We start from the raw sequence: 144,179 nt of genomic DNA, 5'->3' as shown, positions 1-144,179 counted from the left end.
GCCCTGCCATCGACGCCCAGGCAGCACAGTATCCACGGCAGGTGAACCTCAGTGAACAGTGCTCACAAGCTCTTGTAATGTGCCTGCAACTTTTCTCTAAGTTTAAACTTGTTTCAAAAAGTTAAAACAAGTTAAAAACCTTAATTATTTCTCTTTTTAGTTCCAAGGTGTTATAAATTGGAGACTCAACTAATGCAGTTTGAAAATGACAGAAGAAAAGCAGAGAATTCGTGAATTCATTAACAAAAACTTTAACAACTACAAAAGAGGAACAACACTTTAAACAATTGGTGGTATAATTTTGAAATTAATACTATCGGTTGTCTATTACTGAAATTGTTCACTAATTTAGGTGTATATCCAGACCCCTTAAGTTAGTGAAGAGGAGTGAAAATAATGATAATAACCAGGCTCTGGGCAGCAACGGGAGTAACATTCAGTGAGCTAGGATGAGAAGGATGTCTCCCGGGATTTTCAAACCTCTTTTCCAACGTACAGCTTATATTTAGGAAATCGCACCACACTATAACTTGCTACAGTGTCATTAATGAGATCTGTGCACGTTTTCGACAAAATTAATTTTAACATTCAGTCTACACATTCTGAAAATGGTTCTCTGGAACTATCGTCAGATGGGATCGCTGTCTCCACACATGACAATGAGACAAGCTAACTGCAAATCTTGAGACTGTAGAAAAAGAAAAAAGTATATAGATAAACTGTTACAACTAAATAAACTTTTCCAACATTATTTCAAAATATCAAAAATATCCCAAATCATAGTGCAAAAATTTATTTGATTGTTTACTTTGTTGTTGTTGCTGTTAATCCTACCCAAAGATATTTTTTCCATTGATTTTAAAGAGATTGGGAGAGGGAGAGAGAAACACGATGTGGGAGAGGCACATCAATTGGTCGCTTCCCACACTCGCCCATGGGGGCTGGGGATGGAACCTGCTACCCAGGTACATGCCCTTGACCAGGAATCAAGCCCGAAACCCTTGGGTGAGAGGGCCAATGCTCTAACCACTGTGCTCCCCAGCCAGAGCTGATTAATTTCTTTAACAGACTCTCAAAGTAACTATGAATCAAAAATGAATACTCTTATTTAATGTGCACTACTAACTGCTTGGGATTGAAAGTTGTTGCCATGTTCTTACTAGTAATATCAATTCTTCTAGCTTAGTTGCATACATTTTTCAGTTAGTCATCCTATCAGCACATTTAAGTGGATACTCTCCTCAGATTTATAAACAATAATATTTACATATTAAGTAAAATACAAGTGTCTTGATTGCAAGTGTTTTTATATCGTGAATAAGATACAGAATTAATGGCAGACAATTGCATTGAACATTAATAAAATCTGAATAAAGATCAGCTACAAAATGAATATTTTATATTTCACTGAAATGTTATATGTAGTTTTTTCCCATGTGTGATTATATATCCATCTTTGGCATAAAACAGGTTCTATTTGTTCTAAATTTTAACAATGTTGATAGTATGATAGGTTATTTAGCTATCATTTATCTATATCTATTTATCTATCTTCTACTTCAAAACTCAAGTTACAAAATTGTCCATTATTTCTCCTTTTGTTTATACTTGAAAACTGCAGTGAGGATAAGTTATCAAAGGAAATGTCCCATAACAAATCATGGTGGTTGTTTTAAATCTGCTTTATAAACAACATTTGCATCCTTCATAGAATAACATTTTATTGCTTTCTAAGTAAAGGTATCAAATAGCCCTTAAAGTATATTTTTTTCTAAAATATTCTGTATATTCTGGCTTATATTAGGAAAAAAGAAGAAAATAAATCAGTCAACAAATATAATATACTAAGACTCTCAAGCAACATGAAAAGGGTAAAAATGATTATCAATTTTAGTAAAAAATTATATTACATGTCAATCTCTCTCTTAATATGTTTTCATCTTCATGATTCAGCACTGTGTATTCACCGAGCTATCATTGCACATACCAAGTAATAAACTGAGGTGGAAAATTGACAATCATCATGCTAATCAGATCACTTAGACCGGAGCCCCTGATATCCCCTCCTTCATCTGAAATAGTATCTGAGTTATGCAGCTGGTTGTCAGCATCAGCCAGGCGCCGAGGGAGCCCTGATCTGACAGCCCAGCCCGCCTCCCCGTAACGGGGACACACTTTCAGTCCCGGGAACACCCTGCTCCGGCCCGCCCGGTGTTGGACGTGGAACCCGGTCAGGGTGTACTCGAGCGCTGCAAAGGTAAACTCAGTGTTTTTGTCTCGAGCGACGGGTAGTGCCTAACACCAGCCATCTCCTTTCTGTGACCTGCCACCCAGCCCGTCAAATGGCTCAGGCACAGTCTCAGTGCGACGCGCTGTTCCCTTCACGGAGAAACGCCTTAAATCACGGAGCTTCTAATACCCTCTGATGAGGTGCATAAAACTGTTCCCACGTCATATTATCTTTCTCTTATTTATCTTACATAGCAGGTTTCTCTTAGGCTCATTTTAATTGTCAAACGCTTTTCACAGTTTTCTTTTCCTTGATTATTAGAGACCCATTATATTATCTTACAGATGGCGCCAAATTATCAAAGGACCTTATTTATTACTGAACCTGAATTATTCGGTTGGTCTGTTGAGTTTTGGTACTCAGGCCTAAGAGATATGCAAACGACAAGGACAGCAACAGCACTTTGGTTTCTGATTAATTCAAACTCCTGAGACAACTCTGCGAACATAAATGTAGAAGCCTCGCACCGGGAGTAACGATCTCTCCTCGGCTCCCTGCGGTAGTGAGGGCGGCCGTCCCAAAGGTACCTGCTGCACACATACCCCGCTTCTTCAGGAGCTTCGCAGGCAGGGGTGTCCTCTCTCTGCCACTTACCGCTTTACTTCGTCTTTTTAGACGGTCCATCGGGGGGTGAGACCTGATTATTAATGTGATGGGCCTCATGTGATGAAATAAGGGAGAGACACCTTTTAGCTTCTGCTCTACTCACTGTGCAGAGACATGGAAAGGAGCCCGTTACCTCCATGCGATGGAACGAAGCGCAGCTGAACATCTAGAATTAAGCTGCTGAGTGAAGGGGATGAAGAGATCCAGTGCGAGTCACAGCTCCCTGACACCTCCACGGGGAGGCCGATGCGCAGCTGATACCTGCCGTCACCAAACTTCCTCGTGCTTACAGAACTTGTTAAAAAAAGTAAAATATTTTTTTGGCACCCTTACCCAGAGACTTGAATTCTGTGGGCGTGGGACTCACCCATGCCTGCTTTCCTCTACCCCAGGCATGGGGTTTATGCTTTCCAGCCTCTTCAAGTCATGCGCCGCCAGGGCGTTTCCAGTCAGCCGGCTGCGGCAACTGGCACACCTGGGCTGCAGCCCTGAACGGAACGGCCCCGTCCCCTCCTCACAGTAAAGCGGGCCGCAGTCTCCCCTCCGAGGATGACCACCTGACGCACGTAAGATGAATAAAATAATCATCTTTTTGGCAAGCCACTCTGATTCGGGCGTTGTGTGTTACTACAGCGTAACTTTGAAGGCTCAAATAGGGTTGGACCAAAAGTCAGCATTTTAAAGTCTCCTCAGTCAGACATTATGCGAGTGGTCCACGGGTCACATTTTAAAAAATATCACTGATTGACACCACCTCTTTGCTACTTTTAAATTTTATCCACTGTGACACATGATCGCAGTAGGGATTTGATAGCTTGAGATTTGATAGCCGCTGCTCCGTGAAAGCATTAAAGAAATCTCACTTCAAATATCAGGTCTGATCCCTTTATACATTTAAATCAAAAGAGTTCAAAATGTTCAGTTTTGTTTTAATTTTTCACATTAATACAATGGTCCCTTAACTTTTGTAAGACCTTATTTTATTATTATAAAGATTATTATTTATTTTTTAAAAGATTTTTACACTTAATTTTTAGAGAGAGAAGGAGAAGGAGGGAGAGGGAGAGGGAGAGGGAGGAACATCGATGAGAGAAGCAGGACCAGCTGCCCGCTGTGTGCCCCCGCCAGGGACTGAGCCTGAAACCGGGTGTGTGCCCTGCCTGGGAATCAAACCTGCACCTTTTGGTGCCCAGGATGACACCCAACCAGCTAAGCCGCACGGGCCAGGCATAAAGACTATTTTTTAGAGCTGATTTAGGTTTACAACATCGGGAGGGAGGGAGAGATATCGCATATACCACCTGCTCCCACACATACGGAGCCTCCCCCATCATAATCACTCACCAGGATGGCAGAGGTTTTGCCAAGGGTGAGCCGGCACTGGCACAACTTAATCAGCCAAAGTCCTTAGTTTACATCAGGGCTCACTCTTGGTTTTATACATCCTATGGGTTTGGGAAAATATATGAGGACATACATGTATCCATCATGACAATATCAAAGAATGTTTCACTGCCTTGAAAACTCTGTGTCCTGCCTACTTTTCTCTCCCTTCTATGCCACCCCGGTAACAATGGTCACTCTTCTGTTTCCAGAGTTTTGCCGTTTTCAGCTGTCATAGATGGAATCATCGCACGTAGCTGTTCCGGATTCCCTTCTTTCATTTAGTCATGTCCATTAAAGGCTCTTCTCTGTCTTTCCATGGTTTGATAGTTCATTACAATTTTTTCAGGGCTGACTGAAATTCTTTCCTCTTGGTGCCCCACAATTTATTTACCCATTCACCCAGAAAAGAAGCTCGTCGTTGCTTCAACATTTTGGCGATGATGAACGGAGCTGCTATAAACATTCAGGTAGCGGTTTTGTGTGGACGTAACTTTTCGCTCTTTTGGGTAAGTGCCAAGGAGTGTGATTGCTGGATCATGTAAGAGGATATGTAGTTTGTAAGAAACTGCCAAACTATGGCTTAAATATTTGCATTTCCACCAGCAATGGGTAAGAGTTTTTGCTGCTCTGCATCCGGCTGGAGCTCCAGATTTGTGTCATTCTAGCAGGTGGGGAGTGGTAGCTCCTTGTTGTTTCAGTTTACCATTCCCTGAGAACATATGACCTGGAGAATTGTTTTCATATACTTATTTGTTTTCTTTGGTATGATATCTCTTAAGGTCTTTGGCCCATTTTTTAATTGGGCTGCTTGTTTTCTTATTGTTGGTTTTTAAGAGTTGTTGGTATATTTTGCATAATAGTCCTTTATCAGTTGTCTTCTACAAATATTTTCTCCTAATCTGCGGCTTGTCTTTTCATTATTGCCTTTTTGCAGAACAGAAGTTTTGAATTTTAATGAAGCCCAGCTTATCAGTTATTTCTTTCATGGGTTCTGTTTTTGATGTTGTGCCTAAAAAGGCACCACAGGTCTCTTGCCTTTTCAATGTTCCTGTCCGTACGAGTAGAACAAAAGTTAAAATATATTCCTTTCCTAGTCATTAATGCAGACACTGACTTTCCATTCAGCCACCGTTCAACATGCCTTTTAAAGCGCTGTGGGATAAGCCAAGTGCCATCTACGTGGAAAGAACAGGGAACAGAGATATTTACATGTCAAAGGTTTGCTTGCTTTAGGCTTCAGATTCAGAGATGAATTAAAGCCCTTTCTCGAATTAAAGCCTTTACTGTTAAGCCATCATGGTCTAGGACAATGAGATACTTTTGTACTTTATTTGATAGACGGAACCAAAGATTTAGTACATGGCCTAAAACAAAGTATCTCTTCAATTTTTAGTGATTCTTATTTTTTTTCATTGAATGGCAAGCCAGTGGCCTGTAGGAAAAAAAAAATCTAATTCCCTGAGAGTCATCTGTATTTCTAGTAGCAAATTTGCACTTCTACACTTGGGGAAAAATTAAGATACATTTGTTATTGTTACTCTGGGCAAAAAAAAATAACACTTTTTAAGGGCCTTTAAGAAAAGTCACAAAGGTAGTTTGGAATTAAATAAGTGTCTTTATTAATCTGTAGGGTTTTAAAAACCCTAATAAGCCAGATATGATTGCTCTTTGAACACATATATGTAAAGAAAATGCCACGTTATAGCATTTTCAGCCTCAAATCATTTGCTCTTTAACTCCTAATAAAAGTTCATCAGGAAAAAAAAAGTTACATTAAAGGCAGAAATAAAATTTAAAAAAAGTTCACCAGGAAGAAAGGGCACCTTTGGTTAATTAACAGTTTGTCTATTTTGCCATCTGGGTCTCTTAGTTTCTGTCTTTTGAGCACATAAAATCACTGTGAAACCTTATTTCTGAATCATATTTTTAGTAATAATTGAATAGGACTTCATACTCCTTTATAGCACATAGCTATCACTTTAATAAGTAATCAGTACATGCAATTTCTCAGTTTCTTTTTCTGTACCTCACCACCACGAAGATAAAATAGCCCTGTGAGCTGCTTTTCTGCTCTCCCAGAGTAACTGACCACGTCAGTAACCACCACGGGAGCAGCTGGGAGCTGACCCCACCCGGCACTTATCTCAGGGATCTACCAAATGCGGCATTCAATGCCCCAAGGAAGATCCAATTTCATAACACAAAAACAAAAGCTTATTTTGCACTAAAAATTCTGTAGGGTGGTTAGGAGATCCTTTCATTCATTCAGCAAATAATTTGCTGAATCTCCTTCAAGTACTAGGGATGTAAAATAGGCTCTATTTTCTCATGGAGAAGATAGACTTTTTTTTTTGGAGGAAACACAATAACTAACTAACTAAATAAATAAATATTACATTGTAAAGAGTGATGATAGCTGTGAAAAATTAAAGCAAAGCGAGAGAAATCACAAAGGGTGGTGACATTTGACGCAGGGCCCCGAGGAAGCGGCCTTGCTGTTGGAGCAGAGCTGAAGGCCGGGTGCGGGGTGTGGGTGCTGCAGTGGGCCCGCCCGAGCTGTGTAGAATGTCTGCGGAGCTGCGGGGCTACGGCGAGGCTAGAGCAGCAGGAGCTGTTAGGCAGGCCCGGAAGGAAATGCCATCTGAAAGGCGTTCAGGAGAACTGTCCTGCGTTACTTCTTAGGGCCTAGTGAGTACGCTGAATTGTATTCAGTGTAAGAGGGGCAGCCATTCAAAGTTTTAGTTCGAGGACACAAAATAAAACAAAAATAAAATCCCCTGTACATAGCCCCGATCTTTTCATGAGATTATTATTATTTTTCATTCTTGCGCTGTATTTCTTTTCTGGGTCTTATTCCATAAAGGCTCTACAAATCCCCTCAAATGTCCAGGAAATACCACACTCTTTTTAGCTCATATTTCCTGCCAGAACCGTGGCCATAAAAACTACTTTGTTCTTCAATACTCACTTTTAGATGTTTCTCTAAACATACTCCCTCCTTCCAAGCTTTCATAACACCATTTACTTCTCGAAACAAAACTGCAAAATAAAACAAATAAATCCATTGAAATAGGTGTTTTTCTAGGGGGGGTTATTTTGTGGTTCAGAGTATACGGTTCTTTCTGTACCCTTACCCTCCTCCTTGCTCATTTTCTTAGGAAACTTCTCTTAACTTTCTGGGAGTTGGGTTGTTTCCATTGCTTTTCAGAGAGAGTGGGAGGGAGAGAGAGGGAGAGAAACATCGATGTGAGAGAGACACATCGATTGGTTGCCTCCCGCACGAGCCCCGATCAGGCCTGGGGATCAAGCCTGCAACCCAGGTACGTGCCCTTGGCTGGAATCGAACCCAGGACCCTTCAGTCCGAGGGCCGACCCTCTAACCACTGAGCCAAACCGGTTTGGGCATGTTTTTATTCTTAGCCATGAATAACTAGAAAAGTAAATGGAGTGAAATAATTACAGAACTGCTAGCAGTTCTTTGCTCAACACTTTAGTTTTGTGACTCATAAAAATATTAAATGGTTAAAGTTTTAATTAAGCTTTATTGATTCCATTGATCTTAATCTACTCCAGGCAGAACTGCCCCGTGACTGCATTCCAGCACTTCCAGGCCTTCTTTCCCAGGACCAAATTACACAGTGGAAGTAGACAGATACATATTTCTGTTTATCTTCTAAAATATCCTCACCTGTCAAAATATTTGTTCAATAATAAAATGCTAGAATAACATTCTCTGAGGTTGTGAGAGACCGGGTTTCATGAATATACAGGAGCTGGCGTGTTTACCTCACCTGGGAAAGAAGCAACAGAAGCGCTTTGTGTCAATCAATGTGAAAATGTAATTTAATCCGATGAGACAAAAATCAATTTCCCTTCCTCAAAGTTTCAAACTAGTTAAATATCACCTGTTCTGCTTAATTAGTTTTTGAAATTTGTACAAACTCACCTTTAAACTTCATAACAATACAGTTTTTGTTTGAACTTCGGATTTCTTTTCTCTAGCCTAATTGCGTTCTGTTTTAGCTGGCTGGGGAGAGGAAGGAGCAGCTTTTTCTTCAGAGAAACCATGTTGTTTTAACAACGGTGTGTAGTATTTTCAGGCTCCACTGATTAAAACAGCCTCTGCTGCCTGCCTGTACTCAGGAAATGAAGCCTTGTCTGCAAACCACAGATTTACCACAAACCCACCATGGATTTTGAAAAAGGTATATTTGAAAGTTATATTTTGTTGGTGATGTTTATATAATCAGAAAGGACATATTTGGGTAATTTAAGAATTCAAAACCTGATTTGAAATGGCCTGACCAAACAGCATATATGCAATGAATTAGTTAAGAGTTTAGAAAGGAGACAGGTTGAATGGGCATATCCAAAAGTGCAGAAAAATCACATGGCTTGGTATTTCTAAGGCAAAATCAACTCAAGTTTAGGAAGAATGAATACTAAGGCTCGTGGTTATTTTTATAGTTAGTTTCCATATCTCAGGAGAGAAGTACAGCTGTGGATATGGGGAGGGACAATTCAGGCTTTCCTTCGAGGAAGAAAGTGCTGGCCGCCTGCTGGCAGCTTCGGCCCTTAGAACTTTCAGGATGTTCTCACCTGCAGAGAGCACGCTTGCTCAAGGTCAGGCCCTTTCTGGGTAAGGGAAGTGGGAGAACACAGGGGGGCGGGGCGGGTATAGGGGCTTCATCATTCCTGTCCAACATAGCACAGCTTAGATGAGCACTGATGCCCATTTTACAGAAAATAAAAACAAAAACACAAACATATTTGTTAAGAAAACAAGCTTTTGCGTTAGTCTGATTTTGTTCAAGAAAAAGCTTGGCCTCCTGATCATAATGGGTCCTTGAGCAATTTATGTCTCAGTTTCCAGCTCCACAAAATGGGGTTAAGAAGAAACTAAAAATGTCAATATTTTGTGGAGATAATTAAATTGAATAGTGTATACAGTTTTTATATATTTGACTCATGGTAAACCCTCAATACATATTAGTTATCTTTTTCATAAAAAAGGAGAGAGAGTGAAATATAAGCCTCATTAATTTTATTCCTGCATGCTTTAAAAATGTGAAGTTTAGCCCAGCCAGCGTGGCTCAGCAGTTGAGCATTGACTTGAGAGCCAGGAGATCGCAGTTTGGTTCCAGGTCAGGGCACATGCCAGGGTTGCGGGTTTGATCCCCAGTGAAGGGCGGGCAGGAGGCAGCTGATCAATGACTCTCTCATCTTTGATGCTTCTATCTCTCTCTCCCTCTTCCTTCCTCTCTCTGAAATCAATAAAGATATGTTTTTGTTTTTGTTTTTTTTAAAGTGAGGTTTATGACATAAAAACCATGTCTATCCATTATTGGTAATAATATTAGCCCTGTTCTAAAAAAGAAAAAAGAAAAGAACACTGATAAGTCTTCCAACAGAAGTTGAATTATGAATAAGGGCATATTTTTTTTTTTTAGGACAAAAAATATGTGTGCTGGGGAGGGAAATTGATCCTATTCTACACTTTGATTTAAGTCCCTCTTTGTTACTGCTGTCCCTTCTAAATTACCATCAAAGCGACTGAATCAAACTTAGGGAGATACATCTGTAGATGCAATGGAAACCAGCAGGGGTGCTCTGCCAGCCATTCCCCATTTGCCCCATGCACCCATTTTCTGACACTTTGCTTTGCACTGCACCTGAGAGGCTCCATCACAAGGATTTGCCAACAGCTGGCTTCCTGGCAGTTCAGGCAGTGAGGAGTACCTGTAGACTACTGGAGGCACAGAGAGAGATGTCTTTAAATGTTTATTTACTTTTACGTTTTTTGGCTCCCTTCCTGTTCCGTCCAGCCTCTCAGCAATAGCTGTGTCGCTCCTAGACTGCAGGCCTGCCTCCGAGGTGCAGATCCCAGGGCTCTCAGGGAGCCGGTTCTTCCCTGGGTCAGTTCAGCCGGAAGGTCCGGTTTTCCGCTCTTGCTAATTACTGATTGCCTCACATTCCCTTGCTCACGTCCTCAAGCCTGCCTTTGCCTGTGAACGCAGTACCTCTATTAGAGTTCATTCGTCTGAATCACCTAGGGTAAATTCTGGCTTCTGCTGGGCAACAAACCAATAGCATACCATCTTCTGTGTATGTATGTATATATATGTACATATGTACATATGTGTATATATATACACATATATATACACACACATATATATGAATATTTATTGACTTTTTAGGGCTGTACTATAAGTACTTCATGTATGGTAATTAGACTAATATTAATTTTTTCTTCCATTCTTTGAACCTATAATGACACTTCTACATAACATTCAGTAAATAACTGTATATTATCAGATATACTTTCTCTTATTACATTTTTGTGTAATATCTTTATATTTAGGGATAATACAGGGGTGGGCAAAAGTAGGTTAAATTACTAGCCATCATTACCTAAAAGATAAATCATAAGTAAGGATGCAAAATAATAATAATAATAAGGAGAAAACAACTAATACAAATAAATAATGCAGTAATTCATAAATAAATGATAGTACAAGAACAAACTCTGTTTTGTGTACTCACAACTGTCAACCTGCTCTTGCCCACCCTGCATTACGATCCGTATTACGGACATTTAGGTCTCTATTACAGGTCTGTGGTCTTTGGTTCTCTCAAACTGATGCTCAGCTCTAAGAGTAATATTTTAGGCTTCACTTAGGCTAAAAAACTTTATACAGCAACAAATATATTTCTAAAACTAATAATCAAATATGCTACAAACAAAAAATAAATATAACAGACGTTATACCTATTTTCCTTGCGTTCTTGAGTGACAGTAGTTTTAATTTCCTGGGTATGAGCAGAGTTGACAAGTTATTATAATCCAGGTTTATTTTAAAGAAGGCCACTCTGCTGTGCCTGTGCAAATCTGCACAAGCTGGAAGACTGGCTCTCTGAACTTGCACAGCTGCAATAGAGTGATTGACTATCTATTCATCATTCTCTTGGCAAACTTATAATGTTATTATTTAGAAAAGATTAAAGAGAAAAATCATTATAGTGACTCATGTTGGAAAAACAGACACTAGATATTAAAAACAATAGAAGGTTATTTCCAGTTGAAGCCTCCTTCAATGAACACAGTCCAGCTTAGCTATATTCTGTGCCCTGTTGTCCCTGTTATTTCACGCTCTTTAATATTATCTTCTCTAAATGACAGTCTGAACCCCTTTTGGATTAGAACAGTTCCTAGCACATTGAATTAACTATATCAACAGTAATTATTATATCATTATCATCATCATTGCTATTTATTATTGTTCAGCTTGACCAGTACCTCTTTGATCTGGTATTTTAAATTTGGGCTCGTTGTCATTTTAGAGAACACATATTTCAATAACAAAATAATATGTCAAAAATTCATAATACTTTAAAAACAGTGCCAAATTGTTCTTGTAAATAATCAATATTCATATAAGTAATCAATTATATTTTAGTTGCATATCTATGAGAGATATGTACACATACACTTAGAATATATAACATTAAGTAAATTTCATTGAAGTATGTAAGTAATTTTATTGAAATATGAATCAATTAGGAAAATCTGATACTTCATCTGATCAATACAGAACTATGTATTTCATGTTGTATAAACTTCTGCCCCGTGGAACAATTAACGGAATTATGGCATTTATAATATTGTTGATCCCTTACTAATTTTCCTTCAAATAATAAAAATACATTTTAAAAAATCTTTATTATCTTAAAAATACTTTCTGGGTAATGTACCTGTATAATTTTTAAATTTGTATGAAAAACCTCATGGGAATCTCTGTATGTGATTATAATTATTTATAAGAGATTTCCTGGCTCTCCTGTTTCATGAGGATTAGAGACGACAGTTTGAGTTTGTCTCTACTTGAGGTCAGCAGAGGATATCTTTCCCCTGGTGGATCCAGAGATCAGAGCAGTGAGCTGAGGTTGAGTGCTGACAGAAAATGTTGGGATGCCAGAGGCCAGAAGAGAGGTGAAAGGCAAAAATAGAAACAAATGAGGCCAGCACTCATCCAGCCAGAAGCCCAGTTACTTTCTCAGATCATATGAGACCCTCTTTGGGGATTCCCAGTTATATAATGAATCAGAATCAGACTGAGAAGCCTCAAGAGAAATTGTGTAGGCTGTGGTGGCTTTGTAATATGTCAGTTTGGCTGTGAGAGTCTGCATTCCCCAGATTTCCTCTCTCTGAATAGTTCAGGTTTAGATGGGCCACAGAACAGGCTCCTGCGTGAGATCTGGAGGGCCGAGGTTCAGCAACAGCCACGGTGCAGTTCGCACACACTGCCGCTCACCTGCCAGCTCGTCAGACAGTTCTCGGTGGAGGGCAGCCGTGGGGCTCAGGTGTCATTTGATCTCTACCTGATCCACACAATGACTAGAACTTTGAATAGTTTAAATATCCATATGTTCAACTAGTATCATTCTGACCTGGTTGCCCAAAACATAAGGTCACAATATAGGTTTTGATTTTTTTAATATAAACTCAAAATTTGTCTCCAAGTTTAGAGAGTTTATGAACATCGGCCTTGATGGAACTTCTTAAATGGTGTAGAGACACAAGAAATAAGCTCCTATTTCAACTTTCTCTGATGTGCATCAAATATTTTACATCAAGTAAGTACTCAGATAATAATAGATGTTCCCTTCAAGAAACAGAAACACACTTCTGACTTTTAAACTGAGAAACCTATGGCATTTACTTCATCATCTGAAAATGAAAATTGCTACAAAATATGCGTCAAGTGTTTCTATTTTGATAAAAATGATAAGTGATAATCTATGGCATATATGACTCAGAGAATTATGAATTTAAGAAGTAGCACAATTTTAGAATTTATTTTACAGATCATTTAAGATAGGCATAATAAAGGTTCTGCTACATTATGCTTAACTTCTCATAGTCTTTTTTACCTAAACTTGTTCTTTGTACCAGAAAGGAGACATTTTTCTTCACATTTTTCTCCCTCAAATCAGTGAAAACCATGATTCCCTTTCTTCTGATTACCTTAACACCGTATAAGTCGTCTTTATCTAGGAAACATTCCTGAAGTTCTATTTGATGACAATTACAGAGTTAAAAAAAGATAGTCTTTACCCACAACATAAAATAGCTACAAGAAAATGTGTTACTGCCAATACAGTAACCCTCCAAATACAGAGACCCTCCAAATACATTTCTTATTGGAAATAAAACAGAAAATTATTAACACTAATAAAATAGAAAATTTGAAGTTTAAAATTCAGGGACTCAGATCCAAGATGATGGGGGACTGAGTGGAAGCTACACTGACACTGTCCTGGGACTAATCTGAGTTTACAACTAAAACATAAAAAAATCATCTTGAAAACCATCCTGAAAAACAACTGAAGACAAGCTGGAGAGCACCCTCATAACCAAAGAGGAAAAGTGGATCCCGCACAGAGACTGGTAGGAAGTGCGGACCGAGAGGGCTGGCTGGGCCCCCACAGGCAGCAGCTGAAGGTCCCAAGGGAGATCTCAGCTGTGCAGGTTCCCACTGAGGGCTCTGGGGCCTAAACCCCAGGCTGAGATCCCCAGCCCAGAGCACCAGAATCGAGAAAGGTGCCCACATAACATCTGGCTGTGAAAAGCAGCCGGGTTTCCGTCTGCCAGGGAGAGATGCTGGAAATGCAGGCACCCTCTTAAAGTGCCAATGCACAAAGTTTCCTGTGCAGCCACTCACCTTGGGCTCCGGTGGAGGGGGAGTGGAATGGACTGGAGCTGTGTGGGGAAGAGTCTGGGGAGAGTCATTCCCCCAGATTGTGGGGGACATCTTTCTTGGGAGGCAAACTTTCAGCTTTTGCCTGAGGGGGGGAAGCAATTGCCCCACCCTGCTGGAAAGCCTCTCGCCCTGCCCAGAGGAGTTTCTACAGCCTGAGGCTTGTTAAGAGACAGATAACAACCAGCTCCCCCACCCTGTGGAGCTTCTACAGCCTGAGGCGCATTAAGAGAATCAGATTAACTAGTCTGCAGACTGAGGCAGACCTCAAGGTGCTGTGAGATTTTGCCTGATCTGTTTTGGGACCTGGGCCTTAGAAAAGCAGACTTTGGTGTGCATCTTGGTCCTGTCCAAATGCATCCAGCCCCAGCAGTGGAGACCTCAAGCCTGGGGTTGTTGATAGCCCCAAACAGGGTACTCAGGGCCAGTCACAAACTGCATATGACATTGGCCTGACCAGAGACCCTCCAAAAAGACAGAGAATCCTAGAAGATCTACCTAACATTTAGCCAAAATGGGAAGGCCAAAAAGCAAGCCCCAAATGAAAGAACAAGAGAAGTCTCCAGAAAAAGAGCCAAATGAAACAGAGATAAGCGATCTCTCAGATATAGAGTTCAGAATACTGATTGTAAGGATGCTCAACAACATGAAAAAAGATTTGGAAACTATGAAAAATGACCAGTCAGAAATGAAGAATGACATAGCTGTAATAAAGAAAACATTAGAAGGAATAAACAGCAGATTAGAAGAAGCTGAGGATCGGATCAGTGAATTAGAAGACAGGTAGAAAAAAATCAGTCAGAGACCCCAAAACAAAAAACAATTAGAAAACAGGAGGACAATCCAAGGGAGCTGTGGGACAGCATGAAATGTAATAATATTCATATTATAGGAGTGCCAGAGGAGGTCGAAAGTAAGCAGGGGTTAGAGAACCTGTTTGATGAAATAATGGCAGAAAACTTCCCTAACCTGGTCAAGGAAAAAGCCACACAGGTTCTGGAGGCACAGAGAGTCCCAAGCAAGAAGAATCCAAAGAGGCCCACACCCAGACACATCATAATGAAAGTGTCAAAAATCCAAGACAAAGAGAGAATCTTAAAGAAAGCTAGAGAAAAGCAACCTGTTACCTACAAAGGAGCTCCCATAAAGCTGTCATCTGACTTCTCATCAGAAACTCTACAGGCCAGAAGGGAATGGCATGGAGTATTCGAGGTAATGCAAAAGAAGGATCTGAAACCAAGACTACTCTATCCAGCAAGATTATCAATCAAGCTGGATGGTGAAATAAGGAGCTTCTGAGACAAAAAGGTTATAAGACTTTATCACTACAAAATCAGCATTACAGGAAATGTTAAAGGGACTACTATAATTAGAAGTAGAAATAAAGAGAATGAGAAACAGCTATAAAGAAAATGTCAGTAGGTAAGTATCTTTCAATAATAACCTTAAATGTAAATGGATTAACTGCCCCAATAGAAAGATACAGGGTGGCTGAATGGATAAGAAAACATGACCCTACTATATGCTGTCTACAAGAGACCCATCTCAGAACAAAAGACTCATACAGGATGAGAGTGAAGGGATAAAAAACATTTTTTCATGCAAAAGGAAATGAAAAAAAAAGCTGGGGTAGCAATATTCATATCAGACAAAATAAACTTGAAAATGAAGACCATAACAAGAGACAAGAAAGGTCATTACATAATACTAAAGGGATCAATCCAGCAAGAGGATATAACCTTGATAAACATATATGCACCCAATATAGAAGCACCTAAATTTATAAAAAACTTCTAGAAGACTAAGGGAGAGATCGACAGCAATGCAGTCATACTTGGGACTTTAACACCCCATTGACATCACTGGATAGGTCTTCCAGATAGAAAATTAACAAGGAAACAGTGACCCAAAATGACACACTAGATCAGATGGATTTAATCGACATTACAGAACATTCTACCCCAAAGCTGCAGAATATATATTCTCAAGTGCACACAGGACATTCTCAAAGATAGACCACATGTTAGGACACAAAACAAGTCTCTATAAGTTTAAGAAGATAGAAATCATATCAAGCATCTTCTTGGATTACAATGGCATGAAACTAGAAATCAACTACAATAAAAACACTAAAAGACATTTAAACACATGGAGGCTAAAAACATGTTTTTAAACAATGAATGGATTACCAAAGAGATTAAGAAATAAATAAAAAAACTTCCTGGAAACAAATGAAAATGAACACACAACTCCAAATCTATGGGACACAATGAAAGCAGTCCTGAGAGTGAAGTTCATAGCACTATAAGCCTACCTCAAAAAACAAACAAAAAAAAAACACCTTCTAATAGACTCTTTAACCCTACAACTTAAAAACTTAGAAAGGGAACAACAAGAAAAGCCCAGAGTAAGTAGGAGGAAAGAAATAATAAAGATTAGAACATAGAGACTAAAAAAAATGATACAAAAGATTAATGAAACCAAGAGCTAGTTCTTTGAAAAGATAAACAAGATTGATGAACCTTTAGCCAGACTCATCAAGAAACAAAGAGAGAGGACTCAAATAAACAAAATCAGAAACGAAAGAGGTTAAATAACAACTCAACCAACAGAAATACAAAGGATTGTAAGAAAATACTATGAACAACTATATGCCACCGCGCTGGACAACCTGGATGCAATGGCTGAATTCCTAGAAAAATACAACCTTTCAAAACTCAGTCAGGAAGAGTCAGAAAGTCTAAATAGGCCGGTAACTGCTGATGAAGTTGAAGCAGTAATCAAAGGGCTCACAGCACACAAAAGCCCTGGCCCAGATGGCTTCACAGGGGAGTTTTACCAAACATTCAAAGAAGAATTAACACCTATTCTCCTCAAACTATTTCAAAAAATCCAAGAGGAAGGAACACTTCTAAACTCTTTTTATGAGGCCAGCATTAGCCTAATTCCAAAACCAGATAAAGATATTACAAAGAAAGAGAATTACAGGCCAATATCCCTGATGAACATAGATGCTAAAATCCTCAACAAAATATTAGCAAATCGTATGCAGCAATATATTAAAAAGATCATACACCATGACCAAGTGGGATTTATTCCAGGGATAAAGGCTGGTACAATATTCACAAATCAATAAATGTGATACATCACATAAACAAACTGAAAGATAAAAATCACATGATCATATCAACAGATGCAGAAAAAGCATTCAATAAAATCCAACACCCATTTTTGATAAAAATTCTGACCAAAGTGGGAATAGAAGGATCATACCTCAACATAATAAAGGCCATATATGACAAACCTATAGCCAACATCATACTTAATGGGCAAAAACTGAAACCGTTTCCCCTAAGAACAAGAACAAGAAAAGGGTGTCTACTTTCCCCACTATTATTCAGCATAGTACTGGAAGTTCTAGCCCCAGGGACTAGAAAAGACGAAAACATAAAAGGCATCCAAGTCAGAAAGGAGGGAACAAAACTGTCATTATTTGCAGATGACATGATATTGTACATAGAGAATCCAAAAGACTCTACCAAAACACTACTAGATTTAATAAATGAATTCAGCAAGGTAACAGGATACAAAATTAACACACAGAAATCGATGGCATTTTTATACACCAATAATGAACTCTCAGAAAGAGAAACTAAAAAAACAATCCAATTTACCATTGCAACTAAAAAAATAAGATACCTAGGAATAAACCTAACCAAAGATATAAAAGACCTTTACACAGAAAACTACAGGACACTGAAAAAAGAAATAGAGGAAGACATAAACAAATGGAAAAATATACCTTGTTCATGAATTGGAAGAATTAACATTATTAAAATGTCCATATTACCCAAAGCAATCTATAAAGTTGATGCAATCCCTATTAAAATACCAACAGCATATTTCACAGATCTAGAACAAACACTTCAAAAACTTATATGGAAACAAAAAAGCACCCAAATAGCCCCTGCAATCTTGAGAAAGAAGAACAAAGTTGGAGGGATCACAATACCAGATCTCAAAATATACTACAAAGCCACTGTAACCGAAACAGCCTGGTACTAGCACAAGAACAGACATATCAATCAATGGAACAGAACAGAGAACACTGAAATTGACCCATGCCTTTATGGTCAATTAATATTTGTTAAAGGAGGCAAGAACATACAATGGAGTAAAAACAGTCTTTTCAGCCCGGCAGGGGATGGCTCAGTGGTTGAGCATCGACCTAGGATCCAGGAGATCAGGGTTCGATTCCCAGTCAGGGCACATGCCCAGGTTGCGGTCTCAATCCCCAATGACTCTCTCATCATTGATGTTTCTGTCTGTCTGTCTCTCTCTCCTTTCCTCTCTCTGAAATCAATAAAGATATATTTTTTAAAAACCAAAAAACAGTCTTTTCAATAAATGGTGTTGGAAAAATTGGACAGGTACATGCAAAAAAATGAAACTGGACCACCAACTTACACCATACACAAAAGTAAATTCAAAATGGATAAAAGACTTAAATATAAGGCATGAAACCATAAAAATCCTAGAGGAAAACATAGGCAGTAAAGTCTCAGACATTTCTCATAACAATATGTTTGCTGATTCATCTCCTAAAGCAAGAGAAACTAAGGAGAAAATAAACAGAAGGGACTGCATCAAAATAAAGAGCTTCTGCACAGCAAAGGAAACCATCAACAAAACGAAAAGGGAGCCCACTGTATGGGAGAACATATTTGCTAACCACATATCTGATGAAGGGTTAATATCCAAAATATATAAGGAACTCATACAACTTAACAAAAGGAAGGCAAACAATCCAATTAAAAAATGGACAATGGACCTAAATAGACACTTCTTCAAAGAGGACATACAGATGGCCAAGAGACATATGAGAAAATGCTCAATGTCGCTAATCATCAGAGAGATGCAAATTAAAACCACAGTGAGGTGTCACTTCACAGAATGTTTACCATCAACAAACCAAGGAACTTCAAGTGCTGGTGAGGGTGTGGAGAAAAGGGCACCCTGGTACACTGCTGGTGGGAATGCAGACTGGGGCAGCCACTATGGAAAGCAGTATGGAGTTTCCTCAAAAGATTAAAAATTAACCTGCCATTTGACCCAGTGATCCCACTTCTAGGAATATATCCTAAGGAACCCTAAACACAAAGAACTTATGCACCCCTATGTTCATAGCAGCGCAATTCACAATAGCTAAGATTTGGAAACAGCTCAAGTGCCCATAAGTAGATGAGTGGATAAAAAAGCTATAGCACATTTACACCATGGAATACTATGTGGCTGTGAAGAAGAAGGGCCTTTAGGCCTTTGGCACAGCATGGAGAGTCCTGGAGAGTATTATGCTAAGTGAAATGAGCCAGTCAGAGAAGGACAAGTACCACATGATCTCACTTTTATGTGGAATATAATAAAATAAACTGATGAACAAAGTGGATCCAGAGACATAGAAGCTTGGAACAAACTGAGGGATCTCAGAGGGAAGGTGGGGAGGGGGGTGTGGGTGGGGAGAGATTAATCAGGGAACTTGTATGTTTATGGGCATGGCTCATGGACACGGACATTGGTGTGGGGAGGGCCTGGGGGTGGGATGGATGTGGAGTGGAGGGGATCAGTGAGGTTTAAAAAGGGACATCTGTAATGGTCTCAACAATAAAGATAAAGAAACATTAAAAAAATAATAATAATAATAATAAAATAAATAAAATAAAATAAAATAAAATAAAAATTTCAAAATATATGAAGAACTCATAAAACTCAACACCAGGAAGACAAACAGTCCAATTAAAAAATAGGCAAAGGACCTGAATAGACACTTCTCCAAAGGGGACATACAGATGGCTAAGAGACATGTGAAAAGAAAAAAAAAATAAAAATAAATAAATAAATAAAATTCAGGGACTCAGAAGAATTTGACACTTGAACTTTCAACTAGAATAAAAAAATAAGTGATTCTAGTTCATGAAACTCGTTTCTGTAACTATTTTGTTCTCTTGGTAGGTTGTGACAGTGGTAATGGCTGAGAGAAGCGACACTGTTGTGCCTTAATTCAATATTTGTATTAGAATCATGGACCAGCTGCCCTGGCCTGGTGACTCGGTTGATTGGAACATCATTCCTTGCACCAAAAGGTTGTGGGTTCGACTCCTGGTCAGGGCACATGCCTAGGTTGCCGTTCGATCCCCAGTCAGGAAGCATATGAGAGGCAACTGATGGATGTTTCTCTTGTACACCACCACCTCTCTCTCTCTCCTCTCTCTTTAAAAATCAATAAAAACATATACTCAGGTGAGGGTAGAAAATCATGGAGTAGCTATGTAATTGTACTATAAGATCAAAAGAATTGGGACTAAGTTCAATAATATCAGCGTAAATACATCACCTATTTCTCAAATGTCTATCTTTGGTATGGGCCAACCTCCCTTCTTTTGGTGTGGTCAGCTTCTAACCTTACCCATTTACCTCCCTCAGACAAACTTTTATAATTCATCCCTTATCAAAAAACATAAAGAAATATTCTAATCCTAGTGACTTTCATTCATTTATTATTTCAACTCTTATTTTCTTTGCTAGGAGTGAATACACAGAGTCAAGCTTTTTGTGATAAACAAATTGAAGTTCTCGAAAACACATTATTAACCACGTTTTTGTTAACAAACCCTTGTTCTTAGATAATTGTCTGTGAGTAAAAGACTTCTCATCTTGTGAAAGGATTCTCAGACACTCAGGGTGTCAGAGTCTCTGAAATCCTGTCACAGAGGAACTTAAGTGCAAAGCCACCACTGCCTACTGGAATTTGGTGGAAAGAATATGCATATGAGTAGTAGTTTAAAAAAAATAAATTAAAGAGATAAAACACAAGGATGTGACTTTTGCAAAGGGTGTAATTTTATGTAACGTATAAACTTAAAATGCTTTTTAAAATGCACTACACAATGAGAAGAGCCCACTCAATGTTCCATTTCATAGAGAGGCAACCTATCTTAAATAACTTGTTCACTTTAGTTTGAAAATTTGGTCAATTTTTACTGCCTAACAATGATAAGAAGTTCTAACACAATACTAATGCTTACTCTAGTAACATTTTTTTTATATATTATTCTTTCATCACTAGGTGACAACTTTGTCATGGCAGGGCAACTCAGAATGTTGTTTCCTGGAACTTAGAACAAACTGTCCCATGAGTGCTTAACCATATTTATTATTTTCTTAACTTTGTTGTGTTCTATACTCTAACTCATTTCTATTCCACTTTATGTCTGGTGAGTGACAAAATTGCTCTGAGAAAATGTATATAATCTTAAGAATTATTAAAACACTTAATCAAATATTATTGAATAAAAAGGCAAATGTTAACAATATTTAATGTGACTGAATAATTTCAGCATATTTGTTTTAGTCTGTACATGTAACAGCCAGCTACATTTCCATATAGATATAGAGTTGCTTCAGTGAATTATAAAGATCACCTCTTTAGTCCCTGTATGCTGTTTAAGATTAATTATATTAAATACATCGACAACAAAAATCTTATCCAGAGATGCATCTGAAACCATGTCTGCATTTACTGCAGTGCAATATATATATATATATATATATATATATATATATATTAGGATTTTATATTTCATCCTAAATGAAGTCTTTGAGAACAGAGATATGAACCTCCAGGTAATCCCTATTTTTGTCTTAAGAGACAGGATGTAATTGCCTTTCATGTTTCCCTTCTATCACCTCTTATTTTAGCATTTAATCCTTCACTCATTAAAGTAACTGCTTGAAGATGGCATTTATTATTGGAACGTTACAGACATGCTAAGTGGAGTGTGACAAATGAATTCTATAATTTGAAACCCTACTAGCTCTCAGGTAGTGAGCAATGCCTCTTGCCAGTTTTACTGACTATTAAAGAGACATTTTATAGCACATGCTGCTGCAGATATGCTGTTTCCAAGCTAAAGCTTGATGTGTTAAAGTCACATTGGGCCTGTCATTCTAGAGCCAAGTCTTAAATAGATGAATAAAATAAAAGTTTTTGTTTCCATGGAAGGAACACATTTCCCATTGTTAAATTATATGCATCAATAACAAATTTGGGTGTTGTAGAGATGCCAATCTTGTTATGTGTTTGTTTGTTTTTTTAATTTGGAGAACATAAACATAAATGTGTTCACATTAATTTTTATAACTTGGTAAGCTTTTATTTTTATTTATTCTGTAAGCAATAATGTACTCTCTCTCCAAGTTTGCTGATGAATTTCTCTTTAGAGCAATTCCTGTATTGCAATATAGTTATTTGCATAGAGTTATGTGGAGCCTCATAGCAAATCTGCATGAATTTGGTAACTTGAGGTTATGAGCTAGATTACACAAAGGGCTTGGAGTTGGGAATTTAGAAGACTTTGTTATTTACTAATTTTGTGTTAATCCCTCTCAAAGTCTCAAGTTCTCACAAGTAAGTTGTATGGTTGGGTGAAGGTTGTATTAGATAAAATATTCCATATATTTTCAATGATGGCTGATGTACAATAGGCCTTTAATAAATACAAATCTCTCTCTACAAGTACCTATGTATCCAGAGCTCCTAACCATGCTTGTAAATGTGCTACCAAAGAAATAAGTACCTGTTTTAATTCAAATCCCTTCCTCTTAGAATCTTTCCAAGAGATTGCTCACAACATTTTTAAATTGTAAGAGGGCTGCTTTAAATGCAATAAGCTCTAAAATCATTTTTAAAGGATCACCAGTAAATGTTTTATTCTTTTCCAGAAGATGACACTAGCATTAGTGCAGAATTTAATTATGTGTCTCCTCCCTCAAAATTCCAAAGACAAACTATCTGGTTTTCTCTTTTTCAATTAAAGTATGAGACTTATTAGGAAGTTATCATCTTTTTATTGCAATTAAGGTGAATTGCAGCTCTAAGCACATGACTGTTTTTGAGGCATAAATAGCTAATATTTTAAAAATCATATTTGTTTTTTATGGTGAAAACTGTACTCACTATAATAATGTCAAGATGAATGTGTATTTATGTAGTTATAGTTAAAATGACAATAAGCCAACAGCAATAATGCACATTAATTTTATACAGTTTTCCCATAATGATTTATTGGTAAAAGTCATTGCATTAGAGACTCTTGCCATATTGAACACAGACCAGGTTTACTGGCTGTAATTTTAAATATTTTTTCCCTCTTCCCCCATCACATTTATTCATTGAACAAGATTCCTTTCCTGATTCTGTATGTAAATTCATAGTCTTGTGAAATTTCTGACTACTGTAAAGTTAAAAAAGGACTACTGCTAATTCACATCATCAGTATAGTATGAATTCAGATATCCTGCCTTGTTAAATAACAATGCTTAAATCTTCATGTGCCAGTAAATTTTTCACCTTCCTGGAGAGAGGATTTAAAGTGGGCAAATGCAGAGCTTCCTGACGCAAGCAGGTGGCTGGGCTATCTAGAGTTCTGCTCACTTTCCCCTGGCCTTATCTCAGAGGTGACACAGAGACACCATGGAAAAAGTCAGGGACAAAGAGTTTGGAAACTGCTAGTATGGAGGAAGGTCTAACGGAAAATATTAATATAAAAGTGCAGATTAACTCATGGTGTACCTACTTCAGGTGTGATGAACTACAGGATGAAAAATGTTTGTTACTGCAGCTAATCGTGGAAAAGAAAGTGGGAAGAAATATTTAGTAAAGTAGCTTTTACTCTAGCATCTTACACTGTCCCCTGAAATTCTGGATGAAGCCCTCTTTGGTATACTTTTTAAATGATTCATCTTCTCTGAAAACTTTGATGGTATGTTTCTTGCGTATCTATTTCTTATGCCAGCTAAAATTTATTTCATGACCATTGATTTTATTTTATTTTACTGTCCATTGCCTATTTTTATTCTAATAGTGCCCACTTATAATCCTTGTATCATTATATATATATATATATATATATATATATATATATATATGAATATCTAGTAGGATAAACCTGCTTTAATTGCTATTCTATATAAAAATGTACTATATTTTATCATTTTATTTTTTGTTAATTATCAACCGAAGATATTTTTCCCATTGATTTTCAGAGAGAGTGGAAGGGAGAGGGGGAGAGAGAGAGAGAGAGAGAGAGACATTGATGTGAGAGAGACACATTTTTTGGTTGCTTTCCACATGAGCCCCGAAGCAGGCTGGGGGTTGAATCTGCAACCAGGTCTATGCCCCTGACTGGCAGTGAAACCCAAGATCTTTTGGTTTACAGGCTAATGCTCTAACCACTGAGTAAAAGTGGCCAGGGGACTCCTTTTATTTTTATTACAAGATTTTTACTCTCAAAAGCATTTGTCTAATAAAAAAAGCCTGGAGTTTTAATTGGTTTTACATCTCAACAAATGGATTCATATATATATATATATATATAATGTAAAAGCAGCTGATCTAATTACAGTGATGTCACTCCTAGAAAAATGTGCATTTCATTTATCGTATTAAACTGATTCTAAGGCACTTCTGTGAAGAACATTTTGGTATAAGGATGCATTTAAAATTGATGGTGCCATGGTTTCATTGGGTTTTGAGACCCATAACAGTAGTTTCTAGAATAATGAATGGTACAAAAGCATATCAGGAAAAATGAAATGAGAAATTTTTTTCTCTTAACTTTCAGAATGCTTTACAATTTTGTCCCTATCTTCTACATATGGTGTATTTTTCCCTTATATGTTTATAATACACAAATCATATAAATATTATATCTTTATAATTACAAACAGAACCTGAAAATGCCTGTTTGTGTGTGTGCATGTGTGTGTCTGCACCAGTGAACCCTGCACACTGCATGTGTCCACCAGTGGGTCCTCTTTAGTTGTTTTGAATTCTTCTAACAATATAAATTAGACAGTTTAAAGTGCTTTATATTTATTTTCTAACTTTATTTCAAAAAGACACAGTCCTTTCCACTCTTCCTGTGATTTTTCATCAGAGTGTTTTACAATACCTGTTGATTGTTTCCTCTGCAGAAGTTTCAGAGGAGAAAGGAGCAGATACACGGGTTTAGATCGTCACCTTGCCCGGAGTGTTCAACAAGAGAAAGCAAAGAAACATCACCGTTTTTCCCTTTCTTTCCAGCTTACAGTGAAGGGTTGTCGCTGTCGCTCTGCAGTTGACTGAAATGCATCCAGTGTCTGATGAGAAGGCCTCGTCTTCAGAGCCTCGAGGCCGGGGTGGGACTGACGCGCTGCTGCTCTGCGATGGTGTCAGGCGCCTCCTTCGGCAGCACCTGCTCACCTAAGGGCCTGGCCAGGTCTGTTTCGAGCGCGGTGGCGACTGTCTGTTACTGACTTGTCCCCGAGGGCCAGCTTCTTCACAGGGCTGTCACACAGAGGTTAGTGCAAGAATGTGCTCACTCCTCTCCCTTAGGTCAGGAGGCAATGGAAAGGAAAAGCGCCAGAGCCCCATCAAGATCGTGTGAAGTAGGGCTCTTGAATCAGTTCCCACGTGTGTTCTTATAAATTCGACGGCAGTATAATAAAACATAAATAATGAACAATTATGTGACAGTTAAGAGAAAGGTATGTTTCTTTTCAGATGGCAAGTTACTCATTTGGAATGGATTTTCACATGACTTGTGGAGATGCTGTTATCGGTGATGTTAGCGCTGATGCGGGTGGTGTTGGTCCACCCTTTATTAATCACAGATTCAAAAGGTCATGTCAAAATTACTTCAAAATACAGTATTTCTAAATAATATAAAAGAGAAAAAATTAACTAAACTGAAAACTCTAACAGGTCCCACAGGGACTAGCTAGGAACTCCGGCTGCTGATTTACTCTAAAATAAATAAACTGTATTTTATAGAATATTAGTGTGATAGAAAACAGAGAAATTCCACTTGGTTCGATCATTCCAAGCTCCTTAAACATTTCTAATCAGGCAAGGAGTGTGTTGGGATCTTGTCTTTGTGGTTTTGTTGGGTGAATTTTGATTTTCACGTGCATTGGCCTCTGGATAGCAGACTTGGTATCCAGTGGCCTGAAGTGACCATAGGGCTGTTACAGGCCTGAAGTCTGCTGCTTTGGTCCTAATCCATACTGTCAAAAATCTGTGGATAGCAACATTAAAACCACCAGATCAGTGGAATAGAATTTAGGAAGCGTTTACTGTGCATATAAGAACAGTGTTTGAACTAGGAGTTCTCAAGCCAACCACGGAATGAGACACAGATAAATTGTTATAGAACAATTTATATAGTGAAAATAGAGGCTGTTTAATATTTACAGGGATGGGTTACAGCATTAGAGTTTTCCTAGGGATAAGGGATTGTGTAAAAGTGGTTACCTCATGTCAATTTGGAGAAACAGTTTAAGTTGTGTTTATAATTTTCCGAGCATTTATAAAGATAAGCTAAGTTTCACTTATGTTTATGAAATAAGCTAGATTTATTTTGCTTACGTGGCTGAAATGGTTTGTCTGCTGGGGGAGTTTTCAAGTCTCCATGTGCTATTCAGTTTTAACAAGACACTGATGCTTGCCTCACTTCTCTGATTTTCGTTTTCTTTGATAATAGAGCCTTGTCCTGAATCCAAGGTTCTTTATTAGGAGCTGGAGGCCGGCTCGGCTCACGCTGTCTTTCCCCCATGCCCCGTGGTTCCAAACTACGTTCATTTTAGGCTGGAGCTTCATCTGTTATTCTTTGGATCACCATGATTAATTTTACTGCCACCCATCTTACTTCCAGTTTTGCCTGCCCTCCACAATGCCTGTTATTCTCCACCTTATAAATCAAGCACACACAAAACTCAATCAAAGATGCAAAAATCAAAAAGTAACAAAACAGAATTAAGATTTTTACAGCTTAAAGGCCAACTCAAGAGTTGGTTTGATTCCTAAAACCTCAATTCTTTCTATTTCTGAATTTTTCTTCTCGTTTGCTTGTCTGAATGAGAAGTCCCAGGATGCTTCTTAGTCAAGCAGTGGTTAGACCTCTTACTTGTTATATTTACATTAGAGAATATTAATTCCAGAGCACCTTTTTACAGCCTTAATATTCCCTCAGAGACTGACCAATAAGCGATGCAAAGTTTTTTCTCATTTTTTCAAAAATATTTTTACATAGCCCATCAGGAATACACTTCTTATGGGAAATCTGCTGCGTATATCAACTTCAGCATGTTATATGACTTTTTTTTAAACAAATAATAGAAATAGTTTGTGGATAAAATCTACTTTCCCACATTAGAAATGTATCCCATATATATTTAATTGAGTCTCACAACTATTAATAGAAAAAAATAGTACATATAAGATGTAATAATTTTGGAATTTTACTTTACATTACTAAATGAGAAAAAAGTCTTTGAGCTTTCACCTATTCACTTATGTGTGCTTTTGAAGTACATTTATTTAGGGCCTATTATTTTGTACTATGGATCAAGAGTAAAAGAAACCCATAGCCCCAGTGTTCCTTTTTTTAAAAATATATCTTTATTGATTTCAGAAAAAGGAAGAGAGGGAGAGAGAGAGAGAGAGAGAAACATCATTGATGAGAGAGTCACTGGGGATGGAGCCCGCAACCCGAGGCATGTGTCCTGACCAGGAATTGAACCTTGATCTCCTGGATCCTAGGTCGATGCTCAGCCCTGAGCCACGCCGGCCTGGCCAGTGTTCCATTTTTTAATCTAGAGCTCTGACCACAGAACATCTGCTACTGTGTGTGTAGCCTTGATTGGTTATGATCCTTTGGCCAAAGGTTCTCTTATGATTAATTTTGGTTACAAATAAATGTTCATCCTTTGGCACCTACAGTCTTATAATTATGGCCCAAAGTTGTTTACAATTTCTAAAGATATTTACAATTTCTATGCATACTACCTAATTATCATGAAACCTAGAAAATATTAAAAATAGAAACATCTGTCTAATTCATTCTCACAAGCACCATTACTATCAGTTTATGATTTTGTCTGTTGAGCATGTTTAATTAATAAAAATATTTTTTATAAATACTTTTTTCCTACTAATAATTTAAAAGAAGGAGAAAAAATAAAGTTTCCATTTAAAGATTCACCTTAATTTAACAGATGATTTTAAACTGTGTCTAGAATCCTGATAATTATAATGTGGAATATGCAGTCATGAGCCACATAATGATATTTAGGTCAATGGCTGACTATATACAACGGCAGTCCCATAAGATTAAAATGAAGCTGAAAAACTGTCTCCTAGTGACATTGTAGCCATTGTAAGGTAGTGGAACCCATTACTCACCTGTTTGTAGTGATGCTGATGTAAACAAACCTACTGTGTTGCCAGTTGTATAAAAATATTATATACCATATTTTTATTGTACCTTTTCTATGTCTAGATATGTTTGGATACACAGATACCTACCATTGTATTACAGTTGTCTACAGTATTCAGTAGAGCACATTCTGTCCAGGTTTGTAGCCTGGGAGCACTAGGCTGTGCCATAGAGCCCAGGCGTGTAGTTGGCTATACTTCCTACGTTTGTGTAAGTGCACTCACACGTGCAACATCACATATCATTGCGTTTCTCAGAACATATCTCAGTCTTTGAGTGATGTATGACTCTGTGTGTACACACGCCTGCACACACACACACACACATGTATAAATGGAAAAAGCTTATTAGATATGACTAGGTAGTAACTAATTAGTTTTCTATGGAGACTTCTCAACAAATGTTTTTATAAAGTATTCTTTTTAAATGAAATTAGCAAATAGTTATGGTAATATTTTAACAGCAATTTTCTAACAATACCTTATAAATAAAGATTTCATGAAAATATCTTAGATCAAAATGCTACATATTAGTATCTTAAATGAAAAATAGCAGTCAGAATATTTCTGTATTAAAACATTTCAAAATAAATATAACAATCCAATTCTATTGATCTGCTCTTAGATCTTTGTATTAAAATGGGGGAACAGCCCTGGCCAGTTTGGCTCAGTATTTGGAGCGTCAGCCCAAGGACTGCAGGGTCCCGGGTTCAATTCCAGCCAAGGGCAGGATCCCTGGCCCTGGTTAGCGTGTGTGAGGGAGGCAGCCAGTCCTTGTCTCTTTCCCTCTCCCTTCCACTCTCTGAAAAATCAATGGAAAAAATATCCTTGGGTGAGGATTAAAAAATAAAAATAAAATAAAATGGGGAAATATATAACCTCACCTCTATTTTCTATAAGTTGTAAAACTTACAACGTTTCTCGTGCACACTAGAAACACAGTAAATCCCTCTCTCCTGTTATAAAATCTGCTTTGCTATGCTAGGGAAGCTACTCTCATTTGCATGTTAATTGAAAAGAAAATAGTGGGAAAATGTTAGTAAGATGACAAACAAGAAGCCCACTTATCCCACCTGAACTTAGTGTCATTTGTTCATTCCTGTTAGATAGGGAAATGACAAGACCATCCAATTAATTACTCACATAGATTGCATTTTTGCAGCTATCTGCTGGGGAAAAATTATTAATCAATGAAGATGAAATGAATCATAAGCTCCCCTGCCCACTACACACAATTTTAAGTTTTGTCTGATATGGGCTGGGGTATTTATATAGATTGAAGATGCAGAAGCTCATTTATTTAGCCTGATTTCGTTCATTAAATTGTTTTCATCCATCTCTGTTGGTATGAAATCAACCTACTCTGAATGAAATCTTGTTCGGTTTTTAAGCAGCAGGCTTATTATCCCTAAAGCATGGCTAGAATGCTGAAAAGCAATATGTTTATGTCTATAAATCCCTTGTTTTTAGTATAATTGAGAAAATACAACTTATAAAGTAGAGAGAACAGTATTACTTCATATATTTAATCATATTGAAAAATTCTGGAGAGAAAATAATAGTAATATTTCCTATCTAATAATCTTGTGTGTTTGTGGGTGAAGTAGTTTAGCTAGCTGTTGACTAAAGAATACTACCTATTAATGTCTTTGGTGGGAGAATATATTTGTAAGGACATACTTATTTCAAGTTGATAGCCTTCTAAACTCCTGCATATTCTTTGTCTTTATTTTGAGATGGACTGACAAATGTTTGAATGAGATAGACATTAAATCTGTAGAGTGTCCTGTGCCTGATTATAACAATAATTTCAATATCAAATCAAAGTAATTAAGTGACATATGTATGACTCATTCCAAGTTCATTACAGAAATAATTGTGATTTAGAAAGTGGACAAATAAGAAAATACTAGATCATTTCATTATATTAAAGGTAATATTATTAAGCAAACTGTATAAAAAAACCAAAGTGTGAGGACAATGGATAATATTAGTGGTCATGAGATAAAGCTTAAATAGTAATATCAGATTTCTATCTCTGGAATTTCAAAAAATGTATTAACATTGAGTAAGCCTATAGATAGATTTTTTATCAAGCCAGTTAGAAACATTCCCACAACTTAGGCCTCCGAAAAGAGGTTGGAAAGTTAACAGTAAGAAAAAACATGGGAAGTCAGTTGTTAATCATTCTTATGTCCTGAAAAAATTGTTCTTATTGTGCCAGATCTTGAAGGCAAAGTCTCAACTCTTCTTATACTATCAATGCCTAAAGACAGTCTCAGAAATGTGTCACCTCTCATGTCCTCCACTCTTTTACCTCCATTGTGCATCCACAAAAATCTCAATGGATTTCCTTAATACAACCCCCAGCTGCTTTAGGTCCACCAGCTCCCTCTGCTACTTCCATGCTACCCTTAGGCTTAAAATAATTTTTCTCCTGGCCCAGTGCTGGTAAGCCTGAAAGGCTAAGCTCTGTCTTCATAAATGCATAGTAAAATCTTGCTTTATCCTTGGAGACTTAGCTAGAAATACCACATGTTTCAAATTGCACAGCTTTTCTAAAAGCTTTCAAATTGCACAGGGTTTTTGGCCCCTGGAGCAGTAAAAAAGTAACTATTTCTAATATCACAACAGAACTCATCTCTCCATCCATCCATCCATCCATCCATCCATCCATCCATCCATCCATCCCTCTATCCATTACTTTAACAAAGTCTGTTGAACATCTACTGTGTGTTAGGTGATGTTCCTGTCCAGGGGCTACATCGTTACACAAATAGATAAAGTTCTTGCCATCATGGGTCTCACATTCAGGAGGAGTAAATGATAGCAAACAAATCATATGAGAAGGGCAGTTATGTGATTCCTGGTAACTTGGATAGGGATTCGTGGGTGAAGATGATTTGTCAGAGTCTCTATGACAAAGTCCCATTGGAGCAGACGAACAGAAAGCAGTGTGGGAATGAGCATGTGTAGCAGCACAGGGTGGGTTTCCGAGAGAGGAAAGGGCCAGTGCAGAGGGCTTGAAATAGGAACCTGCTCCATGTCATCTCTGCCCACGAAGGAGACTAATATCACTGGAAGCAAATAAGCAATGGGACAAAAGGTTAAAAATGAAGCCACAGAGCTGCATAGGTGATGGGAGGGTCTCGTGTAGCTTTGTAGGTCACTGTAAAGACTTTGACTTACAATGTAAGTAGGTGGGAAGCCATTGCAATGCTCTGTGAAAATTCTTAATACGACTTCCCTTTGCTTTAAAGATCTCTGACTGATATGTGGAGACTGCATGTTGGAAGCAGGGGGAACAGTTAAGAGAATATTGAAATAACCCAGGAGACAGATAACCTTAGATTGTACCAGGCTGGAGGGAGAGAATAGATTGTGTGCGTGTTTATAAATTTTTGAAGAAAATATTTATTGGATAGTAAGATGATTTGCAAATGGGGTAAAAGAGAAAGTAGTCAAAGATAGCTCCAGTTTGTGTGAGTGTAGTTGTGTGTTTATATGTGTATGAATGTGTGTGCCACAGTAACTGGTTAATGCAGTTTCCATCAGCTGATGTGGCCGACAGAGAGAGAATAGTTTTACAGAAAGGATATCTTCTTTGGGGGATTTATTAAGCTTGCTGTAGCTTCTAAATGGAGGTGTCATGTTTGCAGATTGACACGTTCACCTGAGTTTGAAGGGGAGATTCTAGGTTGAAGGCCCAAAGTGTGAAATCCTCAGTGGGCTAATGGTATTTTCAGCTATGAGACTCAGTAAATTCTGTGTTGAGTGGAAATAAAACAAGAGAATGGCCTCCTCTTTCACTCTAGGCGTCTCTAACATGTAGAGACCTGTATCTGAGAAGTTGGGTAAGAACCTACTGAAGAGACTGAGTAAAAGTGCCTCATGAGATAGGAAGAGAGCCGAAGGAGACTGATGTTTCAGGAATGACATGGAAGTTTTTCAAGGAGAGAGTGATGGATGCTGTCAAATGCTTCTGACACTTCTTGGAAGATGAGTGCTAAAGGTTTGCATTGGATTTGGTGACATATAGGGGCCACTTGTGACCACGACAAGAAGTTTTCTTTGGACTAGTAGACATGAAAGTCTGACTAGAAAGACAGAGAGATTGAGAGAGAGAGACAGGAGAGAAAGATTCCTCTTCCCTCTGTTATCATTCTTAATGTTGTGTTATTTTAAGGTTTGACTGAAGCAAAATCATCCTTCCCCTGACTGACTTTGCACATACTGCTACTTTTCCTAATTTAATTGATAGAATTTAAGATCAATCTCAAGACTTTTCTTTTTACCTGTGTACAGTAAAATTCTCCAATCACTTCACTTTTAGTTCAAAATAAATTAATTTTAGTCATTAAATCAGCTACCCATATGGCCATGATACCCATAAATGCCATTCTAGATGTTTTTATGCAGGTATTTTTTAGATAAGATTAACACTTAAATCCACACACTTTGAGTAAAGCAGATTACCTTTGATTATGTGGGTGGCTCTCCTTCAATCACTTGAAGCATTTAACACAAAAATGGCAGTTCTCTGGAGAAGAGACGTCACCTCTTGCAGGGGTCTCCAGCCTTCTGGCCTAGCCTGAAGATTTTGGACTTGCCAGTCTCCACAATTACATGAGACAATTTCTAAAAATCTCTCTCGATAAAGAGATAAGTAGATAGATAGATACATGAGAGATACAAAGATATACAGATATATGCACACATGTACACATACACATCCTATGCTCTGTTTCTCTGAAGAAACCTGACTCATATATAATAAGCAAATTCTGAATTCCATTTCTTTTTTTAATATGTTTTTATTGATTTCAGAGAGAGGAAGGGAGAGGGAGAGAGAGATAGAAGCAGCAATGATGAGAGAGTCATTGATTGACTGCCTCCTGCACGCCCCCCACTGGGGATCGAGCCCGAAACCTGGGCATCGAACCCTGACCTCCTGGTTCATAGGTCGATGCTCAACCACTGAGCCTCGCTGGCTGGGCTCAATTCCATTTCAAAAGAAGTTTGTATTTTCTTTCTTCCCTTACCTGCTCCATTCTGGGCACCTGAAACGGGTGTCATTCGTTTTCTTTCTAATTTTCCCTGCTCTTATGCTTCTTTTCCTTACAAGTCCTCCAACTTGTCAAACATGGCTAGTGATGCCGTCAGTGTTGGAGCAGTGGCCTGGCCAGGTCCTAGTTGACTAGCTGTGTCATGATCTGTCCCTGATGTTCTCTAAGTTTGCCTGGTAAGCAGACTCTATCTCTTGTGGAAAGTTTTGTGAACTTTCAGACACTGTCTTCCATTGAGGATCCCTCACCTGTATTTCACTGAAGGGAAGTTAATTTTTACCCGATGGCTACTTAAAATTCCTCCCCATCTCTTCTGATAAGCCTTCTCAAGGCAATCAAGAGAGATTTAAAAATAGCTGCCCTCCAGCCCTCCCACCCTGTTTTTTGGTGTGTGTTTTTTTCCCCTCCAGAGATACAGCTTAGGCATTCTTTGTCCCAACAAACTCGAGGAGCTGTCATCATGAATGTACCTTTTATGAAACTCTTAAAGTCCTCGTGATGGCTCCTGGTTCAGTTAGCAGACTGCGGCAGACAAATAGCAAGTTCTGTTTGGTCTTTTCATAAAGCCCCTTTGACTCGACTTGATGTGAGATTAAAAATAAGTATCTCCCTTTTCCCACTGTGAGAGAAGAGAATATATCACAGGATGTGATATTTACCAAAGAAATTCTAACATACAATTTAGTAAGATTTTAATTCCGATCATTTTATATCCATAATATGAATGAGTCACATGTTACAAAATATACTTGTTATGTCAAAGTGAAGCAACATGTTTCTTCTGCATACCTCAGAATTATACATTCTAATTCTAATGCTACAGTATGTAATTTTAAATATAAATATTTACCTGACTTTTCTATTCCAATAAAAATACCTATTGTGGGATATTGTTATTCTTTTTTGGTGTGTATGTGTGTGTTCATTTCCAGTTTTAAATTTGGTCATTTCTGGTATAACATTATTCCCCATTACTATAGGGTTTAATTATGTAATTCCATCAACCATTTGGAACAAAAGTACATAAATACAAAAATAAGTAAATAATACCATTAACTGTAAGAGCGTGTTTGAGCATGAAAAAAGTACATAAATACATAATGAGAATAAACTTACCCAATTTAGCATTTGTGTAAGGATCCTCGCAATTTATGTTGATGACCTGAAATACGAATGAACTCAAATGAGTGACTTTATGGACACTCAGAATGGAAATGGGACTTGGGTGTGAGGGAGCTTACATAAAGAATTAAGTTTTAGACATTAATAAGAAATGCAAAATGAATTTCTGTTGGAAGCTAAAATATGCATTTCTCTTTTTGAGTGTTAGAATACATTTTTCCTTTTTAAGAAGTTTTCATAAAGTTTTTTGAAAGACTTTGTAAGAGGCTATTTTTGGTACCTGCATTTACTTAAACATATTATCTGTATTTCTGTGCTAAGATTATGATGGAAAAAATCTCAACTGGAAAAAAATCACTAATATATGAATAATGAACATGATCAATTTTTTTAAAGATGCAATGAGTTCTTCTCACAGGCTGTGTTTTTCTGAGAATGTAGCCAAGTGGCTTATCTTCTAAATTTACCCAGAAGATAACCTATTTGTAAAGAAATAGAAGGGCAGGAAGTCAAACGTTTATTAGTAAAATTATACAAGCTTATATAAAAACATATACAAAATTTATGTATTGATTTATTTTGCTTAAATTTAAAGCAAAATGTGTTTTGGTGTTTATGTTACCATTGTTACTGATAAGAAAAAACTGAAAGTCTATTTTGATTTTTTTCAAAGGGATTTCTCTCTCCCTCTCCCGTCTTTTTTCTTTCAGGGTGCCCTAAAGACCCTCTCTTTATCTTTGGTTCCAAAGTTTCACTAAGATATACCTGGCTGTGGATTTTTTATTTATTTATCATTCTTGGGAGTCTCTTGGTTAACAGACTGTGGGACTTGGAGGCATTTAGAGCAGAAATAAATGAAAAAGAAACTAGAAAGACAATAGAAAAGCTCAACAAAACTAAGATTTTAGCTGGGCTGAGCAAAAAAGAAAAGACTCAATTAAAATACAAATGAAAGAGGAGACATTACAACTGATACAGAAATATAAGGGATCATAAGAGACTATATGGACACTAACAAATTGGATGACCTAAAAAAATAATTAAATTCCTAGATACATGCAAACTACCAAGACTGAAACACAAAGAAATAGAAAATGTGAACAGACCAATAATGAATAGACAGATTGAAGCAGTGCTAAAAAATCTCCCAACAAAGAAAAGTTCAGGACCAGGTAGCTTCACTGGTGAATTCTACCAAACTTATAGAAAATGAATTAATGCCAATACTTCTCAATCTCTTCAAAAAGATTGACAAGGAAAAAACATTTCCAAACTCATTTTACAAGGCCAGCATTACCTTGCTACCAAAGCCACATAAGGAAGGACACTACAAGAAAACTATAGGCCAATATTCCTGATAATATAGATGCAAAATCTTCAGGCTGACCCAAGATTCTGGTGCCTCGTGATTTTTCAAATCCCTGTCTTTGCTCTTTGTGGGCCCCCAGAAGAGCAGGGTGTGCCAAAGGCAGGGGAAATCCCAGCACAGGAAGGCTCCCAGAGGGCTGATTGCCTGCCCTGTCAGCTCCCACACAGGCTAATTGGAAACCTGATTGTAAGGCAGCAGCCCGGAAAGTCAGGACATTAGATATGCAGTCTAGCTTCTCTCAGGGAGGAGCCAGGAGCTGGGTGTTTTTGCCTACTAGGTCTGTGCTAAACCTGGAGGATTAGCCACTGGGAGTGCTTATGTATCCATATAAAACTGCCTCTTTGTTCTTTGTGTCCTGGGGGACTCAAAGCTACAGAGATGTTAGCTCCCAGAGCTAGTCAGTCTGTTGGGTCACAGCCTTATAAATTGGGGCTCTGTCTGTGTGGACTTTCTGCTATCAGGAAGAAGCTAAAGACTGTTTTATTACCGGGGAGCACTTAGAGCCAAAGGCAGGGGAGGTGTCCACAGCCTTTCAGGCTCCTGAAGGATTTCAATCAGCTCCCAGCTGCAGACTTGTTAGAAGCAAAGGGAAGGCCACGTTGTAAGCATGGTCATCTGGGGAGCTTCACCAGACAGCTGCATTTTCACCCTGCCCAGGGAACCACCTGCTCATTCCCTGCAGGTCACTGGGGGAAGGGAGATGGACTTATGCACAGTGAGTCAGGGTGAGGTAGGGAAGGTGCTTGGCTCTGATTCTAACCTGGGGAAAAGATAACTGGCTAGAGGGGTGGAGCCACTGCAAGCAGTGAAATCCTGAATGATTCATTGGTTAAACTCCTAGTTATAATCCCAAGAAAAAGAGTTCTCTCTCTCTCATTCCTCTTGCTTGCTCCTGTTTCCTTACACTCGCTTGCTCCACACCCACACCAGCCCACCATGAGGTCCTAGAAGCCGCATGGCCCACGGTCATGAAGACCTTGCACACGATGGACTGCAGCTGGGAACACAAGCTAAGCTAGCCAGGGGGTGTACTGGAGTGGATCTGAATCCAGAGCAAAGACTCGGGACAGTGGCTTTGATCACAGCTCTGCTAAAGACATAATGGAGCTTTTTCCATGGTGAGATGGGACCTTGGAGGGGAACCCCCTTATTGTTACCTCATCAATAAAGGTCTCCATAGTACCTCATCCTTCCATGGGGGTCTCAAGAAATTCTTGTTCCCTTGTCACCCCAAGAAGCCCACTTCCACCAGTGACAGGTGAGGCACAGAGGTCACCCCACCAATAACAAGGTGATTTGGGAGCCAGTCATAAAACTTGAGGTGCTAAAGTTGCAGTCCAACCATTTTCTTCTCAGGGAGAATCTGGAAGTTGGGGGTTCCCTCTGATTGTGAGGCTCTTCGTGGGGGTTGGGGGCATTATAGTACCAGCTTGTCTCAGCTTTTCTTACCTTTCTCAATGTGGGTATTTTCTTAGTCTCTCAATGTGTAGAAATCACCCAACTAGTTTTGGATTTTTCTCAGAGGGAATCAATTCATGTGTGAATGTTTATTTTCTGTGTCTGTGAGAGAAAGGACAATTAGGAGCCTCTTATTTTGCTTTCTTGCTGAGATAACTCTTACCATTTCTTTTTAAAAATGACTTATGTCCAAGTCAGCAAATTAAGAAAGAAAAAAAAAAGGAAAGCAATGTAAGAACTCAAACTATTGTTTGAAGAAATTCAGAGAAAAAATATGAATTATACAAAAATTATTAAAATTAATAAAATGTGATTTTAATTACAAAGTTTACAAAATTTTCCAAGAAAATTAGTAGTATATAATTCAAAAATTAATATAAGAGAAAGGAGCCAAACATATACAGGGTACACCTGCAGAACAACCAAGGGGGAGGATGTGTCCTGGTTTATATTATAACTACTTATATGGCTATGATAATAAAAATACCGTTGTAATGATGCAAGAATGGGCAATTCTCCAGGTCACAGAATCAGGTCACCATTTATTTATATGGAAACCTCATATACACAAAGCTGGTATTACAGTGCAATAGTGTAGTATTAAATAAATAGTGTTGGGTCCATTTGCCACGCATGTAAAAAAATATTTTCATTATAACATAAAAATATCAATATCTAATGATTGTGAAGATATATCTGGAAGGCAAAATTTAAAAACCTTAGAAGAAAAGCTTTATTAATTCAGCAAATGGAAAGATTTATTAGAGATCCCAAAATAATTAGGCAAAGGAAAAAAACACACACAGATAGATTAGTCTAAAATTAAGAATTTGTGTCTAATAAACACACTATTAAGAGCAAGATGTGACAAGTCAAGACTAATGAAAGTATTAACAATACACATAATCAACAAAGGCTTTAAATACAGAAACTATAAAGAGCCTCTACAAATTATTTGAAGGAGCATTCGAATCAATAGAAAATATAAACAAGGATCTTGAGCTTGTTTTAACAAAACACATCAAAATTTTAAGAAACTATGCTCAATCCCATAAACTGTCTTGGAAACAAAAATTCAGATCACAGTAAAGGTTATTTTACATACACTGTGTTGAAAAACATAAAGCGTATGATAATATTAGGCGCAGAAAAGACTATGCAGCAACGGCAATTTTTGACACCCCTGCTGAATGTTTACATTTATGCAACAACTTTGCAAAACAATTTTCACTTTTTAAAATTGATCATTACAATTTATGACACAGTCATTGTACTTCTGGGTGTTCAACATAGGGAAATACTTTCACATGCGTACCAAGACTCATGTGCATGCATTTTTATTACAGAATTGTTTGTAAAAGAAAAAAAAAAAGGAAACAAAAAACAAACTTTGACAAACATAAAGTAAAAATATTGTGTCATACTTAAATAAATTTTACTATATACAAAAATGAAATGACACAATCTGACAATGCCAGGTCTAATACTTGGTGATCATTTTCTTCTATTGGACTCTAACTCTCAAAATGGAATGTTGAGGACATTCAAATCACAGAAGAGTGAGTACTGTTCATACAAATATCAAAAAGTGGCCCCCAGATTCCACACAGATGTTGATTAGGGATAAATAATAAAAAGGTAAGGAAAGAGTAACTGAAGGAGAGAGCAAGAAGCTTTCACAGAGTAGCACAGAGAGAGCCTGCAAAGTGCAGGGTGGAGCAACAGCAGGTTTGCAGTTGTTAGTACTTGGGACGGTTTATCCTTGACTTATTATTATTTAATTTTATACAGTTTTCTATCCAAACAACTGTAAATCTACTTTTCCCCAACACTGTATTTTTTAAAATGTTATGCCATCATACTTGAGTTTTTGTTTTATTAATACACATTAATTTTCAAAGCTGTGTTTTACATAGTATTTTGTATTTAGAATATATTCCAGGAATAATTGAAAGCCACATGTGCAATCACACATATATATGTGTGTGTGCATATATATGTACATATATATATGCCCTATTATATCTACAATATACCTGTATAAACATGCACCAACACAAAGATTAGAGACTTTTAGGATTAAGTCCTTAACATGCACCTTCCATCATATAGGGAAATCTTCATTTCGCTTATAAACATTTTTCACTTCTCTGTTTACCTTCTACTGAACAAAGTTTTGGGTTGAAATGCTTTTTATCAGGCAGTCATTAAATTTTTTCTCAGAAAACTTTGTGTCAGGCCCAGGTGTGCCCTCTCTATACGTTTGTCAAATTGCAGTGTCTAATTCTATTTAATAAACATAAAGCCAATTACACACGGTTGCTTTGAGGAGCAATAAACATGACTGTTTGTTCTGGAGGTGTAGGAAATGGCATTTCAGCAAGCGTGGAGATTTTATTTGCTCTCTGTTTGCCCACGCTGGGACACCTCAGCAACAGGCACTACTCAGCGACCTATATGCTTTTCTGAAGGACGTTTTGAAATTGTATTCGCATAATCTGAAGCAAGAACATAGCAATTCTCCTTTCTTCTATATAAAAGCAGGCATTATCTCACAGCATATGACTTAGTCATTTGCTAAACTAACGATGACACATCAAAATAAAGCAATGTGCTGGGAGCATTTCCACACAATGGGGTTTTCAAAGCGCAACATGAGCTGCCATAGACAGTTTAAGATTCTGATTAAGATAGTGCCCGAGAACTTGTTAAAAATGTCAGTTTATCTGTTTCATGTTGGCAGGGGATCTTCAATCAAAATATGTAGTTACAAAGTATAAAATAGAAAAATAATGTATTTCAGTTTTAAAAATATATAATCAATGAAATAGCATGTAGAATCAAGTATGATGATTGAACAATATATTTTAAATGAGCTTAGTTTTTTCTTAATTAAATTAGAACCAGAAGAGTAAGATCCTATGACTTTGACAAGTCTCTGTTGAAATCTCTTCAGACAGAGAATTTATGAATTTATGAAAAACAATATAAATGGCTATTTACTGTTTTAATAATCTAAAGAGTATATCTTTTTAAAAAAAGTAGCCAGACTTTATAAAGTTGAAATGAAAAGTAGTGTAGAATAAAATGATGATTTTGAACAGCATATGTGTATAATAAATATGTGGTTTTACTGATATAGATCTTTAACACTTTAAGATAATACCATTATCTACCATAAAACCAGTAGAGATTAGCTCATAAGGGAAAGGAATTTTAAAGAGAAAACTCTGAATCTCAGTCTCCTGAAGCAGCCATTGCTACTAGTTTTCACACTAAATACATTGTCACTGAAAAATGCAAGCAATCTCAGTTTAGTGCTGAGGGAATAGTTTCATATCTCCATGTGCTACTTATTGTGTCAGGTAGTATATTTATTTTCCATTCTATATGGATTCTAACTTTTCATGTCAATATTTTATTCAATATTCTTTATCAGAGTAACTGCATTAGTAGATCATTTAGTTTTGCCAATCCAATAAGCACCAATGTTGAAAATATAAAACACTGAAGAATGACCGAGGCTGATGTATATGACAGCAAAATTAATGTTTAGAAATTTGGTAAAGTAATTGTTACATAATTATGGTGTGGATTAGGGGGAAAAGAGGGGCTGAGAGATGGTGCATTGACTAAAATATGCATGACATAATTTGAAACACTATTTCGTAATCATTAAAAACTTGTTTTATGAATTGTCACATACAATCTTTTTTTTTTAATTTTTTTTTTACTTTTTAAATTTATCTTTATTGTTGAGAGTATTACAGGTATACCATTTCCCCCCGCAACTGACCCCTCCACTTTGCTCCCACACCCTCCCCAGGCCTTCACCCTGTTATTGACTGTGTCCATGGGTTATGCATATGTGCATATAACTTCTTTGGTTAATCTCTTCCCACCCTCCACCCGCCTTCCCTCTTCCCTCTGAAATATGATCGTCTGTTGCATGTGTCAATGTCTCTGGATCTATTTAGTTCATCAGAGTCTTTTGTTCACTAGCTTCTTGTTAAAGAAGACCCTTCAACATTTCCTGTAGTGCTGGTCTGGTGGTGATGAACTCCTTTAGCTTTTCCTTGTCTGAGAGGCTCTTTATCTGACCTTCAGTTCTAAATGATAGCTTTGCTGGGTAGAGCAATCTTGGTTGTAGTTCCATGTTTTTCATCACTTTGAATACTTCTTGCCACTCCCTTCTGGCCTGCAAGGTTTCTGTTGAGAAATCAGCTGACAGTCCTATGGGTGCTCCCTTGTAGGTAACTAATTGCTTTTCTTTTGCTGCTTTTAAGATTCTCTCTTTGTCTTTAACCTTTGGCATTTTAATTATGCTGTGTCTTGCTGTGGGCCTCTTTGGGTTTCTCTTCTTTGGGACCCTCTGTGATTCCTGGACTTGAAAGTCTATTTCTTTCCCCAGGTAGGGGAAGTTTTCTGTAATTATTTTTTCAAATAGGTTTTCAATTCCTTGGTCTCTTTCTGCCTCTTCTGGCACCCCAATAATACAAATGTTGGGCCCCTTGAAGTTGTCCCAGAGGCTCCTTATACTATTTTCATATTTCTGGATTCTTTTTTCTTTTTGCTCTTCTGGTTGGGTGTTTTTTGTTTCCTCATGTTCCAAATTGCTGATTTGATTCTCAGTGTCCTCTGCTCTACTGTTGATTCCGTGTAAATTATTCTTTATTTCAGTTCCTGTAGCCTTCATTTCAAATTGGTACTTTATTACGTTATCGATTATTTCCCTAACCATCTGCTTAAACATCCTTATAAACAAAATTCTGAACTCTCTATCTGTTAGCTTGCTTGGATCTATTTCATTTAGTTCCTCTTCTAGAGATTTCTTCTGTTCTTTCCTTTGTGACATGTTTCTTTGCCTCCACATTTTGGCTGCTTCCAGGTGTCTGTTTCTATGTATTAGGTAGAGTTGCTGTGTCTCCTGGAATTGGTAGAGTGGCTTTGTGTAGTAGGTGTCCTGTAGGGCCCAGTGGCTCAGCCTCCCCAGTCCCCTGAGCTGGGCCTTCTAGGTGCTCCCCTGTGTGGGCTGTGTGCACTGTCCTGTTGTAGTTGAGCCTTGGTTGCTGTTGGCGTCACTGGGAGGAACTGACCCCCAGTCCAATCAGCTGTGAGGACCAGCTGCAACTACAGCCAGAGAGCCGCTGTGCTGGAGACACCCCTATGGAGCAGGATTTACTTCAGTGGGGCTTTGGTGTTCACCAAGTGCGCCCCTTGAGTGTGTCACTCGTGGATGTGGTAGGGTTGTAATCCAGCGTGGTGGAGTCTGACCACCAAGTGCACTGTCTCTGGGGCCTCCTGGGAGGTGCAGAGTCAGCCTGTGCCAGTGCCTTGCCCAGGGCCCCCCAGCATGAGCTACACAGCAAACCGTAGTTGGCTGCTCCTTGTGCTGGGCTTGGAGGTGCCCAGGAGAGGCCAAGCTATGAGCCAGTGCAGCTGCCGCTAGTGCCAGGCCTGGGGCCGCTTATCAAGCCGCGTGGGGCCCACTGCTGCTTGTTTGAGAGATTTTAGGAAAGTCCTAAGCATGGGGCTCGAGAGGCCACTTGCATGAAAAGCCCCTGGAAATGGCCTGGATGAGCTGCAGGTGGGGAGGGGCGGGGCCTGCGGGAATCACGGGGCGGGGCCAAAGGTGGGAGACAGGTGCTGGCGACTCAAACATGGCGCCTGCTGCCGGCTCTGTGCAGGGAGGACTTGCCAAGGAGCCATGGCCTCTGCCAGCCCTTCTGCCTGGGAGGAAGCTGCCCCTCCGCCTCTTGCCCGGATCTCAGGCAGGTTAGTTCCCCCCTGAGTGTCCCGGGTCCTTTCAGGCTGCTGCCCGGCGCTGGGCTCAGAGGGAGCGTCCGAGTGAGTCCGTGCCGGGCCCTTTAGAGGAGCTGCTGGGGCTCCCGCGGCCTCTGCGACCCTCAGGGACAGTCCCCGCTGGTTTCACAGCCCAAAAGTGTGGGGACGTCTCCTCCCGGCCCTGGAGCCCTGGGCTGGGGGCCTGCTGTGGGGCTGGGACCCCTCCCTCCGGGAAATCTCCGCATCCGAGATTCCCTCCGGGTTTAACCCGCGGCACCGGGTGTGGGCCGGCGGCTGCGTCTCTGCGATCCAGCCCGGATCCGCCTGTGTCTCCGCCCCTCCTCCCGGTCTCGGTGCTTCCTCAGCTCCCTGGTTGTGGGGCTTCTGTGCAGCCGGATCTCAGGAGGCTCTGAGTGACGGTGGTTCTGTATTTAGTTGTCATTGTGATGTGGTTGCGGGAGGCGGCGGGTGCAGTTGCTACCTACGCCGCCAGCTTGTTTTCCCTCTACAATCATTTTTTAACAATGATTAGCCAGTCAGTATTTGTCCCAGTTTTTAAAACCAGGGTGGCCTGTAGCCTTGTTTTTCTCACTGATTGTTTCAAATGGTGATCTGTGCCCAGAAGAAATGAAGGACAGGCACTCAGACCTGTGACCAATGCAGCGGTTAGGCAGTGTCTTCTCTGAAATAGCCATGTTTGAGCAGAATCCTGAAGAAGAGTTTTAAGTAGCCTTGCAGTTTCCTGAGAACTGTACTCCAAGAAGAGTGAAGACAGTTACAAATCCGAGGGGGAGGCGCACTTGGGGTTTTCTAGAGCCGGGCAGGCCAGAGCGGTGGGGTGAACCGGGCCCAGGGAACGGGGAGGACAGGGGCCAGGGCTCCCAGTGAGGAGGGTGCCCTTTGCATGTTTACTGCACTGGGAGACGGCTAGGGCATTGGCTTACGCAGGGCTTGGCTTTAGAGAATCGAGATGAGAACAGGGGGTAGTGGTCTGGAGACTACTGTCACATCCAAAATGAGAAATGGTGATGTTTCTGTGAAGGCTGTGAAAGTGCTGAGCCTTCAGATATTTTCAAATTCTAACACCAACAGCACTTGCATATAGACTGGCAGTAGGGTGCGGGAAAGGAGAGAGATAAGGTTGATTTATGAGTTTGGGCCAGAAAAAATGAGAATAATTGTCATTTACTTAAATGTAAATATATAGGGAGAACATTTATTGGAGAAAATCAAGCTTAAAAAAGTTGCTTGTTTGGGAGTTGTAGTTGACATGTCTCCTACATTAAGTGACCTGAGCAAGGTCGAAGAAAGAGAAGGAGGGGAGATGGGATCCTGGAGGCTGACGGACAAGTAGGTTGAAGACCGTAGACTGGCTCCAAAACTCAAGACTGATACGTGGAGATCTGATTGGCAAAAACCAGATATTGATGGTGATCCTGTTAAAAACGACTGCACATGAGCAAGAGACATGTTAAAATGATGCCAAAAGGGAGTAAGTGTAAAGGAAACGGGAAAGAGATCCCAGACAAAATTTGCAGGAGTTTCTGTATAAAAAGAACATAAAACTAAAGAGTAGCTAGCTGAAAAAAGATATGGGGTAAAGATGTTTTTAATGTAAGTGGTGTTATTATACCCATAAGTTGATATTAATGATTGAGTACAAAATTATATTATAATACAGTAAAGAAGGGGTTAATTGCCAGAGTAATGTTTTCAGCCAGGAAAGGGGAAGTGGGATTCAGGGCACGACTGGAGGGTTTGGCCTACTTGGAAGAATGGTCAGTCTTACAATATAAGTGCAAAGACGTAGGAATATATAGGCACAAAGATGGTTTATAGAAAGATATGGAACTTTCCTTACCTCTGCTTATACTTTCTTATTGATATGTGGAGAGAGCAGTGGGGTACAAGTGTTGGAAGAACAACCAATGAGAAAGTCTCAGACATTGAGATATGTTCAGGGAAATACAGATGTGCAGGAAGTCAAGTATCGTGGGAAAGGATTTGCCCTTTCCAGGCAAACGAATTTCCTTCCCATACATATTGGAGAGAAGAGAGTTTATTTTATATCACCTGACAACTTTCTGTTAAAAATTTTTATTAAGAAATCATTTTTCTATTTATATTTTGATATATGTCAATATTTATAACACACACACAAATACATTTTTCTTTTTTATTAGCATTTATCTTTCAAAAGTTTTAATTTAATTTTCAGTGAATTGATTTGGTTTAAGTGCTTTTAAGCACTTAAAAGGTATAATGATCAGATTTAATAACAAAAACATTAATAAACAATACTTACTTGGTGTATAAACTCAAATAAAGTTAAATAATATTAATAGAAACATAAATGTTTGTAGAAATATACAATCAAGAGTTAAATAATGAGCACAGTAATATTCATCACTTAGAAGATGACCTATGTAATAGAACTGAATTTTAGGGTGATTATAAAATCACCCTGCAGATTTATGAAATAACTATAAAATTAAGAGAAAATAATAATTTTTATTGCATTTTTTTCATAGTCCCTGATATGAGGTAGTTGGTACAATGTGAATTTCATAGTAATTTTTATGGTAATGCTAATTTATTTAATTAATTGAGTGCCCTTTATGGGTAGACTAGGCTAAAAGATAAACGATGCAGCGTCGTAACAGTGAAACTCTTTGCTTGAAAGATTAGCTAGGAAGAGAAGCTTCTAAAATATTTATCAGGAGGCTAAAAGTTGGAAGATGTTATGGATTTCTGGACAAAAACTTTAGATTCCTACTATTTTTTGCATCTCTCATTGCAGATAAGGAATACCTTTTAAAGGTTTTCATCCTTAACTTATCCTTAATCTCTTTTGAGTGTTACATATTAGGGTCCCTTCATTTATTAAAAACACAAAAAAAAACCCACTTATTTTTAAATAGTTATAAACTTAAAATGAGTAACAAAAGTAATACAAAGAACATTTTTAACCCCAATTTACCATTTTTTAAATTAAATTAATATATCCTATTTTTCTGAGTATTTCAGTTAATTCCAGAGACTGTGGTCTTTTCTCCCGAAATAATTCATTTATTTCCTAAGGGTAGTCTGTTACATAGTTATGCTAAAATTATCCAATTTAGCCCATTACATATTTATAAAACTGTTATTTAATATACAGCTCATCGTTTCTCCAATTGTCTCAAATTCATCCTTTATAACATTACACACATTTCTACCCGATCCTTCGTTCAATCAAGAATTAAATATTATCGTTCACGTTTCTTTAGTTTCCCTTCCTCCGAAACATTTAGCTACTCAGTCCTTTACAGTGTAACTTAGTCCAGATAGATACCTCACCTACTTGTACTTGATATTTCCTGACGATTAGAGTGAACGCTTCGTTTCGGAGGTGGTTTTACAGAATGAGCCTGCCCTCCCCGCTTCACTGCATCAGGAGGCGGGCGATGCCAGTTTGCCATATTTTTCTCGGTGTTGTCCTAGATCACTGATACTGATGGCTCCCAGGGTTCATCGGTGGAATAGCATCCTGTTTCTCTCTGTGCTTAGTGATTATTTTATGGGCGGACACTGGAAACTGTGCAAGTACCGTTTTGATGTGCATTGAAGATTGTTGCCTAAAAAACTTTTGATGTGATGGCAGCGAAATGGTGTCTGTGACTGTGTCATTCCTTCTTAGCTGGTATTCTGCTGCAAAAACACTGCACTATTTATGTGACTGCAAAGGCAGATAAGAGAGTAGGTTCAAAAAGTACGACTTCCTGCTAAGTGACGCATCTTAGGTCATCTTCAGCCGTCCCTCCTGCCAGCAGACAGACAGGAAATTAGTACGACCCCTCGTGACTGGACATTTCTTTTCTAATATAATGAAAGTATTCTGGTCCCACACACATTTCAGCCCAAGATTGGTGCTCGCTGTACTTATTAACATAAGGCTACACTTTATCCATCCTTTTGATGCTGCTTGAAGCATAATTATTATATTACCACTTATCCATTAAACTTAATTGAGTGCCTGGCAGCCTGGATCCCCAGTGGGGCCTGCGGGAGGCAGCCGGTCACTGACTCTCGTCATCGATGTTTCTCTCTCTCTCCCTCTCCCTTCCTCTCTCTGAAATCAATAAAGACATATTTTAAAAAAAGAAAACTTAGACTAGTTTGTGACCAATTGTGCAACTTATTGACTGTATCATTTTGATCAAGTTTCTTAAGCTCTGTTTCTACACATAACATAACATAACATAACATAACATAACATAACATAACATAACATAACATAACATCATAACATAACATAACAACATAACATAAACCACCTTCTGCAGTTGCTCTGTGTATGAGCACTAGTACTTGACTAGAAAATAATATGCCTCAGATGAGAACTGGCTATTATTCTGTGACTACCAAGTACTTTAGTTTAAACATAGCTGTAATTTTTTTTCCTAGGTAGATTAAGCTATGCAAATTGTGGTAGAAATGTATCAAAATGAAAACAACATGACAATCCCAGAGAATTATAAAAAGAGATGCTATTTCAAATACTGAAATAGTCCATCCCTCTGCCTCCAGGTGAAAATATACCTTAAATATCTCAGGTCATATTATTTCTTTAAAATGTTCATTAAAAATCTGAATAAAAATAATATTACTGAATTTCAAATTATTGTTTCAGTTATACCTCTCTGATGTATTTTAAGTTTTCTTGACAACCTATAAAATCAAAGAAATTAGCTGACCTCAATCCCCAAGCCCCTCCCCACCCACCATAAAAACAAAACAAAAAAACTACATATAATAAAAGGTAAAGCTGTTACTCATCAAATTGAACCTTAACTTTTTGTTTGACCATGATGCCCCTACAACTTACCAAAGTACAGAGAAAACTGCATAGAAACTGTTTAATTTAGTTTCTAAATAAATAGGTCCCGCATATTGGAATTTTTTTTTCAAGTTCTTCTTTCAACCTTTATAAAGGCGCTCTACAGTCCACACTATTCAAGGCAGGAAATCCCTGAAAGGAGGAGAAATCGGCATGGCCTCAGCTCCCAAAATAAAGGGCAGTATGTGCCAGCACTCATCAGAGAACGCAGTAATCACAAAGCAGACCCTGGCGAGGGGCAGGCCTGGGTGATCTGGAAACTCTCCAGGGACGATTTAGAGAACACGAGGGAGGCAGACAACTGCCCTAATAAAAGCACAGCGCGGAGCTAAGGAGTATGAAGCGGCAGAGCTGAGTTAAAGGCTGAGATTGAATGGTGTCCTTTCTAAATTTATTATGGTAATATTTAAAAATTTGATTAGATTGATTGGGGTGACATTGGTTAATAAAATTATATAGGTTTCAAGTGTACAATTCTTTAATATATCATCTGTATATTACATTGTGTGCTCACCACCCAATGGTCAGTGGCGAGTTTGTAATTTGTCTACATGGTTCAAAAGAAAACATTTTAGTAAATATTCAAATCAAAATGAAATATAAAAGACAATTAACATAAACATAAATACACGGTCTGCTTAAAACTGAATATGAAGTAAGTTCTGTAATTTTTTAATTTTTTCTCTTCCATGGATATTTTAATTTTATAAGAAACTTGAACCTTATACACATATAAGATGAGACTAAGTTTTCCCCAATTTTCTAAAGAAAGATTAAATCTCAACCCAGTTTTGAGCTCGTCAGGAAACCTTATTTTCACCGCAGTCTTGGTGAGGTACAGACTTCCACCTCAGTCTGATTTTCCAATTAATAATGTCATAGGATTCACAGTACGTTTTTACATCCATTACTTTACCTGTACAATAACCTTCTGGGGAAGGACTATAATGCAAGTTTCATTCCTACTTCCTTTTTTATTATGCTTGATTTTAAACAGGAAAGAAACTTTTAAGTATGACTTGGAAGTCATAGATACAAGGGTCACTAGATCATGTTGAGAATGTGCTCATTTTATGAACGATAGAGCTAGGATTCAGAGAGGCTCTCAGTTTACGGGGTATCACACAGCACGCTTGGGCAGAGTTAGAACAAGAACCTGCATCTGAGACTTTAACTCCAGAGCTCTTTCCCCTACATTTCAACTGTACTGTCTTTTTAAACAGAGCAGCTACCATTTATCTATAATGTGATTTATTCATCATTATTTCTTATTCATGATTGTTTTAGATCAACTATCGTAATCTATTTCCCAAAAATGTAAAACTGAAACTTTGTCATGGTAAGAAATCTGTTTTTCACTTCCATCTCTTTCTTTCTATTACAAGTGGTTTATTTTATGTAACCAAAATAATGTGTCAATTATTATGTATAATTTTTCAATTATTATGTATTAGTTTAAATGTCAGCATCAGTGATTTTAACCACTTTGTAGTTGCAGGGCTTTCAAAAGCTTGTGTAACAGATCAGGATATAAAATATTCTTTGGGGAAAGCTCATATTCTCTGGAGACTCAGAAAATAATTTATTTTTGTATTGCTAAGGTCCTTTTTATCCACTTTAAGCCTGCTGTTTCAGGGCCCATTTCATAGTTCACTGGTATCACTAAAATTGGGAACATGAAAGAAAAAAATAGACAATATAAACTTTATAGGGCTTAGAAGAGTATGTAATATACTTGCAAATATTTGGGGGACGCAATGGAACTAAGTTAGGACCATGTCTGCCTGTCAGTGTGGTTATTATGTAAATTTCACTTTTCTGTGAACTAGTATAACCATTTGGGTTTAGAAAGGTGGAAAACAGGTATAATCTGAATGCTTGAGTAAGGTGATTGGGTGAAGAAAAGCATAGACTTAATTTTGGGAGGCAGAAATCTGATTTGGAGGCCAACATTTAGAAAGTACATTGTATGCATGTATTGAATGCCCTCTACTTTTAAGAAACCTATCTATTAACTTTGTATGTGTTCTATTAGATTTCATAAGTCTTGTGAAATTCATAATGTGATCAAAATGACAGATAATGGAAAGCTAGAGACCACATATCTGTTCAGTTAAAATAAAGAACTTCTTAAACCTTGTTTCCACTAAACAATGCTATTTCCTAGACATATATTATTTCTTATATATTTGCCTAGGTCCAAACATAGTGCATCTTGATATATATTTTTATATTTTGCTCACACTTTAACTTCCTAAACTCCTATTCTTTGTACCTAATATATAAGATTTTTTTCATGAGCATGGAGAGAAAAAAATCTAGGGCAATTGGTTTGTCTTTGGCTTCCTAATTTGTTTTCTTTTTCACCCCAAGTTTGGTGTCTTCCAGGATTTACTTTGGTGACATATAGCATAGATTAAAAGCATAGTTTTTATTATGAGGTCCTTCTTACTATCAAGGATGTTCTTAAACCTCAGTGATCACCTTCCTATGAAATCATTGATTAATACTTTAGCTTAACAAAATCCATTCAAGTGATGATTTATTCATTCAATAAACAATATTGTGTACTATAGCTAGGAATTATACAATATTATGTACTCTATTCCAGGACTTATAGCATTCATTGAAGGCAGAGGGATGGGCAAAATTATATACACCCTCTGCCTCACGAACCTTATGGTTTGGTAAGTGACAGAGTTATTGGTTAAATGTCACAAACATGTATGGATAATTAGAATCCCCATTACTCAACTAGACTATTAATAAAAAAATGTAAGTATAGTGAATTAAACTATGCTCTAGAGGAAAAACCAAGAAGCATTTATTCAGTGATGGGCCATATGGCCTTTACTTTGTTCACTTTTGCCAGTGATTCAGAGCAAAGGTGTATCAATTCTGGAAATTCCCAATACTATAACCATATGAGAATAACCACTGTTAACATGCAGCTATTCAAATTTGAGAGGCTATAATTTAAAAAATTCATAATGCAATTTTGGAAACATATGGGGTATCTAAAATAAAACAGAACTAAGAAGCAGAAGACCCAGAATATTAAAGAAGAACAAAGTTGGGTGACTGACATTAACCCACATCAAGACTCCTTATAAAGGTACATACAGTAATAAAGGCAATATGGTATTGGCAAAACAATAGACATATAAGTGGAACAAAACAGGGAGTCCTGAAATAGACTCACACAAATATAGTCGACCCATAATGGGCAGTTCAATGGAGAATAGATACTCTTTTCAACAAATGGTACTGGAACAACCAGACATCACATTCAAAAAGAAAATTAATCTATACACAAATATTACGTATTTCACATAAATTAACTCAAAATAGATCAGAGTCCAAAATGTAAAATCACACAGTTTCTAGAAGATAACATAAAAGCATGTTTAGGTGATCTTGGGTTTGACAATGACTTTTTAGATACTACACCAAAAGCACGATTCATGAATGAAGTAAAGTGATGTTAGAATTTGTTAAAATTAAAAACTTTTGCTCTGCAAAAGGTATTCTTAAATAATAATAAGACAAGTTACAAATGGAAGAAAGTATTTGGAAAACATATATATGATAAAGAACTTATATACAAAATATACAAAAACTTTTAAAACTCATACCCTGGCTGGTGTGACTCAGTTGATTGAGGGCTCAATACCACATCTGGGCACGTGCCGGAGGCAACTGATCTATGTTTCTCTCTCACATAATGTTTCTTTCTCTCTCTTTCCTCCTTTCTCTCTCTCTCTCTCTCTCTCTCTCCTTTCCTCGCTCTAAAATCAGGGGGGCCCGGCCGGACGTGGCTTAGCGGTTGAGCGTCGACCTAGGATCCAGGCGATCGGGGTTCGATTCCTGGTCAGGGCACCTGCCCAGGTTGCGGGCTTGATCCCCAGTGGGGGGCGTGTAGGAGGCAGTTGGTCAATGACTCTCTCATCACTGATGTTTCTATCTCTCTCTCCCTCTCCTTTCCTCTCTCTGAAATCAATAAAGATATATTTTTAAATCAGGAGGAAAAAGACTTTAAAAACTCAACAGTAAGGGAAAAATAAATTATAAAATGGACAAAAGATCTGAACAGATACCTCATCAAAAAGATATACAGATGGCAAATAAACATAAGAAAAGCTGCTAAAAAATATGCCCCCCCATCATTTATTATTAAAGAACTGCATATTTTTTAAAAAATTGAGATATCATATCAAAACTATCACAATGGTGCAAATCCGGAACCCTGGTGAGGATGTGGAGCAGTAGAGCTCTCTCCTTCATTGCTGATGGGAATGCCAAATGGTACAGCCACTTAGGAAGGCAGTCTGACAGCTTCTTACAAGGCTAAACGTAGGTCTACCTTTCAATCCAGCAATCACACTCCTATTTACCCAAATAAATTGAAATATATAACCACACAAAAACCTGAATAGGAATGTTTATAACAGTAACCAAAGTGCCCTTCAATAGATGAATGAATAAATAAACTGTGGAACATCCATGCAATGGGTATTTAGCAATAAAAACATAATTAAAGAAAAGAGCTCTCAGGTTATGAAAAAGCATAGCGGAACCTTAAATGCACATGGCTAAGTGAAAGCAGCCAGTATAAAAACACAACATACTGTATGATTCCAGCTAGTGAGATTCTGAAAAAGGCAAAACTATGGAAACAGTAAAAAGATCAGTGACTGTCAGGGGTTCAGGAGGAAGGGGTGAGGAAGGGTGGAAAAGTGAATCAGAGTGCCTTTTCAGGTGAAACTATTCTGGGTGGTACATCATGGTGGATACATGTCTTTATGCATTTGACAAAACCATAAAACTGTAAGACACAAAATCTAAACTCTAAAATACAGACTTTAGTTAATAAAATAAATATCTATCAGTATTGGTTCATGGGTTGTAACAAATCTCCCACACCAAGGCAAGCTGTTAATAGTAATAGGAGAATTTGTGTGTTGGGGGGGATGGGGAAAGGGGTTCTATGGGCACTTCTGTACTCTCAGTTACTCAATTTTTCTGTAAATTTTTCTAAACTAAAATTGTTCTACAATTGAATCTATTAGGTATTATTTTTAATTTATCTTTATTATTGGAAGTATCTCAGATGTCTCCTTTTTTCCTCCCATTGATCTCCTTGGCCTTGTATCTGCCCCACCCCAGGCCTTCCCCATACTATTGGCTGTGTCCATGGTTATGCATTTATACATATATTTCTTTGATTAACCTCTTCCCACCCACTCCCCCACCCCCGCTTTCCTCTGAGATCCCTCAGTCTGTTCCATGCTTCTATGTCTCTGGATAGATTTTGTTCATCAGTTTATTATGTTCTTTAGATTCCATATAAGTGAGACCATGTGATGTTTGTCTTTCTCTGCCTGGCTTATTTCACTTAGCATAATGTTCTCCAAGTCCACCTGCCGGAGGCCGTTCCATCCTTGCTGCTTGACACGGTCCTTCCAGGAAGAGACATCTGCACAGCCAGTGCTCCATGGGACTTGGCGTGTGGCATGTCCCTCTTCCCGTGCTTGTTCCCCTTTCTAACGCTCTGTGTCCTTCCCCGAGACACTGCACCAGAAAAGGGCATTGCCCTAGCTGGAAACTTTTCCCTAGCAGGGGAGTCAGATAGAACTGGAAAAGACAATGATTCAGTAAAAGCCCCAAGGAGTATGGGAAAACCATGTGCGGCTGATGAGGAACTCAGGCTGTCAGCAGAAAGTGTAGGACTCGGTAGGCCCGTTACCGCAGGGAGTTCCCCACTGGGGGAGGGGCCTAGGGCCGGGCCCCTGCTGACTCGGGGCACAGGACCATCCACAGGGAGCCACCAGGGAGTTCCCAGTGAGGAATGTATTGCTGGGGGATGTTTATATTCATGGAAAACTCTGGGAATCCCCACAAGGAAAGAGCAGTCTAGGAAAGAGATTATTTTAATCTACACCTAGACCCTTATCATACACAGAATAATCATACACAGAATAATCACACACAGAATAATCATACACAGAATAATCACACACAGAATAATAATACACAGAATAATCATACACAGAACAATCATAAACAGAATAATCACACAGAATAATCACACACAGAATAATCATACACAGAATAATCATACACAGGATATCACACTGCGGGGTGCTGAGGGGAGTGCCAACAGAGAGACTGAGGCAGGTGCCAGACAGGCGGTCAGTCACCACAGCTACAGACCCTTAGGACTTGCAAAACCTTTGCATAAGAAAAGCTGGTTTAGTTATTCTCCTTTTAGCTGTGTGGTGGTAGAGCAATAAAATAGCAACTTCAGAATATAAATAACAAACTAGAGATTGACATGTAGAATAGCCTATAGAAATATAAACAATAGGTAAGACTAAAATTAACATACCTAAACAGGTGTAAATTCTTTAGCAAAGGTCAGATAAGAAGGTATATTCATTAACTGTGAAAGGCCAAAGCAGAAACTGGAACAAAGCATGATGTCATGTTGTTTAACCAGCAATAAAATCAAATAGTATAAATACAGTTGTAACAGGCAAGAAAGATGAAGCTGATTCTCATGGTGCTCTGAACGCTGTCTCCGTGTCCTTCATTCTTCGCTGACATCCACACCTTTGGGGACCCCTGGACCGCTGGGGTTGGACCCCAGCATCCACCCATACTGTCCCAAAGGGTACACGATCCTTTTTCTTCTTTACAGCTGTGTAGTATTCCATGATGTGAATGTGCCACAGCTTTTTCATCCACTCATCTACTGATGGGCACTTGGGCTGTTTCCAGATCTTGGCTATTATAAACTGTGCTGCTGTGAGCATCAGGGTGCATAGATTCTTTCTGATGAATGTTTCAGGATTCTTAGGCTATGTTCCCAGAAGTGGGGTCACTGGGTCAAAAGGCAGCTCCATTTTTAATTTTTTGAGGAACCTCCATACTGTTTTCCACAGTGGCTGCCCCAGTCTGCACTCCCACCAGCAGTGCACTAGGCTCCCCTTTCTCCACATGCTCTCCAGCGCTTGTCGATTGTTGATTTGATGGAGCCATTCTCACAGGGGTTTTGAAGGTAGCTGTGGGGATGGTGAGAAGATTGTGCTCTACATTTATGATAAATTTGATCTTAGGTATGGAAAAGGGAAACCATAAGGATGATACAAGTTTGGTGCCCTGAACAATTGGGGGAATAAAATTACATAATGTGTGTGTGTATAAATACATGCACATACACATATCCTCATTTTTTAAAATGTTAAATATTGAGTGTAATGTTGACCTGGAGTATGAAAAGGACAACGGAGCAATGTGCAAGTGACTCTCCAGTGCATAATGGGCAGTAAAATCTAAAATAAATAATACGGTATTTTCTTTAATTATAAAAGTAAAGATTAGGCACATCTAAATATATAGACTTCACCCCCTATAATTTTAGCCATTTTCCTTTTAATGTTTTCATTAAAAATACCATCTCGAAATACTTTTCTGTAATATCCCTTTCAATTGCTCTCTACATATCCCAATCTTATAGACATCTTGCCATCTTTCTGATCCCTGTAGGAAACAAATAATTTATCCATTTTCTGTCAGATAAATATATATTAAAAACATTCCACCAGTCTTTATCTTAGGCAGGGTCTATAAAAAGTTTATGTAATAATGTACTAGGTGTTTATAAATTTAACTATGATATAGCACTAAGCTAATTTTAAAGTTTTGTATATGAATATGTGCATAATAATATATGTGTTTGAAGATGAGTGCATCCAGAATTCAGAGATAATAAAACCATCTATTCCTTTCTGGCTTTGGAATTTCAGATACCAGTGGGCATATTAAGAAGCAGAGATAAAAGGAGGACGGAAGAAATAATTCGAATGCTGGTAAAGTAATCCTCTGCACTGCAGCAGTTCACCATGCTGTGTTATATATAGAAATAAAATCAGTCATTGTTTCTAATCCTGCTAAATAAAACTGAACTTTTGGAATGGCATGCCACTTGACCTTTCTGGTTTCAGGAGCAGTATTTAACTGGTGTGAAGGAAAAACACTTGCAAAGTGTCTCCTGTTGAGATGACAGATTCTCCTGCTAGTTCACACAATGTTCCAAAGGCAAAAGTCCCTTGCTTCAGAAGGCAAGAGAGAATTATTTTCCCAAGGAGCTGCGTGGTCCACACCGAAGAATGACATGAGAAATTTTCACCCTTTTTCGAAACTCGTACTTTCAGCAGGCCCCCTAAAATCAACTCCAGCAGTTAAACACTCAAAAACAGCTCACTTTGAGATCGAAATACTTGATGCTCAAACAAGAAAGCAGATATGTATTGTGGATAAGGTGAGTTTATTTATTTAAATTTCTCTTCTCTGCCACAAAGATTATGAATCTCTTGATTAAATGCTGACAAGACTGTAGTAAAATGCATTCCTAGCTTTTAGTGTCAATTTTTTTATGAGCTGGATAGATCCTTTCTTTATACCTTGTTTCAGCAGAAGAGATTCACTGCGTCTCTCACAGGCCATTTAAATGGTAGCTAATTATTAGGCTCTGGTTTTCCTACTAACATTGACCACTGTCAGAGGCAAAATTCCCATTCTTCACCGTCTCATTGAACCTGAAAGGGTGCCTCTACATTTTCTCCTCATGCAGTTTGTTGTATATTCATATTATCATAGAGTTCTAATAGTATTTGTAGAAAATAGCAAGCAAAAGCCACTGATGTTTCTAAAAATTATATTTTGCATATATGATGAAATCTCATCATTAAAAAACATTTAGAATTGATTTAATTATTTGTCTTGAGAAACAAACATCTCACATTTTATGAAAAGTTTGTTTATTTCAAACCCCCAGTGTTTAAGAAAATTTCTTTTGCTTTATGTTACCCACTTATATTCATATCATAGATGTTTTAATAAGCAAAGATAAAAATATATACTTTCTAGCTCACATAACCATGTATACATTGTAGGTACACATATGTATGTACAATATTTCAAGCATTTTTAGTCCTTCAAAAGTTTGAAAAGACACTAGTTTTCAATAGTTTAATGTATTAGGAGAAAGATTGATGTTTTAAATAAAATATACCTTCATTTATTTTTCTTTGCTGACATGTTAAGTTTTTGCTGTTGTTCTAAAAATAAAATTGAACCACTGATTCCGTTTAACTAAGCTCTAGCCATGTTTCTAGATAAGAAGGAAAGAGAAGGACTTGTTTACTGTTTTAATTGCCAAGGTAATAATTATGTTCTTATTTAGTAATTATAACAGATGGAAATGAAAAATAAAGCACTTTTATAAGTTCATATAGGACATAAGTGGGACATAGATTTGAAACCATTTTATGCAACTCAAAATCATATTTCATTTTTATATGGTACCATAGGAGCCATATAAAAGTGATGTATAAAGAATTTTAACTTATGAATTTCATACATGGTATAATCTATTCTACCACCTCGGTAAAGATTTTATATTCTTTGTATCATACAAAAATAAGACAAAAAATAAAACTATCATCTAGAAGTTGCTGATGCTTATAATATCTCACCATTAAAAATTCAAAAAAAATTTTAATGATACATTTAAATTAATGAAATAAGGCAATCAATAGAATTGATGTTGAATTGATTAAGGATTTAGAAAGATCAAGATCCTAAAATGAGACTAGTTATTGTCTGATAAATATCTAAACCTTGACAAAAAATTCTACCTTAAAATAATGAAAAACAGGTGGGCTCCTAATTATTTTCTTCATACATTTATATCTCATGTTATTGAGATTTTATTTGAAGCTAAGGCATGGCATTTTACTTTCTAGTAATAATTAAATTGCAAAAAACATTAAGCATGTAGAAATCCAGCATTTTTTAGAGATATGGATTTGGCTCAGGAAATCTCATACTTGAATTGTAAGATTCCTGGTATTTGCATTTCCAGGAACAAACTTTTAGGGAAACTCAGTAGGCTAGATAGGGGATTAATTCTGAATTCCTCACCAACCTTTATTGGACAATCAACACCATATGATGTGCAACTTATTACATCCAAAACTTTTACATTTCAGTAGAACTGGATTTTGTTTCATCTTGTTTTAGTTTTGTGATATGGTAAATTGTCTCATAGTGATGACATGACATTAAAAAGAAAAAAACTGAATTAATTTACTGTTTTCTTTTTTGCTTCATGATTTCTAACAGTTCAAATTTGTAACCATAAGAAAGACTGATTTTGTTTGCTGTTCAAGATATTGTTTTTCTTAGACAAATTAATAGCTATATTAACAGTAAGGTCACGGTAAGTGCCTTTCATTGCATTTGGCTCTATCCAGCATACAAAAGAAGTGGTGCCTATGACGGAGTCCCTATCTTTCAGTAAGCACTGTCTAACACAGTTGTAAAAGTTAAAGGTCATGTACTTTGGAAGAAAGCATATCTAGACTGAACCCCTGCAACATCAATCATATTTATCAAGGCTCAGGAAAGGCATTGAATTGCTGATCCCAGGATCATTATTTAGAATATAGGTTAATAAAATAAATCTATTTTGTAAGTGTATAGTAAAGAGGAGGAAAATGGTATGTAACAGGCTTAGCATAGTGCCTTGAAAATAATAGGAAAATATTTTTGTAGTTTTATAATAATCATTTGGAGAGATAAATTTAATGTGTATAAAAATCTAAGAAAAAATAAGTGATGAATCTTGTGATACTGGCACAGAATTTCAATTGACTTTTTAATAATTATTCATTCATATAATTTGTTATAGTGCTTAGTTTAGATATAAATGTTTAGGTATCTTGAATGGGATGTATGTATCTTAGTAATATATGCTGCGCTCTCGTAGAAATTGTGTTTGCATCTAAATATTATAACATTAATGAACAAAGTATGGACTAAGGATATTCATGAGACAAAACCATTGAGAGAATTCCTGTGATTAAAGAAACTATGTTGAGTCATGTTCTACTTACACACACACACACACACACACACACACACACACCCCCCAAACAAAACACTTTCCATTGCCTTAAATACCTTCTCCAGCTTGTGTCCTATTTCTCTTATTAACGTCACCGTGTTCATTTCATCTGACCACCATTTCCTCTTCTCATTTCATCCTGAACGCACTCCATTCAATCTGCCTCCATTACTTTCCAGAATATGAACTAGCCGAGGTCACTGGGGGCAGCGGTAAGTACCTTGCTAAATGCAAAAGTCACTTCTCACACTTACCCTACCCAGTGTATCAGGAACATTTGCCACTGTTAAGCACATCTTCCCTAAAACAATTTTACTATCTGGGACTCCACACATTTTTTTACTCCTGCTTTATTGGCTTCTCCCTTTGTTCTCGCTGCGTTTCTCTATCTGCCTTACTAGGTGTGGACTGTCACCCACTCAGTCATCAGCACTTCTCCCCCTACTGGGTTATTTAACTTATTGAGTCCCATAGTTTTAAATATCATCTGCCTACTGATGACTCAAAAACATGCGATTGCAATTTGTACTCTCTCTTAAATTGTAAATCCATGTATGTATGTATATATGTATGTATGCATCTATCATCTATCTACCATCACCTATCATCTAATCTATCTAAATGTTTACTTGGAATCTCAAATTTAGTAAAACTGAAGGCTTCCTCCCCTAAAATTTTTCCACAATATTTTTTTTCAGGAAAACAGTGGAATCACATTTTTCAAATAGCTCAAGCCAAACACTTAGAGACATCACAACTCATCTAATTTCACAAGACATCTGCACGGTGCTGCCTTCACATATATCTAGACAATGAAAGATTTTAGCCACCTCTTATGCTAGAACTAAAGTTTTCCTCTGTTTCTGTTCTTAGTACCTGCAATATATTCTCTACACAGCAACAGAACTAGCCTGTTAAGTTGTGTCAGATAATATCATTTACAATTCAAAAGTCATCAACCCTCTCCTTTAGGTCTTGACTTAACTGTCACTTTTTTCCTCTGGGGCTTTCCTTACTACTTATTTAAATTTCAACAACTGGCAATATTTTCTATTACCCTTCTTTGCTCTTTGTTCTCTTTTGTTTGTTTGTTTTTTGACTAGCAATTATTTTCTTTTTAATTTTGCTTATTATTTGGTCTACCCTTTGTATGCCAAAGTCATGAAATCAGGGGTTTGGTTTTAATCACCCCTGTATATCCAACATTCAGAACAGTGCTTGGCACGAAGAAAACGTTGAACCAATATGTACTAACTACATCAATGCCTGTTCAAGAGACGTGGATTTTACAGTGCACTCATGTTTAGCACTGACAGTTTTAAGGTAGAGGAGTATGATATTTGAAAATACTTTTTACTGTTTTCTAAATCAAATTATCCTTGGAATGAATGTAAGCGTATTCATAGAAAAACAACAACATTTAAATCATCCATTCTACTGAATAGTGTATAATTTACTAAACAGTCACGTGTGATTATAAAAATCTAACAAGCTTTTCATAAAGAAGACAGTATAGATGGGGATATTTAACTGATTTAGTTATTTCCCACAAATGATTAAAGTAATATGGCCAACTGAGCATGATAAGGTAAAGAATATATTTAAAATACATTGTTAAATAGCATTCTTAAGTATTTCTTGGAACATCAAAAATATATCAGAAATATAAATTTTCAAAATTTGACAACGAATTATTTCCAGTTGCTAACTATTCCTGTCTCACTTCTATTTTGTAAAATGTCAGAAGCTTATCTTGTGATAAGTTGATGATTCGAGAGCATGGCTAGATCTCTAAAAGCTGGGGTTTATAAACTCTGCCAATATCATCCCATTCTTTAATCTTTAATCTTTTCTCCAAGGAGCTTGACCACAAGAGCCCTCTTTCTCTTATTGTTTAATTTGCTCTGTGTCAAAACTCCTAAAAGCTTTTCAAAGACTCTTACCAATAAAATAAAGTGCTCAACAACTCTCCAATCCTTTTTACAGTAACAATACCTGTTTTTACCAGAAAACAGAAGAGAGACTTATAGTGTAGTAAGGCTGCAAACAAATTGCACTTTTAGTATTTAGTTAGAAATCTTGAGAATTCTTAATCTCTGGCATTGCCACTTTTCATCTTTTATCTTGGACAAGCTCCTTAGCACATTAATGCCTCCCTTTGTTCATCTGTAAAGTGAGAATAATGGCCCCTGTTTTAAAATGGCCTCATGACAGGTTTCTGAATTTTGTGTATATATAAATGACATTACTTACTTTTCCTTCCATTCCTCTCCTTCCTCGGCCCTTCTTTTTCCTTCCCCCTCTCCTCCGCATCCCTCCCTCCCCCGTGCCCCCCCCCCCCACTTCCTATCCTGTTGCGTGAAATATCTGAAAGCATCTAAGCCTTGGACTGAGACACAGCAGAGTCTATATAAGTCTACCTGCTTTATCTTCTTCCTTGGACATGGTCCGATATCTCTGCCCTTTATTGTTCTTTCCTGTAAAAGGATTTAAGTATTATTATCCTTGCCCTTTTCAGAGGAGAAATTTGTGGGACAGAGAGCTGAAATGAAGAAAGCAGTGTGTGTTAGAACCAAGCTTTGAACCTGGCCAATGCATGTCCTGCGCCTTGCTCTTGACGATCATATACCCACTTGACAGATAATGAGTTGTCATCAGCCCAAATCCCCCTGTTCGCTTTTATTTCATGACTGGGGTGTCTGACTTCTGACACAGACAATGTGTTTCAAGACAGAGGTGACTTTTCCAGGGATGTCTACTTGCCCTTCTATTTGAGACACAGGAAAGTTCTTAAGCATTCTTTCTATTTTATATATATAGACATGAAATTGCATTAGTTAACATTCAAACCTAGAAGTTAAGAAATGTGTTTAAAGTCCCTTTAGATAATAAATTAAATATAAAATGTGATATCAAGATTTTATATCATTAAAAATTACAAAATTGAGAATGTTTCTGCAGAAGAGGTAATGAACATAATTGTTTTCTGTGAAACCAGAGGTGCTCTAACACCCACCCCTCTTTTTGGATGTACTTGGGAATTTCATAATACTGCAGGCAGTTCTAATTTAAAAACAATCAGTGTACTTTCATTAATCTTATTTGCCCTGATTTAGATTTCTCTCAGAAAAGGTAGTTTTATTATATTTAATGGATACATGTCATGAGAGGAAATGTGATACAGTGTTTTATTCTCTAAGGTCAGACATATTTGTGCCTGCATTAGACCTAAATCATTTTTTGCCAATTATTCTGCCATTTTAAAAATTATTGTTTTATCATCTTAATATGTAACTTAACTAGTCTGACTCTTGGGATTCCTCTATGAAAAGCAGGGCAAATATCTGTCTTCCAGGAGTAAATAAGGATTCTATATTTGTAAGTAAAATGCAGCACCATGCCTGTGCATGGTTAGTTGTCTGTAAATGAATGTAATATTTTAGATAGTGCCAATAAATTAGAAATAATTATTATTCCACCAAAGTGAGGAAAATAATGGAATTAATGTGTTTCTAATATGACTATTAGAGTTTAAGCATTTTAAAAATGATAGTCATTATTAACTTTTTCTGAAATGATTCGGAAGCATGTTAGAATTAGAAAGCATAGTCAGAGACAATCTTTTTAGCATCAGTTTCTAGAAGCCTATATCCAACTATCAAACCCCAAATAATATGAATCTGTTACTTACACCATGGTATACCATGAAAGATACCAGTGATGATAGAAGCATTGCACACAATGTAATAGTAGGGAAAAAAATAAACTTTAGAAAACTATGTATGAATAATATTTACAAAACAAATGTAGGCTGCTATGTGTATTCAATTACATTTACCAACATTTTTCATCTAAATATATCACCATATAGAAAACTATTTTCATTTATGCTTAAGCTATAAAGAAGATGTCATTTCTATGTACTAATTCATGAGATGCAATGATACGCCATTTAAAAAGTTTACATATATAAATAAGTTTTAGAGGATGCATCTAGAAAAGAAGAGTTGAAATTTATCAGATTCAGTGTTTCTCAAGCTCTCTATTATGAGACTTTAGAATATCACAATCAAGTACTTATTAATTCAATAGATATTTGTGGAGATAGTTGTCTAGTGTTCTACTAGGTATTTGAGATAATGCATTAACTCATATAGATGCTGTTCATATCTTCATAATTTTACTGTCTCTTGTGGAGGTCAAACAATGTAGATATAATTTAAGGTACAGAGATATATTTATTCCTGATATGATTTTCTCGGAATATATATAAATATATATCCTTGATATACATATATATGTGTGTGTGTGTGTGTGTGTGTGCGTGTATAGTGAGAGAAAAAAGCAGGCAATTTTGAGTGGTAAACACAGGGATAACTTCATGGTGAAAAGAGTATGATATTCCATTACCATTATACTTAAGTCTAACTGGGACTTACTGTTTGGATGTGTAATGTTTTAATGAGTTGTAATTAATGAATCTTTCTGTGTGTAAAACTGTTACGAATTTGTCAAAATAATAGTTGTTAAGTGGAGCACAGGGTGCCAGATGGCAGCTGTGGTTGGCCAAGAGAAGCTGAAACAGACAACTTCCTCGCAGGTCCTGGAGGAAGTACACGCGTACCCTGAGGGGCCAGACAGGGAGAGAGGTGGGCCTGGGCAGAACCCGGGCACATGCCTCTGTTAGGGTCCACGGATGGAAAGCTTTTGGGTTCACAGGCCAATGCTGAATTAATCAATTCAAACCAAAAAGCAGGATTTCAGAAAACTTTAAGGGGCTCTTATCTAAGGTTCACACAAGGAAAATGAACTGGGAGACACAGGGGACTGTTGGCCACAAGGGCTATTGCATCAGGAATGTACATTTACTTGTGACTCTGAGGGCCACTATCTAGCGCACACACTTACATGAGGGCTGATGTCAGTTTAAGGTCACTGCAGGCGGCTGGTCAAACTAAACAGATGCCAAGGCAGCAAAGCCGTGGAGGAGCTTAGTTACACTCTTGAAAAACATGAAGACGTGCATGCTGTATAATTATCAAAAAGTTTATGATGTAGGAATTTGTAGTTCTTTTGTGATCTAACAGTTCAAACAAAAATGATAAAGACTGTCCTTATATAATGTATGTCTGGGAAATAATTTTGGTTTGAACATTTGATTTTGTAAAAATATTTTTTGAGAAATTAAAGGCAAATTATATATTAAGCATGTACCTTGTCCGGATTAACATTTTACTCATACATTTTTGTAGCTTAACAACTAACTAACAAAATAATTACCTAACTTGTTGCTGTGATCTTGATGTGTCCTTAACACACATTTTTACCATTCCTTTCATGTACCTTAGTGCTCAAAGTTATTCCTGACAGCTTCCCTATAACTATTCCTCATGAAATTAGGATTTAAAAAATGAGCAATAAATTAAGGCAACATTAAGAAATACAAATTCCATTGCTTTATATTTTTAATTATTTAAAGACTTCAGGAAGAGAGGTCTGAAGAGGCAATAATGCAGCAAGTGGATACTGAAGTTTATATCACATTAAGACCTTTAATATCCTCACACCTCATGTTTCTGGACACAAATGTGTGCTCCCTGAGGTCTTAAGTCTGCAGTATTAGAAGCACAGGCATAATGAAATTGATATTTTTGTCAGAATTTGTGTAATGACAGCATCTAAGTTTAACACAGTCCTAAATTATACATAAATGTGAGTGATCTTAGATTCATGTATATTTACATTGCATCTTACTTTCTGCTGTGAAAATTATGCTATTCGCATGACTATGTTGCAAAAGCTCAAAGGTTCAGAGGGTAATCATTGTTGGAAGCTATTGCCCCTGAAATGCTTTTAGTTGATTCTGATTAAATACTACCTACAAGAATGTGGTCCAGGGACATAATCCTAGAACACCGCCTGATCCTTCACCCCTCCTGCCCTCTCTCCTTGTCTTCTTTCCTGATTGTTTTTCTTAATATACACTGAAGAATGCTAATCTTCCACTTGGTAGGCACTGGAATAGACCCTGGGAACACTGGGATGAAAACAACCCAACCAAACCAGTGATGGGGTGGGGCAAATGTAGGTTCACAGTTGCATGTGAAACAGTTTATTCTTCTATTACTATTTATTAATCATTGAATGACTTTCCATGCAAACGAGTGTAAGCCTACTTTTGCCACATCGTGTATATTCCTTTCCCTTCAGCTGTTCAGAGTATTGAGATTGATAATGACGTGTAAACAGTCCCACAGAAGGTCATATAACACAAGCTGAAACAGGTATGGACAAAGCGGTGCTGAGCCCAGATGGGTAATTTTCTTTTCTGTGGGAGAAATCGAGAGTGGCTCTAGAAATCTCTCCCAGGCCCACAGTGCCAGCACACTGAAGGGCCATGACGGGGATACCGCTGAGAGTGAAGGGTGATCTCCTAAAGCAGAAAGGATCCCCTCTGAACCCCTACATCCCTAGCCTCTCGGGCTTTGACTGAAGGCACACTGCTAGAGAGGCACCTTTGGAGAATTTAGGAAGGAACAGGAAGATGGATTCCCTGCTCACTTAAGGCTTTCAAAGGCGCAAACATGTCAGGCTCCATCCCATTCGTATATTATATTTTATTACTGGATTTTTTAAACTGACAGTCATCAAACAATTTTCAATCCCTGTTGATCTACTGGGATTCAGCTGAGTAATCTGAGACCACCAGCCTGTAGCCACATAAAGCCTACGGATATCATACTCGTTTATTTCCTTATGAGAAGTTAATTCTCTTTTAGGCAGATTTATTTTGAACTGCCTACTACATCTAGATAACAGATATTTTATTTGAGAATTGATCTTAGTCCTAAATCAAAGGATGCTATACCTGACTTCTTATAAACTCATCACTCTAACATCATTCTGTGAAAAGAGCGAATCCATTATCACCTGTCCTTTTTTTCTGATTGCAATTTAATTGTATTCATTTCACACTTTTACTGCCTCCAAAACAGACATTTAATATTGCTTCATGTTTAGGTGTTTCTAGCTTTGCAATTATTGGTTATTTGATTTTAAAAAATCAACACATAATGTAATTAGTAATTTATTTTGGCAAAACTTTTGATGAGTTACTGGTTGACTAATTGAGTCCTTTATTTGTCAACACTGGTCTCTGTCATTGAATATAGATTTATTATCTGTTTCTCATAAACTTCATTTAATAAGATTCTGCTATAATCCAAACTTAATTTAATCAGGAGTTTAACACAGAATCCTGAGGCCTTTATTCAGATGATATGCTCCTCATTTTTATAGATAGGCAATTTCAAAGAGTGCTCACTCTAAAATTCCTGAGACATTACTTTTATCTTAGAGCTATTTTATGTAATTTTTTTAACTCTTGACATGATTTAAAAAAAAACCCAACAAACATAAACAGAACAGCCACAATTCCTGAGCTGTTGATTGCTAAAATAAAATCTGCATTTTAAAATGGGAAGAAAAAAATCAAATCATTTTTTGATAATTAAAAAAATAGACTCATAAATTTATTTACTTGCTTTTAGTTTTCAATCAGCCTTTCTGGTATTGTACAGATATAATGTCTTCTTAGGCCTTTGTTGGTCATAGAATCCTTATAATTTAATGGTCCCTGCATGTCATAGTTATTTAAGTATGTAGGCACAATTTGGCTAAAGTTCCTAATTTCCAAGCTAACTGTTGTTAGGGCTATATAGTGCTATCATAAAAACAGAATCTGTACTCAGATTTTACCTTTGCTTCTGCACACAAAGATATCCACTTCCCCTTTGCCTGATTGTCTCTTCTAATTACTCACACAATTGAATCAGTCCTAACATGAGACAATGTGTGCAGCTCTATAATACGTAATGTATATGGAATGGAATGAGCAATTTTTTTCAGATCTGCCCATGCTGTAGGCTCACAATCATTTATCTATGTGGATGAAGAGGCCAAGACACAGCAAGTGATTGCAAGATCAAAGTGTCCCCTTCAATAGAGGATTCACCTGAGGAACTAACTCTTTAATGGACTATAGAAAAAATCCTACCATAGTTTATTAAGCTGCTGGCTCTCTAGAATCTCTTGCTTGTACTATATTATATTAATCAATAAATCACTTTATTCTGTACACAATACATCTCCTCACCGAACTGTTACCATCCTAGTTTAAGTCACCATCACCTCTAAAATACAGACTGATTTCAATGGGTCTTCATTGGCCACCCACAGTGAATGTAGGAACATGAACACATATACTGCAGTTTCTATCAGATGTACTTATAGTCCATACAGGCTCCACAATATCACCAGGTAAGATAAAATTTAGACTTTGTTATTACAGATGAAATGGTTTTGTTTTTGCATGGTCATTTTGTCACCTCAAATCTGTTTAACTTACAGAAACCATATTGATTCTTTTAAAACCTAAGATATCATGTCACTTCTCTGATGAAAACCCTTCAACAAGTACACGTATCGCTCAGGTCTCCTGTTCTGAAAGGTCACGCATTATCTCTGCACCCTCATCTCTCTGGTCATATATTTAACTACTCTGTCCCTACATCCCTCCCCTGCACATACGCCAGCCCCTGGCCATTTCTTGGCATGGCGATCCCTGGGAGAAGGGGAGGTGAGGAATGCAACAAATATTTGCCAGAATAATCTATTTTGCTACAGAGCTTCAGTTTCCAGGAACCATTTAAAGTATTCTTCTCTTGTTAGGACATGAAATATATTTTTGGAAGAGAAGTATTCAAATTAGATGGATTAACAATATCTGATGTTTAAAGAGGTTGGTAAAAATTCTACTTCTTGAGAAAAATGGTTACCCATATTAACTCATTTCCTAAAATATACTCTGTATTAGAATGAGCATTTCTTTGAGTCATCAGGAAAATAAACTTCACATTTTAATATTTTATGCATAACAAGTTTGGGGGGGGGTTGCCTGAAATTCAGTTTAATAGCATCATGCATTTTTCAAAAGCAAACATAAAAGTATCTTGAATACTAATGTTAATATTTGTGAGTTGCAAATAGTTATTATAAAACTAAATGCATGACATGCTTCACAGTGGTACCATTTTTGTACATAAAATTTGAATTTTTAGTGTATTTTTTAAAGCTAAAGTTAGTCAACATAGTTCTAAAAAAATATCATCAGTAGAACCAAACATAAAAAGATTAATTATACAACAGAGTTAACCTTTCAGGTGATTTACAAGCCTGGTGTAAATTTTTAGAAAGTAAAAATTACCCAACTGAATTTGTTTCTAACTAGTACAATGAAGTAATTCAGCACAGTCACGAGCCACTTAAGTACGGGGATACCTTCTGACAAATGCGTCATTAGGTGATTTCATTGTTGTGTGAACATCATAGAGTGTACTTGTACAAACCTAGATGGTATAGCCTTCTCCACACCTACACTGCATGGTATAGCCTGTGACTCCTAGGCTACCGGCCTACACAGCACATTGCTGTACATGGTAATGTGAGATTATATTAAACACAAGAGAAAATGATGTAATCAAGAGGCTAGGTAAACATGAGATGTAGGAGGCATACCGTTTTACAGCACATTTTTAATATGAAGAAAAATCACACTCTAAATTAATGATAAAAAGTATAGTATAGTAAATACACATACTAGTAGCATAGTCATTATCATTAAGTATTATGTACTGTACGTAATTGTATGTGCTCTACTTTTATATGACTGGCAGCATTTTGTGTTTGTTTTTACACCAGCATGACCACAAACAAATGAGTAACTTGTTGTGCTGTGTTCTTAGGAACACTACTACGTCGCTGGGTGATAAGAATTTTTCAGCTCCATTACAATTTTTTGGGAACACCATCCAAATGCAGTTCATCATTGATTGAAATTTCTCTATATAGCACATGACTTGTGTTTTACTTTTACTTTTTTCCTCTACATTAACGATTTTCAAGAATTTTTAAAATGAGAAATACCTGACTATTTAGTCAGGGGCACTGACCTCTTTTCCCTAAGATTGTCAAAGAAAAACATGACAACAGCCAACACAATAGCCATCTGGTATGAAAGAATCAACATCACAGCCATTTTTTGTCATATCAGCAAAAAATATAATTTTTTTTAGTGTGCTGCAGAATTTTAGTAATTTATATGTGACAGATAAAAAGGTTGAAAATTGCTGCTCTAAATGATTATTTTTAATAGTTCTTTAGTTCTTAATAGCAAACTAGTCAAAAGCTTAGTAGTTTAAAACAAACCACTGATTTATCTCATTAATCTGTTATTTTGTGATTTAGTTTTTTGCTGGGTTCACTGGAGTATTTGCAGCCATTTGCTGAGTAGCTGAGTGACCCTCATCAGGGTGTTGGGGGGGCATAGGAGCAACAGGGCCATGTGTCTGTTATCACTTGGGAAGCAGCTCAGGCTTCTTTACATGGCCTGATCAAAGGTGTTATCAGAAAGAGCAGAAATACATGGCCTCTTGTGTCTTAGATTTGACTTGTACAATCTCACTTTCAACACATGTTTTTAATTAAAACACATCAGAAGCCAAGATAAATTTAAGGTCTGAGAAAAAAATTCTACCTCTTGACGGGAGAATCTGCAAAATACGGTGGCTATTTTTGCAATCACCACAATAGTATAGTATAGTGTATAAAGTATACTTTTATTACCAATAAATAGTATACATACATAAACACAAAACATTGCTAGATAATACTGTAACAATGATTTTACTATTCCTCCCTAATCCTATTAAAACTGAGCCCATTATTACTTATCACTTTCATTGTTATTTTCACTATATTTGTGCCTTTACTCAAAATATAATTCATGGCAATGCTAATTGAAGGTGTACATGAATGTTATCTTTCCTTTATTCAACTGCAGGCACAGTGGCTTTGGCAAATGTCCCTGCCATTTTCCCTGCAAATCAGCAAGTAGAAATTGATTATGCTTTAACTAATAAAGTCTTCGCCACACTTATAAATCCTTTCTTATTCTGAACAAGTCTTTTTATTCTGGTCATCACTAGGCAATTATATCAGTTAATATGAACCCTGAATACTTTACAGATTATAATTAAGAAAATTCAAACTAGATTTAAAATTTACCACATAGAGATTTTCTCCCTCCAGTTTCATCTGTATTTGCACTTTAATGAACTATATTAGATGTAGAATTTTTCTATTTTAAAAATAATCACTTTTTCAACAAAGTAAATGTAAATTAACCAAAAGCACATCACTTAGTCTTTCCCCTGTGATCACGAAGCCCCACAACCGATCAACGGGGAATAGGCCCAGCCATTTCTTAATTACTTTCTTCACACTGCAGTTCATTTTCTTATAATAATACTTGTGAATATTTAGAAAAGAATATGACTGTTTGACTACTAGTGTTTTTGTTTGTTTGTTTCTGGGTTTTTTTTGTTGTTGTTAATTCTCCACCAAGGATATTTTCCCCATTGATTCTTATAGAGAGTGCAGGGGAGAGGAGGAGGGGAGAGAGAGCAAGAAAGAGAGCGAAACATCGATGTGAGAGACATTGATTGGCCTCCTGCAAGAGCCCAGCCCAGTGGGGGATTGAACCTGCAACCCAGGTATTTGCCGTTGACCAGGAATCAAACCCACAACCCTTCTGTGCACTGACCGATGCTCTAACCACCGGACAGGGCTGATTATTAGTATTTTTAACATATTTTTTACTGACTACTTTTTAGTTTCTGTAGAGGTAATACTATTTTGTTTGAAACGGTCCTTCAGTGTTTATACAGAAACCATTTCATTTAAATATGGCTTGGGCTTCCTTACTTATTACAGTAATACCCAGTTACATGTAAACTTTTTGAGTCCGTCATTTTCTTGGTTTCACAAACTTATGATAGGAAAGCATAATAGAGGTCATCTGAGAAGTAAGTATAAGTGTTAATTCCACTGGGCTTTATTTTATTCTTAAAAATATGCTTTTAACTCTGTGCTCTTTATGATCTTATCCAGTACTAAAGTATTCTAATCTAAGTTATAAAACATATATTCTAAAATATTTGCAAAGAGAATTCACCAAGAAAAATTTTGTGTTCTCAAAATCTACATTAGTTTCTAATTTATAAAACATTTTTCTTTTTTGTATTTTGTTATCTCAATTCTAATATCAATTATAACTATAAATATTTTAAATATGTTATAACTTCTTATATATGTATATTTATTACAATATCAATAATGCCTGGGCTATATTGCTACATAAAATTTATACATAATTTATTGGGAATAAAAATATTTATATAAATATACATTATTCAGATGTATATTTAAAAAATACATGGTGAATATTATAAAAAATAATTTATATACTAATGCCATTTTCTTTTTGAACTGAAAGGACAATAACCAAATGTGTTATTGCTGTATATAAAGAAACATTTGCTATGATAAAAAATCTAAAATGTATGTGTGTGTATGTGTTTATAAGTACATATAATTTTGAATAAAACAAATAACTAATTTTAAATAATTCACTGCGATATAAATAAATAAAAATTATATGATATAATTTTCCAGTTTCTTAAATTGTAAAAAACAATCCAGTTAAACTTAAAATATTTAAACCCTATTAATACTGACTGGGTTTTTTTGGACATTCATACTGTGGTATCCATTTCATTCATAGTGAAAATCCTTGATATTCTACAAAATACCATACATATGTAGAATTTATTAAAAAAATTATATAGATGGCTAATTTATATTTTAGTTACAATCTGAAGATCACCAACTAGTAAAATAATATTTGCTTACTCAGAAAACTCCGACCATTCTGAGTAAAATAAGGGCAACTACATATTCTGTTTACTATAATGTACAACAGTCTAATGGAAGTTCTCAGAGGAATTTTCCCCACTTTCCAGAATCAGTCTTAAAATATGATTCTCTAGGCTAGTTCAGTTCTCTTCCCTGTGTCCCCACAATGGGAAGAAAGCACTCTTGCCAGCTAAAGCTCTGCACTGGATACTCTGTGTGCATGTGCATGTGTGTGTGTGTGTGTTCTCACACCTCGACAGCTAATTATTTCTATTAAATTTATTTTGTATTTTATTTCTTTCTGTGTCTTCATTGGTGGACACATTTCTTTTTTTTTTTAATGTTTCTTTATCTTTATTGTTGAGACCATTAAAGATGTCCCCCTTTTAACCCCACTGATCCCCTCCACCCCACCCCTATCCCACCCCCAGGCCCTCCTCACACCAATGTCCACGCCCATGGGCCATGCCCATAAACATACAAGTTCCCTGATTAATCTCTCTCCACTCACAACCCCCTCCCCGCCTTCCCTCTGAGATCCCTCAGTTTGTTCCAAGCTTCTATGTTACTGGATCCACTTTGTTCATCAGTGTATTTTGTTTATTATATTCCACATGTGAGATCATTTGGTACTTGTCCTTCTGACAGGCTCATTTCACTTAGCATAATACTCTCTACTTCCCTCCATGCTGTCCCAAAGTCCAAAAGGTCCTTCCTCTTCACAGCCGCATAGTATTCCATGGTTTAAATGTGCCACAGCTTTTTTATCCACTCATTTACTGATGGGCACTGGGCTGTTTCCAAGTCTCAGCTATTGTGAATTGCACTGCTATGAACATAGGGGTGCATAAGTTCTTTGTGATTGGTGTTTGGGGTTCCTTAGGATATATTCCTAGAAGTGGGATCACTGGGTCAAATGGCAGGTCAGTTTTTAATCTTTTGAGGAACCTCCATACTGTTTTCCATAGTGGCTGCACCAGTCAGCATTCCCACCAGCAGTGTACTAGGGTACCCTTTTCTCCACACCCTCGCCAGCACTTGTTTGTTGATTTGTTGATGGTAGACATTCTGACAGGTGTGAAGTGATACCTCATTGTGGTTTTAATTGGCACCTCTCTGATGATTAGCAATGCTGAGCAATTTTTCATATGTCTCAGCCATTTGCATGTCCTCTTTGGAGAAGTGTCTATTTAGGTCCATTGTCCATTTTTTAATTGGATTGTTTGTCTTCCTTTTGTTAAGTTGTATGAGTTCCTTATATATTTTGGACATTAACCCTTCATCAGATGTGTCGTTGGCAAATATGTTCTCCCATACAGTGGGCCCCCTTTTCGTTTTGTTGATGGTTTCCTTTGCTGTGCAGAAGCTCTTTATTTTGATGCAGTCCCATCTGTTTATGTTCTCCTTAGTTTCTCTTGCCCTAGGAGATGAATCAGCAAACATATTGCTACGAGAGATGTCTGAGATTTTGCTGCCTATGTTTTCCTCTAGGATTTTTATAGTTTTATGCCTTATATTTAAGTCTCTTATCCATTTTGAATTTACTTTTGTGTATGGTGTAAGTTGGTGGTCGTTTCATTTTTTTGCATGTATCTGTCCAATTTTTCCAACACCATTTATTGAAAAGACTGTCTTTACTCCATTGCATGTTCTTGCCTCCTTTGTCAAATATTAATTGACCATAATGGCATGGGTCAATTTCTGGGTTCTCTGTTCTGTTCCACTGATTAATATGTCTGTTCTTGTGCCGGTACCAGGCTATTTTGATTACAGTGGCTTTGTAGTATAACTTGATATCTGGTATTGTGATCCCTCCAACTTTATTCTTCTTTCTCAAGATTGCCGGGGCTATTCAGGGTCTTTTTTGGTTCCAGATAAATTTTTGAAGTGTTTGTTCTAGATCTGTGAAACATGCTGTTGGTATTTTAATAGGGATTGCATTAAATTTATATGTTGCTTTGGGTAATATGGACATTTTAATGATGTTAATTCTTCCAATCCATGAACATGGTATATTTTTCCATTTGTTTATATCTTCCTCTATTTCTTTTTTCAGTGTCCTATAGTTTTCTGAGTAAAGGTCTTCTACATGTTTGGTTAAGTTTATTCCTAGGTATCTTATTTTTTTATTTGCAGTGGTAAATGGGATTGCTTTTTTAGTTTCTCTTTCTGAGAGTTCATTATTGGTATATTAAAATGTCATCAATTTCTGGGTGTTAATTTTGTATCCTGCTATCTTGCTGAATTCATTTATTAAATCTAGTAGTTTTCTAGTGGAGTCTTTTGGATTCTCTATGTACAATATCATGTCATATGCAAATAATGAGTTTTGTTTCCTCCTTTCCAATTTGGACACCTTTTATGTTTTCTTCCTGTCTGATGGCTGTGGCAAGGACTTCCAGTACTATGTTGAATAAGAGTGGTGAAAGTGGACACCCCTGTTTTGTTCCTATTCTTAGGGGAAATGGTTTTAGTTTTTCCCATTAGCATAATGTTGGCTGTAGGTTTGTCATATATGGCCTTTATTATGTTGAGGTATGATCCCTCTGTTCCAACTTTGGTGAGAGTTTTTATAAAAAATGGGTGTTGGATTTTATCGAATGCTTTTTCTGCATCTATTGATATGATCATGTGATTTTTATCTTTCAATTTGTTTATGTGATGTATCACATTTATTGGTGAAATGTGGTGGACACATTTCTTTTCTCCCCAGTGTTTACTGACAATTTTTGTATTGCACGTGGCATTTTCTCTGTCAAGTGAATTTTAAGTGTTTGTTATTTTTCCTTATCAAGTAATTTTCATTTCTTTAAGTAGGATAAAGAGTGTCTGGAGACATCTGTTTATTTCAAGGAGTTCCTAAGAAAGTGGCTAAGTTTTAATAGTAGCAATAGTACAACATTTTATTTTTTATGTGTGGAATATTGCAGTACCTTTGTATGGGACAAATTCAAGCAGAATCTAGTTTGTGAAAAGTTTTTACTAAATACATCATCTTAAATGTTTGTGGATGGATGATTGGAGGAATGATGATGACCCAAACTTCAGCTATAATCAGTGTAAAGTTAGAAGTAAATTTTTGGTTCAACTAAGAAACATACATTACTTGTCTACTTAACATTTTAAGATTAATTTTTTTTCTGATGAGAAAAATGTTAATGAGCATTTTAGGATTTGAAATCTAGGAATACTTATTTCTCCCATCTGCACCATTAATTGTGATATATAAAAATGAATAAATTGTTGTGATGATAGGTTGTCCTTTGTAAGTGGTTGTAAAACTGGCTAAACAGTAAAAGTTATCATGAATAAACTTCCTGATGAAGCTACTGAGACATCAATTTAGTAATCATAAAGTCTTACATGCTCTATTAATTATCATCTTTTCCTCTCTTTGTTCTCTAAATGCAACTAAAGTCATGAAAGAGTTGATTAAGCACAGTCTTGTGGCTAATTAACCTCACTTGTTTAAATCATTTAATGGTTAGTTATTACATTTTTCTGCTGTATTTGACTAAAAATGCTCCAGAAAGGGCACCTTTCAAAGATTTATTCAAAATCAGCACATTTCTAACATGTGAAAGTCAAATGTAATTAAAAATAAAAAAAATAAAATTAAAAACTTCATTAAAAGGTTGTAATAACAACACTCTTTCACAAGTAGGCTTCTTTCAGGAACACGTAATCTTAGTCTTGATAGTTCATAAATTCAGAGAGAAATTATATATCAATTAGAAAATTATCATTTAAATTATTCTAGTTTTAAGAAAAGCATACAGCTTTCCCACAGAAATCTACTTGTAAAAGAAATTTCAGATGAGATTACGGAACTTCTGTTTTCATGTGACTTTGCATTCTCAGCTTTAATTTTCACTTCAATTAAACTTACTTTAAAATTATTTTTTAACTTTATTTTATTGTTCACACTATTACAGATGTTCCCATTTCCACCCCCTTTGCACCCCTCCACTCAGCCTCCCCTTTACTCTAGCCAACAGCACACTGCTGTCTGTGTCTGTGGGTTACAGTGCCCTTCATTGTGAAAAGCAAACTACAGTAACACTAGGTTATTGTCCTCAAGGACACTAGATTGTTGGAACAGCCAGTGTGCAAACACAGGATATATGCCTTCATAAAGTGACAACTAGCACACAGAAAACCCTAATGAAGGAGTTTTTGATCATGAATATTATTTGTTTTTCCAAATTAGATGGTCCTTGAAGTAACTGATACACAAATAGTTGTTCCACTAGAGAGCTGCATGTGGATTTTAGGCATCCCTGTTAGAAGAAGCAACATATAAGAGTGCTTTGTGATTAAGTAACAGTGAGATAAAACAATGAACACTGTTAAAAACAACCACCAGGTTTTACAAATATAATTCACATATCAAAAACTGAATAATCAAAATTATTATACGAACATATCTATATCTATACAAATATATAACCACCTCTAAAAACTGTTTTTAAATATTCCCTAGCATCTTCCAGAGAAGACTGATTCTATAAAATACTTGAAAATTTTATACTCAGAAAATTATTAAAGGTCCTTTTGTTATTAACAACATAACAGAAGAATTAATATCACTCTTCAGGGCTTAAATCTTAGAACTTTCTTAGTTAGTAAACCATATACATAGAAGAAATCAGGGGAAAAAATTGAATAGTGTGACACACCATTGGTTATAGTTGCATTTAGCAGTAAGTGAAATATGGTAAAAGAAACGTATTCATTGTTATACTTTTAATATATCATAAAATATTAAGTATAATATACTAAAGTTAATAAGACTTGCCTGGGCATTATTATTATTATTATCCCTTTGTGTACTTTTTTCATTTAACCCTCCAAAAATAACCATAAGCAGATCTTAGTACAGCAAAAAATAATGTATTCAATATGCTATACATGTTTAGAGAAAGAAAAATATTTTCCTTGCATGATCATTGAAATGTCCTTTGATGTAGACTTTGAAGGGCAGTTGGGATTTTCATAAGCCAGCAAAAGGGAACTGAGGTGGAAGGGAATTTTAGTTTTCAAGTTTGATACGGACAAAATCAGAAAATATTGTAATGTCTTGTAGTATTTTGATAGAACATTTACATAACCTCATGAATTTTCCAGTTTAAATGAGGAGCACTTTTAAAATTTATTTTAATACTATAAAGGGTTAATTTTAGTAAATTTGGACTAAATAATTGGTCAGAGCCCTATGCACATAAAGAATCCAGATAATATATCTGACATGGATTTTGGCGTACCAATAATAACTTTAGATGGGAGTTTGAAGAGCACAACTAACTATGAGGCTTAGATAGTACTTTTTTCTCATGATATTCTTTTTGTACATATAAATTGATTTCATATCTTCAGGGTCCTCTGCTATATATGTATAAACTCTTTACCTTCTATTTGTCTTTTGCATGTACTCATCTTTTAATACATAATCTCACTTATTTGAAAACCAGAAAGTGAATATCATGAGCAGAGAAAATTCAAAAATTAATTTTAGAGATATAAATTAGGATGAACTCATATAATAACACCATTATTGCTACATTTAAATTAAAATTTTGGAAAAATGTATTTAGATGCAATGTTTCAAGTTGTCAGCAATAATGACTAAAAAGCTAAACAAAACAAAGAGGCTATTTTGTAATAATTTTCACTTCAAACATATTAAATTATGTTTTCTTATTAAATAAATATAAAACAAACAGATAAAAACTTTTTCCTTATAATTCTATTTTCTTTTCCTTTGCAGGTGATGCAAACATCTACTATTCAGGATGTTAAACAAAAATTTCACAAAACATGTAAGTTTTATATATACTTTAAAATTTATATTAGTCTTATTTTTATCAAATTTGTTCAGAAATATCTGTAAGAAAATGTTCAATATTATGATGGAAAGAGTATGTGGGTGGAAATCATATTTTAGCATGGAACTCAGAAATAACACTGTGCTAAATAGCTCTTGACCATGAACATTCTTGTATTTTACCCTCTGACACTTTAATCCTCATTATGCTTTTGGTTTTTCACAAAGCTGTTTTCTAGTCAATATTTGAACAATTTTCATTCTAACAGGATACTTCCTACATATAAAAAGCATTAATTTATATTTAAGCAAAATATTAAGCAAAGGTTTTACTCTATGTATTTATAGTTGTTAAATTGCTTTTGCATAGAAATTCTTTATATATTTAAATTATAATATTTAGTTTAATTAATAGCTAAATATTAAGAGATCTCATTATTACTGACTAGGAAATATTTACATGGAGTTTGTATAATTTGAATTTTTATTTTTACATTTTAAGAAAGTTTACTCATAACTTAAAGATTCTGAAACTGCGTGTCATTGCTAGGAAGCATTTTTAAATAAGCTTTCTTTAGAGCAGTTTTATAGATTCCTAGCAAAACTGACAGAAAATACAGAGTTCCCACTTACCCCCTGTCCTCATACATGCACAGCCTTCCCCACCGTTAGTATTCCACATCAGGGTGGTACATTTTTTGCAGCCCAGTCATCTACTCTGACGCATCATTGTTACCCGAAGTCCATCGTTAGCATCAGAGTCCATTCTTGGTGGTCTACAATCTATGGGTTTTGCTTGGGAGAATTTCCTTTACTTTTTTTCTTTTTAAATGCATTTTTATTGTGGTAAAACAACAACAACATACCATTTTAAGTTTACAGTTTGTAGTATTAACTATATTTACACTATTATGAAATATCTCCAGAACTGTTTCATCTTGCAAATCTGAAGCTCTGTACCCATTAAACAGCTCCCCATTCCTTCCTCCCCAGCCCCTGGCAACCACCATCCTACTTTCTGTTTCTATGAATTTGATTACTTTAGATACCTCATATAGGTGGAATCATACCGTATTTTTTGTTTGTTTTGGTTTTGACCGGCTTATTTCACTTAGCTTAGTACCTCAAGGTCCATCCCTGCTGCAGCACGTGTCAGAATTCCCTCCCTTTTAATGCTGAAAACGTTCTATTGCATGTATATACAGCATTGTCAACCCTTTGAATTTAGTTGAACAATGTTCCTTTCCTGAAAATATTTCTGAAGCTCACAAATTAGAACATTAAGCTGTTTAATAACACCTTAGAGTAAAAGAGGTAGAATTGTTTTATTATTTTCATTATTTCAGGAAAAAAATACAGATTTTTTTCTGAATACTTTCTGTGCATGTGACATTATGCAAGGCTTAAAGACTAAATGAAAGTAGAAGACACCCCTGTTAGCCTTCAAAAAACAGCCTCAGGAGGAAGATGAATAAAATAATCAATGTATCCAAAGTTCGTAAACCTTGGGGAGAAAATTATTTAGAATTTTTAATAGAAATAGAAAGCATAAACAGGCTAGGACAGAATTATTTGCAACAGGCTTAAGTTCTTACAGAAGCTGAGTTCTGATGTTTCACACCATGGACATGTAAGATCTGACTATGCGGAGGGAGGAGAGCCAGAGGCTGTAGTAGGAAAAAGGAACAAAAGCAGATAGCGATCAAAGCGAAAGGCCTGCCACGTTCTCCACTTCCCGCAATCAGATTCTGCGTGCATTATGCCAGTATTTTATAAATTACTGAAAATCTTTTCTAATTCCAAATGTGTATCTTATCACATAGTCTATGTGAACCATGTGACCACGGTTATTTGCACAAGTATTTCCAGTTTATTCACATTCTAAATGCGTTTGACTTGAGATATTTTCTTTGCCTAAAGTACGGTTCTCATTAAAGTGGTAATTGTATTGTCATCTTTGGAAAGACTTAGATCATTTTTTCTAATAAAATGGTTTCAGAAAATTAAGATTGTAGTAGCAAGTAAGGAGATATTTGAAAATTACTATTTTTTACTGTAAGTTGGAAAGGTGTAAGAAAATGTTTGCATTTAAATTGATATGACCATATAAGAAATGTGTTATTTTTATATATGTCTGGAAATGAAATGAATCAAAGGCTAATGTATGTTTAGAAAGAATGTGCAGTTGCCTTGATGCGATTCTATGGCTGCTTTGTGATAGTCTGCATCTACATACAGACATACATAAAAATTACATGGAATCTTAAAATTGTAGAGACAGAAGTTCTATATTTATGTGGTCCAGGGCCTATTTCGAGCAATTAGGCAAGTGAAGTTAGTCTGTGTAAAATCCTAGAAATGTCCAGTTTCAGAAATGGAAAATTGGATATGACAATAATACTGTTAGTTTTAAGAGCTGATTATATCAAGGCTTAGGGATTTTTTTTTTTTTTTTTTAATATATCTTTATTAATTTCAGAGAGAGAGGAAAGGAGAGGGAGAGAGAGAGAAACATCAATGATGAGAGAGTCATTGATCGGCTGCAGCCCGCAACCCGGGCATGTGCCCTGACTGGGAATCGAACCCTGATCGCCTGGATCCTAGGTCGAAGCTTAACCACTGAGCCACGCCCTGCCGGGCAGGGATTTCTTGACAACTGTTATTTTACTTCTCTAAGCACAGTTCTAATCTTTAACAGCTTCCTATGAATTGTAATTTTATTTACTTTCTCAAAAGTACCTTTACTTTGAAAATATATCCACCACTTATAGAAAAATGATATTTAGAAAGTTTTGCATTTATATTTTAAAAACATATTGATCTCCTGATTTTATTAAATACAGACACAAAACATGTTTTCTTGTATTACATTACATGGAAGTAGCTCAAAGTTAATTAAATTGGACATTATGCTTAATATATCGTAAAAGAAAACTAAAAAATGTTAACACTAACAATATGTGACTGTATGTACAATAATTTTTAAAAAGTTATGCATGATTGTCTTCATATTTTATCCTTTTACCATATTTTAGACCATGTAACATTGAATACTTTATTTGAATTTATAAATATATTTTAAAAATAATCATATATATATATATATATATTAACACATTGTTGTATTTATATAACTACAATTGTTAGGTTTTTACACACTTCCTTACTTTTTGATGCCAAATCATTTTTTTATTATGACATGTCTGATGCTGTTTATTTTCAGGCCCTGGAGTTATAATAAAAACTGTTAGCCTTGTAAGAAAAAAATAGCTCATCAGAAGGCTGGTTTCCTGAGGGAGAATGCACCTCGCGTGTCTTTTATCTCCAGCCTTTGTGCTCCTAGGTGCTCTCACTGATCTTGATTTGTTGGCGCCTACTATTCCCCTGACTCCTGCCAGCTTTACATTTTTCTTAGTTACTTTGGAACTTTTTTACCATGATTTTTCTTGTCTAAAATGACTGTCTTCTGTTCTTCCAAGGTTCATAATTTTCAGCTCTGTTTTGTTGAGGATCATTTTTAGATCACCCCGGCAGCACCAGCAATCAGACGGGTGAGGAAGCAGGAAGGGGAGGAAAATGCAATTACAACCTTAGCTGTTCAGGTGGAATGGAAAGAGCGGTGGTTTTCATAAAAAAGAGAGACACTTACCAAACTACACATTACATATACACACACACCAACACACACATAAACGTATTACTTTCACCTATTTTTCCTCAGCTCATTTAATGTACCAAAAAGTGGTGAAATGCCCTCAGCTGCAAATCCTCCACTCGTCTTCCTTCACCGCCTCCCACTCGTGTGCAAGGTAAGGGTCGCTGCTGCCCAAGTCTGAAGTCTCCCCTGGAGGCCTCCGATCCTCACACTCACCCCTCCAGCTCTCACCCCACATTCAGTCCCACCTCTCACAAAGGCTGCAGAGGAAGTAAACCTCGTCAAAACCAAGCTGAAAAAGAGATTTATACAAGTCCAGGTGGCACTGACTAAAAGAATGTGAATAATTTCTAAGATTTCAGGAGAGCTTTTAAAAAAAATCTCCATGTCTGTATACTATTACAAACTCTAGCTGAGAAGCATTACCCTATTTCACGTTACTCAGTTAAAAAATGGTTCCATGTATTCTTCATTTTAAATGAAATTTATTCTATCTTGTGATACAATATGACTCTAGTAGAATAAGAATTATGTTTTTTGGACAACAACAGAGCTTACAAAGAGCTACAGCCAACTGTATACATAGTAATTTAAATCTGTAATGATATATTCCATTTTATAGATTTAATCAATCAAAAATCAAAATGTTTGCCAAAATAACAAATACATCCCAGTGAAAAATCTGCCTGAATGCTAAAAGTTATTTCGCTATGCCTTATGATATTCAAAATTATTTAAATTCGTATAATTTAAACCTATAAAGAGAAGAATAAATAATGGGATAGTTTGTACTGATAAAATAGAAGATATATAAATAAAAATAAAGAATTTTCAAAGCAAAGGTGGAATGAATATACCCTTTAGGAACTGTGTCTTTACTCTTGTAATCTAAGCAATCTCTACCGGAAACTGGAAAATTTTGTTGTGCAAAGTTGTATAAAGGTAGTATTTCATCCAAATAGTTATTTTAATTAATTTTATTCTAATTTTTAAAAACATCTATTGATTTTATAGTTATCAGTGGTTTGCTATCATAACATGGGACCCTGAAAGATATTCCAATACCATGCATATCTCTAGAAAGTAACTAGCTACCAATCAGCTATTATGAATATGATTGTTTAGTAGCGGTAAATACTGTAATTATTATTAACACCACTGTTTTAGCCCTGGATGGTATGGCTCAGCTGGTTGGAGCTTCGTCCTGTCCACCAAAATGTCGCAGGTTCAGTTCCTAGTCAGGGTACATTCCCAGGTTGCCAGTTCAATCCCCGGATGGGGTACGTACGAGAAGCAACCAACCGATGTTCCTCTCTCACGTCAACCTCTCTCTCTCTCTCCCTCTCTCTCTCAAGTCAATGAACATGTTCTCGGGTGAGGATTGAAATTTTTTTTTTAAATAATGCAAATATGGCTAGGAAGTGCTAATGAAATTTCTCTTGTGAGACTAAGAATTAGTAGTATATGGACTTAAGTAAAAAAAGAATGGCAATCAATTAAAGTATAATTTTTCCATTAACTGTGTCCTAAAAGTCTCTGAAAGAAAGCAAAATCATTTGCCTGTGACGTGTGTTATCTATTAGCTGACACCACCATAAAGTTTCAGTGTTTATAATCTCTTGGGATACTTGTCTCTGCAGTTCCCAGAATATGCCTTGGGAAGAAAGCAAGAGAAAGAACCATGACACTAGCAGGCTGAATGTAGTTTTAGCCACATGAAGGTATATATAATTTACTATGACAATTGAAATGCATATAAATCTTTGCCAAAAAGCCTGGGGAATATAAACAATGCTAAACTGTGAAAGACTCTGGGAGAGTAACTCAGAGCAAAGATAACAGACTAGAAGGATTTATCATGCATAGTGTAGAATAATGACCATTCTGCAGGCAATTTAAAAGGAGCCTCCTGCACCAGGCTGCAGAACTTCCTCCTCTCTCAACAAAGCAGCTCAAAAAATGATAAACGCAACCATAGAGAGAAGTGGCAGAATGCTTTCCTTAGAAAAAGCCCCTTGTCGCTAACTCAAGAAGTAGCTAACATTCTCTAATAGTTTCTTTGGCAAAAGGAATTACGAGCTTTGTCAATAATTTACAGAGAAATGTCATAATTTGGCAGGTTATTTATTCTTTGGTAATGGTCAAGGTTCCTTTTTGTGAAAACTATGGTAATTAAATGGCTATTCACTTACAATTAATTTAATCACTGAGGTCTAAATAAGACCCTTTACTAGTAAACAGCAATGTCACCATTTTTTAATATTACATGTGAGTTTTAAGAACAAGGTAATTTAATAAAACCTGTAAATTTTGATGTTCTGGCCATTGAAAAATCCCTCTAACAAATAGGCCACTGAACACAAAGAAATTGAATTATATGCCCTGACCCCCAGTTGACAATAACAAGAGTTCCATCAGTTACGTGCATCCTTGATGACCTTGAGCCAAAATATTTCAGGAAGAGAGTGAAATTTCATGAATTACATTCTACCCATTTAAGTTTTAACAGGATTTTAAAAAATATCTAATTCATGTAGCATACTGTATCCAAAACTTAACCACTCTGTGCCACATACTGTTAATTTTTCTTTAGTTTTAGAGATCATTATAATTTTGAAGCCCAATATTTAACTGACAAAATTTTATTTCACAGAAAACGTTTAAGTTTCCACATGATTATCTTACAACATAACAGTTTAAGTTGTTTGTATTTTCAATTTTATTTTTAAAACAACCTTTTTATGTTACTTGAACAGCAAAGAAAAATTATTTAATTCAACTTAATTCAACAAGTACTCATTAATTAAATAAAATGATCAGGCACTATGCTATACTACTGAAAGATGCGCATTTATAACGTAGCCATAAAAAATTTCTAGCATGCAGAAACACACACATGTGCATACACACACGCAAATTGAATGACATTCTAGAATTGATTAATGTTGAATACATTACTTAAGAATTATGAAAATTATATTTTACATTAAAGTTAATCAGTTTTACTCTGTATGGCACAAATCCTCTCTTGAGGCTAAAAGTAATTGACAGGATATTTCCAACTCTCTTTTTCTTAAGCTTATTTCAAAATGGTTCAGTAATTATATGTTAATAGAGAGGAATGTTAAAACAAAAACAAAACAAAACAAAAGTAATGCTAGAAGAAGATGACTTCCTTAATCTTAACATTTCAAAAAAAAATATTTGTTTGCTCTTAACATGGCAAGTTGAGATAAAAAAAATTAAAAAACTAAGTAATGTATTACCCATCAACATAATATTAAGAGCTGCAAACATGCTGAAATAATATTTAGAGGTGAGTTCAAATCTATCTCATTATGCTATGTAATATGTACTGTGAATCTCAAAGTATAATAATACATTGTTCAAAACAAGTTTCTTACTATATCTCATTAATGCTTTCTATTTGAAATTTAGCTAAAGATGTATAGAATAATACAATTTTGTTGTCTCCAAGTCTTCTTAACTAAAAGTCCCTTGCCATAGTATATCTCTTAAATTTCTTACTTAAGCCAGTGTGTTCTTTGTGCTTTTAATCTAAATCACAATATAAACCATCGGGACATATTAATGCCCCAGTATTGAAAATGTGCCTCTTTTCACTGTGACTATAGAATACTGGTCAAATTCACATTACTGTATACTTAATGTCATCAGGTGCTCACAGAAGTGTTGAGGGTTCTAAATACCTATACGATATATGATTGTTTACAGACTCTTAGGAGATCCAACTGTTAGGAAGGGTTGGCTGTTTTGCTAGTCAAGGTTCATGTAAAAAAACTGTCACAACTAATAGCAGTTCCTAAAATGCATGAGGTGTAATCCTGTTTGCAAATTGTTTTGTGACTCACGGCACAGCATTTGAACCTGTGTTTTGCTGTGCAATGTCAGGGTTATTCTGATCATCTTTTATGATATTGTAATGTTACCCAAGTCTCATGCTATAAAATAATTTTGGTTTATAATCCTCAAGCATCAAAATGGTTGGGTTAGCAACATTTGAACTTGAACAAATACGTACATTATAGATGCTTCAAATATTAGAACAGATAGTCTATCTGCAGCAAATTGTTGATTTCCAATTTATATTCAAATAGTTACTGAGATCCTATTACAAATTTCTTGAAAATACAAATAATCTCATTGTAAATCCAGATGTGTTTAATTGTATCATGCTATTTTCTATAATTCCAAAAGATAATAGTGTTCCAATGTCTCATTTTTCATGTATGATTTTTTGACTTTTATATATTTTGTTGGCACAGCATTCGATTAAATTACATTATTTTTGCAAGATAATAATAGCTTCACTTTTTACTATAATAAAATACAAGAGAATTTTTTATTTTTAGTTTTTATTTATTGATTTTAGAGAGAGGGACAGAGAGAGTGACATCAATTTGTTGTTCCACTTATTAATGCATTCATTGGTTGCTTTTTGAATATGCCCTGACTAGGGATCGAACCTGCAGCCTTGACGTGTCTGGATGACACTCTAAGTTACCTGGCCAGGGTCCAAGATATATTTCTAAAATGTAAAAACTGACAAAGAATAAAGCATTATCCACCTATTACTGACATTTTCACTAATGTCTAGAGATACCTCTGTGTTCCTATATACACCTTTTACATATTTTAAGCATTATTCTCTAATAGCTTTCCCTATAAACGTATTTTCTTGATATATTTTTGTATAAATATGTATTGATCTACATGATCAATATTAGTGGAGATGTACTATTCTTTTACTTGGTGTGTAATACACATTCCCTGGACACACATTCTAATTGCTTCTATCATAAAGCAATATATGCTTATTTATTCAACAATGTTTGGTAAATGTTAAAAAATACTCATGGAATGCTTACCATGTACCATGCATTGCAGTGTTCAACTGAATAATATATGTTTGTGAACTTCTTTAATTGTATTTGTAAGAATAATAGGGAAAAAAACCGTTATAGAGAATAAGCTCATTTGCAGTTAACATGTATTGACAAATTTTCTTTCCTAATTTACAATATCAGGATGTCTTTTTTTCTTGTTCTCAATAACTTAATTTTTGATAATGATGAGTGGAAAAATATTTCATTTATTATTAGATTCCATTTATTGGATCACTAGTGAATTAATTTTTTCATACTCTTATTTGTGATTTGTATGCATTTTTCTGGAGATTGTCTGTTCGTTGTCTTTGCACACATCTCCATTTAGATGTTTTCATTGTTATACGTATAAAGTCTTTTTAAATTAGTGGACAGGTCACAGACACATTTTTCATATTTTACTGAAAAATTAGTTTTTATGGATCTAAATAAATCAATGATTTATACTTTCTGTTTTGCGTGGCCTATTTAAAACTATTTTCAACCTCTGGTCTTTAAGAATGTTGATTTATGTTTTATTCTCACAGTTTTCTCTTCTTGTGTGCTCTCAATAATTTCCATGGTCTAGAAAATATCACTAGTGAATGAATGAAATAAAAACTGTTTCCTTCCTAGAACTTTCAACTCTGTATTAATCGGCCATTGTGGCATCTCAATATCTTTTTTTTTTAAATTTTATTTTTGTTTAAAATATTACAGATGTCCCTTTTTCTCCCAGTGACCCCTTCCACCCCGTTCTACCCCCCTCCCCAGTCCCTTTCCCTGTGATTGTCCGTGTCGTCGGGTTGTGCATATCTGCATATAAGTTCTTTGGTTACTCTCTCCCCCTCCCTCCCTCTGACATTCGTCAGTCTCCTCTATGCTTCCATGTCATTGAATCTATTCTGTTCATCAGTTTATTAAGTTCTTTAGATTCCACGTATAAGTGAGACCATGTGATGTTTGTCTTCCTTTGCCTGGCTTATTTCACTTAGCATAATGCTCTCCAGGTCCTTCCATACTGTCCCAAAGGGCACGAGATTCTTCTTCTTTACAGCTGCGTAGTATTCCATGGTGTGAATGTCCCACAGCTTTTCATCCACTCATCTACTGATGGGCACTTGGGCTGTTTCCAGATCTTAGCTATTGTAAACTGTGCTGCTATGAACATCGGGGTGCATATATTCTTTCTGATTAGTGTTTCAGGATTCTTAGGATACATTCCTAGGAGTGGGGTCACTGGGTCAAAAGGCAGCTCCATTTCTAATGTTTTGAGGACCCTCCACACTGCTTTCCACAGTGGCTGCCCCAGTCTGCATTCCCACCAGCAGTGTACTAGGCTCCCCTTTCTCCACACCCTCTCCAGCACATGTTGCTTGTTGATTTGTTGATGGAGCCATTCTGACAGGTGTGAAGTGATACCTCATTGTTTTAATTTGCATCTCTGATGATTAGCGATGTTGAGCATTTTCTCATGTGTCTCTTGGCCATCCATATGTCCTCTTTGGAGAAGTGTCTATTCCGGTCCTTTGCCCATTTTTTAATTGGGTTGTTTGTCTTCCTCTTGCTGAGTAGTATGAGTTTTTGTACACTTTGGAAATTGCTCCTTATCAGATGCATCCTTGGCAAATATGTTTTCCCAGACCGTGGGGTTCCTTTGTATTTTGAGGCTATTTTCTTTTGCTGTGCAAAAGCTTTTTAGTTTGATATAGTCTCATATGCAACACATGGCATCTCAATATCTTATATATCTTCCAGACACCTCTGCAGGGATTCATTAGAATTTGACACACAAAGCTGGGGGAATAGATTCAATGTGAAAACATTCAAGTTTCTTTTCCAAATTCTAAGAATTGATGAAAATTGAAATGAAGTAATTCTTGGGAAAATAAATAGGAAAATGTATTTCATAATAAATTATCTTGCAGTGTAAAAGTGCCATTAAAATGCCCTCAGGTTCATGTGGAAGGTTTTCAACTTCTGAACTGTTCATCTGCCTCCCCTGGAAACTGTTTGTGGATTTATCAGTACTTAAATTACTGTGATAATGAGAAACCATAGTCACCCTAGGCGTTTTGTTTTGTATTTGAAGCTACTGGACTTGGGGAATGGCAAATTAATATAAACTTGTCTAATCCCAGAACAAATGAAATATCTCAGTTATAAGCACAACTGATTGTATATGTGTATATATACACGTGGCTGTGTAGGTATGTGTGTAGATAGCCATATTATAAGTATATTTATTAAAACTCTTAGATTGTATGTCATAATGTCATTGCTTGAAAGGGGTCTCTGACTATTAAGAAAATGACTACTATTTAAAAAATTACCAATTATATGACATTGGTATTTCTGAGATCTCACAACCACAGTTCAAATATTTGAAATTTTTAATCTAGATACCTATACCAGTCTTCTGTTCAATACATTTTCTCGTATTTGGACCTGCTCTGTATCCTATCCCTACCTCCCTGCTACCTCCAATACCAAGCTCAAGCTCCTTATGGCATACGAGGTCCTCATAATGTTCTCATACCGCGTGTGCATGCGGGTGTGTGTTCTGCGGGAGGAAGTGTGCTGTGATGATGGATGCTCTGAGAAACTGGGACAGCTAATCGTGTCTAATGAAAACGGTAATGTGGGCATTATGATCAATCCTGGAAGTTCCCTAGAACTACGGTTGGCAACGAAGTGAACAAACTGATTACAAACTTAGGCCAGTGAAGAGGAGAAGTGGTTTGCTGTCCTCTGCATGTGCTCTTTCTTGTCCCACGTTATTGCTTTGCCCCTTGCATCTTACTAAATTCATTTGTGGAATTGGCTTGTCACTTTATGCCTCTTACTTTCATACTTTTTATATTATAGTTTTAAATATCTGTCCATACAGCTTTTAAATTTCCCAATTTTAGAACTGTGTCTGTTTTCCTACAGAAGTCTTGCTTTGCAGGTGCTGATTATACAGTGTAATAGCACTTTGTCTTTCTTGTCTGCGTATTTCATGACTGTAGACTCTAGATTTTCTTTCCGAGGTCAGCAAAATTATACATGTTGGTTGGTGGTGGTTTGAGTGTTAAAACTTTTTGTCGTCATTGTTGGGTATGGTATTGGAGATGGTTCTCTTATTTTTCAGATGCATAAACACTATCATACGTATCATATCTTACCAGCTTTCTTGATTCCATTTTAACTTGATCACTTAATTATCTAGGTGGCACTCATAAGCCTGCAAAGAAACGGTTAACAGAGAATGAAATGGTTCATTTAGTTCCAGTGAAGTAATGTAACAAGTGAATCATTTCTAAGAAATAAAACAACCGATTCAGCAATACTAAGTCAGCAGCAGGTATGTTAGTACATCAAGGCAGAGTTTCGTATAATAATACTTGATGCTTATTTCTTATAAAAAAGGAAACAGAATTCATGTTTCCTTTTTGTTCAGACTTTTAGGCTTTTAACATTTGGAAACAGTGTAACAGGGCAATATAAGCGAAGTGATAATGCAAGTGCACAGCACTCTGTCAGGCCTTCACGTTCCTCTTCACAATTCCGTTCCCTGGCGAACGCTTCCTGTCCCTTTAATTTTGCTTTGTACACACGGCAACTTCCCATGGGAGCAAGCTTTTATCTGACAGGGAAGGAGAAAGTTGTATACATCTTTGGATGCCAAAACAAGGATAAGAGATGGAAGTTATTCAGAAAAGTTTGGCTTCATTGAAGTATGTTATTAATAAAACTATTTAAAAATCATTTTATCAAAAATCTAAGATTAATCACTCTTTCTATTTTCTTCCTCCAGACACAAGGTATTCAGAATACTTTAAATCCAAACACCTTCCAGTGTACATTACTGTTGTCCAGCATCTTATTTATTCTCATATATGAATACAAATCATCATTATTATATTCATTATTATTTTATATAGAATTATCCACATACCCACAAGTTTCTTTGCTCAGTATTGTTTAGTTTATCTCACCTATTAAGTGTGGAATCAATTTGTTTTTCTCCAAGTTGATCCTTTAGATGTTCATCTACTAATAGAAGGCTCTACTGGGTGTAAGATTTGGTGGTCTAACTAATAATGCCTTTAATTTACGTTTTCATTGAAAGACACTCCATTTCGCTTATCTCCTACATGGAGTTCTGGAATCTTGAGGAACTGAACTAAGCTGTGTAGAAATGTATAGAACATAGTTTTATCTTTCTTCCACTAAATTTGAACAGAGCCAGCTCTGCATAGCATTCCTCTCAGAACTATATTCTGTTTCTATTTATTGTTCATCCCATCTCACCATACCAGCCACAGTCAGCTCAGGATGTAAACAATAAAAATTGGTCACCATTTTCTTTCTCCATGGTTCACTATGAATATTCCATCACATAAATTAAGTAGTGTCTTTTGTTCAATTTTTTCCAATTACAGGTGACATACAATATTATATTAGTTTCATGTGTACAACATAGTGATTAGACATTTATATAACTTATGAATTGATCAACTCAGTAAGTCCCAGGACACATCTGACACAACACATAGTTATTACAATATTACTGACTATATTTCCCATGCTCCACTTTATATCCACATGACTATCTTCATAACTGACTCATAACTGCTCTTAGAACTTCTCCTTCCTAGTAGATTGGTGATATCAAGAAAAAGTAGAGGTCAGTGGGCAAGTTTCACCTAGAGTCTTAAGTGAGGAATTCAAGGTTTTAGGTAATCAAGGACACTAATCATTTCTGAAAATGTCTCCACTATTTTTCTTCTAGATGTCTCTTTTTTCAGCAATAATATGAAGCATAGGTTTCAGTTAAGTATTTAATGTCATCTGTAATCAAGAACTATCAATAATAATTATTATCATACAAATTATATGCCACACTAAATAACTTAATCTTTGTAAGCTTTAGTCTGGATGTTTTGATTATTAATTGGCTTTATATCTGCATATATGCAAAGATCAAATGCATGCCACCAGTAAGTCAAGAATAAAATATTTCACTTGTCTACTGCCAACTTTTATTATTTCTAAAATTGGATCTTTGAAAATACAAGTTGTGCATTGCAGTTAAAATTTATACTGTTGGCCAATTTCTTATAGAAGAAACTCTAATCATAAACAAAATGATAGTAATTAATATGCTCAGGTTAAAAGAAAATAAGGACAGGCATCTGGCCTATGTACTTGAGTGAATCTGGCTTATAAAATCTTTTAGATGATTTAAATCCGATATCATTTATATCATTGCCCTCTTTCTTAATCATTCAAAATTTTAAAAAGATATTTTTGAAGAAGTAAAATATTTAAATCCTTCAAATATGTTTTATCGTACAGAATTTAATTCGATCACTGATGGTAATTTTTATGTAAAAGCTCTATAATAAATAGCTTTCATAAATTTAAAATATATATATATATTTTAGACCTATGGAGTTAAAATGTTTTTTACTCTGATTCAGAATATTAGTCTTATAAAAACTCAATATTGAAACAAACGTTAAAGAAACAATACTTTAATCTATCTAGAATTTATTCTAATATGTTGCATCCAATGCTATGCCAATCCATTTCTACTCTAAACTATTCTCATTCCCTTTCCCTTCCCTTCCCTTCCCTTCCCTTCCCTTCCCTTCCCTTCCCTTCCCTTCCCTTCCCTTCCCTTCCCTTCCCTTCCCTTCCCTTCCCTTCCCTGCCCTGCCCTGCCCTGCCCTGCCCTGCCCTCCCCTCCCCTCCCCTCCCCTCCCCTCCCCTCCCCTTCCTTTCCTTTATATAATGCTGAGAATAACACACTGATTACACTTTTAAATTTACTAATGGGTCACAGCCAGCAGTTTGGAAAATGCCACCTTATTAAAATAAATACATTTGAATTACCTATGTTATTACATAATGATATGACCACTTCCATTTATCAAGAAAAAAACCCTAAAACTTGGCTAAAATATGATAAGAGTTACACAAATCAAGTTCAGCATCTTAGATAATTTAAGATCCTGGACAATGCATTATACCTACTACATAATCATAATTCAGCTCTGAGCCAGTTACTCAAGTTCAATATACTCGGCATTATAAATAATCTTCTAGATTATTCATGCATGCTAAAAGTCATTTTGTAACCTATGTCCTTTAACCTTGATAAATTGTCTTTTTTCCTGCCATTCTTCTAGCCTATGCTACCTCATTCCAGTAAGTACAGAGCATTTCAGAAAATGTATGTTTTGTTCTTTTAAAAGGAAACTGAGGGGATAAAAGGTAAATGAAACTAATCTAAAGGCTTACATAAGCAGTTAGTAACTCTTCCTTACTAGCACAAATGTTCAAAGATCACAAACTATAAATGCCAAGTGCATTTCATAAGTAGTTTTATAGTTTATCCATGTTGAAAGGCTTGGAAGGACATGGATTTTCCTGAAGGTGTTTAGAGCTTCTAAGTTCTCTGATTCACCGTCATTGTGGATTCTGCCAATAGTCACTCATGTAGCTCACTGACACACATATTTGCTTAGAATGATAGTTAGTTTTGCACTGACATTTCCACCATTAACGGCATCATAAAGCACTATCGAAAGTGATGTCTTACATGAAGATTATTAGAATGGTCATAATATGACAACTTATGTACACTAATCACAGGTGCTCGATGACTATTTGTCTAATATAAATAGATTCTCATAAGCTTTGTATTTTTTCCAATACCCAAGGTTGGAAACTCAATTAAAACTGTAGAAGACTCTATTGCATTCATTTGCATCATACCTTCTTGGGAAGCAGATTTTCATTATGAGTAATAAAGTGGCTATTTTAAAATATTTTTCAACAAATAATGTTAGCTTACATTTCAGGACAACAAATGGCTATATAAATAATGATTGTATTAGTAAATATAAAAACAAAAGAAAAATGACCTACCTTTATCTGCATATTTTCTAATTTAAAAAAATCAAATGACAGAGTTAGATATTTATGCCGTCCTCATTTGCCATGCTATTACTAAGTTTTGTTTATATATAATCCTAAATAGCTTTTAACTCATGATTAGAATTTTTGACTTATGAGTTATTTTTTTTTCATTAGAATGTATATGTATACATTGTCTTTTTGCAGTAAATTTAGAGAGAATTGATTGCAATAGTCTAGTTATGTCACATTATCATCACTCTTACTGACACTTTAAAAAGTAGTCTTGAAAATAAAATAATTGTGAAATATTCCTTTGACAATACTCTTAATTTACTATTTATCAAGTTTCTTTGCTTAAAAGTGGAGCTCACAGTCAAGATTAAATTTTCAATAGGGACTTTAACATAGGATTTCTTTTAAAAGAAAATAGTTATATTCTGGTAATTGTGAGCCAACATTTTTATTATGGCAGTATATAATGAAGATGTTTTGATTTTCTTATCCAGATAAAATTCTTTAGTAATCTATTTATTCCTAATGGTAGTATAAATAGGAGATACGAAAGTGATGTTTCTACTGTAATCAATATGCCCATAATGTTAATAGAGAGACAATAACCTACTTTCACATGCAATATTAAATACATCTTACATGAGATCAAAGTCCTCCAGTTTTGCTTTATTTCCTTACCTGATAATATGTTCATTGAGTTTTGAGAGAGAGAGAGAGAGAAATATCAATGTGAGATGTGAGAGAGAAACTCCCATACAGGCCCAAATGGGAATCGAACCCACAACCTAAGCATGCGTCCTGACCAGGAATCGAATCTGCAATCTTTTTGGTGTATGGGATGATGCTCCAACCAACTGAACGATCCCCGTTTTAAATGAAGATGTTTAAGCTTTTCACTAAAGAATAAGTCTCATAAAGAGCATAAGTCAGACATAGGCCACATTCCTTGGTAGATGTCCACAGATTGACTGCATCTACATAACCAGTCTCCAGGTTGAAAAGCAGAAAATTACCACCCCTTAAGCTCCCATCTTGCTTTCTTTCAGAACTATCCCCCGCTGCTTCTTTACACCCTGCCAAGGGTAACCACTAGCTCCATTTTGGACACTGGATAATCATTGTATTCACTTCCTAAGATCTAATCTGTCTTCCAATGAAAACTTCTAAATTTTAAAATGTGTTTACATTGTGCTGACAGTAAATGTTATTTTTCATTGAATAGATCCTAAGTGGTACCCTTCCCGAGTTGGCCTGCAGCTAGAATGTGGTAAGAACCAACTTTCACTTACCTATTTATTTAATTTGGAATCCCTTTTCTGTCACCAATGGCTAATAGTTATCACTTATTAAATGGAAGCACTGTCGTAAATGCCATGAATACATTATTGCATGTGACCCTTCCAATGAGTGTGAATGCTCCACTTTTATGAATGAAGAACTTTACTCTCAAAGAGATAATTTTTGCCCTTCACTGTCTGTGCATATTAGAGGCAGGATCTGAACTAACATCTTTCTGTCTCTAAAAGCTTTTACTGATCTGCTCCTTCATGCTTCTGCTTTCTAATATATTCTCAGGAATCTAGGTTACCTTTCTCTCTCTTCCTCTCCCCAACTTTTTGCTATACTAAAGCAGGATAAGTGAGGTAAGAAAGAACAGAAACAAATGAATTACAGGAAGAATTATTATGTCCATTATTAAGCCTTGTTTTTATTCCTATTCTCCCTGTTCAGAAAATTTATAAAAAGATATACTTAAAAATGAGTCCTGCTAAGAATCATTGTTATTGACATTGGATCAGCTTGACCTTGAAATTGGAATTGTTCAATAAATGTTGTGGGTAGAATGTAAATTTTAGAGGAATACTTAGTCAAAGTCCATAATAGTAACAAGAGGCATCTACTAAGAAATTTCAACCTTTAAAGTTTTCCATACAATGGTGAACTGTACTTTTGTGGTGCTTTTTAAATATTCAGACTATAATCTTTCAGATAACACATTCACATATAACAAAGGATGATTTTCTTGTATCTCTCTAATATGTAATTGCTCTCATTGTTATCTTATACATCCCATCTTTGTCTGAGACCTCTATGTTGAAAACACAGAAATTCATGGCATTCTTAGAGTCACATTTTCTTGATGGTCTCAAATTCTTCCAAGTTCAGAATTTCAAGATGAATTCTCATCTGGGTAGAGTTTAAAAGAGACAAATCATTGTCTTGTTTATTTTTGTCTCTGCAGGGCTTAATGTGTGCAAAGCACATAAATACCTTTCAACACATAGATTATGAAATAACAGAAAATGAAATAGCTATATTTTTTGGACTTGACTCATATAAAGAAGATGCTGAGAATGTCACAGACATCAATGTCAAATGTAATTTCAATCTGAAGGACACTGTAAGGGATTGGGGAACTTCTGTTAGTTCAAACTTTCTGGTAAATGTGAATTTTTACTTTCCCCTCACATTTACTTACCTTATTGACTGTACCAGTGTGTGATCTGAACGAAATACAGCCAAGTATCCTTGCATAGGAATGCGATGACATATTTAAAAAGAAGAGTCAATTAATTTAGTGAGATAAGCAGACTGGTGCAAAGGAGAGTTTATTTGGGGTAACTCAGAATTTTAAACCTGACCCTCTACTTACATATCTACAGGGTCTTCTTTTGTAAAGTGGAACTGATAAAGAACCTAACATATTTTTTTGTAAGATTGTGTTCATAAAACACTGTAATGATTTGCACATGGTAGATGCTTTAACAATCATAGTTACAACTATAAATGCACTTATAATATTAAGACAAAAAGACTTAACAGCAAAATTATTCAAGGCCTGAATATTTACAAATACTTACTACCAGAATATATTTGCCAGAATGATTGCACTACAAACAATGACCTCATGTGAATTTAGTCTTTTACAGTTTTCTCACACAAAAAGTCATCACAAAAACATAAATAAAATTGCAAGCATTGATTTTTATGCGAAAAACAACAAACATTTATTGAGCTCAATGGTTCTGCTGAATTTGGCTGGATGGAATTGCCCTTACTTGGCTTGGCCTACTCATGCAGCTGTAATAAGTTGGTGAACTGTTGGGGACTGACTGTTGAGGATAGTCACAACTACAACCACTTCTCTCTGTTCTAGGATAGTCACAGCTGCAACCACTCCTCTGTAGTCTCTCATGCTTCAGAAGAATATTATGAGCTTGCTCTCATGGTGGAATCAGGGATATAAACAAATGAACACAAATACTCAAGAATTCCTGAGGCCAGGGTTGGAACTGGCATCTGATCCCTTGCCCTGCATCCTGTTTGCTAATGCAAGTCACTAGGCTAGCCCATATTAAGGAGTGAGGAAATAGACACCAATTCTTATTAGGGGGAACTAAAAGTCATATTGTAAGTGGTATGATATGAAAATTGTGAAGAATTGCAGCCATGAATGCAACAAATCTGTCATACCAACTGGCAACTCAAATGTGTTGTCTCTTCCCACCTTGATTAGTTACCAGGACTTCATAATGTCCTGGAAGTAGGGGGTTGGGTTCCTGATTCTTAGAATCATTGGCTTTCTACAATATAAAGATGGAGTATGGGTAGAGCTGGCCCTTCTCTTTATATATCTGCTCCAACCATCTACACCCATTATACAACAGCCTTGACAAACCCCTAGGCTTAGCATATCTGGCTCATTCTTGAGAGGAAATACCCAAGGAAGATGTATTGCTTGAGTTAATTATGCAGAAAATTCAAGGCCTTAAATGACTGAAGTGTGACACAGGAAGTAATGGCATGGGCTCACATTAGACATGTTCTCTTGGCCCTACATTTTCCTCTCCCTTTGGAACAGGACATAGGCATGGAAGACCAAAGACAGAGGTCCCTGATAACAGAGTCTAAGAATGGTATAATTCATGACATGACTGGATTCTGTCAGATTGTGTTATTCACATATCATCTTGATGGAGCCACATTTTAAAATATAATGCCAGTGCTCTGTACTTTAAAGTTAGCAAGGGTGATAAAAGAGTAGAAACTAATTGACTCCCCAAAGGTGTCAATAGGTACATGTTGGAAAGATGTTGTTAGTGCACTTTCATGCGGTAAAAAGCCATCAGAATTTTTTGTCCCTATTAACATTTAATGTTGTTATACATGATTGTCACAATGACATCATTGACCATTTGGATATCAAAGTCTTTACCTTGATCCATGTTTCATTAGCTTCTTATTGTTGTGCAACAAATTACCACAAATTTAGCAGCTTAAAATAACACTAATTCATTAGTTTGAAGACACAGTGTGGCTAGATCTTCTGCTCAGTAATCTTTGCTGCATATTTCTCTAACTACTTCAAAATTCTGGAGTGTGAGAAAGCTCTAACTTTGTTTCCATTGTCTTCTTTTTAAAATGAATACATAAATAATAACAAGTTCCATGGGTTTAAATTTTAATGATCTTCATGTACTTATGGACACATCTACCCAACTACCTACTTGACAGCTCTCTCTTAAATGTCTGATGGCTACCACACACCTGGTGTACCCCAACTGAAATATTGTCACCCACAAACCCTGCTCCTTCCTCAGACTTCTTCATGTCAGTTAATGAGGTTGCAATGCACCTAAGTGATCATGCCAAAGATATAAGATCAGCTTTTATCTCACTGAATCCTCTCTTCTCAAGTTCAACTGACTCTATATCCAAAATATATCTGTAACTGATGAATTTTTAACATTTCCATCACTGTGACTTTAATCCAAACAAAAGTCATTCACCTCTTGACAAATTCTAAGTGCCTCCTGAATAATCTCCTTGTTTCTTCTCTTCCCATTTTCCACAGTATCACAGTGGTCTTTTAAAAAGCAACCCCTGCCTCTCCCCTGGTGCTTTGCAATAACCACTGAAATAACTTTACCCCAATTAATTTATTCTATAATAAAACTATTTAGAGAACAGTTGAGATGTATATGTACTGACACCCCAAATTATACTATAAGAGTACCTTGTATCATATTTGAGTATGACATTATCTAATATTACATTTTCTTAGAACACAGTAAGATATTAGCTATTGGTAGTCTACGCTGAGATAGCACTGGGAAACCACTGTGTATTTGAAAATTTCCTAGATATATTTTATAAAATGGGTATATTGACAGTTTATTTTACTTCAAAAATTTATTGTACATCACAATTTCTATGTAAAATTTATCTTAGATTTTATTGGTTCCTCATTAAAATTTATTTATCATTATGCCTTGAAATTATATTAAAATAATATTTTCTTATTATTTAAGGTGGGCCTTTTTTGAAGGACTACATAACCATTCAAAGTGTTGCAGACTCCTCCATTGTCACACTTTATTTTACAGACCTAGGCCGGCAGGTCAGTTGGACTACAGTAAGTATTAATTTAACATGAAATATATGTGCCTCAAATTTTGATGTGAAATATTTGCTGATGTGAAACATTTCTCTTAAATAATTTATGGTGAAACAAAACTTTGTACCAAAGGGTATTTCAAACTGTCCCTTTTTTACTGTGATCAGTGGCTAAAATTCCATTCAAGAATCAGAGAAATGGAAGAAGAAACAGTTGAAAGAAGGAAGATGAATTTCTTTCTATATGTCAGTCTCTCCAGTGACTGATGACCTCATTTTGGCTCCTCCTGTGCCTTGTCACTTTAATGGTATTTCTTCAGCTTTCCTTCTAGGAGTCTGGTGGTGACAAAGAACCTTTGGACACTGGAAAAAAGGGAGACGAAATATGCAATAGAAGTGTTCTAACAGGGGGAGACATTTTAGAAACTAAGAGTAAAGTAGTAAGACTTCTTTGGGCTGGGAGGAGGGTGTTGCTTTGGCTCTACTTGGTGATTGACTCCAATGGCATTAAAAGAATGAAGACTCCATTAAAAGATGTGGAGGGCTAAGAAACAGAACATACTTGTCACCAGTTCACAAGTTATGAGCCGTTGAAGAGTGTGAAACGCACTCAGTAGCAAGAAATGCTGTGTGACCTGCAGAAACAGGCAATGAAATGTTTCATCTAATAAATAGTTTTGACATCAGTATACAAATAATAGTGCAATCATTCTACTTTTCAGTTAAATACAATTTATTTATATTGTTTAGACTTTAAAAAAATTTTTTTTCTGATTGTATCCCATTATATATCTGTGATGTGGTTACACTTTTAATAATTTCTATTCATAGTGGCTTTCCTTTTTGCAGGCATTAGCAATCAAAATTATCATCTACATTGCTTTGAGTTTTCCCTTTATATAACAGCAATCAATTTTTAAAATTGTTACAAAACAAGAGATATTTTATGCATTATTATTTAATTCTCAAAGAGAGAAAATTCAAATTTCCATTCATTCATTGAAATATTGTCACATTCTCTACTTTTCTAACAATTTTTCCTTTAACATATATAATCTTCCTGTATATATATATATATATATAGTTTGTTTGTTTGTCTTTGTTAAATAGTTGCTTTAGTTTCCAGAGTTTGTTGAGCTCTCTCATATTAATTTGTTGCACTAAAAACTGAGTTTAGAATATTCTGAATCTTTGTGAAGTGTATCTTAACGTTTACAAAACAACCTAGTGATGCAGACATTGTAAGCAAAGGGTTTCATACTTAAATGTGATATCTACAGACCTTTGCTAAAAGAGATTTTAGACAAGCAGATTTTGATCTCCAAATGTTAAAATATTCAGTCTTTGTCTACATTTATAATGAAAAGGGAATTCTGTCTACAGAAGATGTGTCAGAGTAAGCGGCATTAACTGAGTTCCTTAGAAACCCCAACTGCATCTTTTGGATAAGCACTGAGGAGAAAAATTGCTAAGGTGGAATTGTATGAATATGGTACTAGAAAATTATAGCTTGAGAGGAAAGTCATTTAGGTGACAAAGAGGACTCTGGAAATAGACTAGATATTTTTAAATCAATCCTATGGTTCACACACCTTTTTCCTCCAAATGAGTCAGTCCTATTAAGTGCTAAAAATATACACATTACATTGCAATCACACCCATTTATATTAACTAAATTATGCAATAAAAGCAATATTTTACCACACAAAACATTCTTGTATATTTATAAAATATTAACATGCAATCCTAAAATAAAAGCATCATCATAGTGGGTCTTTCTTTTATTACTCTATTTCCACTGTCCTTCTGGGGCTCATATTACATTTCCATACTTCTTGTTTCATGGTTTTCAAATATCTGCTAAAATTCTCAACCTTGTCTTTTATTTTTTTAAACATATAAAAGACAATTTTTTTGTAAGTGTGTCTCTGATAATTCTGTTAGGTGAATCTTCAGTTCATCTATTCTGAATGTCTGCTGTTTTTCTTGGTTTTGGTCACAATATCTACACTCCTTATATATCTGCATATTTCAGCCTTAGTGCAGGAAAATTTGTGAAAAAGATTAAAGATAGCATGAGGCTTAGAATAATGTTATCTTCCTTCAAAGATAATTTATCATCCTACAAACGGACTAATGGCACTATTGGGTCCAGGTCATTTCAACCCAATCAGTGATTCAGGCTGAGCTTCTGTGCCTGTAAAGATAGACCTATTTCTTCTTCATCTTCATTCCCAGGGTGTAACTCTTCTATGCCCTAACCCCAATTCTGTAGATTATGTAAGGTCACCTCTACCTTTGAAAGATAACAAGAAACAACTTTTATTTCTTGCATTCTCAGGCACCCTCAAAAGATTTAGTGTTGTTATCAGGCTATTACTAGTCGTCATATCCCAGGTCAATTACTACTCTAAAGCTCTGTTTAAAAACTCTTAACGTTCTAATTTTTCAATGACTTAGTAGCTCTTTGAAGCCTAAAAAAATATTTTGCTCAATTTTGCTCACTGATCCCATTAGGATGGTTTGTTTGAATAATCTGGAAAAAAATCCTCCATTGTATATTATTCATATAACAGTTAAATTAAACAAATGAACAAACAAAAAAACACTTCTACTATCACAGTAGCTTCAACAGTACTCACTGAGTACAAAGTGATCTTACTATTGGGAAATGCTCTTATATTTTTAGCTAGCAGCTCTCCTATCTTTAGAAGGTTAAGTTGGCATTACTTTATTTTTATTGGTAATTTTCAATAACTGTAAAATGTGAAATTCATTTTGTTATCCACTACCAATTGCAATTTTAGAAAATAGGTAAAGCTAGCATCTAATAATTAAAAAGATTTTTAAAAGAAGACAGAATGCATCAAGCACAGTCTAAACACAAGGGTTCTAGTGAATTGCAATTGCAGTGACATGTTTTAATTCTTTGTTTTCTAAAAGTGGGCTTATTGCCCACTTCCTTTTTCAATTTAGACATATAGTGAATTGAATATTCCACAGAAGTTCCAAAAAAATCACAATGACCTAGTTTGCCTAGTAGAAGTAGTAAATTTTACCTTTAAAGCAAGACATTCGTTTAATACAGAGAACTTCCATAAGAGGGAAGCATGGAAGTAAACCAACATTGGAAATAAATTGCAATTTAGAAGTAGTAAAGATCTTCAAAGTAAAAAGCAAGTGTATCTGCTTATTTTGATTATAGAAAGTCTGATAAATTTTTGGATTATAATGGAGTTCCTAGTCCCTAACTTTGTTTGACTTGCTTGGACTAAGCTGGTATATTTGCTGGTTATTTTGGTTTGGGTTTTTCTTTCCTTTTGTAGAGAAAGAACAATTGCTTTTTCAGAAGGCTGTCATTAATATTTGTCTATCTGGTCCTTCTTTTTATTTATTCTGAAACTATTTTCTGGTTACATTTCACATTTATTAAAATATCTCCCCTTCTTTCTATTTGTGCCCAAATAGACTTCTTTTTTGTTGTTGTTGAAGGATTCGTTCTCCAAAAGTTATTTCTTATCATTTTTAAGTGTGTTAAGGTCAGAATCTATTCTTCATTCTTCAGTACTGTTTTAGCCTCCCTGTTTCAGCATGACAATATTTTTGATAAAATATTGGGCTTCCTAGAACATATTATTATAATCTGGTAGTCTCTGTCAATTTATTTTTAGTAGATGAAGAGAAGATTGTAATTTAATTTCCTCTGGTCCAAAGAAACTTCATATTGTGATGGCATTTTTATTAATTTAATAAAGAGTGACATTTGGTCCAGGTTGACTGCTGTTCCCAACATTTTTCATATCTGGCGTAGTAACAAAGAATTTACTCAAATTTGATTGGACTAGATCAGATAGAGTTGAAATAACTATTTTAAACTTTTTGTTGTAATAAACAATCACTTTCCTCATTATTTTAGAATATTAACTAGACTCTCTGAGTGGACATTCAAAAGTTGTAAACATTTTTCTTCATATCTGAATAATCAGGCAGGTTGTGTGCCCTGAATTAATATTATCTTTTAGTAAAAAAGTTGCTTATATACTGAATTTCTCAAGTGTTACATTATTTGACATTTTTTATTTATTGATTTTAGAGAGAAAGAAACATCAATTTGTTGTTCCATTTATTTATGCATCCATTGGTTGATGCTGGTATGTGCCCTGACAGGAATGGAACTGGCAACCTTGGAGTATTAGGACAATTCTCTAACCAACTGAGCTATCCTGCCAGGGACCCCAGATGTTACATTGTTATTACCCTCCTGTCAAGTCTTCCTTGGGTTTTGAGATGATAAATATTGTTAAAAGGAAGAATTATAACTAAAGAAACCAACATATATAAATAGTTATATGTGTGTGCATATATACATATATAATTACATATATGTATGCGCACACATATATATATACACATAACCTACATATATATCATATATTCTAACCACATACCTATACACATGTGTAAGTTTTCTTTCTTGGAAAATAATGAAAATTGGCAAGGACAAGGTAGTAATGGCAGTCAAATTTATCATTGTCATGCATGTATTTTTTCTCCATGAATGTACGGAGGTAAATTACTTTCCCTTTTCTGGCTGAAAATTCCAGAGGGTAATTTTAATCTGGTTTTAGCATAAAAACCAAACCCAATAGTGAGCAGTTAGCAGATTTAAAAACTATCAGAAAGCATGCAGATGAATAATCTTTTGCAGTAACGTGGTCTTTTTTCCAATAATCTTTCCAAATCTTCTGATTGTCTCTCTGTAGATGAGATATTTCTTTCCACATATATGGTTGCCCCTCAGCTCCAGAAATCAGAGGGTAACCCTTTAATGTCTACCCCCTAGACTCATTAGAATTAAAATCTAAAACTCCCAAAAGAGAGGACTGAATTATTTCAACTAGAATCAGTGTTAAAAAAATTGAGTTCCGCATTATTCTGCCATAAAAAAGACTGAAAAGCAACCCCACCCCTACCCCCCCAAAAACACAAGATGGGCACAGTAGCTCACGCTACTCAGTGACCAGGGAGGACAGTTCCCACAGAAGATGGAGAATGTGTGCATGTGGCTGGGAGACATGAGGAAATACATTTATAATAGTTTGGTTATTCAAATAAAAACTGTGTGTACTATTTATGAAGAAATCATTATATTAGGTTTAATGTTTATTTATTAGGTTTAAGTTAACTTTTTATATTTGCCCCCCTATCTCTTGGCTATTTCTTTCGAGGAAGATTTCTTGTTATTTATATCAGCACCTAGTCTAATTCTTAAAAAAACAAAAACAAAGCAACATGTCCACCTGCCCATTTCACCAATTCACGCAGTAGTCTGTCTGTAGATATGCCTACGGTCATAAGCAAACCTAATAACATCTATAAAAACTTATTGTTTAAGCTAAATCACTTTCTTATTTCAGGTATAATAAAGTTTAACATCTAAAAAATGTATTTTTTAATCTATATCATCTTCTTATTTTCAGATATTTTTGGCTGAATACACAGGACCTCTGTTAGTGTACCTCCTCTTTTATTTGCGGGTCCCATATATATATGACACGAAAGAGAGCTCTAGACGACCCCGCCACCCAGTGGTACAGTAAGTAATATGTATAGTACATAGAAATTAAGGAGTTGAACTAAGATGCAGATATTATGTTAATAAAGATTGTACAGCCAGTTAAAGTTCATTCAGTTTTAGGGAAGTATATATTTAGGTAGCCATGAATAATGTGTGCACACCAACTTGCAAATTTATAAACAAGGAACTATTAAGTATACTTTAAAAATAGAGGTAATTTAAGTTGTTAATAATTACAATTAGCAAGAGAAATCTGGAAATTTAGAAGTATCAAAAAAGCTTAAAATTCTAAAGTTGAACGGCCTTGTATAGAGCTTAAAATATAAATATTTCTCTAAAAATATGGGCAATATTGGAAAGGAAAGAAATGATTACCTAAGAAATAAACAGGAAAAATGTTTTTACAAGTTTCCTTTAGTAAGTAAAAATCCAAAATAAAATTTTACTTTGAGGTAAGACAGGAAAAAAAAAGACTAGGACAGTCATAAAAGCAGAGTAAGCGGAATAGATAACTGTGGTAGCCTGTTGTGGAATAATCAGTCCACCTCCTCTCTCTCTCTCTCTCTCTCTCTCTCTCTCTCTGCACCAAATTAAAGAGAAATATTGCTCAAAATACTACACTGAGATAGAGGAAGGTAGGGTTAGCAATTTCAAGCAAGAACCCGGTTAAATGAAAACTTCCTGAGTAAAGAAGCAGACAGGAGGGATATTAAAAGACAGAGGATGATTTGACCGCTGACTGTCATCTCGAGCGGAGCTTTTCCTTGCCCCTGCAGTCTGCAGTCTGGCACACGGGCCCCTCCCCACGCTGACAGGCCCGGGCCCCTTCCCCAGGGCAGTCACAGGCCACCCCTGCCCCCGTCCTCATTCCCCCCCTTTCTAATCTCTGATTCGGCTTCCAATAGAAGCTCGGCATTTCCTACTCGGTTGGCCATTGCTGTTCCTCCACGATGAGCATGTAACTAAAATGTTTCTCCTTTATGCAACTTTTCCTTTAAAATTATATATTCACAATCATTTGTCTTTCCCTCTATAAAGTTTTATAACGATGCACTCTGATGTCATGTCTGTCTTCACTGTGAACACATTGCCTGGTTTACAGGGAGCACGCAATAAAGACATGTTGAATGGTAAGCTAGAGGAACAGATTACATACGTATTTATTTTACACGGTGCACTTTCAGAGAATAAAAGAGAAAAACATGACAGTGATGGGAGTTCTGAGATAGCTTTTCTAAGAGAGCTGCATTGGAACTTTTTTCTTTGTTTTCTGGGAGGATGAATGAGATTTTAAGTACCAAATTTGGGAAAGCTCCATGTGAGAATTCTCTGTGGTACAAAGCAGTCGGTGCCTCTTCGTATGCTCTGCAGGAGCACAGAGCAAGCTAGGAGGGCAGGGCCGCAGACAGGCAACGGGCACTGGCTCTCTCGGGTGGTCAGGTCAGCATGGAACCGACTGCTCAGGGCCCTTTGGGACGAGAACATCTGTCTGTCTTTTTCCTAAGTGAGGGGAATGCCCAATTCATTTAGAAAGATTATGGGGTAAAGAGTTCATGAGGACACTGCACTTGCACTTAGGTTTTAGACCAAAGATATTACATGTACAAGATTTATAGCACAGCATGAAAAAGGGACACTTTTTCCCCCAATTCCAAAGCAATTGACTGACCGTTGGTTACTATTCTTAAATACAAACAGCATATTTTATTAACCTCTCAGTGATAAATGTATTTGTTGAACATAGTTCTAAAGTAGTAAATATTGACAATGAGTTCATTCTAGAGCAGATACACACAAGCACACCAACTACTTCTGAAATGTAAGTGTCTAGTAGAGCTCTATAAAATAATCACAAGACTTCTAAGGCACCCAGATGGCTGATGCCCTTTCAGGATGGCTGATGCCGTTTCTCATGGTTAAAAAGATCAAATTTCAAATGCTATATCCACTTGCCACATACTCAAATGTTAATTTTCAAAAAGTGCTTTGAATGAAATCAGAGTCAAAAGTATTTTTCAGGTAGGTTCAGATCTATATGTGACTGAGCAGCCACGAAATTATTTGTATCTCTTAGAAGCCTCTACACACTAGGGCTAAGACTGAATTTCTTGCAGGATCTTTCTCCCCATCTGCAGTGAAAGGTAGTCCACAGCTTGTTGTAATTGTCATCCTTCTCTCAAAAAATGGCATTTAAGATAGAGGCTATATATTCAAAATTACCATGGTCCCTCCCACCAGAGGGACTGAATGAACTAGCTGTGCTGTGGCTAAGACCACTCCTCCTTACAGCTTCTAACTGCATCATCCCGGATGGAAAAGTAGCCAACGAAACCTTTCCTGAACTCACCATTCAGTCTGATGATCTGCCTTCAATGCAAGAGGATATTTTAGTATTTAGATACATTATCTCTTTAGTTCGCCCACCTCGTTAGCCCCACATTGTCAGGTCACCCCTCATCTCTCATACTCCATCTCAATAAATTCTACTGTCCTCTATTTGTTGCCTTCCCTGAGTCCTTCCCAACTCCTGAAATCCTTCCACTGTGCCCCTAAAATTCAAAGTCCATTATTAGCAAAATATCTTCTATCTTCAGCCTTTGTCTGAATATTGCTTTCATATTCTTCCTCAACAGAAACCTGATACACTGCCTCCCTTGCAGCTCTGTAAACGAGACCATGTTTTCTTTCACAGCCCCATTATCTTAAAATTTACTTAAGAAAGAATAATATATTTTCAAATATGATCCAGAAGAAGTGTTAAAACCAAACCTACTTATGGATGTTCAGTTAATTAAGCACAGGACAGAGAAAGAGTTGATATTTGAAGGGAAATCAATCAAAATAAAATAAAATGGGAATGTTTTGAATGAAATGAAACTTACTGAGTTACCAATAATGTACAAAGTGACATATATTTAACTATAAAGGCATAAAAGTACATGCTATTTTGGTCTCTATGCTCTCATAGTATAAAATAAGTAAGTGAATTAATTGAGAGGTATCATAGCTTGAACTAAAATTTCTAATTTAGGACTCTGCTACATTGCTGGGCATAATTTAGTATTTCTGCTCTCTTACAAAATGAAAAGTTTTATGACTGAAGGATTTATACAAATACACAAAAGAACCAACAAGTTAGGAGAGATACCAATTTCCTCATCAGTCTTTTGAACCCTTAAGGCAAGCGCTTACATCAGGACCTTTGTTTTTGTTTGTCTTAGTGTCTAGAACTCTGCCCCCAGAAATCCAAACTGTTTGTTCTCTCACGTAATTCAGAAGTTGTCTATTGTTCATAGATATACACAACACATATAAAATGCCTCTCCCATAATAGGTGCACAATTATATATTCATGAATTAATGAATAATAAGTAATTCCCTGATGACTGAACCAGGTAGTTTTTTGCTTGTTTGTTTGTTTTCCCTAAAGTCGTTATTATTCATGATAGAATAAGTAATTTATTTATGTTAAAATAACCCCCCAGGGTAAACTCAATGTTTTCGTGTGTTCTTCAATCTTCACCCAAGGATTTTTCCCCCCCGTTGCTTTTCAGAGAGAGCGGAAGGGAGAGAGAGAGAGGAATCAATGGAGAGAAACATCAATTGGTTGCCTCCTGCATGTGCCACAACCATGGCGGGGATCAGGCCTGCAACCGAAGCACGTGCCCTTGGCCACAGTCGAACCCGGGACCCTTCAGTCCGAGGGCTGATGCTGAAGCCACTGAGCCAACCCAATTAGGGCAAAATTCAACGTTCTATTTTACATAGAGCGATTGGCACGCTGATTGTGACACTCAGCCTTTGTCGGCCGGCGTGCGCAATCTTTGATCCATATTGATTTCCCTGAATAATAGCCCAAGTTTTTGAAATTTTACATTTTATTTATAACAAAATAGATACATATGTTAATGAAAACATTTTTAAGTATAAAAATAAAATACACTTTTGTAAATCACATTTGACATTTACTTTAAAATTATTAGTTATATTAATGACAAGAAGAGTGGTAACTTAAAACAACAGAAACAAAAAACAACACACAAAGAGACAAACAAAACACTGCAACATGTTAGACTGGCAAAAACCAAACATAAAGCAGACTAAACAAAACACAGGTTGCACTGGCTCCATAGAAAATGAAATTCCAACTTTTAATTTATGGTACTTGCTAAAGGACAAGCAGACAATGAAAAAGTTACTCTGATTATTATAAAATGTCAAATGCATTCTAAGTAGGTTTTGGATATTTTTAAAACTTATAAATGATCTGCTTTAATTTAGAGTCATTTTGAGATGAGCACATTTGCAATTATTATATTTTTATCTGTTCCTGGAGCAGGTGTGAGCATATAGTGAATGATGGGTACATAACATATTTCTAGTGTCATCAGAAGTAAATTTTTAGAGTGCTGTAACAGTACTTTCATTATTAAACAGACTTTTTAAATTTCTAGAATAAAAGTATTAAAACAAACACCTGTGTTTTGATTACTGGAAGCAATATTTTCTAATACAGAATATCCTAGTGAACTAAAAAAGCCAGATTTTTGGAAGGGAATTTAATGTGTTCATGTTTTATTTTCTTTCCAGCTTGGCCTGCTTCTGTCATTGTTTGCACTATATCCGATATCTTTTGGAAACCTTGTTTGTTCACAAAGTTTCTGCAGGGCATACACCTTTGAAAAATTTGATAAAGGTGGGAATTATTATGTTTTATAATCTTAATTAATATTGAAATATTTTGTGTATCAAATATTCTGCAAAATAATTCAGTCATGTTTATTTTCCTCAAGCCTAGTTTTTTCTATTCCATTTATCAGCATATCTTAAACATTCAGTTCTGAAATTCCATTCCCTGGAGCTTCCTTGAACCAGTAACAATACATAGAAACCTTTTATTTTGGAAATACTTAGCATTATTTCAGATTCTTTGAAGAGGAAGAAGCTCATACATGAACCCTCTTATAAATATACATTTGGGTGACTAAAATAACGATACTACACCCATTTTTATGATGTCTCTGCTCTTCAAATAAATGGTAAATGCAAGTCATTAACCATTAAATAACTATCAAGAAAATACAAAATTTTCTGAAACATTAAAGTGGAAACATACATTAGATAACATGCCACAATTCAAATGTCCAATTCAAATTAAAATTTATTTTCCAATTTAAAAAATATATATATATATTTTAAATATATCTTTATTGATTTCAGAGAGAGGAAAGGAGAGGGAGAGAGAGAGAGAGAGAGAGAGAGAAACATCAATGATGATCGGCTGCCTCCTGCACACCCCCAACTGGGGATCAAGCCCGCAACCTGGGCATGTGCCCCGACCAGGAATCGAACCCTGATCACCTGGATCCTAGGTTGATGCTCAACCGCTGAGCCAAGCCCAGTTGGACTAAAATATATTTTCAATATCCATATGTCCTTACTAAAATCTTCCTTTTTTCCCCCTCAAATAGCTGTTTTCTAAAAATTTGAACAAGGCAGCAATTCTATTGTTGTCATTCTAAAGAAACACTGAATTCTAGAATTCTTAGAAACCTCAGAAATCATTTAGACTAGCTTCTCTTTTGACAGAAAGTACTAAATTTTATTATACAGAGCAAGATCAGAGTCATAGCCTAGGACTTCTAAAATTAGCTCATTACCCTTTCTAATCAATCAATATTCATTACTACTAATGGTTAAAAAATCCATTCTTTTGTTCATTTACTGTTGCGAAATGAGTATTAATATATCTTAACAAATAAATAATTTATTATTACTTCATGTTTCTTACTAGATAGACAAAATTAGTTTTGCAAAATATACTGTTACCCTATATCATGAATACCCATTTATATTAATAAGGGTGAGCAAAGGAATGCATTACTTGAGTGATATTAAATAGGTACTTTTAAAATTCTAATGTACTGGGTGAAGAAGCATTCCATTTATCCAACTAGAAAATGTGTACCATTTTTCATGTAAATCTATTGCAGTGTGGCATATAAATGTATGGAACGGTTTAAAATGATGGGATATAAATATTATATATATGACTTTTATTTTGGGTTATTTGTAGGGCTGTGCCTTTTACTGGGGATTCACATCTTGGATTGCCTACTACATTAATCACCCACGGTATACACCACCATGTACGTAGAGCTTCTTCTTAACTAACCCCATACTAAATTGCATGTATACACACTGCCATAAAACTAAAAGAAATAAATGGAACTGTTAATACAGATGGCGAGCTATCAGATAATTATATCTGTTAGTACTTTGGTAAATTCCGACTTCCCCACCATGAGCAATATGACGTTAGGACACTGTATTACCTTCCATCTCAAATCCTTTTAGATTGCAAAAGCATAATCTCAAAAGGTCAATGTATAACACATAGTACTTTTGATTAGAGGGTAGTGACCCAATGAACCTTGCCTGAATTTATGTATATAATGTGACAACCCAAAATAGGAGTGTTTGCATAACATCTTTTTCTCCTTTCTAGCATATGGAAACAGGCAAATCACAGTATCTGCTATCAATTTTCTGGTATGTATCATTTATATTATTTGCTAGTCATGCTCTAATTGTGGTGTTATTAAAAATGCAAAACAGATTATGTTTGAGTATTTGCCTGTTAGATAATATGATCTATTTTTATATAATATACATAATGGTACTAAATGAAGTAAATCAAATAACTTCTCATTATCAAGCCATTAGTTCTCTAAATCTTTTAATCAAAATGTTCTATTCATGTATGAAGGATAATTAGAATTATTTTAAATATAGTAAGATTTGGGAAAAAATTATACTCAGCAATTCTTCCTATTGTCTGCAAATTTACCATCTTATAAACATCTAAGAGCAAAAAGTTTTACAAGCCTAACATATGAACATCCAGAAACAGTGCACCACTCCATGCTGTGGAGAACAAACTGTGTTTTGTTGTGCTTGGCATTTAATCCAACTACCAGACCCAGAGGGCACGAGTTTCTCTAACCAGAGATAAGTGATAACTAAATATTTCAACCTCAGACATGAGGTTTTGGTGTAACATATAAAATGCACCTTAACCGAAGTATTTGAGGCTCCGCCTCACACCCTTGGTTTATGTTTAGTACTTTGTTGGAAGGTGTTTTTTTTATTAAAAAGAAAAATGAAAAGAAAAAAGATAACTACACAAAAACCACATTTCATGAAGCACCTCTGCCTTTCATTAAAGAGCATAGAGCATTGGAAGGAGTATCATTCCCACTCTTATAATCGAAAAAAACTGACCTAACTGCCAAAAAAAAAAAAAGAGTTGGCTTTGCTTCTGCTGTTGTATAAAGCCAGATCATCACCTGGTAAGAAGATGATCTATTAGAACCCTGTTAAATATGATTGGAGTTAATTCTTAATTGCTTGCGTGTGATTAGTTCACATTTATTTGGTTAATCATTAACAACCATAATTTTCTTTCCGCTCCCTCTGTTTTCTTTCTGTTGCTATTCTGAGTTTTCTAATATACTAAGTCAAATATTATAAGCACAAAATAAAAACACTTTACAATGGATACTTAATATGTTCAAAAGTTAGGTAATAGTACTTTGTGAAAATCTTTTATTTTGATGAGTTTTGCAATGTTTATACTATATTAAGAGAACTACATCATTACCTTTCCCTTTGTGTAAATTCTTCCTTTCAATATAACCTTTTCCTTCAAATGCGTCTGCTATTGCAAAATCTACAAGAAAAAAAATCAAACAAGTAGAATCAAATACAGTATTGGCAAATTTATAAAGACATCAGAATATCTTTCCCTCAACTTTTAGACGTTGGTCTTCCTGCTGTATACACTGTGGAGGCTCCCTCTGATCCCGCCTCTTCATATTTCTATGACCCCTCTTCATCCTCTGAACCCAACTGCACTCAAAACAACAAATAAAAGCACCAAAGTTGCAATTGCAAAACAAAATATAGTTTATAATTTTTAATATTCTGTTATTTTATAACTAACAATTCTCTTCCCTTTATCCACTCTTCCTCTCAACTTTATTTTTGCTCTCCAGAAGCAATTATGGTTTGTTATTTCTTTATACATTAAACATTTCACCAAAAAAATACTTTGTCTTCTTTTTCTTACTGTCTCTTCAGTAATGTAGGAAATGGGAGGAGTAGATGATAACATATAAGTTTGTAAAGTACTGCACATAACTCTTCTCCCTGGTTTTGCCTCTGTGTCTTTAGTCTCATCATTTGTTATCCACTCACTTAGGTTAAATTTTTTATTAAAATGCAAATATTCTTTGAGAGTAATAAATAATTCTCTTATCAAATAGTCACACCTTCTCTTGTAACATTTAGCTGAGAAGAACCTTGGGCATAGGACAGATATTTTTGATTAGGGGAGAGGATGCTGGGAGAAATAAATCACAGCTTTGAATCAGAGGAGAGTGGGGCCCTGCTGTGGAAACCACAGAAAGGCTGGGAAACTGCTTGTGCATAGTTGGTCTTTGTGGATGAGATGAGTGAGAGAAGCAAAGTGTGCCAAAGTTGGTGTTTTTTCCTCCCCACATCAGAATGTATGAGATAAGCATTTCAGCACTATTAACTCCTGATTACGTTGGGGAAAGAGCACCCAATGATGTTATGACATTAGTATAAGGCTACTATACTGGTCTAACTGAAACCAAAATGCTGTTTTATTCATGGTTCATCGTTTGGGTAGAAGATTGATTTTTTAATATTTAGTTCTGTTGAGGTAAGTAGGAAGAAGGAAATATTTTGATGACTGAATGAGATAAAATATTGATAATCACAAAGTAAATGTTTTTTACCAGAAGGAAAACCGTATTTTCTAGTATACAGTTGGTAGCTTTTCTTATTAATAAATATTTTTATTATATATCCCATTCTGTGTTTGACACTGTAAGTGATGAAAAATAAGTATTAAAAACTGTGTGGACTGAGAGATGAACAAAAGATAAGAAGACCAGACTAGGAGCATCTTCTCTATTATAGGACAGGGCGTATATGACAGCCAAAGAAAAGGGTCTTACATTCCTAGAATTTATGTTGCAGTTTTGGAGAATTAGGTCCAGGAGATGCTGGTGAGGCTTGAGCTTCTTAGAGGGTCATAGTGCCTCCTAACAAGGACAACTAGTGGAGTGTACATGAGCAATGGCCAGGTGACGGACAAGTAGCCAGAGTCTGTGTGGGACAGCACTGCTCACAAAGGGTTTTCTAAACTGACCTGAAACCAGCTAGGAATCAAACTACCAACCTTGCAGTAGAAGGGTTGCTACTGTATTAATAAATTTAGAATATATAAACCCATGTCAAATCTATCTTCAGCATCATGATTTGTCTGTTCATGACATTAAAATGTACCCCTTGTAACAATTACAAAGCAGATAATCAGCACAACTTGATTCATCAGGCAATTTGAACCTACTTAACAAACGGTCAAGAATATCTTCAGAATTTCCAACTCAATGTGACATTATTTTAATTCTATATACCCATGAACAACTTATTTTATTGTTATGACGCAAAATTTCCTCTCCTTACACAGAGTAATAAAATATCTATTGAATCTTTGGGATTAATATATTACATGGATGGTTATATATCCACAGAATACATTTTTATGTATTTTGATATATCACACTAAAACATAAATAAAATATTTTTCAGATTTGTGAAGCTGGAAATCATTTCATCAATGTAGTATTGGCTCATCCCAATCACACAGGTTAGTCCCTTTTTCTTTTAATATTTTCTAGAGTGAATTATGTTAATTATTATTTTAAGAAGCCTTAAATAGGAAGACAAATATTATATGGTTTCACATATATGTGATCTAAAAAACAACAAAACAAAGAAAAAACAGATTCACAGAAACAGAAACTAAGAAATGGTTATCAGAAGGGAGGGGATGGGGAATATATTCAATAATATTGTGATAAGTTTACATGGTGACAGATAATTACTAGAATTAGCAGGGCGATCACATTGTAAGGTATAAAAATGTTGAATCACTATATTATACTCCTTATTATACTATACTTATATATAGTATAACCAATATAAGATTGAACACAAACTATACATAATTAAAAACAAACCGTTTCTGAGTGGCAAATAGCAATAGTTGAAAATATTTAAGATATGCCCCAATCCTTAACCTTTAATGCCTAAGTTTTCCAAATATTTGAGCTAAATCATATGCCTTAATAGTGGTTTCTCTAAAATAAAGTTTATATGTACACACCCACACTCCCCCCCACCTCAAACAAAAATTTCACTTTAAAATGTGATAAAATAAACACGTGATTATGACTTAGAAGTAAAGCAGTGTGAAGTTCCTCGATGAATTTCCAGATGAGATGGAAATTACCAGTCAGGAGTCGTATCAGGGAGTGATTTCATGTATGGAAAGAAAGAAATCATGCTTGGGTAGGAAATTGAGAGCAATACAGTATCAAAGAGAGTCTCGGATGAACCTGTGGAGCATTACAAAGCTGGGATGAAATGACAAAGTTGTACTATTGAGACGTCAATTTGACATAGTGATCAAATATTGAACAAGCATTTATACATAACCCATGGACATAGACAGTGAAGGCCTGGGGGCCAGGATTGGAGTAGAGGGGGTAAATGGGGGGGGGGGGAAGGGAGACATCTGTAATACTTTCAACAATAAAGATAAATTTTAAAAAAAAGGACTAAACCAAAAAGTGAGTGTAACCTTGGGTGAGGTTGTTCCCTTCATGGGGCATGTCAAGAGTTGAAGGTTGCCTGTCAGCTGTCCTCCCTGAAGTTGTGTAATAAACTCTGTGCTTGAAATATTTGGGTGGTCTGGCATTGTAATGTAAAAAAACTTCAGACTTTTATTTAGTAGAAGCTCTATTATAAATAGTAAGTATAGGTTGAGAAACTATATGGTTGAAATGAATTAAATTAGTAATAGCTAAACTTAATAATTACAACTAACAACAGCTATGTACATTTGAGATAATATCTATATACATGTTTCTGTGTCACTACTCATATTGATTATTTAATCTACAAACTACCTCTGGAAAAAATTTGTATTGTGGACCCCTGATCATCCACTACTTCCAGAGGCTGATCAGTCATAAAGTAGAGGCTTTAACGGAGATTATCTTGTATGCAGCTTCCACCTCTGAAATTCAGTTACTGTAACATGGACAGTTTTCTCATATTTCTTTTGATGTATATGTGGGCACTACACAAAGATGTTTATATAAATGTTACCGAGAAAAATCTGTAATATTAAATGGCATACATATTTATTCTTATCTTGAAATGAGCAGTGCATGAAATCTGCACAGAACCTAATATATTTTTACTTTGATATTTCAACAATAATTACAACTTTGAAAACATACTGACATTTCATTATCACTTTAGAATTTTAACTAAAGAGATTAGTGTATGTGTTTATCTGATTAAATCTTGCTATGGAGAATAAACAGTAATATTATAATTCACCTTTACTTTTACAAATGTCATGTCTCAAAGTTCAACTTGAAATCATTATAAATTTGTTATCTAAAATATTTCTTGAAAAAATTTGAACGGTGAAAAATAACTAACAAAAATCAAGTGACGATATGCTAAGGATAATGAGAGCGGTAAACAACAATCTTGACTGCTGAACAGAAATGTTAGGTGTTATTTCTGAATATTAACTACACTGATATTCACTGTAATCCTCTTACAAGAGATTTTTACAATTTCCTTACATACATGACATCCTTATAAAATTCCCTTTGGATTTTCACTAATTCAACAGAAAGGGAGGTTTGAGGTATTTAATAATCTCAACCAAAATTATCTTCTTTGACATTACAGGAGACTAGGAGGAGGCATGCAAACATTAAAATGCACTTATTAATCTCAGTGTGCAAAGCCACTGCCACGACTATGGTAGTCACAGTAACATTTTATACTGTTTTATTTATACTCTTAAAGAGTTGATTATTATGCTGTATTCTGTAATTTTACAGCCACATAGCTATAGACATGGTCAGAAAATGACAGTTATTTTATTTGAGCCAAAAGGTCATAGCATTTGAAAATGGTTCTCTTCTGAGCAATTTGTGAAATAGGTTTCTATAAATATATGATGGCATTTCGTGTGGCATAGTTGTTCTAGGGAATTTAGAATTATCTAATAAATATGTGTTCAAATTTGTAATACGTAGCATCATTGGCATTTTACTCTCCTTTCTAAAAGGAACCAATGCCTGTTTTCCAAGTCCAAGCTATAACCCCTTCACATGGATGTTTTTCCTGGTTTCCTGTCCTAACTATACCTATGAGGTACGCTATTACGTATGTAAATAATTGAACTTTATTTGATGATATAATAAATGCATGAATTTCTGTATTTACCTGTGTTATGGATTAATATATGAAAATATATATGTTCTATCTGTAGATACAGGATAGTCAGAGATATAAATTATGATATGTATTTAAATTCAAGTTATTTGCATAGAAAATTGGAACATTTCAACCACAATTTTCCCTGGAAAAAAATATTTGTGCATATATTTATCTATATTTAAATAAAATTTTGTAATCTTCATGTAAAATGTATTGAGATGCTGTAAGATCTTATTTTTTATGAAAGTTTTTGGAATGATGTCTTCCATTTTTCTTATGAATATGATACTGTTTTATAGAATTTCTTATTACTTAATCATATTTAACACAAAAATTTTGGGGAAATTTATTTCTACCAATAATTTTTCTACTACTGTCTTTGAAGCTTTGAATTACCTGTTTAATGTGACAAGTGAGCAAATTACTAGATTACTCATAAATAAATGTTAATTTATGTTTTAATCTAACAGATTGGATCATGGATTAGTTTCACAGTAATGACACAAACACTGCCAGGTAAGACCTACGATTATTAACAATGGAGGTAAATGTATTTTTAGAAGTGATTTCTCAGAATCAGTTGTTATAGTACTAAAGTTTGTCATGTTTGCAGAAGGATTTATGCTTTCATTTTTATTTTTATTCTGGATTTCTAAGCAGTTTTAAAATATAATGGTGATGGCTTGAGGGAAGGTGGTTGGGGGCTAGGTGAAAGGGGGCAAAGAGGGGACAATAGGGACATCTGCAATAGTGTCAAAAAAATATATATGTATGTATATACATACATATATATATATACACACACACACACACACATTATTTACTATGTATTGCTATGTATTGTGGCCTAATCCAAGCCAGGAAATGTAGTTTTTAAAAAAAGTAATGGTAATAATGCATTTAACTTGAAACCCTCTCTTATGCATGTGCACAAGAAGAGCATATATGTGCTCTCCAATTGCCCATGAGTATCTGTGAAGGGAAGACTGAGAGCATGAATGTATAATCTTGAATGCTGGGCATTTTAACACATGCAAGGAAGCCAAATTTTATGTATTAGAAGGGATATTTATTATATCCATTACATCCATTTTTTGTTCAACTGTACAAAAATTTTGAATCATAATTAATGTGGTTTGTCATATGTATTTGTGTGTATATGTGTAGAGGTATATTATATACATATGGAAATTATTAATGAAAATTTCAGAGATAAAAATTTCCTTATTTGGTAGTATTTTGTGGCAAAGGAATATAAATAATGTGGATTTATTTTGATCTCTGGTATCTACTTTCTATGTTTATGAAACCATTCAATAAATATTGATTGAACATATATAAGCTAGGCAACTAATATGAGTAAATAAAATTGATAGAAAACATTTGAGAAATACTTTAAGAGCAATATATGATAGTTTTTTTTTTTCTAATATAACTTGCTACATCCATCACAGAAATAAGAAAGGATAATTATTATTTTTTTCTTCTAGTTGGAATTTTCACACTTCTGATGAGTATCCAGATGTCTTTGTGGGCACAAAAGAAACATAAGATTTATCTGAAGAAATTCAAGTCTTATATGCATAGAAAATCAGCAATGATTCCATTCATATTGTAAGAAAAAAATAAATTATCTCATATATAGAAAAAATATACATCATCTCGCTAATTCAGACAGTCAAGGATGGTTTGGTAAAATATAGTTAAATTTAGAGTAATAAATTTGAGGTAAATGAAAAACAGCAGTTATAGAAATAAATGATGAAAAATAGCATCTAGGATATTTGCAAGAGATTGGTCCTTGGACAATATTTTCTTATTTCATTAAATATTCCATAAGACTATTTGCTTAAGACAAGTAAAATATCTGAATTCTAGAGTAAATATTTTTAAAAGTTGTGACATTTAAATCACTTGAATTTTACATATTATTTTGATAATAATTAAATTTTTTCCTTATTGTTCACTATGTTATTGACAAGTATCTAATGTCTTATGTTGGGAATTCAATTAGTGTGAAAATTTTTCCTATATTAAAATGGAAATACTTGTGATTAGTCATTTATCTTATTTATTCCTAATACATACATTGTATGCTATCATTCTAAAATTATAATAAATATTTTCTAAACATTATTAAATCACTTTAATATATAACATATATTTATTTATATATATATTGAAATATATACATTCCAAATGAATTATATGTAATGATGAAGAGAGAGTTCATTGGAGAATTTTTGAGATGTAGAGTGAAAGATTTTTTCTTTTACATTTAAAACTCTGATGTCCTCTCAAGCCTTGTGTGTGTGTGTTTGTAAGAATATGAATATGCCCATGTATTTTGACAAGGAAAAGGCTGACATGGCAAAAATCAAGAACACATTAGTTAAATATTTAGAAGATATTCTCACTTTCATCATTTTAAAATTGGGATTCTTTAGATTGGTTAATTTCTACGACCTTTCCAATATCTGTATATACTATAGATATAGATATATACATAACAAAATATCTTCGTTAAAGTTTATATTATATATGTATTTGACAAAATATCCTTGGTAAAGGTAAGTCTATATGCATTCTGTGGGGGATTACTGAAATTTGTGGCCAATTACTCAAGAATGAACAAATCAACCCTTTGAAACATTGTTATGATTCCCTGACCGTGGCTCAGCGGTTGAGCGTCCACCTAGGATCCAGGTGATCGGGGTTCGATTCCCGGTCAGGGCACATGCTCAGGTTGCAGGCTCGATCAATGACTCTCTCATCATTGATGTTTCTGTCTCTCTCTCTCCCTCTCCTTTCCTCTCTCTGAAATCAATAAAGATATAAAAAAAAAATTAAAAAAAAAAAATATTGCAGGGAAAGACATCAACAAACTCTAACTCTCTAATACCCAGTCAGCAAAATAGCATGGAATCCTGCAGAGTCTAAAGGAAGCACTAATGTATTAAACCACATACATCTAATACATCTATGTAATTAACTACCAGTGATAAATAACCCTTAGTAAAAAGACAAAGAGTAATTTCTGTTTTCTTAACTGGATCCTGACTGGTGCCAAACCAGGAAGTGTGCACACAGTTGCAGAACTAGAACATCTTTGATGCAGCCAGAATGGATGTGACACGTATACTATTCCAAACGAAAGCCGGGGATAGTTTTCAGCAGGAGTGCAAAGATATAATCACAGATCTCAGCTTCAACCTCCAAATCTCTTAATGTAGTAAGTATTATGATTCCTGACAAGACATAGCTTTGCACCTTCCATTTGGAGTTTGTTATGAATAGTAGTCAATAATGTAGATATTTAATTTTGAGACCATAGGTAACCATACACAATTCAATAAACTAACATCAGAATTTTCTGATTGTTACTAGATTTTTGGATACATATAATATTAAAAAGAAACCTTATAGCTCATTTAACCTAACAAATAATTGTCTAGAATAATACTTTTTACTAGCCTTAAATAAAAATTTTCAAACAGTGTTAGTAAAATACCACATCTTTCTCTCTCACACATCTCTTCACAACTTTCTTATTCAAAGTAGCTAGAGAAGGGGAAAAAATCAAAAGAAAAACTAAAGTTGAATCAGCTGCCATGCCACCCTATGTTATCACAGCAAACCTCCTCTCCCCCCACTCCTTCCATCCTTTCTACCTCAAGCTGCAGCTTTAAAGGTGTTTTTGGTTTGTTTGCAAGTGTTTTCCAAAAATTGTTTGGCTAAGTTCAGATAAAAATAGACCTGTAGTGCATTTGTCTTTTAGCAAAAGTTGTGTGAAAAGTTATTCTCTGACTCATTTGCAGACACACATAGCAATTTTAAACTATATAATTTCTTTAACAAGATAAGAAAAATATGGTAGCATCAAATAATTTTCAAATAAGTAAAACATTATTTTTAAAATGTGCATGTTCAATCTTCTCTATAAAAATGTTATGCCCATTTTGATCTAAGCCTAATCAAATTGTAAAATTCAATATTATAGTTGAATATTTTGTACATTGACATTTAATCTTCTAGTAATTAAACATATTTTAAGATATTTTATATTTAAAGTAACTACTATTCAATACATGTTAAATTTTAGCACTTGATGTAGTTCAATTATAACATTTGTGCTCATAAAATAAAATAAAATGACCTGTGAGTCAATAATAAGGTTTTCTTCTATTTTTATTTTAATAATAAAAAAAGAAAAACCTTTTGGTTGCTCCCAGATATTAGAGGTGATTATAGCAAATGTTACTTTATAAGTACAATTAAAGGCATTTATACAGTTTTTGCATAATGATAATAATTAAAACCCATCTATTTTAAAGGCTCCTTAAAAGTTAGTTTTCACCCAGGTGCATCCTGAAGCCTATAATTAGCTTCCTTCAGAGGGGGGTGGGGGTGGAAATGTACAAAAGCATTTCCAGAGGCAGAAGTTCCCTGCTAAATGGGATTTTGTTATTTAACTGTAGCTTTATAATGCTACTGAACAGAAACATGTGAGGAAAATGCTCAGAGATATTTCAAAACATAAAACACAGGGCATTATTCTAAGTGAAATGAGTCAGACAGACAAAGACAAAAATACTGTATGACTTCACTGATATGTGGAACGTAAAAAAAACACCACCACACACCAGCCCATTGGTCCATCAAATCTATTCAAGAACCCCATAAATGACTCTTCTCCTTTTTCTACTTTCTTTTCTCTTGATAATATAATGTTTTCCTTTGTTATATATTATCTGTAGATTGTATATGTCAACAAGATATTTGGATGTCCTGAGAAATAGAACTGTTCTGAAAAATGTTTTCAGTGCCTCCCTGCGGCAAACTTCTTGGCATCATGTTTTATAAAGCACTAGACACAACTAATAGTGTAGAAACAACGTGATCATCCACTATGCCCTCTCTAGCAATGTCAACATTTAAAATTTTCTCTCTCACATGATATATGTTTTTATAGCCCTCAGAACATAAAACTGCTTACTTTGCTCAGTATTTCCCATTAGTTTATTGCAAGTGTCCAAACTTAGTGTTTTTTCATGAATTAAGTTCAAGGCAAAGGAAATGACCATTTTCTGTACTTACTAAATAACACTCTAGTTGTCAGTGTTTTAAAACTGGATTTTTTTCCTTGTAGAATAGAAACTGATTCTACATTCACAACTTTAGATTCAACATCTTTTAAAATATATATATATATCTTTATTGATTTCAGAGAGAGGAAGGGAGAGGGAGAGAGAGAGAGAAACATCAGTGATGGGAGAGAGTCGGCGATCGGCTGCCTCCTGCACGTCCGCTACCAGGGACCCAGCCTGCAGCCCGGGCGTGTGCCCTGACTGGCAAGCGAACCGCGATCTGGACCAGAGGCCGGTGCTCAACCGCTGAGCCACGCTGGCCGGGTTAGATTCAACATGTTTACTTGATAGAAAGGAACCTAAAGTTTAACTCTTAGAGTTGTGTCACCTATAGATTGAACCCCTGAAGTCATTGTTCATCACTGCAGAAACAAGGATGGTTAAGACTTTATTATTACCTTCAAAAATGGATAAAACATACTGTCTATTAAGGCAGGAAGAGAATAAGTGTATATAATATGATACATGGTATATAAACTGCTATAATAGAGTATACTGAATATAACAGAATATAATATATAATAATTACATTTGGGAGTCTAAAAGAAACAACAACCAGAACCTGCCAGAAGAAAAGAGAAAAAGAGTGAGTCAAGTTATGGAAAGTTTTATAGAGAAGTTGCCAATTCAGCTTGTTTTTAAAGATGATCTCATAGCTTGATGGTTTTGCCATTTTGGTGTAAACACAGTTGTGTGCATGTATGCACACACACACACACACACACACACAGAGGAATGAAAATGAAGGCTGGTGAAAGTCAGATTAGACAAACACCTTTGAGTTTTGAATTGTGAAATGTGGCCCCATACTGTTCTATTCAGTAGGCTCAGAGCCTGCCACTACCAGAAGGCAGAGCATTATTTTCACTTACATTTAATTTAAAATTTAATCTACATGTTAATTGAGTTGTAAGTGCTGAATAGTGTCAAATAATTATAATCAGGGTCTTAACATTTACAAGTATATATAACTATTCATCCCTAATTAATCACAGGTATGGAGATTCAGTTGGCAGGAAGAAACAGCTATTTTTTAAAACAAAGTATGTAAAATAGTAAAATAGTTAAAGAGTAATTTGTTTTCAATACAGGTAAACTAAAAAAAAACTCCTGTTATATCTATTCTCATTTGTTATTGGAAAGAATAACTACGTGTATGATGCCTGAGAAATAATCCCTCTGGTACAATTTCAGTGCATCGGTTAGTTCAGGCTGCTATGACAAAATGCAAAAGACTGGATGCCTTAGAAAAATTTATTTCTCACAGTTCTGGAGGGTGGAAGTCAGAGATCAGGATGCTAGTGAGGTCGGGTTCTGGTGAGGGCCTTCCGGTGGGCTGCTCACTTCTAATATCCTCACATATTTATTTCACTTCAGATACACCTCTACTTGAGCCTATTGTTCCTCTTGTTCTTTGGCACTGAAAGTGGATTATCCTTCCAATTATAATACTTAACAAATACTGTTCTTAGGACAACTCAATAAGCTGGAGGAAGCAATGGGTTGTTCGCTCATTAATGTGAGACATTGTACCTAGGTGTGTTTCTTGTACAATTTTTTTTTAAATTTTATTTTTGTTTAAAATATTACAGATGTCCCTTTTTCTCCCCAATGACCCATTCCACCCCATCCCCTTCCCCTCCCCAGTCCCTCTCCCCACCATTATTCGTGGATTCAAGTACAAATGCCCAGATTCTGCTCAAATTCATTTGCCTGGTATCTGAAATGAAAATATCTGAGTAGCTGATGGCTGTAATGGACCTTTGGTGTTGAATAGCTGGATTCTTCTGAGATGGAATCACTGATACTCATTACAACTCATTCAATCAATTACGCTTATCAATGCAGTATTGTTTTTATGCTTCATTTACCAGACTTTCTTGAAACTAAATCATAGCTTTTTAAGCTAGAAGAGATTTTGCAAATGATGAAACTAAATATATAGGAAGTTAAGTGTCTTCTATTTTATTCTTTCTTCTGAAACTGAATTCTACTTTATTTTTAACTTCAATGTTATACACAGATAATTAGAAATATGCCCTATTAGTCCCTTCTAGCCTAACTCAGACCTATTTGCTAGATGAACATGCTCTAAACGCTTGATTTTGTGGTTTAAAAATACTCTGAAGGACAAAGCCACCCAAACAACAAAAATCAATAAGCAGCCAGCAAAACTTGTCTGGGCTTTTACAAATGACGTAGAGTAAAATACAGTTGGTGCCTTGGCACAGACCTTTGAAAAGCTTGATTACATGACAACCCTGAAAAGAACTTCTTGTAGCTGTCCTAGGTCACAGGGTCACATGTTCTTATTAGAAGCATAATGAAGAATTCTGGCTTACAATATATTCATATGTCACATAATGTTATTTATTGATTTTAGTGAAAGGCAGGGTTCCACTGTCATTTCTTTTAAATCTTACTCAATAGTTTTCTGCATGTGATATGAAAATTGTCTTTAAAGGCTTTTCATCCAGAAATAAAAGTTTTAGAGTCTAAGTTACCACAGTCAAGACATATTGTTGTTGTTGTTACTATTATTAAAGGAAGTGAGAAAAAAAACAGAAAAAAATTATATTTTTAATCCTAATGTTATAGCAACAATCATTTTTCTATTAATGATCATTTTGGTTCAAGGTTCTATTTTTTAATCTACTGGTATTTAAAGACCTTTTTCCAGCAGAAAAAAAATATCATATACCCAATTGTGCATACAATCGCAACACTTTTAAGGATGCTAAAATATATCTATATATATCAGTGAATCACAGGTCAAAAAATACCTGACTGAATTAAATTCGAAGATGAAAATACCATTATTTAGTTAGGAATAGCATGACATTCACTTTAAATACCTAAAATTGAAGCTCACTGTAATTGAACCATCAACAGCTGCAGTTGACTGATAATGCTTTAAAATTTTTAATAATTCCATGTCTCATGGAGGAAAAAAAATCCTCTTAGCCAGTCACTGCTCAAAGTCAATACACAGTGATGTAAATATTCAATATTATTTTAAGTCTTTTGTATTGTCAAGAATGGATTTTGTGACTTTTGAAATGTAATTCCGTCAGAGAAGTAAGTCATATTGCTCAAAATTTATATTAGGAATATTTGGAGATGAATATATTTATAGTTTGAGTGGCATAAATAATATGTGTGGATTTAAGCCAACTAAGGATCTATTTTGAGCAGTTTGGTTAAGGTATAAGGAAGGAACGAAGGAACGGCTGGTTGTGAGCAGTGTTTGTTGTGACTTTAACAGACAGCAGCAGCTACAGAATGCAGAGTCTTAATGAAGGAGCAGCTCTAAAGCTGCCTGCCTGCAGATGCAATTACAAATGTTTTGGGAATGTCACAGTAATTTGTTTTCTTCTAAGGGTAACCAAATAAATCTGAGATTTCATTGCCTGAAAGAGGTGAAGTCCACAAAGAGTGAATGTTAAAAAATTCTTCAGGCTCTTTGAACACTAGTTTCACTTATTCTTTCTATTTTTCATTCCTTAAGCGCTGTATTATTAACATGGAGCAAAGGGAATAAAATCCTCACATTTGTTTGACAAGCTAAAGTTCAGTACTGTGAGGCTCCATCGATTTGAATTTCATGTACCACAATTTCCCCTGACATTTCGCTGTAAGGGGATCCCACACATTTACCAGGTTTCCATAACAAATATGGGAGAATATTTGGAGCATATAATGAGTTGACACACAAGAGACTGTGAGAGTGTAAGTCAATGTAGTTTGTCAATTTTGTATAAAATTAGACTTCAATTGGAAATGGGCTGAAGTCTAGTAGTATCTAAAGCAGAAGTGTAGGTAGTACCTAAGTTATTTCCAGTTAGAAGGAAGGTGCATGTGTGATAAAAATTAGGAAGTAATGAATGATTAAAGCAGGAAAGTATAATAAAATGCTTTTGTACATATCAGTTTTGTAAGTTAAATTGAGTAGGCTCCAAAGTCAATTTGCTTCTCAGGCTCTTCTCTTTTTAATTGTTTTGACGTGATTCTGTGTGCCATGGGACCAATTCTGGACTGCCAACAGCTTGTGTGTAAATAAAGTTTTATTGGAACACAGTGACAAACACTCCTGCTGAGTGTATAGTAGTTGCAACAGACTTATAAGGCTTACAAACTAAATAATTCATTATCTGACTCTTTACAAAAAGTGTTTGTTAACCCCACTCCACGTGTATGTAAGTTATTGAAGGATAAATTTGTTATTTGCTTTGCAGATTTCTTATGTTCATGATTTCATATCTAATGATATAGCCTCTAATATAAGCTCGAAAGTTAAAAATGGGTTTATATTTGCCACAAATATTTTAATATAGTAAATGATAAATTCATAGTTGTATTAGGCAAAGTTTTATTAAGACAGAACTACTAAAACTGTGATAGGGCTAAAGAGTTTACTCTAGAAATTAGGATTTACATAAACATGAAAGGAATTGGCCAAGAGAAAGTCACAAAGGTAAGAACTGAAAGATAAGGTAAGATCACTGTCAACAACGGGCTGAGCCACTGAAGTAGTTGGGCAGATGTGAGCTTTCAGGAAAATTCTAGAAGTTGTGCATGTCTGGCTATCAAAGTGAAACCATGAAAGGAAAACTGGTGGAGAAATCTGTGGAATTTGTTGCTTTGAAGGGACATCAGTGAAGGGCCTGGCAGTTGACTTGAGTCTACTATTGGCCGCTGGGGCCAGTAGTCTGAACCACCACCACTCTTCTTGAACACACTGGACACCTCTATGTCTCTCTTTCAACCTGACTGACTCCTGACGCCTTTGGAAAGCAATGGCTTCTTTTTTATTTTCCACTTTCAATTCTGATTCATTTTCTTGTTTTGTTCAACTCCAACTAACAAAAATATACATGAGAGAACAATTTGGAAAATTGATGTTCTAGGGGTTAGGACTTCAATAAATGAATTCTGAGGTGATAATTCAACCCATAACTGTTTCCTACATTATGTTTGCCTTTGATAGTAAACTTTCACGATCTTGGTCACTAGTGCCTACGTTCAATGTAGTGGATTGTCTTTCTCCTCCGTTCCGCCCTCTTTTCTGCGTGCCCTTCACTGCAAAGTATGGGAAGCTTTAAGTGCCTCTTACAGGTTGGATTCTAAATGTATATAAATTCTTCCAACCAGATGTATTTGTGATTCAGTGAGGTTAGTTCTAGATGACTTCCTTGTTTCTAGTGTATTTATTTATTATTTACTTATTTATATCTATTTGTTTATTTTTCCTTATTTGTTCTTTCCTTTGTTTAGTCACTAGCTCCGTGGGTGTTAAAAGGCAGTAGCAACAGCCACCTGATGGTTACAAATTGACATTCAACTTTTTTTAAATTTATATTTTCTTGTTACTAGTAATTTTGTCCTGTTTTCAAGCATTTTAAATAAGAATATGTGATTTCTGCCCGGGCGAGCGTGGCTCAGCAGTTGAGCGTCGACCTGGGATCCAGGCGATCAGGGTTCGATTCCTGGTCAGGGCACATGCCCGGGTTGTGGGCTCGATCAATGACTCTCTCATCATTGATGTTTCTATCTCTCTCTCTCCCTCTCCTTTCCTCTCTCTGAAATCAATAAAGATATATTTAAAAAAAAAAGAATATGTAATTTCTATCTTGGACATTAATTATTTGAGTTAAAGGTTAACCATAATTTTATTACCTGAGTTTCCACTTATGTTTATTTTGTTGTTCTCTATCATTTAAAAATATTCTAAGATCCACTAAATTATTATTCCCTCCAAAAAATATGTGGTTATAGTTCCATGGGGTCCTGGGGAAATTTTTTTTATGCTTAATTATAGAAATAGGTAAACACAATGCACATTAAATATTGCTGCTGAATCAGGCAGAAATAAATACATTTGTTTGTTTAAGATAGTATTTTAATAAATATACCAGGAAACAAAAACAATTTGTGATGCCATACATAAAACATTCAATATAACTATTTTCCTATGAGACATAACTGGAGAAAAGATAACCATGTTATCTTTCCCTTGTTAATATGTGGCCATATCATGTATTTTTAACAATTGTGTAGACTACATAGAAAGACCCCTGGTTCTAAATTGATATTAAATAATATCAATAAGAAGGTAGGCTGTATTCCATCATAACTCAAAATACTAACATGTTCTCATATTGGTGAAAGTAATGCATGTAATTTTATTATGGGAATGTAAAATTCTCAAAGTTGCCTTAGCCCCCCCAATAATTAGTTTATATGATAAAAATAGAAGTTAAAAGATATGTTGTGAAGAGATTATTTAGCTTACCAATATATAAATACTGATTTCATATATTTTTCTCTTACAAATATACTTCAAAACCTTATTTGCTATTTATAGATTAAGTAAATGCAGTTAAAACATTTAAAAATGGATAAAGACCTAGTTTTATATATAAAACATGTAATGAAAATAAAGTGTATTTATAATTCAGTAAAATTTTATCCAAACTAAAACCTTACCTAAGTGGGTAATTAATTTTTACAGTAATGAATGACATTTTTTAGAAAAGCACACATTTTAAAAGTAAAATGTAGGTGGGAATGGTAATGGGAATAATCCCATTTTTGTATTCTAAGCCTGAAAAAATTGCATTTTATTTTTAGAGCTTGGAACGTACTGATTGCTTTAAGCCTGTTTGCTAGAGGAGAGGGGTGCAGGAGAGGAACGAAGGAAGGTCAGAATGAACAGCAAATGAGGCTGTCATCCCTAAGTTGAATCAATGGAGAAAATGCCACGGGGCATTATTCGAGTAATCAGGAAAACATGAATGTCCTCATTCTGTCAGAAAATATGTACAAAAATGACCTCTCCTTTTATCAGGGACAGTGGGACGCAACAGCATGGCTGCTATTTATGTACAGATAAGAAGGCCGTTCCTTTCTTTCTCAGCAATGACATCCTTAAAGCTTTTTCTTATCAGCTAGTGTTCTTCATGCCAAAAACATTTTCAATACAATGTTAATAGGAATTATAGAAGCATTTCTTTCATTGTACATTTTTTCACTAATAGGTTTTTATATTAGATTTTAAGGCAATAAAAAGCATAAAGCTTCCAGTTTCAGTGAATTTTTAAAGCAAACATAAGCATATACAATTGCCAAGCCTTACTAGCATGACTACCCAAACTTAGCCTGCACTGGGAGGACATGTAAATCCAACACGTTCCAGCTGTGGTAAAATCATCACTTTGACACAGTCGATGTGCAATATTAATAAAACAAAGATAAAATACCCTTCATTTATATCACAATATGTAAAATACCAAATTACAAAATACCTTTATCTATAGAGTAGGCTAAAAATGTTTTTATTTTTACATAATATTTATTAAACTTAAATACAAAGTAAGTGGTTTTAGAGAGATTTCTTAAAATATTTCTGTGACTCTTTAATTTTGAAAGATAAGAAAAAATGTAAACTAGGTGTCTCTCTCTGCACGAAAATTTCCTTAGTGAATGGGAAAGCACAACTGAAAATTAAGTGTGATTTCTTTGATTTTAATTATATAATGTAAGGCCTCTCAACTCCATATAAAAAGCTTCACTTACTGTCATTTACCAACCGAAAAAATGGCAATACATAGTTTATTATCATTTATACCCTTTGGTTTGTTACTGAAATGTCAACAATTAATTAGATTAAAATCACTTCTAAACTTGGTAACATGTTTATAACTCCATCATATTAGTATCTACAATTCCTTTCTTGCATAATTTTCTAGCTTTATGATACAATGTTCCTTGCCTATCTTCTCTGGCATCTGTTTGCAACAGTAGTTCCAAAATACTTGAACACTGTGTACCACGTAAAAATTTACTCCCCTTTAAGGTGTTAACCAATGCGTCACTGAAAATTTCTAATTAAGAAACAGTTAATTAATTCTTATCTCTTCCTAGCCAGTTTTCAATCTTCCAGTTTCATCCTCCAAACTATCCAACACATAAGATTCACACAAAAGTTCTTTTCCTCAACCATGGTGTAGAATTTATTGCTTCTACTTTGGCAAAAGGCAGATCAGAGTTTAAACCAATTACATAAACTCTCTACATCTCAGATTTCTGGTCTGCAATTTTAACTAATTACCATCATAAGAGTTTATTAAATATTAAATAAGTTGATATATGTAATATAGATAATAAAATGTTTAACATTAATAGTGTATTTAGTAGTGGTTATTGTCAGAATATTTTTGCAGAACTGTGGTCTCTTTAGCACTCAAGTATTCAACTAAAATCAAAGCCAAAAGGCTTTATTACTTTAACCAAACCTATACATTTAAATTTTAACTAATTACTATTTTGCTCAAGCACCTATGTTCCCAAAAAATTAAACCACATTTCAGTTTTGGAGTAGATTTCAAGCACTGGTGATTTAGTGCTTCCATCATTTAACATGATCAAAATCTTAAGTTATCTTTATGAAACTGAAAACATTTTGCTTTAAACTTTAGCACAATGCCAATTAAATTTAATCACGTTTTCATCTGTGTTCTGCCCTATTTTGTCTATACGTTTTATATTCACTTGGTAGATCTATATTTAGTAACATGCCACGGGTCAGAGAAAAATTTTCTTTCACATGTGTGTTTGTGTTATTGAATGACATTTTTTGGTTCAGAGGAGAGACTTGGAGAATAATAAGGAAGCCACATAATGTTAATTACTCAGTTCAATTAAATTAATTGTTCAGTGGAGCAGCCAACATAGGCCTAAATCCATTACATTCAAAGTTAAACAATTCTACTTAAAATGCCACTATCTGAATATGTTTCATCTCTGATATCATTATAAGCTATTTAAGAGCAGGAATGCTTCTTATTTATTTAGCACATTTTATATTGCTTCCCAGACTAGAGTCTTTAATAAACATTTGTTAAAGAAGAAAAATAAATTTAAAATTTAATTCAAATTAAAAACATAAAAGTCCCAATTAACATGACAATGAAAAAAATACATTATGTAGACATTAAATATAACTAAATATTTTACAACATAAATGAGAAAATCTCCAAAAGCACATGAAGTAGATTTGAACAAATCTTTAAAAGCACCAGAGTTTTGGAAAGATAGACTCAGTTATCAGAAAAACATGTCAATGCTCCCCCTAACCAGTGTATATATTTATAATGTATTCCTCCCACCCACTGTCAGGCGGCCTGCACTGCCTCGCTGAGGGAGAAGTTCACTTCTACACCCTATTGAAGAAGGTATGACCGCCTTGGTCACTTGCTTTAGTCAAAAGAAATAAGGAAATTGCTCTGTGCTTTGTTGCAGCAGAAACTTTAAGAGCCTTCCCTTGGTTTCACCATGAAACTCCTCTGCTTCACAAATGAGATAGAAATTCCATTCCCTTAATGGGGCTCCCAGAATAAATAACAAGCGGAACACAGCCAACGCGTATGCATGTGGTTGGACATGTGGGTGAGATTTGGAGATTGTTATTGACTGAATGTTTGTGTGCCCCCCAAATTAATATGCTAAAATCTAATCCCCAACGCAATGGTACCTGGAGGTGGGCATTTGGGAGGTAATTAGGTCATGAGAGTAGAGCCTTATGAATGAAATCAGTGCCCATATAAAATGAGGCTAGAGAGCTTGTCTGTAAGCAGGACGCAGACTCACGAGACACCAGATCTACCAGCACCTCGATCTTAGATTTCCCAGACTCTAGAACCGTGAAAGGCAAATGTTTGCTGTTCAAGCTAGTCTGATAATTTGTTATAGCAGCCTGAACTAAGGCCGAGGCTGGTTCTAAGAAGTGGGGTGCTGCTGTAACCAATACCCCCAAATATGAAAGCAGCCTTAGAACTGAATATTGAGTAGAGGCTGAAGAGTGGTGAAGTGTAAGCAAAAAAAAAAAAAAAAAGCCAATATTGCTGTGAAGGGATTTAAAAGGGGATCCAGGTTAGGACTCAAAGAAAAGAGGAGAGCTCTGAAGAGTGCATCCATCTTCCGAGAGCACATGTAAGTAAAATGTGATAGTATCCTTTTTTTCCTATAAATTATGGACCACTAGATGGAAAGATGCTTTATATTGCCTAATATATATCATAAACCAATTTACAAAGACAATTTTAGTGAAGAGCATTTATTAAAAACAGAAGGAACTACAAAGCTTGTTATAAGTAGCAAAGAACTTGGCTGAATTGTATCCAAGTTCTAGCATTTTGTGGAAGGTAGGACTTGTGAGCCATGAAATTGGATATTTAGCTCAAGAGATTTCTAAACAGAAGTGATGCAGGAACAGCTTGGTTTCTCCTGTCTGCTTATAGGAAAATGTGAGAAGAGAGAAGTAACTTGAAGACAGAATTGTTAAGCAAAAATGAACTAGAACTTAAATTTGGAAATTCTCAGCCTATCCATCCATATTGCAAAAAATGAGAAAGCATCTTTACGAGACAACATTAGGAGTGCGGCTAAGCAACCAAGTGATAAGATTAGTGTGTGAACCAGGGACTTAATCAGTATCCCAGCAGGAAAACTGCCAGTTCAACCTGAATGCAAAGGAAATCCAAAGGAATGAAGGAAGGGTGTCAGGCTATTTGGATGATACAGGAAAGAACAATAATGCTATTTGGCTGTGAACACACTCTATCCTAGACAAGGAAGAAAGACACACATGCTCCCAAATGAATTCAGAGGTCGTCAGGGCTACCTCCTTAGTTTCAAAAGGAGCCACTGCCTGGCCCTCAGCAGACCGTATCACCTCTGCCCAAAGCTGGGGGGAGGGCCCACCTGTCCATCAGTGCCCAGTGTCCACCCCGTCTCTCAGCCTTTGTGGGTCTGCAGGGCAGAATACAAAGCCAAAGAGGATTTAAAGTACTAAAATATGTTCCAAACCACGCAAATAAAGTGCCTCATTTAATCCTTAAAATTGTCAGTTATATACAGGGTGTCCCAAAACATATATACATACTTTGAATAGAATTATAAAGGCAGTTTTATTAAAGTACATTTTCTTTTCATTTAACAGCTATCAGCTATTAAAGTATGCATACATTTTTTGGGAACAAGCTGTATAATTTTTCCAAACTTTCTGAGAACTCAGATTTCTTACAGAGGAGTACAAAGAAGGGCTATGTTTAAGAAGTTATACCTGCCTATTTATATTTGGATATAGGTGGTAAGTATTATTCAGGAACTATCCAGAAATAAGTTTATTTATTGATTTATTTTTCATTTTTTTCTTTCCATTTTTAAAGTGGTACATAATCCTGTTAATTTCTTTAGAAAATCATCACCTTATTTAAATTTTAAAAAAAGTTTTTCAAAATAAAAATGAAGCTAGAAAGCAGCTATAAAGTTTCTTATTTAAATAAAATCATCATGAGATATTACTTTTTCTGATAAGCGTTGCACTAAGAACACATTTGTTTCAAACTGAAAAACAAAGCTTTACAGAGACATGCATATTTCAGTCACCATTTTACATAATTGGTTTTTATGTATTATATTTCATACAAATGCATGTTACCAGATTAGTTGTTCAGTCAACTAAATTTACTCTCTAGCAAACTAGAATTTAAACAAAAGCAGGTGTTATTTCTTAAGGAACGCTGTGAACCTATTTCTGTAATGAGCTTTCTGCATTTATCAAACTTGTCTGCTACTAAAACCTTCAAGAGAACCACACATTTTAAATCGGTTGTTAATGTGAGGGCCTTTGAATACTTAGATTATAAAAAGACAGTTTTAAATTCCATGACATTTCTGTTGAAGCATCAGGGTCAGTCTAACATTGTTATTACCAGTGGAAAAACTTCACTATATTACATAATAATTAATTTCGGTAACAATCCTTGAAGGCATTGAAAAATTCAAATAGAGTGCATGGAAATTTCTCATTCAGCTGACCTTGTGGACAGGCATAGACATTGCAAAGAATTTTCATAGACCGTTTTAAAGATCTGTTTATTTTTATGTTTAAGACTTCTTACTATGGGCAAATTAGCATTTGGTAATATTTGGATTATTGCACCAGAGACATGATTATTAATTTGTATATTATTTTAACACGTTAAATCTGGAAAATTGTAGCCTCAGTTCTTATATTTTCACCTCTAAGAAGCATCGGGAACATAGTGATGTGAGTAAAAGGGCCCATATTTAACCGCTAGCAGAAATGGTAGGCAGTGAGTCAAGGGGAAATACCTGATACTTGGTAGTGCCAAAGGGGAAGCATTGTCCACATATGAGAGAGAAAAGGCGAAAAGGGAACATGAAGAAAAAAGTCTTAGGCCATGAGGGGATGCTTGGATAAATGAGTGACAAAGTAGTCCTGTTTAGCAGAGATATGGATTGTTCAGAAATGTTTGGGGAAAGGATTGTTTGAGGACCTGATAGAAGAAATTTGGGGGCCTCATAGTCCAAGATCTTGTAGGCCGACTTTATGGATTACCTACGGGGGTGTCATTTACCCAGGGGACGTGGGCAGGGTTATGTCGAGATCTCAGAACCGGGTGGGCTTCCCTTAAACCCTGGGGAAGTTTTCCAGTTTATAAAATGCAATGTTCTAATTTGAAACAGGCCCCTTAATAAGAGCGCTCACAGCACAGTGCGCTGTGTCGGGCCTGCGTATCCTTTATTCCCTCGCTTGAATGCCCTGCTCTTTCGTGGCAGGATTGCAGGCAACTGCAGTTGTGTCTCAGCATTAAAATACACAGAGGGCTGGTTAAAAGTAGAACCAGGTAAAAGAGTGAAGGATTAAAGACCAAGCTGGTGTGCACTGTGCCTACGCAGAGCATGCTGGGTGGTGGAGGAGTGGGGTGCCTGTTCGGTCTCCCTCTAGCTGTGAATTCTGCAATATAGAAAACAAGGCCGAAATTTTCAGGGTAATGGGCACGAAGGGTGGAATATATTCAGAGGGTGAGAAAAGTAAGAAGTTAACAGTGTCTGTATGTGGTGAACAGTAGAGATGAGAATGGAATTTTTCCAGGATAGAGAATTAAATATTGATAAAGAGGAGAGAAAAAAAATAAAACTATAAAAGTATAGATAAATTTTATATTATGTTTATATCTTCTTGCTAATTTTAGTTAAAAGATTGAAAAATCAGAAGGAAATAAACAAGAGTAATAACAGGAAGAAATTTAAATAGAAAAATAAGAAATCTGAGTTTTTTATCTGAGTTTTTAAGCAAGAAAATGAGACAATGAAACTATTAGTATAAAGATCGGTATGACTGTGGTAATTACCAAAACACAGAAATGAAAAAGTAGGAGAGAGAAAGACCAGGTAGGAGGCCGGGAGAATTCCAAGGGGTCAGTACCACTGAAAGAGGAACAGTGTGTGAGAAAGGGTGAGCCTTCACTAGGATTAGTGACCAACAATTAGGAACAGTATTTAGTGACCAAATAGTTATGAGGAAGAAATGAGGGTTTGTTATTTTTTGGTCTGAGAATAAACAGACATGTCAATAAATTTAAAAAAATAAAACAGGAAAACACAAAAGAAAGGTGACTCTACAGGTAAGATGTTCATATTCATATGCTTATTTTGGAGATGTTAGAAGTTAATAGGGAAAATATTAAGGTAAAGTTAGGTGCAATAATTATACAAAAAGCAGATCAAAGGTAGGAGTATGTATTTGGGGATCATCTCAGAGTGATAAGTGAGATAGGAAAAGGGCAGAACTATAAACACTGAGTTTTTGAGAAAAATCTAATTTTTGTAATAAGTAGAAGTTTAGGGGAAAAATCAACTTAATTAAACAAGTCATAACAACAATTAGATGCCAGTGTTCATGGAGGAAATAGTTAAGATAGCAATGATTTGTAAAATAAATTGATAATGCTTTGTGGTGTTCTGGCAAAAATCCCCAAAATTCAGTTATGAGATAAGACATTTTGATTTAAAAAAAATCTTCCTTTAGCACTTAGAAGAAGTACATCCAGAAATATCTATTACATACAGGTGTGAGCAAAGGTAAGTTTACAGTTATTTGTATGGAAAATAATACAATAATTAATAAATAATAATACAAGAATAAACTCTGTGTTTTGCGTACTCACAACTGCACATCTACTTTTGCCCACCCTGTATTCAACCTACACACAATCCCTTTGGAGCTATGCGTTTGTGAAACAGATGTGACAGCAGATGGTAGTAAACAATGCATTTTTTAAATAACTGATTAACAACTTTTGCCAAATGTCAGTGGTAATAAAGAAATCCATTTTATCTTGGACTACGAGGAATTAAATATTCAGTGATAATAAAGGCAACTATTTTAGGTTACCTGAATATCACTTATTGTTGGTGTAGTGCTAAATAATAGCAACTTGGTCTAAACTTAGCTCTGCTTTTACATTGCCTTTTTTTTTTTTTAGCTGTGTAAGGCAGTTATTGTATTTCACAAGGCCCAGAAAAATCTTTAATCAATTTTGTCATGTCTTGATTATTTGGAAAGCAGGATGACAGATAGAGAAGTAAAATCTGTCCAATGTAGGGTGAAATTTATTACTGTAATTTTACAGAAGAGTCTCTTTGATGGCATAAACTGCAAGAAAGAAGCATGAGCAGTTTATTAAAGACATATAAGAATGGTGAGACGAGATGGCAGCCTTTAAAGTGCTCCACACTTTATACTGGATAATTCATTCCTGCCCCACTGTAGAAAATAGTCAATTGATTTTGATTTCACATGTAGCTGTCCCATTAATTTTCAAAGCATAACCTCATGAAGATCAAAGTAGTTGAGTTTGCTGACATCAGCTTTACAAGTGAGAGTTTATCACTCCCTAAAGCGAAAAATGTACTATTATCAAGAAACACATCTGCAAGTCCAACTACTGTAGAAAAATTGTGACATATCAATTATGTATGTGGCATTTTTGATGTTTCCATTTCACTAAAACTGTTAACAAAATAGTTCAAAACTCAGAAAATGAGAGCCTTGCCTTTAATGATACCATTGGCTTTATAGCTTTATTTATTGAAGGGTGGTTTTATATTTTCCATCATAACCTTAGTGAGTTTTCACTAGTTGTGTGTCAGAGATGTTGACTGACAAAAGCTAATTTGGAGGAATTATTTGAGATTCACATCATTAAGTCATGTATTTTACAATAAAATCATTTTCTATTCCATTTGTTTGGGTCAGAAAATAGACCTTATGTATCTAAAACTAGTCAAGACATTTTGGCATTAAAATAGATTTATATATAAAACTAAAACATAACATTCACTTAATTTATGAAATCTGGAGTAAGAGGCGTGTGCCCTTATAGAATGGAGGTGTTAGTTTTATATGCCTAAACTTATTCTCAAGGGAAAGTATGATGCACTTAACATTTCAATCATTTATTATTATCATCTCATGTAAAGCCCAGAAAAAAAATACTCAGAACCTATAGGGCTCAATAAAAATATTTTATATTCCAATCAGTTATTTCTTCTTTTTTAAAAATATGTCTTTATTGATTTCAGAGAGGAGGAGGAGGGAGAGAGAGAAACATCAATGATGAGAGAGTCATGGATCGGCTGCCTCCCCCGCTGGGGACTGAACCCGCAGCCCGGGCATGTGCCCTGACCGGGAATCGAACCCCGACCGCCTGGATCCTAGGCCGATGCTCAACCTGAGCTACGCTGGCTATTTATTTATTCTTATCTAAAAGTTTCACCATTGAAACCACCTAGAAACATTTGGATGGGAACACAATTCTAAAAATACGCTAATCATCTCAAACAGGGAAAGAGCTTTGAAAAATTGTTTATTATTTGTTTTTTGTTGTTTTTAATTTTTTAATTTTATTTTTGTTTAAAATATTACAGATGTCCCTTTTTCTCCCAGTGACCCCTTCCACCCCGTCCCACCCCCTCCCCAGCCCCCCTCCCCACCATTGTCCGTGACCTTGGGTTGTGCATATATGCAGATAAATTCTCTGGTTACTCTCTCCCCCTCCCCTGCCCGCCCTCCTCCCTCCCTCTGACATTCGTCAGTCTCATCTATGCTTCCATGTCATTGAATCTCTTCTGTTCATCAGTTTATTAAGTTCTTTAGATTCCACGTATAAATGAGATCATGTGATGTTTGCCTTTCTCTGCCTGGCTTATTTCACTTGGCATAATATTCCCCAGGCCCATCCACACTGTCCCAAAGGGTATGAGATTCTTCTTCTTTACAGCTGCATAGTATTCCATGGTGTGAATGTCCCACAGCTTTTTTATCCGCTCAGCTACTGATGGGCACTTGCGCTGTTTCCAGGTCTTAGTTATTGTAAACTGCGCTGCTATGAACATATGTGTTCATGACAGAGGTAAGTCTAGTGTCAACACGCTACAAACCAATGACCTTGACCAGGTTCATTAGCCTGCTCTTTGTCTCAACTTGCCTAATAGTAAGGCTATTATTCAAATGCATTTATTTTTAAACCATTTTTGAAGATTTATAAAACCTCACTTAAAATATGAATGCCACTACTATTGGTTCAGTCACCAAAATCTGTGTGTAATCCTTTACTTCTTGACACCATTCCCTTAAACCCAAATCAATAAATAGTCACTTTTACTTGAATTCCTATGTATTTCTGGAAGATGTTTACCATTTTCCATCCTTATTGGTATATCCCTAGGATAGACCGCCATCATCTGGAACATGGATTATTACAACCACCTCTGAACTTTTGTCTCCTCTCCTTCTGTGCTCTAATCCGTTCTCTATATTATAATGAAAATAAGGTGTTTTTTTTAAGTTTTCAGAACATTTTTATATTTATAGAAAGGTTTTGAAGATAGTACAGAGTTCTCATATATCCCTCACCCAGTTTCCCCAAGCATTAAAATCTTAAATTATTATGACACCTATACTATTATTAACTAAAGCCCATAATTTATTCTGCATTTTTATTTGTTGTTTATTGTTCTTTTCTGTTCTGGGAATCCCACTTAAGATTCAAAAATGTATTTACGCATTATATCTCCTTACACAACTTTTGGTTGTGACAGTGTTTTGGATCCTTTGTTTTTGATGGCTTTGATAGTTTTGAGGAATACTAGTTGGGTATTTTGTAGAAAGTCCCTCAAATGGAATTTGTCTAAGGTTTTTCTCATGATTAGATTGGGGAATGTATTTTTGGTGGAAGGACACAGATAAAGTGCTGTTTTCATTAAAACATATCAAGAGTGCATACTATCAACTAGCTCCTCTTACTGAAGAAAGCGTTGGAAGTGAATATCTGGATGATAGGTGTGCTCCTTGCTCCTGGGGGTCAGTGCTGCTAGGCCCTCAGCCGAGAGAGGGTGGAAATAGCTGTGCAATGCCAACCAGTGTATATGTACATGTCTATAAATATTTCTATATGTAATTATTTGTATCTGCATTAAGCTAAACATGAATTTATACTGATGTCTCCAACTCTAGCCCTTACCATACACAGATAATCTAGCTTTCTCCCCCTGCTTATCTATAAACTACTCCAAGAGTGAGAAATCTGGCTTTGACCATCTGCGTCTTTTTACTGAATTGCTTAATTGCCATATGCATGCATAGCAGCCTGAGAATTGTTAATCTGTACCCAGGGAGAAAAGCATATTAACTACAGTAAAGTGCTTATGTGAAGTTCCTTTTGTGTTTAGTCTTTCAGATTGCACTCATTTCCCTTTTTTTTTTTTAGATCAGCACCTTTCCCCACTCCCTTTCAGGGAGGTTGTTTTGTGTATTCATAATACATTAGACTTTTCAAATTTTTATTGATTTGCAAGAGAAAGTGAATGGGAGAAAGAGAGAGATTGAGATTTGTTGTTCCACTTATTTATGCATTCATTCGTTGATTCTTGTATGTGCCCTGACTGGGGACTGAACCCTAAACCTTGGTGTATTGTGAGAATGCTCTAACCAACCGAGCTAACCATCCAGGGCCTACAGTCAGATTTTTTTTTATTTTATTTTTTTGGTGAGGGGGACATGCTGCCTTGCACCTGTCATTCCCCTGAGCTTTGCAATGATTTTTTTTAAAAGAGATTTATTTTTTATAGCAGCAGTTTTAGGTTCACAGAAAAATTAAGGGGAATTAAAGAGTTCACATACACTCCTTGTTCCCCCACCTCCACTCACAGCCATCCTCGCTGTCAACATTCAACCCCAGAGTTATACATTTGATTCGATGGATGAATTACACTGACACATCATTATACCCAAAGTCCAGAGTTTACATTAGGGTTCTTGTACATCCTATTTGTTTGACAACTGCATAAGGTCAATATCGGACATTATAGTATCATGCAGAATTGTTTCATGGCCCTAAAAATTCTATGGGAATGTCTATTCAGCTCTACTCGCCAAACCCTGGCAAACACTAATCTATTTACTGTCTCCATAGTTTTGCCTTTTCCAGAAAGTCACATAGTTTGCCAGTATGTACCCCTTCAGATTGGCTGCATTTACTTAGTAATATGCATTTAAGTTTCCTCCATTTCTTTGCATAGCTTCATAACTCACTTATTTAGCATGGAATGGTACTTCTTTGTTTGGATATAGAACAATTTGTCTGTTCACTGATATAAGGGCATCTTGGTTGCCTCCAAGTTTTGCACTATCAATAAAGCGATTATGAACAATTTTGTTCAGGTGTTTGTGTGGACATAAGTTTAATTCATTTGAGTAAATATCAAGGAGTGCAACTGCTGGATCTTACAGTAAGAGTATGATTAGTGTTGTAAAAAACCTGCAAACTAAAATGGGTATACCATTTTGCATTTCTCAATATTTTTTAATTCATTTTATTTTATTTTTTCCATCACCATTTATCCCACCTATGCCTCTTCCACCTCCTCCCCTCCCCCCACAATCACCACACTGTTGTCCATGTCCATGAGTTATCTTTTTTTCTTTTTTACTCAATCCCTACACCCCCCCAACACCCCACCACCACCACTACCACCACCACCAGAGATGCCTACCTGCTCTCTGTCTATGAGTCTTTGTCTACTTTGCCTGGTAGTTCAGTTTGTTCATTAAATTTCACACATGAGTGAAATCATATGATGCTTATCTTTCTCTGACTAGCTTTTAAAAAAATTTACATTTATGAAGGTTCACCCATTGTGTTGTAAAATTCTATGGCTTTTACCATAGTAGAGTGTCCCATACCCACCATTAAAGAAACCTACATAATAATACAGAATACTTTCTATGCCTAAAAGCTTCCCAGTACTTCATGTATTCAAACCCCACCGTCCCCACACCTAGCAAGCACCAACTGTTTTACACTTTCTATAGTTTTGACTCTTCCAGAATATCATAAATGGAATCATAAATTATTTTGCCTTATTAGACCAGCATCTTTTACTTAGCAATATGCATTAAAGACTCATCAATGAATTGGGTTGTTTGATAGCTCTTTCCTTTTAATTGTTGAGTGTTATCCCATTGTATGGATGTGCTACCATTTCTCTACCCCTTAATATGTCAAAGATCTTGGTTGCTTCCAGTTTTGGGTGATTATAAAGTTGCTATAAATCTATCCATTTTTATGTATACATTCTGTGTTTTTAGTGTGGACATAGTTTTCAAATCAGTTGGGCAAATACCTATGAATATAATTGCTATATTTTATAAGATTATGATAAAATCTTACAATAATCTTATCACAAAATTTAGCTCTGTGAGAAATTTTCAAACTTTATTCTAAAGTGGCTGTAAAATTTTGCATTCCCACCAGCAATGAGTTTGTTACTATTTCCTCTCAAGCCATCAGTATTGTTATTTAAAAATATATATTTTAATGATTCCAAAATGTTTTAGTGGTATCTTTTTTTTTTTTTTTTTAATTTGCAACTAAAAATGATGAACATTTTTCATATGCCTTTTCCCATCTTATATCTTTTGGGGGCAGTATCTGTTTAGATGTGTTGCCCATTTTTTAATTGTGCTGTGTATTCTCCAGTTGCTCAGATTTTACAATTATTTGCATATTTTGGATACAAGTCCTTATTAGATATGTGTCTTGAAACATATTTTCACCCACTCTGACTTTTCTGGCTTTCACTGAATCCCACAAATTGTGATAAGGTGTTTTCAATTTCATTTAGTTCAAGATATTTTAAAATTTCTTTTAAGACTTCTTTGACCTGTGTTATTTAGACGTGTGTTATTTGATTTCTAAATATATGGAGATTTTCCAGCTATCTTTTCGTTATAAAATTCTAATTCAATTCCATTAAGCTCTGAGGATATAATTTGTATGATTTCTCACTTTGAAATTTGTTAAGAGCAGTTTATGACTCTGAATGTGGTCGATCTTAGTGAATCTTCCATGTGAGCTTCAGATGAATGTGTTCTGCTGTTGTAAGATGGAGTAGTCTATAAAATTCAATTACATAAATTTCATCGATAGTGATGTTCAAGGAAACTATATCCTTACTGATTTTTCTGCCTGCCTGATATATCAGTTACTGAAAGTGCAGTGTTCAATTCTCTAAAAATAGTGGATGTGTTCACTCCTCCTTTTAGTTCTGTCAGTTGTTGTTCATGTGTATTAACTCTTTTGTTAGGTAGATATAGGTTTAGAATTTTTATCTTCTTGGAGAATTGATCCCTTTATTATTATATAATGCCGCTGTTTGTTTGTTTTTAACTAGTCTGCCTCAACTTAAAGTTGGATTTATCTGAAATTAATTTAGATATAGCATTATGATGGGACATATTTCTCCATTCCTGTATTTTAAACTTATGAGTCTCTAAAGTATGTATTTGTAGAAATCATACAGCTGGGTCATGTGCATTTATTTTTTAACCCACGCTGATAATCTGTTCTTTCATTTGTGTTTTTAAATTTTTCACTTTTGAAATGATTATATGATTGGATTAGCTCTTACCATTTTTGTAATTATTTTGTATTCATTTCATGTGTTCTGTTTCCCCTCATGACTCTTTCTTTGCATTTTCTAATTTGAATTGAACATTTTATTGGATTCATTCTGTCTTCTTTATTAGAATATTGATTATATTCTTCTTTCAACAACTTTTAGTGTTTGTGCGAGAGTGAGGTTGCAATATACACTTGTAACTAATCTATGTCCACACTTAAATGACACTATACCCTTTCACGTGTCATGCAGATACCTTAAATCCCAATTCCTTCCTCCCTTTTTTTTTTTTTTTAATATGTCTTTATTGATTTCTGAGAGAAGGGAGAGGAAGAGGGAGAGATAGAAACATCAATGATGAGTCATGGATCGGCTGCCTCCTGCACGCCCCCGACTGGGGATCGAGCCCGAAACCCGGGCATGTGCCCTGACCGGGAATCGAATGGCGACCTCCTGGATCCTAGGCCGACGCTCAGCCCCTGGGCCACGCCTGGCTGGGTCTCCCATGCCTTGCGAGGTTGCTGTCATTCATTTCACTTATTCATGTACTATAGTCACCCAATGCAATTCTACTATTATTATTTCATATAAACATTTCTGTTATAGAGTTTGGAACTCTTTTTGTTTGTTTGAAAAGACTTGACTTTGGGTGGAATTAAGAGAAAATTAAAGGTTTTCTTATTCAAAGGAACTGAAAAGGAATCTGTTTTAAACACACACAGCCATTTATTTAATATTTTTAAAAAGGTTACATGAAAACAACCAAAGTGTGCTTGGGTAGATGGTTTGATAGAGAAGATGTGGTACATATATACTACAAAATATTAGTCAGCCATAAGAAGAGATGAAATAAAGCCATTTGTGATAGCATGGATGTATCTTGAGAATATCATGCTAAGCAAAATAAGATAGAAAAAGTCAAGAACCATATGATTTCACTCACATGTGGGATATAAAACTGAAAGCCACACATGAACAAACAAGAAAAACTCACCGACGCAGACAAGAGCATGGTGGTTACCAAAGGGGATCAAATATGTGGTGACAGGAAAAGGTTTGATTTTGGGTGGTGGACACACAACGCAATATACAAATGAGGTACCATAGAATTGTACGCTTGAAACCTATATACTTTCATTAACCAATGTCACCCCAATAAAATTTTTAAAAGACTACATTTTTGAAGAGAATATTTTAGGGTGGGCAGAGTTATTAAAAGGGCACAGGAAAGAAGAGGGTATGGTTCTGACAGAACAGGAGGGATCTTTGTGCTGATAACTCCACCTTGTCTTTGGCGCTGTGCATGGAGTAAAGTGATGGGGATCTGGACACACACACAAATGAGTACAAGTAAAAATGAGGAAATCTGAGTATTACAAAAAGCTTAAAATGTGATCAGAATGGTTTTATGACGAGGAAATTTTATGGGAACCTGCAGGTAACAATCTCAGGTGGTCCTACATTTTAAGCTTCTTAAATATGTGATCTTGGAGTCTCTTTTTAGTGTTAGGATGAGCATAGGAAATGTTAGTAGCTCACGATTTCCATTATATTTAACTTGTGCTAAAGAAGTTTGTACTCCCCCTGGACTCTGTTTTAAAATATCGTGTATCAAGATACATCAACAACTGAATGAGTAAATGAATTAATTTCTGATGGCCTAAGTGCTACAAAATAAAACTCTAATGCATGCTGGTAATGTTTCTTCACTGAC

General features: G+C 35.5%; 1 protein-coding gene across 3 annotated transcripts; it reads left to right on the top strand.

Annotated features, from left to right (window-relative positions):
* The first annotated feature begins 55,918 nt into the window (after positions 1–55,918).
* TECRL (trans-2,3-enoyl-CoA reductase like) lies at positions 55,919–118,634 on the top strand. Of its 3 annotated transcripts, none has more exons than XM_081142133.1 (12): positions 55,919–56,355; positions 77,585–77,636; positions 94,329–94,373; positions 98,419–98,522; positions 103,984–104,099; positions 108,672–108,777; positions 110,158–110,230; positions 110,590–110,633; positions 113,766–113,823; positions 116,335–116,420; positions 116,957–117,002; positions 117,977–118,634. In XM_081142133.1, the coding sequence occupies exons 1-12, from the start codon at positions 56,122–56,124 to the stop codon at positions 118,102–118,104; spliced, it is 1,092 nt and encodes a 363-aa protein (XP_080998259.1). In that variant the 5' UTR covers positions 55,919–56,121; the 3' UTR covers positions 118,105–118,634. The 3 variants fall into 3 exon arrangements, with proteins under 3 accessions (XP_080998259.1, XP_080998261.1, XP_080998260.1); XM_081142134.1 differs by having other exon boundaries at positions 56,076–56,355; positions 98,419–98,507; XM_081142135.1 differs by lacking the exon at positions 94,329–94,373 and having other exon boundaries at positions 56,043–56,355.
* The last annotated feature ends 25,545 nt before the right edge of the window (positions 118,635–144,179 follow it).

The sequence above is a fragment of the Miniopterus schreibersii genome (genome assembly GCF_964146895.1).
Source record: "Miniopterus schreibersii genome assembly, chromosome: 1".
NCBI lineage: Eukaryota > Metazoa > Chordata > Mammalia > Chiroptera > Miniopteridae > Miniopterus > Miniopterus schreibersii.
This window is presented reverse-complemented; position numbering and strand designations above follow the sequence as displayed.

Bases quoted from the DNA above. Each gene is read 5' to 3' on its own strand.
- TECRL (XM_081142133.1), top strand. From the start codon at position 56,122: ATGTTCCAAAGGCAAAAGTCCCTTGCTTCAGAAGGCAAGAGAGAATTA. The intron at 94,374-98,418 runs GTAAGAACCAAC...TTATTATTTAAG, and splicing joins TGGCCTGCAGCTAGAATGTG to GTGGGCCTTTTTTGAAGGAC. The intron at 113,824-116,334 runs GTTAGTCCCTTT...CCTTTCTAAAAG, and splicing joins GGCTCATCCCAATCACACAG to GAACCAATGCCTGTTTTCCA.